The sequence below is a fragment of the Sinohyriopsis cumingii genome, chromosome 15 (genome assembly GCF_028554795.1).
Source record: "Sinohyriopsis cumingii isolate HCF-2022 chromosome 15, ASM2855479v2, whole genome shotgun sequence".
NCBI classification, from domain to species: Eukaryota; Metazoa; Mollusca; class Bivalvia; order Unionida; family Unionidae; genus Sinohyriopsis; species Sinohyriopsis cumingii.
Window position 1 is genome coordinate 11,551,775 of NC_142975.1, and position 144,179 is coordinate 11,695,953.

Sequence of the window (144,179 nt, forward strand, 5' to 3'; positions counted from 1 at the left end):
AGGAACCAATATTTACACTAAAACAGCGGTTTCTGAATAATAACAGTTTCTGTATTTATAACAACAGTTTCTGAATATAAAACAGCGGTTTCTGAATAATAACAGTTTCTGTATTTATAACAACAGTTTCTGAATATAAAACAGCGTTTTTCCTAAGCAGACTGCGAATCAATAATAACAGTGGCATGAACACACCTGCAGATGGATTACCATGACAACGGTTTCTGTTCTGTACCTGTATTACAGCTTCCTTGCGGATCAATAACATTATCATGATTTCTCGTAATGTTGTATGATGGGAAATATTTAAAAACCATAAATAATACTTCTACGAGTAATTAATTACGATGTAATTAGTTAAACTGACTAATTACGATCATAAAAAATCAAAAATCTGCGAAGAAAACTATATATTAAAAAGTAATCTCCCTTTTATATAATCAAAAATTCAGTAGTATACGATCAGACAGTACTGGGTCCCCTCAAATAATAAATGGTTTTGATAGTTTATCTCGTTAACAATATTGAAAGGTGATTTTCTGCTTATATTTTTTCGAGAAAGCGGTTTTATATATATTTTCTGCCACTCTTTGTACTGATTGCGCGGTAATATCAAAATATTTCGCAGCTGAATGCATCGAACGAAATATAATTACTTCACCAGTTTCTGTGTTTGTGGAAATTACCGCCCTCTTTCCGATTGTTTTACATCTTCCTGTATTACCACATGCAGAGTTCTCGCTTTGTGTGACAACTCGAAGGTTGTGTAGGGAGTTATTTTGAGTGTCCCCGTCAATATGATCAATAACAAGACCGTCTTTGATCATCCCATTATGACATTCATACGTGAATCTATGACACAGATAATGTTTTCTCCCCCCAACAGTAAACATTAGATAACCAGCATTAGTAATATAACCAACTGATCTCTTCAACTTGCAGTGTCTGATGATACCATTAATATTTGATTCATAGTTTGTTATGACAGGATGTGGGACAAATTTATTTTGCTCCATATATGCAATAATATTATTTGTTTAAATCATTGTTTGTCTGAAATCTTGATATATAATCCTCCACGGATTTTATAGCGTTTTCACCGCTATTATTTTTTTTGTCATAATATCTTTTAAGTTCTCTGAACCGTTTTCCGCCGCACTTTCCACATAATTCTGTTTTTCCTCGCACTCCAATACCACACCGCAGACACGGTATTGGTCCTAGACTTCCTCGTTGTATGTTTTGTGAGTGCATCCAACAAAATTCCTTTCTGCAGGATTTGTTGCATCGATTTACTGAGCCGATCATCAACCATCTGCATTGAGACATTGTATATATAATATTTTTTATTTTAAATATTTGTTTTAATTATATAAACGAGTTTGAGAGATTATCCCAAACTAGGCCTGTTAAATACAAATTCAACCTTGACAGATTATTTTCTGACTTGCCAGTGCGAGATTTGGTTGATCCGAAAAATAAAAGTTTGATCTCGAAAATTCACGACGCCAAGAAAGAATTTTACACGGATGGTGCATCTCATACATGGTCAACGTTCAAGATCATACGCCTTGACGGAGTCAAGAAAGCTGACAAAGTCACGGACGCCACAATGAACGACAAGCGAGCGGCAACTATCATTAACTACATCGCTGAATACGAGGGCAATCAAAAATATTTCTTCAGAGTAAAATTTATTGTATTAACAGAAACAGGTAGTTGGATTATCCGTGACAAATATGATCCTGTCCTTGGCAATAATAAAACTGTCATATTAAGTAAAAATTCCAGACCGGGTCTACTGACGGGTATTGACAAACCGTATTATGAGCGAGCGTATCCTGTAACAGCGGTTATTTATGGAATCTATGAGATAAATAAAAAACCCAACGTTGATAAACTAGCGCCGATGAAATTTTCAAGGTTAAATTGTGTAGCCGAACGAGTAATAGAACACTTTACAAACGCGATGCGTGGAAATGGATTAACTGATTTAAGGCGTGAAAAAATAAACTCGTGGGCTGATTCAGTTAAGGATACCGGTGCTACAATAAAAGATGTTGCTGAGTTAGGAAAAATATTAAAATTTCCAATAACCGTAGCGACAATAACGGGAGAAATTCTGTACGAATCTAAATATAAATAGAAGGGAGCTCCAATAAATATTATCGATCATAACGCGCACGCATGGACTAACGCAGTAACAATATTTCCACGTGATCGAACTGTTAGATTTTACCCCTCAGATATGGGGGGAGGTATGTTTGATTTTATTAAAGAAATAAGTAAAAACGATCCTGTATCGGTATGGTTATTTAAAAGTAATGAAGAAGGTGAATTTGATCAGTTTGTCAAACCAAACGGTGAAATATATCGCACAGAATCCCTCCATGACGAGATGAAAAATCTCGCGACGTTTTTACAGTGCAAGCACGCGGAAAATACTGAAAAATTACTAACTAATTGTTTTACCGTTCCATCTGTTGCGGCTCATTTCGCCAGAGAACGAAATTCATGGAAACCAACACGATTTGATTTACTCGAGGACGTACGCGCAAGTTGCGTCGAATATGGACATGGCGGATTATGGAATACCAAATATAATTACAATGATGTTATTTCGGTTGATATGGTTGCATGTTATCCAGGAAGTTTTCTGGGATACGGAGATTGTTCTGTGTACTTTGAAAGATTTGGTCACCCAACAAACGAGATGACGCGAGTGGCAATTAATGGACCATTACCTGATTTTGATCTGACTGGATTCGCCTGTATTGAATCATTCGAGTTTAACGAAAATCTTCACAAGATTTGTTATGTTTGGTTTGGTAGACATTTTTGTGAAAAACGTTGGGCACCTATAGTTTTGTTGCGATATATGCTAGATTGTATGATACGACATCGTTGGTGGTCAGTGAGGCAATTATATCATATCATGCACAGACCAAAGTTTGGTTGCCCATGTCAGATTCTGAAGTTATCAGCGAGTTTAAGGAAAAATGTCCTGATGTTTCCGAAGATGATATTCCTAATAAACTCAAAACCGCAAAAGATCTCGGTAGAAAAATTATAGGTAAATTTACTCAAGGTGGTGCATATGATTATAAAAGACATCACGCACGATTAATTTTAGATGATGCCGAGTACGATTTTATAATCGCTGACACAACAGCGAAAAATATATTTGTAAATCGAGAAAGTGTTTATTTATCCGACGGAACAAAATTGGGTACGATCGTTAGTTACATAAATGACGTATCCCGACAATATACTCATCTAAGATCTTCCATGTTGGCTTATGTTTCTATAAATTTATTATCGATGATTAATAGATTTCCTGAGACCGCAGTCAGAGTCGCAACAGATTCGTTTTATATTTCAAGTAAATATTTAGAACCTGTTATGAAATTTACAAGTAATGATGAACGATGGGGTTCGTGGAGAATAAAAAAGGAACTATTACACAATTATGCAGAATCAGCAGATGTTCCAATGAGAGATTTTTATCGTAAGGGTAATAAAATATCAGAAATGTCGAAAGCACCATCGTTGAGTGATCCAATAACTAGATATAAGACAGTATATCTCAATGGACCTGGTGGATGCGGCAAAACAACTCGAACGATTAATGTTTTTAGAAATTCAGATATAATCGTGCTGACACCCACACATAGACTTGCACGTGAAATGAAACAGCGGCAAGTACAATCGTGTACGTATCATAGTTTCTTTCGGTGGCGCGGAGATACATGGACTCCTGAACGGATTTGAGAAAAATATATACCTAAAATAATTATTTGGGATGAGATATGCACGGTCTCATTGGATACATTAAAAACGTTTCTTGATTGGTTGTTGACGAAAAATACCGCTATAATAATGTGTGGCGATCATGGTCAACCGCCGCCTTTTGTTGGACCATCTCCACATGATTGGTTAAAAAATTTCGTTGATTATTACGAAGAAATAGATGATGATCATAGAGCTCTTGATGCAAATTTGAGGGAGTTTAAAAAATTAATCAGATTACAATCAAACAAAATTCAGTGTGAAATAATACGTGGAGTGATCTCAGAGACCTCAATGAGTGATTTTTTGAAATTATGGAGACCCACCGATTTGATCGTAGCAAGTAGAAAAATAATCAGAGACGCTTTACAACAACAGTTATTTCAACTACATAAAGAAAAATATTCAGAATTACCCGTACCGTTGTGTTATAGACCATCAGATACACGAAAACAGAATATTAATGTTGATATTCCAGGACCCTTGACAGAGTCAAGGAAACAGAATCTCGTATTAAATGATATTGTCGCTGTTGATATCGGTGTGGTCGAAGATGCAATACACGCTGACAAATCTCCATGGGTGTTGGGATACGCTATGACAATCCACTCGTCTCAGGGATTAACTATTTCTGATACACGAGTCTGGATTGTAGACGATCGCATCGAGTGGTCAAATTTAGTTTATTTAGCGGTATCGAGGGTCAGAAATATATCTCAATTACGTAGAATTATAATTCCTGAAATCGTTGATAAATTTAACATCATCGATGATGATATAATAAGAAAAAAATTAATCGGATACAAACAATCTGATAAAAAAAATAAACACGACTTTGATCTTGATGTTGAATTTATTATTGAGTTAAAACAGCAGCAGAATAATCATTGCGCCAGTTGTAATTGTATAATGTTATGGCGATATTCGAGTAATGATTCAAGACAATTTACCGTAGATAGAAAAGATAATAGTCGCGGTCATACACGAGAAAATACCATGTTAACCTGTCTTGAGTGTAATCGACGTAGAGGCGCTAGTGCTAGTTAAGTGATCGAAATCACTGAAGTGATTTTGGCGGTAGTTGTGTATCCGCGGGAATTATTTGTAGTTGTTCACGTGTAAATCCACGTTGAGGAGCGGCCGAATCTAATCTGTAGATTGCAGGTCTGGAAACGCCTGCGTTTCTCCCAGTGGATCTTGTCACGGTAGATATTTTGTGTGTGGTAACACTCCAAATAGGATCAGTTGCTCTCGCTTTACCACCTTCAAGTTCACCAGGCTCATATAAATATCTGACTGTGACATCACCTAATATTTTTTGTTTTTTAACATCTTTTCGTTGTGTTGGTATATTTTTTTTGTAATTGCATTAATGGGTTTCATGTTGGTTGTTCGTGTGATCTCATTATTTAATGCAGCTATCACGCTTGGTAATCTTGCAACCCATTCGCGAGATCTCTTATCCTGAATAAATTCCCTCGCGTATTGATATCCAAATAACCGCTCAGCAAGTGTTCGATTAAATCGCTCAACAATTGCTTGATCACGGTGAATTGCAGTATGACCTCGTCGTATTTTGGTATTATGTCGTTTCATCAGCGATGATACTGGACCAAGAAATTCCTTACCAGGATCAACCTGTAGTAGCTGTGGCCATCGCAGACCACCTTGTGGTCCGAGTCCTCGTTGATAAATTCGTTCAAACACATCGGCTACTTCAGATGATGTTTTTGGTGATAGCGGCTCTGCTTCTTTATATCTACTTGCAACATCAACTACGGTTAACGCGTATTTGTATGTTTTTCCACGCACAGTATCATGCGGTAAAAACAGAATATCAGCTTGATAAACTTCATTAGGAACACTGACATCGAAATACGCGTACTGAATTTGTTTAGGACGTGGTAGATAAATTTGAAACATTGCTTGTTTGGATAACCACGCTTTAGCAGTAGAATGTTTAACCGCTGCTGCATCAGCGAGTTTACCAATTGCTGCTTTGCCTCTCCAGTATCCTCTTGGTGAATAGTAAATTAATTCCATTATTAATTACCAGCCCCAAGCGCTAATTTACCTTTCATTGAGGATCTTACTAACGACTTAGCTAATGATTCTCTAATATTTTTATTTTTTATAGAATTTAATGCATGAATTAATTTCACATCTGCAATATGCCTATCTTGTAGATTTTTACTCTTATAAGCTACATCATGAGCATGACAAGCTCGATCAATAGCGTTTATTGGTTCCTCGCCTGGTTTTGATTGATCTTGATTATCGAGCCTGATATCAAGTCTAGTACCAGGACCGCAATAATTATATCCCGGTAGATGTTTTTCTCCACTGTATTTAGCCCATGGAGCACCTGGAAAACTTGACATCAAATTAGCAATATCACCACCCCGCTTATTAGGTAAAAACGAAAATTTCTTTCTACCGCATATAGAACATTTTCCACCGTACGCTATTTTTTTTATTTTTTGTTGTAACCGTAGCTAAATCAGTGGTTGGAGTTTTAACTTTACAGCGTAAACAATATAGATTCATGTTATAACATATATGGATATAATTGATTTCTCAGCAACTCGGCAACGAGAGCCAGTTAAGCATCATCCTGCGCTACCGAACTCCATCAGAATGATTATCATAGGACCATCTGGATCGGGTAAGACGCAATTATTACTTAATCTGATAATGAGATGGCTGAAATGGGATAAGTTGTATTTGGTAGCACCATCCGTTGATGATCAGCGATGTTATGATGTACTTAAAGATTTCAATGAAAACGCGCGATTGCTGGATGAGGATAATGATGTTATAGAGTTTATAACCGATATTAATGAAGCACCATCCGTAGATTCCATAGACGGATTTATTAATAATTTAGTTGTATACGACGATGTGATGCTAGATAAACAATCAAATCCAGCCAGAATATTTTCCCGAGGTAGACATAAAAATACAGACGTGATCTATGTTACTCAACGATATACACAAATTCCGAAGGTGATCAGAGACAACTGCAACATTTTAGTTGTGTTTAATGGCGTCGACACACACACACTTAGAAATATTCATCAAACTTGGTGTGGTGGTGACATGGATATAATTAAATTCAAAAATTTCTTCTCACGAGCGCAAGCTACTCCGCATGGATTTATAACAATAAATTTACATGATCCAAGAACAAGATATCGTGTGGGTCTTGATAAAATATTTGGGTAACAGGGGAGCAGCAGAGAGGGTACCTACCAACGTTGGTCGTCAAAAAAATAAACAAGAATAAATAAACACGTAGAGTACTTTATTTTTTCAGCTACTATTTCGAACTGAGGTTTTATTAGTACAATCGGTCATTACAGAAATAAAACATCTCAAGGAAAAGTTCATTTGTAAAAATCTTGACCTTTCTACGAGATGATTTATTTTGTTTGTTTTATTTGTTTTGTCGGAATTTTATGGTCTGTTCACCCTCTCTGCTGCTAGGGTAATAAAGAGAGAATGAGCTAAAATCGGAAAATATTGTAAGACAATTACATAAGACTTCTTGCAACCTTCCGCCTTATAGATCAAACACACAGGCGCGCGTATTTTTCATGTGACATTTTCTAAACAAAAGAAAAAACAACTTGGTATACATAAAAATGCTATAGTACATTGGTGGATTACACAATTTATTGTTATTTCATGTCTAAAATAAAGGAAGTCTTTCATATGCTTACGAATTTGCATTGATATTATAGAAAATACAATCTGCGTTTCCTAGAACATTCCTAATGTATACAAGCCATTGGCAATGGTATGTATTATTGCGTGAACAAATATAGTTCTTCACATGGCGCTGTTAAATAATATTTTTTTTGGTACAAACTCTTGGACACCGAGATCACGTTCGTTTTGAATCGTTTTCTGTCAATTTTGCATTTAAATTGACATTAATATCCTTTGACTCGATATTAAAAGTAATATTTTTCTGTAATATTTTTCATTCTCATGGTTGATTGTTGTTGTTTTAGGATTTTCAACACATGCTTGGCTATTCATGGCGGCCAGTATAAATGGTGGATGAAGAACTCTAGAAAACACCAGAAAGAACCACCGAGCTATTGCGAGTTTGCTCACATACCCACACTGGCCGAGCCAGAGACTCGAACCTACGAGGACAGATGTGAGATTCAGTGATCTGTAAAAGCGGGCGCCTTACATCTCTCGGCCAAAATGGGGGCCCAAAGCAGTGGCGTTTCGAACGCGGCAAGAGCGCCTCGCGGGGTACAAATGGGTAAAGAAAAAAACATCTAAATACGTAAGATAAATGTTGATACTTAAGGTATGACTGGTCATTTGGGTGGTGTTTATTTTATACCTATATCAAACAAGGTGTGTGCAACACCGATTGTAGGCTCCTTAATCAATTAGCAATTTCTTAACACATATAGGAAAATAATCGAATGTCAAGCTTCATCTGTCAATTGCTGTTCCGAATAGCTAGCAAGGTCATCTAGCCAACCAAACCCATATAAGAGTCAAATTGCATCAATGTCAGATAAGACATGAATGGGCCAAAGTAAATTCTGTTTCCCTTTAAACTCGAATCGCAGCCATTCAGGTATCATTCACCTAACTGACACCTGTGTCATCCAGTGTTATTACTAAATGCTTGTCAATCCCTAAAACGCACATAATACAAATGAAATAAATATGAACCTCCTTCCCTTAAATTCTTTCAATTTTGTACAAATTATGAGGATGCAAAATGAAATATAGCAATTTATGCTAAAACCAAGAACAACGTTTTGTTCCGAAAAGTTTTGATTGTTGTAGCTGAATGATTAATATATTTCCGCAGAAACAACCATTTATATTCCACGTTTTTGTCCGAAAGCAATCACACGTTTTAAATGAGTAACTAATCTCTTTCCTCAGAAGCGGTCACTAACGTGACACTTGGGACAGTAATGACGTTCGGTATTCTGTAAATTAGAACTTCGCTTATAATTCGGTCTATAGTATGTTGCATCATTCAAAATCTGTGGAGACATGTCAAAATGATGGATTATACAGTACATTGATCGTGCAAAATAGATATTTTTAAAAAATCATCAAGCAGGCATGATGACTTATTTCTGACCGTAACATTAGCTTGCTTTTGCCACCGTTGTGAATTTGAAAGCTGTTTTGATTATTTATTAAGCTCGCTGCACGAATCAGATAATTCTGCTATTAGTAACATATTCAACGCTTAAACAGTATAATTAATACTTTTTTCCACTCCTATGTTTCATTGTAGAAATTAATTCAGATACGAATATAAACCGAAAGAATCATATTACCAAAATGAGCTCTGACAATCTTTTCAAGTGAATGTGGTACAAATATAGAGTGATACTAGAATAAGACTTCTTTTGATATTTTCTGAGCACGCATGAAAGCTAACTATTACTATTTAAAGATATTAATTTCAAATTTCGTTTGATTTCAACCCCATATCGATTAAATCGCATCATTGTAAACAGCGCGTGGTGGCGAATAAGATTAACAAGAAAGCTGTAATTTGCGATTCAATGCGGTCTTATATTTCAATACTTACCTGAATGTATTCTATTTTAGTGCTTAAAGATAGTAATAGTTATTTAGATTGTTTTACAAACATGATAATGCTTATAAAAGTTCTTACCTACTCGAAAGCATTAATATCGAAGTTGTAATAATGTGTTGGTGCCCAGTTTGAGATGACTATGCGAGTGGGTTTCTTTTTCTTCTTCCCGAATTTCAAAGGATAGCACAGAGCAAGCTTCAATATCAACGTAATATAAATGTACTGAAGCTTTGAAAAGGAATGAGAAAGTCAAAGTTCCTTTTTAAATTATATTTTCAATATCTTATATAAACCTTATTCTAAGCTTATTGTCATCTTACTCGCTGTTATTGTCATCGTGATTACCATTCCACTTAATCGTACTTCTGTTTCTCCCCCTGCTCCCTTTCTTCAGATGCTACTTATGTGTGACCGGAGATTTATTTTTTATCAATAAACGTTTTGTTCTGTTTTATCTACTACTCCTTTTCCTTCCTCATACTATCCCCCTTCTGCTTCTTCTTCTTCTTTGAACCAATGGAAAACAAACGTTCACTTGAGTAGTAGCTGGGAGCCAGTCTATGATAGCCAGTCATTAACTGGCTTGGATTACACCAACAAAACTTAAGACTGGACTCAGACTGCATATATTATTAAGCAACATGATTGGCTGAAACTTCGAACTGATTTATAATTGACCGATTAAACATCTTGAGTCTAGACTTGACTTTAAGATATAATGATGGTGAAATTCAGTAGCGTACTAACGGGGGGATGGTGAGAATCGTAGGGTGCGATTGCCCAGGGCGCGAGAGGTCTTGGGACGCCAAAATAGCCGTGAATGATAGAATTTAGATCCTGGGGAAAGCCACCAAATGTCATAAAATTGCTGGACAATCGTTGGCGGTCAAGACCCTTGGTCCCTCTTTGGGCGCTCACGTGGAGATTGGATTCTGAAATCTACTTCATTTTGAACGAATAGTACCTAAGTTTTCGTCTCGCTGATCGGGGCTGCTGGGGGGTGGGGAGAGAGAGAGAGATAGCAAGAGAGGGAGAGAGAGAGAGAGAGAAAGAGAGATTATTGTTTTTTTTTAAACGAAACTCAATGAGAAATGTAGGCCAGGATTTTTTAGGATCAAAATAAAGTGGAGCAGTGTCCTGGCCTTTGTTGTTGTATGTTCGAGTATGGCACTTAACGTTCCTCGCTCTAGTTGACTCATTTGTAAATACGCATAGCAATCGACGGGGTTAGCCAGCTATGGGCTGGCGTTCTATCAGAGGAAAGTCAAGCATTCGCAGTAGCTTTCGCCTATGAAAATCACGACAAGCTCCAACGTTTTCGGCCTTTTTCTTGCTTGCTGATGTCTAATATTTGAGAACCGCGTGGTTATAATCATATCCTAACACCGGGATGGCAACATGTACAGATTTGTCTACACAGTAATGATTTTCGTCGTAGATTTGGGTGTAGAGAGTGATAATGCAAAACAGCAAGAAGGTCGGGGTAGGTGTGTGTGCTCACGAATTTACTTTGTTAAACTGATCAGTTATTTCGAAGTCCGTTTTTTCTGCTTGATTATCTTTTAAACGTGTATCTAGCATTTAAAAATATTGCCAGCTCTAGGCGTACCTACTTCGACTTTTATGCCACTTTTTTCTACTTCCTTAGTGATCTTCTTATATATGGATTTCATTTCCTAACTGCAGATAACGGTTAGAATTGTTTCATTTTTATTTAGTTTTCATTGTTTTTCCTTCAAAATCTGCATGGTCACCCTGTAACACTATGTCGAGTCATTCAGACAGTCACTTTGGAGGCTCACTATGTCGAGCCATTCGGAGAGTCACATTTGTAACTCACTATCTCGAGCCATACAGACAGTTACATTGGTAACTCACTATCTCGAGCCATACAGACAGTCACATTGGTAACTCACTATCTCGAGCCATACAGACAGTCACATTGGTAACTCACTATCTCGAGCCATACAGACAGTCACATTGGTAACTCACTATCTCGAGCCATACAGACAGTTACATTGGAACCTCACTATGTCGAGCCATACAGACAGTCACATTGGTAACTCACTATCTCGAGCCATACAGATAGTTACATTGGAGGCTATGTCCGAGTACTAGAACTAGTCTCTGTGCAAATATTGTTCAATCAATCAACATTTCTGTCCCATGCCTCCTCTTGGCGTTTGTTCGATACGCTTCGAATTTTTTGTAGTACTAAACAATTTTACATAACTTGCCATGGACTAATTGTGTCATTTCATCAATACTGGATATGCTTTTTTTTTTTTTGTTTGTTTGTGTATTTGTTTGTGTTTTTTTTTTTTTACAGTGATGTCAATAACGCAAGCTTGCTTGTTATATTTGTAAGAGGACGATTCCGGTGCAGAAGCACAGCTGTTTTAGCCGTGATTACATTAAGTTATGGTTTATAATGTTCATGAGCTACTGCCCATTTCCTCCTGGCTCTACTTTTATGTCTTTACCCGAACCCAAAAATCATCTTGATTCATTGTTGTGGGAAATCAGTCCGTTCTCTGCCCACTTTACTCTGCATGTAAAAATATTGTCTGGGATACTGTTATTAGAGCCTTATATATTAAATATCTGACATTTTTTGTTTAGTATAGCTTTTCATGAGATCGAAAATAGAGAATCGGATTTTCAAGCGTCACGCGTATGTGGTTGCTGTGACCGTAAAGGGAATAATGATAGGAGTTAAGCGTTGTCTCTCTAGTCTTTTTACTGATTGTGCTTTTCTAATCTTTGTCGAGTTCGAGATTGTATACATGTTATTTTTTTAAAGAGATTTATTTTGATAACGAGTGGCGTCAAAGGTCAACGGGTACATCATGGTGATATGTGGCTGAGGTGATTTATACATATCTAATACAAATGGAACGAAATGCACTCCTAAATGGCGTAGTCTATTACTTGTGGGCAGCAAGGAATTATGGGTACTGTATTATCGACAATCAAAGATATCACAAAGCGGAGATACAGAGGATTTCACTATCATTACAAGTTTTCTTAAAGCAGCACTGAACGGAGCAGTATAATTGGTCATTGGGTACAAATATGATTGAGGAGACATCCATATTTTATCTCCAGGTTTCTCTTTCATCATTTATAGTGGTGTCAGCAATGAATGATTTCATGGTGTGTGCAGAAGGAGAAGATTCTGGCGATAAAACACATTTCAGCTTGTGTATGAAATATTCGGGACGCCTTATGTATGAAATATCTGAGATGCCTTGTGTATACGAAATATCTGAGACTCTTTATGTATTTAAGATCTGAGGGCCTTGTGTATGAAATATTTAGGACTTCTCTTGTGTGACATATTTGGACGCCGTGTGTGTGAAATATCTCCGATTTTTGTGTTGTGTAGTTTCTGTATGGCTTAAAAATCACGACTTTTAGCCATTTTCAAAAATTTCGCTGAGGGAAGATAATGATTCTATAGCGATCTGCTTTGTCGTGCCAATCTTTTTGCTGAGTATATTTCTCCGTTCGCTGACGAGTTTGAAAATATGTAGATGTCAGTGATTATGGTTCATTATTAAATAGCAGATGACCTCAAAGACAAGACCGTACATCGTGAACCATGGCAGTTGCCGAAACCCTTTACAGCATCATATATAGCGAGGTCAAGTGAAAGTGACTCGTTGTAGGAAATCTGACAGATACGTTTTAACTGGGCATCTAATAACCTGACCCTCGATGTTTTTTCAGATGCCAACAACATAGGGTTGCGTTCAGTTAGGATCTGATTGTCATCTTGATCAGCATGAAGAAAATTAGTTCACCTTCTGATTCTGAAGTTTATATTTGCCATTTTTCAATAACCTTTAAAAAAAAACGAAATAACATGCACGGCACGCAACTCTCCCTTAAACTTTGTTCGAACATAATTCTCAAACTAAAGGTTTGTGAGCCAAATGTTTTTATTGTAATCAAAAGCATTGAAGGTATTGAAAATATTATTTTTTGGAAATAAACGTGACCATAAGAATGAACAGAATTTGCACACTGTCATAAGGAATATATCACATGTATAACACATTTATTAATTTTGTTCCAGAAAAATTACCATTTTTAAAATTAATCATAAATGTCCGATCATAATATTTTTCTGATAATAATGATTTTGATTTACCAACTACAATTGTGAAGAGCCTTAAGAGTAATTTTGAAAGTATTACTTTTCTTTGAAAGTGTTAGTTTCCTTTGAAAGTGTTACTTCCCTTTAAAACCGTTACTTCCCTTTAAAAGTGTTACTTCCCTTTTAACACAAAACAATCTTTCTATGATATTAAGTAAACCTTCATTTCTAGAGTGTAAATTAAAATACCTGAAAATAGTCTGGTAGCACTTGTTGCAGATGAAAATTGCGCTAAGAAAATCTCGGCAAAGAATTGTTTTATGAAGAATATGTTTACTGTCTTCGTCCGCTAATCATTTGCCACGATAAGTCGAAGTAGGGAACACGTACATTTGAGAAAAAAAAGTAAAAATTGTACACTTTAAAAAAAGTCTTCCTTGTAGGGAAAATTGTACATTCAGCTGGAAAATGGCGATGGTCAATTGCAAATCCGTAGAGTTGACACTGATTAATACATACTACAATCGCACTCTAGATTTGATGTTATCTTGATCATTCAATAAGGTCGGTAAGAAAAGTACTTTCCTCGTTCGGACACTGAGAGCTTTTCGAATTTAAATAAAGGTAAATAAAAGATCTTTCACTGGAGTTAATTTAATTAATTTAATATGAATTTTATGAGTAGTTGAATAATGGTATATACCACGAGCTGCAACAAACTTCATCAGCTCCTGAGACATGAATACGATTTTGTTATTCTTTGTTATATAGCGTTAAGGACTGCATTTCTTCATGCCCAAGTTTACACGCAAAAACGTGAATCAAAAACCCAAACCTACCATTCTATAGTGTTAAGCTATTTTTAATTTAATAATAATGTTCTGTTGTTTTTTCACTTTATATTCAGACATCTATATGTTATTTCTTTAATGCATGGAAGATGCCTTTGTTCTGATTAGTACACTGTGCTGTAGAAAGAAATACGACACATTGTAAGGGAGATTCCACTAGCGTCACAACAGAAAGCCAAAACATAAACGTCTAACCTTTCATGACTTTCAAATTGAGATGTATAACAAATCAATCGTATACATTCTGCTCATGAGTATAGACACTATATATATATATATATATATATATATATATATATATATATATATATAATCTGATTTCATGATATTATATGTCTGATGCAGATCTGTTTCCTAATGTTACTGGGCGGTTACCATCAATAACCCTTTTTTGTCTTTTGAAGAAACAATCGGAATATGATGTTTCCAACTATAATGTCATAAAATTACTTCAAAAGACGAACTAAATTCTAATCTATGTGTACATTGCGTAGGCAGAAATAAAGATGGAGCCGAATCTGCACAATTTTGTTACAAGATCTAATCTTTCAAATGCAGTCAATAAAATAGACTGGTTTTTTTTCTTTCATTAAATAAAAGTTGTTGGACCAAATCTTATTCCGAAGTTTTGTCTGATTTGCTACGCTTGAATCGATGGATTTCGTATCCACCAAGAGAATCTAATTCAGCTTTCTTCTCTTGTTCCGATTTTTTGTATACACTGACTCCGCCTAATGTATCTAGTCCGCGTTTATATCCATATACATCCTCTCCACCAAGAGTTGAAATCGCCCTCTTGCGGCCATAAGGAATGTATGAACCTCCCAGAGAATCCAAGGCTCTCTTTTCAGTACCCTCTTCTAGACCTTCATACAGTTCTTTCGGATATCTTTTGTAAACATCGATTCCACCGAGAGTGTCGAAACCTCTCTTTTCCCCATGAACAGCCATTCCACCCAGGGTATCCAAATACCGTTTCCGATAGCCGTGTATTGCCATGTCTCCAAGATCATCAAAATATCGCTTTTTGTAACCATGGACAAAAGCTCCACCTAGGGAATCGAAATATCGTTTCGTTTTTAATAAAGGGTAGTCGCGCTTGTACCCATGGATAGCGGATCCTCCAAGTGAGTCAAACATACGTTTGTCCTCCATCATCGTCTCAGATTTACCATCTGCATCTGCAAGGATAAATACAAAGATTACAGCATCGTAATTCAAGTGAAAATTTAAAATGTAACTTTTAAAAATGAGTTGAATAACTGATGCATGTTCAAATAATATGAATCGGAAGGGACGACTAAAAGCGGCAGAAGACGCGATAACTTGGTGGGCGTCGGACTATCGACAGAAAAGGTGCGATTTCGAATCCTAACATGGACCAGCCCTTGTCGGCTACCTTGGTGTGTCCTTGGGCAGGGCACTGTACTCCAATTGCCTTGGCACTAAATAACCTACTTGTGTTTCTGTGACATAAAATACCAAAATCTAATCAAAGCAAATAATTTTAACTCCAAATCAAGGGTCGGGCTAATATTATTCCTGCGCCATGAATTTGTTATCCAAAATGCATCTAGGTGATCATAACTGGTTTCATCACTCGAAACGTCATCGTCCTTTCCGTCGCATGCTTGAAAAACAAATGTGACAACACCAACCAACCCCACCTACCCACATGTCTGTAAATAACATCCATTTTTAACTGTTCGTATACGTGGTGTAGTCATGATATCACAATACGTTCATTTGTTTCACAATGGTTCGATGCGATATCATTACTAATAGCAACGTTTGAGGATATGGAAACTGAATGATTCTCAATATCTTTTTTCTGTCTTCAAAAGTTTCAAAATTACATGAAAAATTAAACATGAAGATATATAATTTATGATGTAATGGTCGTAAAATGTAATGATCAACGTCCATCTTTCGCTATGTTGATTCATCATTCGTGTTTAGCAGGGTATCCACCTGCTGATAATGTATCAACTTGGGTTGTATCGTAGCGATTGCTTCTGAGTTTCCCGTTTGACAGCACCGGAAAGAGACGAGGATGTTCGGAATGCAGCTTCATCCAAATGCACGCTGTGATGTCTTATGATTCTATATTTGAGAAGGGGCAAATATAATGGAAACGACGTACTTTGCCCATCTGTTGCTAAGGGATGTATCAGAAATAGGCCGAACACGGTGAAATAACTCATTCCTTCAATCTCAAACTGATTCATACGAGAAAAAAGAACAAAAGAAGCCGGTCAGTGATCACTGTAATCAGCCAACATCCAAGTCACCCAGACAAAAACGTCGTGGGATTAACATTAGACGTTCAGATAAGAAAGTTGTTTAAAAACGCAAAATAGTTGATGACTAAAGAAACATCGAAACGTAACATCGTTAAAAAAAGATTTAACGAGTGCTGGTTTTACTCGTAAGAATTTTCTTTCTTCATTTTGTTCATTTCTACATTCAAACGTAAATGCTGTGTGGCTTTGACAAGCGTTGAGTCTAACTCGGTAGCCTGCGCTGTATCCAATTTTCGATTGTCACCTAATTTAGGTTTGCAATTAACGCTAATCAATGCCTGATTTATCCATTGTTTTCTAACAGATTGATGCGATGTAAAATTGTTGCAACTTGAAAATCATTACATTTAATCACGAGGGTTTTCTTAAGCATAAAAATGTGATTTTTTTTACAATGAATATTACAGGTGTACACTACTGTATGGGTGACACACAACAACGGGTCATTTAAGTACAGTAACTGATATTTTTCATGATCAATGTAGAACAAAATAATTATAACAAGTTAATATTCAAAGTCTATTTTTTATGTTTGGAGTTAATTTTTAGTCATTTCTTGGTGACATTTGATTGATTGCATAATGTACACAAGAGTGTCTACAGTTTACACATTTAAGATATGTGCATCATAGTTTAGAGAGAGAGAGAGAGAGAGAGAGAGAAGAAGAAGAAGAAGAAGAAGAAAAAGAAGAAGACTGAATTAGGCCAAAACAGATATACTGGTCCGAATAACGTATTTAAGAGCAGATATTGTTCCTAATTAGAAAACGAATGTTTTTTTGTTTGCTTTTTTTTATACAAAATTGATATCCCACTGATATATTTCAATATCTCACTGTAAATATATAACACACATAGTTTTCATAAGAACTGAGGGGAAAATATTGAAATCGTTCAATAATCTGTCATGAAATTAACATAAGCTTCTACTTCTCCTACAAGTGAGTGCACGTAATTGTATTTTGATAAATGACGTTCAATTGTCAGATTCATGACTTTCAGGATTGTACGATGTGGTGTTAATTACGTGGAATATCAATATGAAACGATTTATGAAACGTTATATCAGTTACTTCATGTTACTGATTTAACAAAGCCTTAGCTTATGCAAATAAATAAATTGACTGTGTATTTGTATCAAAAAGATGATTGCACTGGTACTAAAATAATGTTACAGATTTATAAAAGAAAATAAAAGAATAGAAAACAGGACAATTCTGCAGCACAATACGATATGATTACGACAGAAAGAGTTTGTATTGCTGGCCATAGGATGACACTAGCTGAATTTAGAGTTTCATTATTTCTCTTCATTATGCCCTCTCAGGGAAAAACAACTGAACAAGTATAAAAGGAGGCCTCATTAGCTCCGTTGGCAGAGTGTAGGACTCTTCATATAGCGATCGCTGGTTCGATACTTACTGACGCCAGCCCTGGTTGGCTGACTGAGTGTGCTAATTGGGTAAGGCACTTAGCTACCATTCACTCGGTATGACATAGCCAAACAAAAGTGCTGACAGTGCCTGAAAAATCAACAAGCCAATTTATTTCTGTCCTGAAAATTATTTATCAAGCATATATCTTATTTTTCCTCCTCCACCTTCTCTTGTATTCAATTGTAGTACCGTATTTCTTACCAGTATCAGCATCCCTGTACAGACGAGTATTCATCCCTCCTAATGCGTCAAGAAACTCCCTTTCTTCCAAATCCTGCAATGGAAGGAATAAAGATAACATGAAGTCTTTCTTTCCCCGTTATGCTTTACAAATTCCCGGAGATATATAACCACCAAGGAACTGACCCTGCAGTAAAAAAAACACCTTCAGCTTATATTTTGAATTAATTCTACAAATTCAAGAGTTATAATTTTCATTGACTTTGTGCACAGTATAAGTTAAATTGTTAATCAGAGTAACGCTATATGCTTTACGTATTTGCTATTGGTGTCGAAGGACTTTACAATGTTTTCTAAGTGCAGTCTCCAGTCCGAGAATAGTTGTGCCCGACAATTTATTTGACTAACTGTCAAGTTTATTAGCCACTAGTGTCTTGACCACAACATTTTAACTAAATAAAAAAGAATATAAATTGTTAGTAACTTTTCTAGGAATCATGGCATAAATATGAAAAATGAAGAGAGTTTATACAATTGCTTCATACACATTTCTGAACACAGTATAAATATGAAAAATGAAGAGCGTTTATACTATTGCTTCATACACATTTCTGAACACAGTAGGATCGATATAATCACTTCCTAATGTGACTGCACCACCAGTAAATTCGGGCCAATCAGTTTATAACTTGTTTTAATTGGCTTTAGTCTTTGTTTCAGGTATGTTTTCATTGCCAAGAAAGTTAATTTGCCACGGTACCAACTTCTGGTAATATAGCAGATCTGCCTAATCACTGTAGACCAGAATACTTTATAATAAAAAGCCAGTCGTACACTTTTTCCCGCTTAAATTTCAAACCAAAAAGGTCCTTAACAACACCTTATAGGTACTTTAGCGGCAATATCTCCACACCATGTATTTACACTACTAAGTTTAATAAATAGACATGTAATGTTTTTTCTCCTTAAGTTATCATTATAATATTTATAATATATAATATTTACTTTTACAATAGTAAAGTGACTTCCTAAACACATAAACTCAGTGTCAGGATCATTATAACGACGACGATAATGAAGGCGACAGAGACATTGATGTTGATGACGATGGCTGCAAGTACGACGATGATGATTGTTGCTGTTGTTGCCGTTAAAATGTACATATATCCTGAATTCTCGTTACTAAATATTTCGTCAAATTACAGTGGAATTATCAAATCAAAACAGTGTTTGCTCAAGATAAATTGGGCGATTTTACACCAAGGTCAGAGGTTATGTTTTAAAACTCATTTGTCAGCATAAGACGAAATGAGGACCTTTTCAAAGATCGTGTCCACAATGTAGTCAATGATATGAAAGAGTGCACTGAGTGCATTTAATAGACTTGTTATTCTAAATAACCTAACTGAGGACCTGCTCAATTATCGTTGCCACAACGTAGTCAATGTTGTGAATACAAACAACGTGACGATGGTTATTAAAGAGGCAACACGTGATAACACCGAATACTTCAATGTTTCTTGGTCATATTATTATTATCAACACGTTAAATATAGTTACGGTGGATGCCAACCAAGTTATCAGAGGGCAGCATGTAATCTGTACAACTGAACTTTAAGAGGCGACTTATACAAGCAACAATTTTGACGTATGATGCGACCAGTGATCATGTCCCAGCCGAGTGTGACCCTTGATCACGTCCTAGCTGAGTGTGACCCTTGATCACGTCCCAGCCTAGTGTGACTCTTGATCATGTCCCAGCCTAATGTGACCCTTGATCACGTCCTAGCTGAGTGTGACCCTCGATCACGTCCCAGCCTAGTGTGACCCTTGATCACGTACCAGCCGAGTGTGACCTTTGATCACGTCCCAGCCGAGTGTGACCTATGATCACGTCCCAGTCGAGTGTGACCCTTGATCATGTCCCAGCCGAATGTGACCCTTGATCATGTCCCAGCTGAGTGTGACCCATGATCACGTCCCAGCCTAGTGTGACCCTTGATCATGTCCCAGCCGAGTGTGACCCTTAATCACGTCCCAGCCGAGTGTGACCTATGATCACGTATCAGCTGAGGTCATTTGGCTTCCTATAAGAGGACTTTTGTTTTTAAGGATTTTAACTTGGCTTTATGTTCGTTTTGTGTGCCTTTTGGGGGATTTCTAAACCTACATGGTGCTGTGTATCCAGGATTGTCAGACCTGCCATCAAACCCTACACCTACCTACCTACCTATCTACATACATACATACATACATACATACATACATACATACATACATACATACATACATACATACATACATGTTGACTGGTCTTCATATGAGATAAAATTAATAATAATAATAATAACAATAATGGAAACTAAAAACGATTGAAGGGATATTCTAGGCATTTTTATTAGAAGAGATATAAAACCAAACAATACACTATCGCTAAAAGAACTAATAAACTTATAATTATAACGTCTAATGAATACCATAGTTATATTTGCAATTATGGAAACATTTATTAAAAAATCCACTTGCACTTAACGTCTTCTAAATGCATTAATTAACGTGATATTATTAGTTATATCTCGTTATCGATATTGTTTTTACCACATATATGTAACTTAAAATTATATGCCGAAACAAACTGAATAAGCGCATGACGTGCAAAGGATATATGGATATATTATAATGCAATTCAGTATATATCTAACACAACTTGCTGATAGTGTTAAGGGTTGCTAATGTATTTATACATGCTGTATACGCTATATACATATATATAATTTAGAAAGAAAGATTGAATATACTAAACGTTAAAGAGGATTGAATATCGAGAAAGAAACACTGAACTACACTGAGTCCGACAAATGCTTCTATTTCCGGACGAATGAAAAACAACGATGATATTGAAATATAAAGTGGGACCGGTTCGCAGGCAAACTTCACATGCTGCAAAAATAGACCCATGTTGAATCTGAAATAATTGAAAACATGATACATGCCACGAAGTCGTCAGTTTTTCCAAGAATAAAAAGCATTTGTATGAAGATTATACCAGATTTTGCGGGCAAATTAACATGCAGCTGAAAATAGGACAAAGATCGGAATACGGAGAATCTCATGCAATGTCAAGATAGGAACGCAGTGGATGATACCCGCTGCTTGATTGCACTGTAGGAAGTCCCATGGCAGTCGTAATTTGACGTCTTTCCGAAGAACCGATGTAAATAAGCCGGAGATAGAGGTAGTTGTCAGAGTAATGTAAATTGGGAGCACTTGTCCCGGATATGCAATAATGAAACTATTTTGAACTGTTACATTTGGTGTCATTCAAGCAGTATGCGTCAGTAAATAGCTAATGAAAAAAAACCAAGAGGTTTGGTTTTCACACAACATGCTATAATATGAACAGCAGCTGGGTTAGAAATACAATTTGTTTGCTTGCTTGTTCGTTTCTTCATCAAAACTGGAACGGTTATCTTCAAAGGTCAACATGAGACGTTTTACTGATAATACGTGCAACTATGCCCCCAACCCACAAAATGAAATATAAGAAATATTCTAAATAATATTATTAAGAACGGTACTTTTAAGGTCTGTATAGGATTGCAATCTCCATAAAAGTTATTCGTTCGCTGGCCGAATAAATTCTCAAACATCCCCCTCCCCATCATTTCTAACATTTTGGGCTGCTCATCTCCGGCCAAATTTAGACACAAAGACTTGTGTGATACAGATGTAGATCAGTCATGCGCATGCGCACATCAGAACAGGAGAGATATACAGATAGGAAAGTCACGAAGTCGCTTTTTATATAGTACTCTTGATCGCTTCGGAAACCCAGCTGACATGCGCCCTGTTAGATCCGAGTAGCCCTCATAGCCAACCGGAGAGCCCGGTGATGGAAGGGCGTATGAAATTTCACCCAATCGCATTTCTTCAGGGGCGTTGTCCTCGTGAGGTGGGCGGCCCATATTTAATAGCTTGTCAAGTTCAGATAAACTGAAACGCTCTTGTCGGCTCTGAAATTTACATGATATAAAAATATAAAATAATATGGAACAAGTCTAATCAAATTAAGAAAACTGCAAATGAAATTGCTGATGAATCATGGACGATCGCATATATACTTTCGTCACTCTTGTTAAGTTTCCTAATTTTTACGTCACCATGGTAATGACCTCTCAAGTACAAACTATTCAGATATGTTGCCATTGACTTCATTCAGTATCTGGTTTAGGCCATAAACAAGTCCCTTTAAAAACTTGTATGAAACAGATAAACTTAAAGGAAGAGAAACTAGGACCGATTCAGGTATTTAAAAAAATCACTATTTGTTTGTAGTTCGCTGTAATTTTGAATTCATTGAATTCTGCCACCACTGTTGCAGTTACCTAAATTATTTCTCACGTAACTTCGTCTTTCTTTGGTTCACTTTCCATTAGAAGTCAAAAGACACGTTAATGTAACCTCCGCACACATGAAAACCCCCTCATATGAGTGAATATACAAGACAAAAACAAAAAAAATCTGTGAAAATTTTCCAGGTTAAATTTTTTAAACATAAACCTTTTATATACTTACCATAAATAAAAAGTACTCACCAATCTACCTGATCATAATTAATATTTAATTGTTTTTACACACTGTCAGACACAAATATGTTAAATATTAACGCTTATATGTGTTTCTCCGGTTCTCACGTGTCAGTGGAAACATTTTTGTATGATAAACTCGCTTATTAAGCACAGTTGTATTGAAACTTTCTTCTTTATCTTCATTTTATGAGAAAATCCATTTTTCTGCGACGGATATAAACCATCAACCTTTTGCAACCCGGTGCATTGTTTCAACCAGAATTTGATGTGGTTATATGAGACGTATCGCAAAAATCTCATGAAGCCACCCTAGATTCGGGATTAACTAGACAAGCTTGGTTCTGTCATATGGACAGGTACTCTCTCTCTCTCTCTCTCTCACACACACACACACACACACACACACACACACACGCACACTCCAAGTAACGAGGACACTTGTTCCTCTTCCTAATACGGTGCTGCAAGCATATTTTATTACGTTCGGAACATCACTCAGCCATTTCCGTCGGGTGTTGAAGTAATTTCGGAAGTAGTTATAGGAATCCACATCAAGTTGATGTGTGCTCGGTGATTCGCCCTGACTGAGTGAATGCCCAACATATCCTACAACAGCAAGACCGAGATCGTTTCAATTGTGACGTTGTCTCCTTCCGCCGCCATATTGTTACACGTGAACGAAAGTAGTTCTAAATAGTGTTCTCAAGGGCGGCTAATTATATTCGAGGTTTATTTTACGACCTGACGGAAATAACCGAGCGATGCTCGGATCGGTTTTATTACTGTAGCGGCTATTATTGCTATTGGACTCTGGCTGTCTGAAATTGATTCACTGGTTGGTCTTTAATCTGTGTGAGCTATAAGTATATTCACTTGACTGTGATCATAACTTTCGCGCATTTTATACAAAGCTGTATGTGAATCTTTAAAGGTGAAAATCCCGAAGACACCGCAGGCCACGGAATTGGCTAACACTAATTATTTTAGGTTTCGGATCCAAGTTTCAAACGGTAGGACTGGTTAAAATCAATATTATTTACCTTAAATGTTAACAAATGTTGTCGTTTTGTAAGTCCTCAAAACTGAATCCACCCAACACTAATTTGATATACTGCTAACGAATTGCGGCATAATGGAAAGATAATCAAATGCAATATTAATAAGTAAATAAAACCAAGCTAAGTAAAAGACAATAACATAATACCGCAGAAACTAAAGTGGATGACTGAACCATAAGGCTACCACATAGTTGCTTTTGTGGCATATTACTGTCGATTCCTTGATCAGCTGACGTGATCATGGTTGCGACGCTTTCATCTCAAAATGAATATCATATTTAACCATATAATCTAATACACGAGTCAGATCACAATCGGGTTGCACATATTACACATGTTTAATAATACCGCACGAGGTTGCAAAACGCCATAATGCAAGATTAAATATCCAAGGCATGAAAATGTACTTTAAATTCAGTACGCAAATTTGTAGTTTGTTGGATAAAGTCAACAGTTTTTGGTCATGTGGTAAAAAGTGTTATATTATGTTCGATTCCAATTACACACATAACGTATGATAATGAGTAACTTTGGCCTTAGCGTCGCATTTGAGGGTCTTTCCCAGCGATTAAATGTTGAAATATCATTAACGTTTAGTATCTCTTGCCTAATTTGTCGGTGTCGATTAAAGTATTTCGTTGAAAGAGAAACCATTGAAAAAGACCTTGACATATGTGCCATATTTCAAGAAAGAATTCAGTAGAGTGACTTTAATTTAATTTATAAATACTATAAAGACCCTTATATTTCAGCAGAGGCACACACATTTTAAAAAAAAATATGTGTGTCCATTAGACAGAAGACAGTACTATTAATAATTCCCGGCAACAAGACACGGAACTGAAGTGTAAAATGACAACGAAAGAAATGCAATAAGAAGGTTCTATTATTTGTTTGTTTATATATACATTTTAGTATCGCATCGTCGGGGTAATAATGTTACAAAAGGCAAAGATAAATAAAAATGTGCATTGTTTTGAGATGAAATAAAATGGAATACACTAGTATGAGTGTCATATTAAAACACAGCACAAAATTTTTATTTATCTCTGCCTTTGGTAACGTTATTACCCCAACGATGCGAAATTATAAATCCAATATGAAGAACATTATCAATTGGTGATATACCCACTGTAAAGAATTAATTAAATATACATCGATTATACCACTGTATCCAAAATAATTCGAAATATTGATATATGTTTTTATTCATTTATATTCTTGTAGGTGGATTCTCAAAGACTGTAAATTCTTGAGATAGTTATTCAAGAGTTTTATCGATGCCCAGGCATGGCATCGCTGGGTCTTCACGATTGTAATAAAATGGCAGCACAGTGCGCTTTTGGAAGATTATAACGGGTCTCGAATGGAAATAATGGGTCTTGAATGGAAATTCAATCATCATTATCTGGAACAGTATAGTATCTGGTTTGTGCTTAAACAACAAAGGTTTGACTGCAAACAAGGTTCTTGTGCAAAAATGAAATAGGCATCATGCATTGAATTAAATCACCGTATGCCCTTCTTTCTGTCACATTATCAAGAAAATGATGGACTCTCGTGATGTTTGGAATTCTTCTTTGGAGCTTCGACCCTGTTCAAGCTTGTGCTACTTTTGTTAGATTCTTTGTTTTTTTAAATGAAGATCAGCTACCAATTGGATTGAAAAACAAACTTGTTTTTGGGCATGATTTTAAACTCGATTGCATATCCAATAATTGCAATTCAGTGTCATATTCCCTCAATATAATTGAAATTCAATATTAAATATGAAATCGCGTACTTGGGTCTGTTTTGCGGATGCGATTATATTCGCATGCGAGGTAAGAGTTTGTTTGTGATATTGTTAGTACAGATTCATGGTAAAAACAAAACCCCAGCCAAAAGATTAATACCTACTATGTCAGGCCTGGTAATCATAAGACTGATGAAACTGGGTTTGGCCTTGAAAATAATAAGGAACTTCACGTTTGTAACGCCCCGTTTGATTGGCTGAAAATGAAATCTTAGTCTTAAGCAAACACTCGGAATTTTATTGTCTCAAGGCCTGGAATAAGGAGAATGGCAGCACAGTGCCACAGTACTCTTGTTGAAAAATGCTTCAGTCTCTGGATACCGATTATGACTATCGTAAGCTCATTAACAGAAGGCATGGACATTGTAAGCTCATTAACAGAATCATGGACATTGTACAACGTTTGAGACTTGTAGAAGCTTAAGGTTTTGTGTTAATTGATCACGACGCACTTTACGTTTGATTGGCTGTGGGCAGAAACTCAATTCAAAACTCAGACCTGTATGCTTTCAAAGCCAGAGCTTCCAACTCTCCTCAGTTTCTCGCACCACAGCGAGGTTGACAAAATAACACTGCGGACTATGTTCTAGTGATCTATCCGCTGAGCTCTGAAGTGTGTGTGTGTGTGTGTGTGTGTGTGTGTGTGTGTGATCTGGAATTGTAACGTAGCTTTAACATATATCGCTACGATGTCTGCAGTGAGGCATCTTATAGTTATGTCTAGCATTTGGGGCATCATGCCGCAGACAGGTAGAATCCAGTCTCAAGCAAGACAGCTGTTAGTACCGTTTTATTATTCTTTTGTAGCTATATCACTGTAAAGGGTTTAAAGACATGTTAAAAATCCAACACACACACACACACACATGAGCTATTGGAGCTACAGGGGGGAATTAAGGTGTTTTCATTATTTAAATCATTGGATTTACAACCGACAGATAATACAGTAGAACTTCCCCATGTGACTAGGAGACAGCTTGATCTGTTAGCTCGTGAATGATAAAATATTGTTTTTTTGAAAATGTAAATACGTAGCATTAAGGCCATTTGTCATAGTCATAGTTATATTCAATGTAAATTAATAATAATAATAATAATAATAATAGCAATAGCTCATGAAATGTGTATTCCCATTTTAATGGAAGTATGGTCCAAATATAATACATAAATAATGAGTGATATCGCAAAGTGAAATACAAGCTGTCTCTAATCATTATTCACGAACGTTTACATGAAATTGAAAAAGGACAATAACATATGGAGAAAATGTATGTGTGCTTATAAATATATACGTTTACTATAAACTCAATATGGAGTTTTAATCACAGTCTCCATTTAGATATATAAAAAATTTATTATTTTTTTAAGTGAGTTTTTCCATCAAAGTAAAGAGATAATGCACATCCGCAAAATAAACATATAAATGCACCTCAGCGAAGTAAATATATCAGCTCAATTCGCAAATATCTTTCAGTTGATGCCACTAAAACACTTGTGTGTTCATTAGTACTTTCAAGACTGGACTATTGTAACTCAGTTATGTCTGGTCATCTCAATATCTGCTCCAGAAACTTCAAAAAGTTCAAAACACAGCTGCTCGGATCATACTTAAAGTACCACGATCAGAGCACACCTCCCCGCTGCTCTGTACCCTACACTGTACCCTTTTGGAATCCACAACTTAGAACGAAAGATTTAGACTGTTATACACTTTGTTTATCAGCACTGATAAGACAGTTTGAAAACAAATTCGTCTTCGGTGCTTGAATGTGTCTTATCAGATAAAACTAATTTGAATTTTTAATTAGGGTCATTCGTATTGTGATTTTGTGAGGGATGAAGACCGAGTTTTCACGTGTGTCGATTCTCTGCCGCAAACATGTGTATATAAAAAGTGTATTTGATGCCACTTTCACTGACATATACTTGTTTATAAAAAGTGTTCTTGATGCCACTATGGCCTGCCAATATGTTTGATCATTTGTTTCCATGTATCATCGAGAATTATAGCTGCCGCTGCATACAAAATAAATTAATTAGAACCGAATGAAAAATGGTTTAAATAATTTCATATCTTTCCCTCCACTGCTTACACGAACAGTATGCATTCAATTTACCTTCGAAAGGTCAATACATTCTTAATGTATTTTGTGATATCTGGCAATAGTGATTAGATAATGGTGTAACCCCACAGGGGTAACCACCTTAATTGCTCACGTGCTGCTGTCGATTGCAGTAAGATTTACAAGCATTGTCATTCCTATAAGTTCTACCCCCATCCAATCTAATAAATAACGTTTGTCAATGAATCCAATGAAATTGTTGACTGCGAATTACTGAAATGTTACATAAGAAGAATTTAGTCCAGGTATGAGTACATCAAAATGTGTGGGTTTGGTGATTCGCGTTGGGCGAAGTGCACCACTGATGTTTCAGCCACAATATAAAAAAATATAAATATTCAGGCTGCAGCTTTGTCCCCTTCCGCCGCAATAACGAACAGTGTGAGCAAACGTAGTACCACACAGAGAATATAGCCAATGTTTCTTTCTTGACTTGAGGAAAAATGTCGAGGATGTACCAACAGATGCTGGAATTAGCGTTTAGGTAAAACATTTCTAAAAACTAAAAACAAAACAAGGAGGCAGTTTTGACAGTGCGCACGCCTCGACCTTTTTAAATGTGAGTTGAAAGCCTACTTTCGCTTTAACATAGGTAAAAACAATTTAAAAAATTGCTATTGTAATAAATGTATAGTTTTATTTGTGCAGTACAAGCACCATTTTCGATGCCGTCTGAAAACAACTATATAAATCACTGTGGCAAATGGCAAAGACTCTAGATTTATTACACAGGATATCAAGCAGTAATGCCTCAAATTACCCTCCGGAGACAACTTTGGTCATAAAAGTATAATTGATACGTATACGTTCTGAATTGTTATGTACTTGATTAAAAGTATCATTTATCTCCCCTTTGGGATATGTTTAATATTTGTATTACTTCCGACCCGGTCGCTAACTGAGGGATAGCTATAAATGCTCCCCGACGACAAAAATGTCGATTGAGCAAACAGGTATCAGGTAACATTAATCAAATATCTATGTGTGACAGGTTGAAAGAAACATCATTAAAACATTATTTTCATTAGATTCAATAATGTGACAATTAATGTGGGTCTTGAATTTCATAGTTTCGCCACTATTGTTTTCAGAGTCAGGTGTATATCATTCATTGTAGGAAGTATTTATTTATAGCTATAAACTACGATCATATTTTTTAATCCCATCAGTTTATAATTTTGTAAAATCACGTCTTTTGCGATATTTTCAAAGGCAGTTTTATCTTGCGCATACATAGTCATTGTAAATTAAAACACAAATAAATTGAGACCCTTATACCAGACTTTATTCTACCAGAGAGCCCATGACTGAGATCCGTGATGCCAGATTATATTCTCCCAGAGACACTACGAATGAAATCTTTATGCTAGACTCTATTGAGTTATGGAGTCCATGAATGAGCTCTACCAATATATATATATATATATATATATATATATATATATATATATATATATATATATATATATATATATATATATATGTATATATATATATATATAAATAAATTGTCATCAAACGCTTGGCAAATATTACGGTATATTTCAATCACTGGTGACCGGAGATGGACAAACAGCAAACTGAGTATAGATGATAATGTAAATGCTTATATAACGATAATGTAAATGCTTATATAATGATAATGTAAATGCTTCTATTCTTCCAAAATGATACATCGATGCCAGTCAGTAATTAGAAAGATCTGATTCGTCAACTGTTTCTAAGAATTACATTCTAGTTGCCGTTACCACCTTGGTCAGCATTTTGTTGCAAATTTGGTCAAGCCATATTGTTTATCATCGAGAGAAAGAATTACTTCAATTATTTGCATTAATGGGAAGCTGTTAATACGCAAATTCTTACATCACCGCCTTCAAAACAAAGGACCTCAGAGACTTTAGTAATTATAACTGTATGGTCACTCTTGCAATCCAAGAATCAGCTCGTTTTCGTGAAACGGAGTGATATTTACGATTTTCATACTTTATGCGTCGGAAGACAGCTTTTGTTTGGTTCACAGCCTTAATAATGTTGAGTTTTTCTGTCAATACGCTTTCCTAGGCTGCCACATTATGTCCTTTTTTATAATCGTCCTCTCGCTCATACCTGCGAGATTTATATTTGTTATATGAAATGCCCAAGAAGTTGCGAATGGGAACTAGGAAGTAGAGTTATGTCGACCGGTGCTGAAGAATCTTTTCTTTAAAAACTAATTCTTGAAGGCATTACTGGTGGCGTCATGGTAATTTGCTCCATGTATATTATATCACTGTAATTTGAATACATAATGTTTTCGGAAGAATCTCAAAACTCGTGTATCTTATTTATTTATTTTTTTTTTTTTGGGGGGGGGGGAATTACTTCAAAGACAGCTTCGACTGAGATAATTATGAGACTTTAAGACGTACAGTGGAAATCTTTTCTTTCAAAAAATGAATTCCTGCTTTACAGAAACAGTTTCCATGGAAAGCATGAACTTTTTAAGAGCAGATTTAAATGTTTGGTGAACTTGTATGCAATTTAAAATTACAGAAAAACCAGGAAAACGAATCTGAAGAGTCTGTATTTAGAGATAGCAACGAACTCTTTCTTTTGTTCCAATTAATTTCAACAAGTGTTGCCTGTTCAGTCATAATATGCATGGTTATTATTTATATATGTTAAATATACCACATCATTCTCTCTCTCTCTCTCTCTGTGTATATATATATATATATATATATATATATATATATATATATATATATATTGGAATGTGAGGGAAACACAAATGCCGATAATTATTTATGATCTGGAACCATTCCAACTGAAGAACTGAAAAAATGTATTGATCGCCTAAATCATTTTCACCCGACGATTAAGTTTAAATAATAACGCATCAAGTACGCATTTTTCATTTTTAGATGTAAATGTAATAAACAATTATTGATAACACTATCTCTGCAAATATTCATATTAAGGAAACTAATATCCACCAATATGTGGAATATTCTTCATGTCATCCCATGCCATGTAAAAACGCTATACCGTATAGCCAGGACAAAAGATACCGACGCATTATTTCAGATGATTGTCAATTACAAAATTCGTCGAATAAATTACAAACGTATTTCCAAAATAGAAATTATCCTACACATATAATTGATTCTGCGCAGAAAAAGCCCGTATTCTTACTCAACATTAGACTTTAAACACAGCATAATGTCAAATAGAGATGTAATTCCTTTCACAATACAATATAATCCTTCATTACCTAATATAGGTCGTATAATTAATAAATATTATAGTCTCCTAAATTTCTCAAATAAAACCAGCGTAAAATCAATTTACAAAAATAAACCGATTCTCGCTTATAGAAGACCCGAGAATTTGCAAGATTTCCTAATTATAACTAAATTTTCATCATTTAAATGTAACAGACACCTGTGCTCTCAATGTGCAAACATAAGAGAAAGTACTTCTTTCAGTAGCACTAATACAAAAGAGGTATTTTCTCTAAGTGACACCACTAACTCCATATCAAATGACGTGATTTATTTGATAGACTGTACAAAATGTAGCATCCAATATGTTGGACAAACACTACAACAAGTTTTTAAGAGAATGAATAATCATCGCTTTCATATAAAAATTATAGAGATCCTCAGTTTTCCTCTAATATATCAACACACTTTAACACCAATAATCACTCTCTACTAGATTTTTCTTTCATGCCAATAGATCGTGTGCATGTTGACATGAATATACTCATAAAAGAAACTTATTTGATTCATAAGTTAGAACATTTGTATCCTAACTGCCTTGATGCGAATGCACTATATAAAATTGTATAAATTTTGTTTGTTTGATTTAGTTTTCTTTTTAATGAATATATTATATATCTATTGTAACAATATAATTATATGTATGACTGTTTTTCTCTATTTTATTCTATATATATATATATATATATATATATATATATATATATATATATATATATATATATATATATATATATATATATATATATATATATATAATATAATATAATATAATATAATATACTTTCACTAGTTAAGTTATTCTGTAAATCAGAATAATATAAAAATATTCTTAACTAATTGTAAACTGGGGACATAATTTTAAAAAAAAATGATTAATGATTGCCGTATAATGGAATTTAGGCCTTTTACCGTATTAAGACTGAATCTCAGAATCAGCTTTAACAATAAGTTGAAAGGAGAAATCTTACAAAGTATTTGGACTCTTGTTAAAATGTACGGCAACATGAGATGAAAATGATTGATCGATATAATTTTTTATGTCTGATCTATGTTGGTTCATACGTTTAGATATTTGTTGACTGGTCTGTCCAATATATTGGATGCCACATTTTTTGCGTGTTATCAAATACATAACATTTGATGTTGCACAATTAGTATCACAACTCATATAAAAATTTATTTCGTATTATTAATAAAGCGAAACCGGTCACACACACACAGACACACACACACACACACACACACACACACACACACACACACACACACATATATATATATATGAGGGGAGAGAGAGAGTGAGAGAGAGAGAGAGAGAGAGAGAGAGAAGTTCAGCAAATATTATTAAGATCGTTGCTCGGATCATTGCTATTATAATTCCTCCATCATCATTATTTTGATGCTAAACTATATTTACCCCTCCCCACATAACATTACTTAACGGGAAAGCTGCTCTTGCTTTTGAGTTTAAAGCCATTTTTAAGAGCACGATACACGGAATCCAGTATAACAAAGTGGAGGACGAACCAGGGAAAATCCCGGTAAGAACTACTGACCCACGAAAAGCTACTGGCAAGCTTTCTCACATACCCACATTGAACTTGAACTCACCCAGAGAGAGGTGAGATGTCAGTGATTTGTAAAGGCGAGCACTCGACCTCCCGGACCCTTAATCGGAAAGGATTTACAGTTGCGGAGCAACGCTTCAGAGTTTTATTACCCCAACTATCATTAACTGCTTCTAATTAACTACACACTGAAGTATTTCATTTTCGGCATGATCCTTGTTAATTCTGGATAAATTGCAAAGTTTTTACTGAGGATAAGGGCATCTCTCAAAAAACGCAGTATACACACGAACTGATTCAATTAATTATGTCGATATCCAGTAAAATTACACAGATGTTTCTGTTGTTAGATCGATATTTCTGAAAACTAATGAGAAAAATGGTTTCATCATATCGTCAGTCTAGTGAAAACGCCAGCGAGTAATTACAGTTTCCAGGCTTTGTCGCTAATATCATTACAAATCCATTATGTTTTAAAGACAAATCATTGCAATTAGACTTGAATTATAAGATGATAGTTTATTATTTCACTCAGCAATAAGTGTTCAAATAGAAATTTATTGGAAAGCAAAACATTTACTGTTCTGATTTTCAAGATATACTAGTAAAAGTAGAATCAAGAAATTGGAGATATCCTCAGATGAATGAGTTTGAAAGCGAAAAACAACATAAATCTTTAAAATCGAGTTGAAATCAAACAAGAATGGCAATATATGGCAATATATGCTGACTATATGAAAGATGACTAGCTTCCAGTATACTGGTATTGCTTTCAGTCTAAAGTAAAACGGGAAGAAAAAGAAAAGAAAAGAAATGCACAATTCGTCATCTCTCAAAATAACCACAATCATTCAATTTAGTTCCAATGCCTACGAATCTAGATTTTACAAAGTAGAAGCAGCACCAATTAACTGAAATGTTTGTATATAAAGGTATTGCAAAGTCTGAATTAGAAGACATTTCAAATAAGATTCAGAATTCCTTGTAGAAATGACACAGCGTACCTAAGTCACAAAAAAGTTTTTTAATGTTTGAGTAGATAAAAATGGAAGGGTATAGAAACTTTATATGGCTTCCAAAAACCTTAAATATTTAGAGCGAACTGGGCCTGAAAGCTCGAAGAAAAAAATTACTTTGGGGTACGGACTGAACAACAAAGATTTTCAGGAAATCACATACCCTTTTTCGTAATTTTAGCCCATTCTTGTTAAGGCTATGCTAGTTTGCTCAGAACACAACTGCAATACAATATATAAAGTAACTAATTTATCTGAGATACTGACATACAATAAATGGAACAACTAATTTTATGCAGGTACTGTACAATCCAGATTTCTGGTACATTTGCCGATACCTGTCATAAAATAATCGATGGAAACATGCAATTTATGGAAAACAACAGTGTGATTAAAATCATATATCCGCTGCCTTACGTGAAGATCTGACGACGACCGCTTAAGAGTCGTGTTCTAGTGACGATTAAATTAGCCAGTGGAAATGCAGGTTAAAAAAATCTGAAAGTGAATCAGGTTGTTTGGTACACATTCATGCTCTTCGCCCACAGTACTCTGTCTTCAAACGCGAAGATATAAGACTTAACCTGACTGGGTTGATAAAATTAGTGATTATGGTAAAAACATAGGTTACCAAAACATGACCACTAAGCGGTTTCTGTCAGATCTTCATGTGTAACAGCAGAGATCGGATATTAATCAAATTGGGAAAAAAGTTCTAGAGATATGTTCACTTGGTTTGTTTATAACGCCTAAAGATAGTACGTATACAATAAAGTAAAATAAAATAAAATAAAATAAATGTTGGACTTGTATTAATATATAAATACATCTCTAATATGGTCCTAAAAGGTTACTTGTTTAAATACACATCTATCAACTGTGTCGAACAAGAAAATAAAATACGCTGAACTGAAAAGAAAATGACTACTGTAACACTCCACCTGCACATTACACAAGGAGGGAAAATGATCCATGTCATTCATGTGGATGATTAGCAGCAAACATTGTTAACATGCATACATACATGAACTACAACTATGGCTACACGAACTATATTCAAAATGATATATATCTTCTCAATACATTCCTGCTCTAAGGAAGTGGAAACGAAAAAGGGAGATGATACAGACATGTTTAAACTTCAAAGGCGAGGTATGAACAAATACTCTCTGATGAGGGAAAAGAGTTCAGCAGCACGAAAGTCAATTATTTGGTAGAAAAGGAAACCACTGAGTATTTTTCAAACATACTCAAACAAAAATCATTTGAAGTTCGAAAGGTTTAATAGAACTATGAAGATTATAACGTGTGTGTGTGTGTGTGTCTGTGTGTTCAAAGAAAATGAAGCCAGACAATGTGCTGATGTTTAATCAAAGCTAATGTATGGATGCAATAGGAAACATCACACGTTGATAGACATGGCTACAGTTACAGCGATCAAGGCGGAAAACAGACGAAGAGTATAGATTAATCTCCTACGGTTTCTTGGCACTGTCTAATACATGGATTTGTTTCTTTCTGGAAGATAATACTGGTAAGATCGACTAAGGCATTGCAAATTAAATCAAATCATCAGATGTTTATGTAATTGGTTCACAGGTACAGACCAGTACAACTATTTATGGTCTTGGTCGACAATATCAGACACTATTAAAAGGTTAACGGTGACACCGATGAAGGGATCACGAAACACATCGAGCAATACTTAATAGATTCCAAACTGATATTGAACTATGGTTTTGGTGGTGGCTGACTCTATATTTTTATTTTTTTTTTAATTATTTATTTATTTTTTGCCGAATGGGATGGTGAACATTGAAAGCATCGTCGGATACACCGACATTTACGAGAAATCCATTGACTCGTTCAAAGTGGCGGTAAACCCAACTTTACTTCATTCATGCAAAGGCCTCCCTTTTATGTCCTATTCGTACAGATCGAGATCATGGAGTGAATTGCTAGTACCTTGGCTGAAAGCAACACCTATACACCGTGCTAGACCTCGCCCTTTAAAACTATACCCAGCTTTACAGTGTATTCTTGACTTTGTATCTACCAAAACAGTCTTCATAAAAAGTCACAGCTAGAAAAAGGACTCGAATTTACAGAAACTGCAATAGTAACGACACGATTTCTCCATAAACGGAAGATCACAAATAGGAATTGAACATAACTATTTTAAATGAACATACTATGAGATAACTTGAGGCAACATTTATTGAAAAATACACATAGTTGGAAAGAATGGACGAGAAAAAAAAATAGGAGGAAACATGAAATCTTTGGAACATTCTATAACATTCAAATGATTGCTGATTCAGTTTATGCTGAACGTTTTGAATTTGTTAGAGACAGATACAGAAACAGTTTCAATTAGTTTAAGCGTTTTTGCAGCAGATTCTGTCTATCGGACATGGCCACTGATATAATTGTTCCACCAACGATCTACAAATAAGCCTATCATTGATAGGAACTGTTTTAAAAGCTTTATGCCGATTTACAAAAAGTAGAACAACTCGATAAAATATTAGTATCTGGAATTAAAACGTTAACCATCGATGACGTGATAAACCAACAAGTACAAGTAATACAAAGAGATACGTAAATATCAGTCAGAAAATACGAATACAGCAGCAAGAGAGATACAGAAAGTGAAAAATAGATCTCGGAGAAATATGACGTACCGCAGCGGACAAAAGCTGGTCCAATGAGAAAGTTGCAGTTGAATATTCGATATCGTATGCCGAGGAATCCAATATCACGATTTGGATCAAACTGCATGTTCTTAAAGTTCCATTTTCAAGATCGAGATTTTAGATTTTATATGTTGAACTATGCAATGGTGGTTTAAAGTTCTAATTCCTATGTCGACTTTTTACACTGTATATTTTGAATTACACAGCGGTGATTGAAATTTCAATATCATATGTCGAGAAAACCTATTTCACACGTTGTATGTAACCGTTTGTGATGAAAGTTCCATTTCATATGGCGAATATTTAGATTTCATCTGTTGAATTTCACAGCAGCAATAAGCAGCCTCCTTGTTTAAAAATAACGCGGTCCACGACGTCAAGCGAAGAAATTATATGAAAACTCAACATACGAAATGGAATTTTCAGCACAATCAATATGATTCAACATGTTAAATTGAAACTCGCGACTTATGACATAAACGTTTCAACAACCGCCGTGTAATTCAGAAGGTACAATATAAAAACTCGACATTGGACATCGAATTTTCAACCAGAGTTGTGTAATTCAACAGATGAAATGGAACTTTCAACAGAAACTCGTTGAACCAATACGTAAATTCTCGACGTATGACATCGAAATTTCAACCACCGCCGTGTAATTCAAACAACACAGTCTAAAACCTCGACATAGAAAATATAACATTCAACCACTACTGTTAAATTCAACAGATACATTCTAAAATCTCGAAGTAGAAAATGGAACTTTAAGGACAAACATTTCTGATACAACACGTGAAATTGTGATTCTGTCCATATGGCAGTAAAATTTCAACGGAACCATTCTGATTGGACCAGGTTTTGTCAGCTACGGCAACTCATAGAAGAAACATTAGGGAAAAGAAGGTACATGTTGAAAAGAGACAACTTTAATCCACATAGGATAGATTTTGTTATTGGTTATTAAACTATTGCTCACGAACTAAAAAAAATATTTTTTTTTTACTTCGTCACTGACAAGAGTAAAACAAGGTCCATTTTAAATTCTGTTGGCTAGCTTTAACAATTTTTCAGTCATATCGCTACGAGTTCTGCAGTGTGACAGTTTATAGTGATGTCTAGCACTGGGGCATCATACCGCAAGCATGTAGCATGATGTTCCACCCAGTCACATTATCCTGACACCAGGCCGACCAGTCCTAACACTAACCTCTTAATATATATTTTTTTATGTATCCAAAGCACCCAAAAATGGTATGCCAAAGGCATTATTTGTGTTTACTAAAGTCTTTGCCAGTTATAATGTTGGGAAAATAATTCGGCTGTTATTGAACAAATGTATTATCCCAGCGCTACAAAAATAGATTATTGAGTACAGAAGACCTAAATTGTTATAAACTCACAGATATAGTTCATACACAGACTCAATTCATTTATGTACAACCATGTCAGATATACAACGTGTAAACGAAAGAGCGTATGAAATACCAGTGTATAATATATGACAATGTATTTACGATTTAGCAGAAGATACACGCTGATGTCGATGCCTTGAAGCTATAGTTGTAAGCTATAATACCTTATAGTCTCAACTAGAGCAGTTACTCAAAATTTTGAATAATGAAATCCAACAAAAAATCAAGAGATAAAAAGATAAGTTATTTTAGTACACAAATATCAGCACAAGATAACAGCTAACATAAATACATTGCCAGAATCATGGGTAAAGAATGGTTTCACAGAGGTAATCAAAGAAGATGACGTCAAAAACAAAACAAGAATATGAATCATGGTATGGTTATATCGATGAAAAGAACATGATATCTCTTGTCTAATTGAATCGTAGATCAAATTGATAAAGATCATATATTGATGATATCTATTGTCTAATTGAATCATAGATCAAAGATCCTATATCGATGAAAAGAACATGATATCGATTGTTTAATTGAATCATAGATCAAATCAATAAAGATCCTATATCGATGAAAATAACATGATATCTATTGTTTAATTGAATCATAGATCAAATCGATAAAGATCATTTATCGATGAAAAGAACATGATATCAATTGTTTAATTGAATCGTAGATCAGATCGATCAAGATCCTATATCGATGAAAAGAACATATCTATTGTCTAATTGAATCATAGATCAAATCGATAAAGATCATATATCGATGAAAAGAACATGATATCTATTGTTTAATTGAATCGTAGATCAAAACGATAAATATCCTACATCCAGCAGATTGAACAAGCAATTAGAGGCTGAAAGTGAAGAATCTGAAACAAATGCAATCAAATGTTTGAAGAGAAGTGGTAAACACTATAGGCGTGGTGCATCGTAATATTGCCAAAATATACGAAAGGATAAAATGTTTAAAAACAGATTTAATATTTAATTGGTTTGGAGCAAATGTTAAGAGGAGATAAATGTGAATTAAAACTGAAGTAAATAAAATAACTCTCGTTAAATGGTAGCATTAAAAATAAGTGAAAATACAGAGGCGTTCAAACTAATTTTGCATAAAGAGCATGGCACTGTTTTTTTTAGAATGGATGCATTAAAATGAAATTAGATACTAACGTAAATATGTTTGATTAAAAAGAAACAACTTGGGATGTGTAGTGTTTACTATATTTGCAATGGGATCCAAGAGGTGGAATAAAACTCGACAAAACAATTGAAAAAAAAGGGTTGCCTGATTGTTTTGAGTCTCAAACTTCGCCATAATCAATAATTAACGGTCGTGCATATAACGTGCTTAATCACATTTTGTCGACTACTCATGATAGAGGCCTCATAATAATATGTCATTCAATTAGGAAATCAGGATTAAATACAAAATGCATCATATATTATTCAGGATTTTATCCTGAAGAAAGTATTGATTTTTAATTAGAGTGGACGTTAATGGCTATGATGCTGCTTACTCATTACACATTAATAAAGAATCTAAAATAGAATTTACAGCGTTAAGAATCACGTAAAATAGAACAAAAGAAACGCAAAGGGCATATTTTGATGTAATAAAACAGGCAAACAGTATCAAAATCTGTTAACCATAAATCCAGCACAGTAATTGGCCACAAAAGCAATTGTGATTCGAGGAACAATAGCTAGTGGTCTATGATTTACAGGAATGACTATCTGTCAGAGTTACTTAGCATATAAGAACTGGTATACTAAACATAAACAAAGCAAAATAGTTACATGAAAGCAGTTCAAAGACTCTGGACTACTTACAAGAAATAATGAGAGAATAGAGTTCTATACTTAAACCTAAAAATGTCTTTTCTCTGACTGTAAATTATCTGCAATTCAAATTTTTTGCTAGTTTTGCAATGGTGTGGGGAATGAAATTTTCGCTATCAATAAACCTAATCGTTCTTTGGTCAATAATGTTACCTCCATCTTTTCTATCTAGTCAACCACCCAAGTCGTTACAAAACGAAATATATCTCTCGTCGTCAATCTGTATCAGATTTACTTAATATCGTGGTTTAACAGTTTCGTGACCAAAAGGTGTAATAATATCTTGACAATTTTGGAATAAAGAATTGAATAATGTTGAAATTTTAAAGTTATATTGACGTTTGATAATTTGAAATGGATTCCATGAGAGTTTGAATAACCCAATTTGTTAACACATACTTGCTTACCGTACTCAAATTTTGCAATCGTGCCCAACCAGTTGTGAAATAACGGAATGAAATCATTATGAAACGTATGCAATACGAGCCCCTTAGACAATACTTTTTTATATATAATAAAGACAAATTAATATGGCAATTTAAATTCAAATTCAATCTAACTTATGTCAACATAATTTAATAGCAGTGTCTAATTTGGATTTATATCATCATCACAACGAGTGTTAAAAAGAGTGCAATGTCCACGACTGGTTGCACCACCTTCTCCTGTGATCGAGTATCACCATCGTCCTGTTTCCTCGAGCCTTCATATTCTCTACGCTTCACCCCTTCCTGGACTTCCTATAACTTTATTCTGAACTCGTCACTCCTTTTTTTTTCGGACTTCCGTCTTCGGACTATCCCGACTTTGCTGTTCTCTTTCGTAAATTGTGCGTTCTACTACTAAACACTGTGTTTTCTTACAAGAGAGCCACCTGGTCCCCTTTTCCTGTTTAACAAGGAAAGCACTGATCTTTTAAGGCTTCCTGGGAGCCACTCACTGGTCTTTAGACTAAACAATTTCAACTAAGGTCGACATTTTAAATTCACATTATATTCAAAGCGTACGTCTTAATTTACTCTGGCCAATCGTAAGCAGCGGTTCCTACATTTTCCCCAAGATAATAATTTATTTCGTCAGATCTCAGACAGCATAGAACCTTTGAAGTACGGGCATATCAATTTCTTTTTGAAAATGATAGTTTTACATGGGTTCCTATCAAGTTTTAACACTGACACGGGGGGGGGGGGGCAAAAAGAGGAAAGGTCGAATTAACCCTTATCAAAGATTTTTCTGGCTTAAATGTGATAAAATTTTAATGCTCAATGCATTCAACTTTAAGGTGCAACACAATTAAAAATTCGACACTTTACACAGTAAATCTGTAAACGATTTTAGGTGTTGTTCTCTTGTGTTGAGCGCCGTTTTTCAGGGCATGGCTATACATGGCGACCAATAAAAATGGTAGCGGAAGAACTAGAAAACCACAAACACACACACACCCCACTCCCCAGCCCGTTAGAACCACATACCCTCGGGAAGTCATTGGCATGCTTTTTCATATTTACACTGACCAAACCTGAGACTCGAATACACACGGACATAGGCGAGATGACAGTGATCAGTAAAGGCGAGCATTTTAGATCACTCAGCCACCCGGCGTCCAGTAACAATTGTGAACTGAACTGAGGTACAGACAAAACTCTGATATAATGTGTTTTATCAGTGTGCATTTTCTGGTATGCAATATATTCGGTACAATTGAATCATAACACATTTACATTTGTGTTGTACGATTATACTTTCGCACAAAAAAACTGTAAACAGAATTTTCGATTGCTGCCAATACTTTCTTTTTTAATTCTGCTGAACTTGTTTTTCAGGCAGTATATTTCGAATAGTATAGACCGTAATATAACTCTTGATTTCGGAATTGTTCTGACCAATAGAAACAAATGCAGGCATTTACTTTACGGATGTATGTCTGTCCGTCACATTTATTTCACTTTTGATACATACATATTGATAAATCTTTTGTCCACAACGTATTGGTTCTTTCCATAATTATAGTCGTCTCTGGAGGAGAATTGCGCCTTTCATGCAACAACAACTACATTAAATTTGTGCAGCATCACTTGAAGCAAATATAATCAAAAGGTCAACATGTTTGACCTTTTCTGTGTCCGTTACCCTAACCGAATACTGCTATAATGTTGATAACGTACATTGGCTGTCTCATGGAAACATGTCTAATGAACACGAGACTCTAGATGCATCACGAGTCTTATTTTGTTTCAAAGTTTCCTTATTCTGCTAACCCCACTCACCCGAAACGCCATACTTAGGGATTGGGCTATTATCGGTTAACCCGACAGTTATTGAACCAGGGACTTTATCATCTATCCAAACTTTTTCTTTGATCGGCTGTCTATATGATCATCTGATGTATTTAACACAGATTCCAAACCATACCTTCAGACATTCAGGGAAATCCATGGAAGAGTTCCTGCAAAGGAGGCTGGTATTTATCTATATACAATGTCAATTACTTAATCCTCTAAAGCATTCATATTTGTTTTCTGTCAATATTTGTTATGGAACATTTCAATTGAACTTTCAGTGACAACAATCATTACACTTCCTTGCATGATGTTAATGGCTCTTGTTACATTATTATATACTTTTATTATATACAGCATTTCTCTCTCTCTCTCTCTTTATATATACAATGTCCATTTTTTTCAATGTCCATTTTTTTTAAAAATCTACAAATAATGACAACGTCCAACAAAACCTTGTTCTCGTTTGAATTTCTCTTTAATAAATCTCCACGTTTCTTGGTGATGATTTTGTATAAATCATGTTTATTCAATTCCCGTGGGCATGAAGGCGTGTTAAAGTAGTTGTGATTTTTAAAAGAAAAAATATTTGCTTTGGAATCGGTGAATCTTTTATAGAAGTTTTTAATTTCTTAATAAATAACATATTTCAGTTTATTGCTTGGATATCTTTTTTTGCTTTTGTCACATTGTTTAACTTGTGTCATAAATATAACTAGTTGCAATATGCCCGCCTCAGTATCTAAAGCCTCTGACACTAGTATTTTATTGCTTATTGGCACGGGATGGAGGTTCTATTTCCTTTGGCAAATCTCATCCATCTCTAGGATCCGACCTTTATAGCTGTGTTTATTGAATTCACTGGAGTCTGAATAACGCTTCAAGTGGCTTTATTGTTACATGATTTATGTGCACTTGAGACATTGACACGTTTCTTGTATGTTAGCCGTGTTCTGTCCAAAAGAAGTTACGTTTTGAATTCTGCTCAATCTTCAAGAACTCGGTGCACTTTTCTTCACTGGACTGATGTTAAGCATCGGTTGCCACTCAGGTGAAAACGTCATCTTCTTGTAATACATCGGTATGTATGCTTATATACCCGGTCGCTAAACGCTAACATGAAATAATCGACCAATTCATCACAAATTTGCACAAAATCATTTGGATTAATGCGGAGGTAGGGTATTTGAAAATAATTGTTATCATATTTCGTTATAATACTCTTCTGAATGGTATAAAAATAGAAATAATAAAGTAATGGGTTCTACAAGTGGATATTATATTACGGAAATTAGAAGAAACGTCTAACCCATTAATGGCTAATTTATTTCAGAACGACTATCTTGAAGTTTGAATGGAGTCATTTAAAGAGAATTATAAATCGTAAATTAACCTGAAAACATCGTATTTTGAAATATTTATAACTATAACAGCTGCGTAAGAAAATATAGTGCTAAACAACTCGTTGATCCTCAACATGTTAATGATGGCGAATTGTTATACTCTTATTTGTACTACACTCTGTCCACCAAAATGCAAAACAATAAAATAATTGATTTCTTGTAATACGGAGATCTTTGATCAATAATGCAAAACGTAATCAGGCCTTTGGATGTGATTGGGTTTTGTTAGGTTGTAAATTGTACAGATTGTGGATTAGTCGTCATATATTGACATTTAAATAAATTCAGGAACAATTATCAATATAGGTTTGCTTTTATACTCGAGTCTTATATTCTAATGACAGTTTTACATTGCAGATGGGAGAATTCAATTTTTAGTGCCCATAAAAAGTTAATTAATGCTTGAATTTAGTCGGAGTGCAAACACATCTAAGACATAACAGAGCTCGCTAATTTTTAGCCTATCAGCACTCTTCATTCTCGTCGAATTGAGTTAATTGCCATTTGCTAAAAAGTTGCAAGCACACACCTGTCTCATATACATGCCATTAATCACACCTCCCCCCCCCTCTGGCCGAGGGGACTAAAACTAAAACTCTAGACTGTACAGATCACTGACAATTCATCTATCCGCGTGGTTCGAGACTCAGGCTCGGCTAGAGTAGGTATGTGAGAGAGCTTGCCAGTAGCATCCTCTTGGTCGACGGTTCTTCCCTGGGTGTTCTTCCTTCACCAGATATTCTGCCTGCGATGTACAGCCTGTAATATGATGAAAATGGCGTTAGACCCATAACAACCAAACTCACACTTTCTGCCCTTCCCTTCATTGTTTGCACAAATGGATGAAAATCAAATGGTCGTAAGCCTGTGTTAAATAGAGACCTGATGATATCACAAGTTTCATTAAAGCGTTGATGTTCTCAGCCAGTCAGTCTTTCAGAACATCTATGAACGAATTATTTTACTCTAACAATTGCGAATCACTCAGAAGAGAACAGAGGCAGAAACCTTATACAAGTTTAGCATTTGCATTGACTGAATATAGGCGAACCATGGCTCTTCATGCATGTGGGTTTATTTAATGACAAGCTACGCAGACTCTGCTTCCTACGTGACCGCATATGCCCTAATAGATTTAGCCCAAGATATCCGTGTGGATTCAGGAATGTGTCGAACAAATCGGATCTGAGAACAGCGTTTGTTGGTTTATGTCCAAACAGTTTTTTTAGTCCACTTTTTAAACATCGAGTGACCAAAATGATCCTAGGTTTTCTTGGACTTAATAATCGCGGGTAAAATAATTAAAATTCAAAAAGGTGATTCGTCGTTAGCTATAAACTTGATACAAATGTTGTATTGTCATGACTAAGTTCAAAGTACAACTTCAACTTCTTGTTCATTGACTAATATTGTATTGTTGTTGTATAGTTTAATGCCATTTTTCAGCACACGATAGGCTATACATGGAGGCCAGTATTAATGGTGGAGGAAGAACCCGGGAAAACCCCAGAAAGGACCACCGACCCAAGAGAAGCTACTGGCAAGCTTTCTCACATACCCACATTAGCCGAATCCGAGACTCGAACCCACGCAGGCAGAGGTGAGATGGCAGTGATCCATAAAGAGAGATAGAGAGCAAATTTTTAAAAAATATAATAATCAAACACAATTTTTCTTCAAAGATACACATGATAGATGAATAGTAGATAGAAACATAGATGTTCTCAAAGACAAGATAGCAATATAATGCCACTATTTAGAACCTTTTACGCTGTTTAATTGAGACTGGGATACAAAATAGATCAGAAATCAGATAATGGCGTTCGCGGTTTCGTGTCTTGGAATCATATTAGACTATGACCGGAAGTAGCCTGGTCTGAATTACGAAGTTGCGTGACCTAGTCAATGATAGTGTTCGGTTATTACCAGTGACCCTTCAAATACTGGAGCTTGTTTAGCCATCTTCAAACCATTTACAAATGAATGACAAGTCCATGTCTCGATGTCAACGTCAAAATAAATAATCTACAAGTTACCAATGAAACGCCAACGAGCATTGATTCATCGCGTGGCCAAATGCCATTCAACACTTCATTTCAACATACACTGGTTCCTCAGCCAGTGTCTCTCTCCTAGCTCCATTCCCAATTCCGCTGAAGTAACATTTATGTGATACAACAATGAATTACTCAACAAAGCCGTACAAACTGAAATACGTTTCGGTACTAATGAACACCCTAAATGCTTTTCTAAGTTAAAAGAAATTGCCTTTTGATTGAAATGGAAGGGATATGATCAAAGAGATAAATTCGGAGGGACGAGAAAATCGTAGTTAAATTTATATGGTTAAATCGTTGCAAGAAAAGCTTTCTACGTTAAAAAAAAGTCATGCATATCGTTGTACTGCAACAGTTTTCTAAATAAGTATACCTATGTCAACTAAATTGTGTTTGCGGATCGACATTTCTTTCATGAAGAGGGAGCTTTGTTTACGCATCTTAGAATTCAATATTATAGACATTTTCTTTTGTTTTAATTTCTGAATGATAAAACGAAACAAAAAAGATACAAAACGAAAGAATTTTTTCTTTCCAAGAAACAATAGGATCGTTTCGTTTTTCAGCTTAAATGTTAATGTTGATAATTTGGCTTTCAGCATATGTAAGCGTAATAGTGTCAGCACACTAGTGGATAGCTGTCACGAAAACAACCTCTATGTAAGTGTAATAGTGTCAGCACACTAGTGAATAGCTGTCACGAAAACAACCTCTATGTAAGTGTTCGTATGAGAGTAAGAATAAACAATTCTTTCATATAATAACTTTGTGCCTACTCTAACTGATCACTGGTCAGCAAAAAAATTGTGTTGGGCATTAAAGTAATAGAAATCCTTTTTTGCTGTCTTGCCTAACTTTAAAATTCGTATTCGATATTTCTTACTCATAGCCAATACTTATCTCTCCTATGTGATATTTTGCCTTCATGTCTTCTATGTGATATTTTGCTTTCATGTCTCCTATGGGATATTTTGCTTTCATATCTCTCCTATGGGATATTTTGCTTTCATCTCTCCTATGGGATATTTTGCTTTCATGTCTAATAGTTCACAATTCATATCATATACATCCATTCATATTTGATATTGTAAGTTCATATTCAATATGTGCCGATTATATGCTATATTTCTCTTTCGTATTCGATAATTATCTTTTGTATGCGATAATGTTCATTCATAACTTGTGCATTCAATTCATATTCAACAATTCCCATTCGTTTTCACTATGTGGCAGTCGAATCCGATGCTTAAAATTCATGTACAATATTACATTTATTTATATTAAATACTTTGCATTATGGGTGAGCTGATGTCACATGACTGACAAAAGATGCTTTGTGGGTAATTTAAGAGCAAATGGAAGTCATGTATATTGTTTTATGAGAATCTTCTTTCATCTGCAGTGCTATGTAGTATATAGACCCACTGAAAATGGAAATATGTAGTATATAGACCCACTGAAAATGGAAATATGTAGTATAAACACCCACTAAAAATGGAAATATGTAGTATATAGACCCACTGAAAATGGAAATATGTACACGCTGATCTCTTGGGCGATATAGTTAAAATAAGGGAAAAAGCTGGGTGTACGGATGGATGTTCGACCCCCATCGAATAGACATGTTTGATTAAGATCCTTTACTCATAGCTGAAAATAACGTTTTTATTGTAATGACTGTCTTGACTGACAGTCATTACAATAAAATATATAATACAAATATGCCGTAAAACCATACTTAATTTAAAACAGAGCAAAACATACATATTTAAAGACATTTATTTATCAATTGTGTTTTGTCTTTATAATTAGGATCTATTTTAATTAAATCGGCGGCCACTACAAATTACATTACTGGCACGATTTATAAAGCGAATGGACTTGTAGAGTAGTCAAAAACACTGACCAGGCGGTATTACAAATATAATATTTACTTCCATCGAGTAACGGAATAATGAGTATAAGTGAGGCAGCCTGTACATATCATTCTGTCCTCAAAGAACCGTGGGTCAAATATTTGACTTCTTCGATAGAACGGCCTCGTGATATTATAACCAAAAAATGACCCGATGATAAAGTCTGCCCGTGTCTTTCCCAGTCAACAAACTCTTGCAATGGCATACTAAAGGTATTAGACCCCCAGTAGAGTGTAGTAAATTTAACATATGCGGGAATCCAACCGACACAAAAAGGATAAAACACGTCGTTTCCATAGTAACCTTGGCCTTCAGGATGCATTTAGTCTCACAACATGGGTTCTTGAAAGGGTCATTTTCGTTTTTATTACAAACGAACAAATATCTTTACCACGAAAGATGACATCAGATTAGTTATATTACTGATTATTAAAAAATGTAATATTGAAATGGAATGTTAGATATAAATACAAACTAATGAATATGAATATAAATTATTGTAAACAAATAAAAAACATTTAATGTGGATAAAAGCTATTGCAGAGAAAAGAAAATTATAAAATACGAAACGATACATATTGCGTATAAATAGTAAATACTGAATATAACAATAAAATATCGACTATGAATGTAATTTATGGAATATGCATGAGAAACATTGGATACGAATGCAAAATGTGGCAGATAAAAGATAATGATCGCAACGAATGTTAAATATCGAATATGGATTTAAAAGTTATGCAGTATGCATGAATAATGTAGCACATTCCTTGATTTAAATGAATTTTACAACGTTTGACATGTAATTTTTTTTTCATACCTTGTTGGATGTTTGTTTCTGCTTGAGGGTCTGTAACGGCTAGAATGTAGTGTACAACAATATGGAACAAGCCATTCTTGTCGGTATGCATAAATATGCCGCTAGATGCATGAGGATGTTTTGACGTGTGTGTGTGTGTGTGTGTGTCAGATTTTGAACGTAGCTTCAAATTTTTACGATGTCTGCAGTGTGGCAGTTTATAGTGATGTCTAGCACTGGGGCATCATACCGCAGACATGTAGCATGATGTACCACCAAGTCACATTATCCTGACACGAGGCTAACCGGTTCTAATACTAATCTCTTGATGCTGAGCGCCAAGCGAGTCGGTTGCTAGTTCCATTATTTTTTTCCAGGTCTTTGGTAGGATGTTTTGACATGTCTCTTAGGACCCGTTCCTTTATGATCTTTCATTGATTTAAACTTTGTTGGCTTTAGATTGCTGCTTCTGCCCAGTCCCTCGAGTGATTTAGGGACATCCCAAATGATATCATAATTCTTAAGACACCGTCGAAAAGACCATAGAGAGAGAGAGAGAGAGAGGGGGGGGGGATTCACATTTTCAGGACCAACGTGAATGGAGAAATTCAATATTTTCCATTAACTGAAACCACAGATATGCAATGCAATCAAAAATAAAACGTATCGATAATTGGTAGGTCTGTGTCGGCTAATCGAGTGTTGATAGTTTCGTTACAACTCACAATATTATTAAGTGAAATCACAGTAACTGAAGTGTCATCTACTCATGGAACAAAGAGTGGCATTTGCTGAATAACGTAAAGCAGTAATAGCTGTTATTACGTCGTGTATATGATACCGCAACAGTTATTAAGCAACGTTTCTATTACCACAACTGTTATTAAGCAGTGCATGTGTTACCACGAATGTTTTAAGGTGTGTATATTTACCACAAGAAAATGTTGTTTTTAATGTAGACTAATACTGAGTTACTGCATTCATCAATATTTTAAACTTCAGCGGAAACATATTCATCATTGTAAGGTTCTGCAACGGGTTTTTAAAACAAACACTAAATAATCAAAAGCATTCGCAGTGGATTTAGTTTCGTTTTATTTCATTGAATGTAGAGTTCCATGAATTACACACGAAAATTATTGCTACTGATTTGAGTCTTGTATTTAAGCTAACATTCACGGACTTCTACCAGCTCCATAATAGCTTGATATTATTTTCAACGAACTTACTTTGCCCTGCAAAATGTCGGATTCGACAGTAGAAAGCGCTCCGAAAAAGTTTATTTATTGTCGCTAAGAGATTTGTATCGCATTTACCTAGTATGAAAATGCAAAACGACGTCATGTTGCATGGGTGATGAATAACATAGTTACAAGCCAGGAGTCTTTACTTGACCGAGCGGTGTCAAAACCCTGGCGCGATTCCCGCTAGAAGTCATAAGTTTCCCCCAAGTTTCCAAAGACTTCCATACAACTTCAGTTGTAACTTAGAAAGCCCTACGTGTCCATTATATAAACAAATTTTACTCTAATCAATGCAAGACCACATATCACACGACCGGCCAAATATCTATCAACCGCATATCTATGTGGTTTCTCTTCAGCAGGTTTCCGTACCGCCATCACTGTAAACTGCCACAATGCAGACATTGTAGAGATATCACTGACAAATTGTTAAAGCTACGTTAAAAATCCAAATCACACACACACAGACACACACACACACACACACACACACCAAAGAAGTCTCATATACTCGGTATTAGATGTAAGACGAAGTGTATGTAGTACGGCGGATTGAGGTGCCCTTATATCAATGAATTGTCCTCATAACGCCAATTCACTCCAATCAAGCTCCACTTCAGTCCCATCCCTATCCATATTACGAGCATTTCTCTGGTGGCGTATAAAGACACGCTCTGCGTGTGAGCATCTGTCCCACTGAGTGAGATGGCATGCAGTATGGGCCTTTAATGTTCCTTGCCAATGTATCTTAAATTAACACATATCTACTGGTCTTGAACTTTAGGCTCGTAATGGTCTCATACCTTCTGTTTCACTTTTGCATTTAAATTGTCTGCGTGCAAAACACAAATAAGTTAGGTGGCAGTGTGTCCAGATTGCAAAACGCATGACAAAATACAAATAATTAAAGTAAAATATAGGTTACACTTGCCTCATTTTTGTAATCTGTGGGGAAAATTATTTGCAAAAGTGAGCTCGATAATACCCTACCCTGTGTGTTGTGATGCCGGACGAACGTACGAACAGATAACAGACACATATCATCAATCCATAGACCTGAATTGCTATTTAATACTGCAAATGAAATAATCTGGAATCATTGGAGTAGGGGTAGGAAATTATTTTCAGACTTGCTTGTCTGGTTATAATATCAAACATGTTTCCTTGCTATACATTAACGGTGCAGAGGTAATAACGGATTGGACATTTCATATTTCCTTAATTTAATCAATTCTTTTTTTTCCGAAACTATTTCTGTGGAAAATCTATCGCATATGGGGAAATCTGCCGATAGTTGGAAACCCTTTGAAGTCTCCATTAATCACTCATAATGTGACTTTTGTATGGAACCTAGCCTTCGTTTTCTTGGAACATTAATGACCACCAAATTCCGCTTTGATCAACTATTAATCTGTACCACTTAATATGTGGGAAATTACTCCGGAGTATACGAAATCTAATTATTTTTTTCAGGTGACAGAATATCCTTTTTAGGGTCATCGATTGTTGTTGTTTTTTAACAATAATAAAGAATTATAAAATAGGTAATAAAATTTCAATCATGGAACGTAATGTCATTGATGCAGAAAAATGGAAATGGGTAATGCAGTTTGAATTAGAAAATTATTAGTTTCCTTGTATAACATGCGGATTTGGTCAAACCGCATTGTAAACGGGGACGTTTGCCTCAGCGACCCGGCACGATTCCACTTTCGGTTTGTAATAAGGTACCCGAGAAAACGCAAATAAACTCAGTCGTTTTTCTTTCTGACTGATATCTGCAATTACTATATTGCAGGTACGGTCGGGACATGCGTACAGCCAGGACATGCAAACATGCATATAGCCTATTCGGAAGTTAAATCAGTAGCTAAAACTACTACTAGCACACAATAGTAAACACCGAATATAAACCATATGACACTACCAAATATTCTCTCTCTCTCTCTCTCTCTCTCTCTCTCTCTCTCTCTCTCTCTCTCTCTATATATATATATATATATATATATATATATATATATATATATATATATATATATATATACATACATACATACATACATACATGTTGTTGTTGTTGTTGTTGTTGGGTTTAACGCCATATTTCAGCACACAATAGGCTATGCATGGCGGCCAGTATTAATGGTGGAGGAAGAACCCTGGAAAACCCCGGGAAGAACCACCGACCCACGAGAAGCTATTGGCAAGCTTTCTCACACACCCACATTGGTCGAATCCTAGACTCTAACCCACGCAGACAGAGGTGAGATGGCAGTGATCCTTAACGGAGAGCGCTTTAGACCACTCGGCCACTGGGGGCACACACACACACACACATACATATATACATACATACATACATACATACATACATACATACATACATTGTTTCACACTAATTATATTATTTTGTAACTGGCAAAATTTGACAATCTTTCGCCTCGATAAATGAGTCAACATCGATATTATAACAAAGCTATGATATTTGTATTTGAAGTCTCCGTTGACAACTTTGTTAGAATCTTACGATCATTTATTTAATAATGGGGAATCGCTGTTGGAAAGATATTTCCTAAACCGAGCAACTAGCCAATTACTAGAGCAGAGTATTCAGGAGAATGTATGGTAGCGTTGCTTAGTTTAGTAAAATAGACCCTCTCAGATTTCTTAGCATTACAGAATTCTTGGGATATTCTCAAATATAAATGTTTAGTAATTTCAGATAAGAGTGATTATATGTGTTTGGTGTTTTTGATCTTTGTGTTTCGCTATACATGTTATAAAATACCAATCAGCTTAGAAATGCAGCAGCAGGGAGGGCGAATAGGACAAGATTTTTCCGCTGAAAAAATACTCTATCAATAATTTTACAAAAATAACTCTTATTTTGGAAAACAAACCCTTATTTTAGCAAACACGACAATAAAGATGTCTATTTACTAAAATAAGGGTTTAATCGTATAATCTAATCGTGGAAACGTTATTGCTGCACCGGTTACATATGAAAACAATCATAAGATTAGCGCCCTCCCTGCTGCTCCCGCCGGGGGGGAGATATTTTTTAACTAAAAAGTTTATCAGTAGAATTAAAAATTTAAGTTAACAATAATGGCCAACATTGGAGAAGCACATTCTGCTAGACTAGCTCGAGAGCGATTAGAAGCAATAAAAAAATTTCTTCCTGTTCGTGATAGTGTTAGAGAAAAATTACAAGCACGGCAGCTAGCACAAGTTGAATTTGCAACAGGTGTAGAAGAATTATTTAAACCCGTCACAACAGCTACTGAAAAAGCTGCGGCGGTCACAGAGCGAGCTTTACTGGGAGAACCTAAGGATGATATCGAAGAGGAAAAGGAGCGAAGAAAGGGTATTCTTCCAGTGCTAAAACAAACTGCTGAGCGGACTGAAAAGATTGCAAAAAGAACCAAACAAACAAAAAAACTTTTACGAACGCTTCCAAAAGATATAGTTGCAGCTCAACCTCCACCCGTCGGCGAAGAAATACTTGAAGGTATTGGGCAAATTCGTACTGAACTCGCGTCCAAACCAATAAAGGAAAATACTTGACTGATTGCAAAATTTAGGGGTGGGGGGTTTGCTGAAGATATTAGAAATACTACAAGAGAAGAATTGCCCAGAAAAATATTAATTGGTATGTTTAATAAATCTAGTATCTTAAAACCCGGTTTTGAAAACGTGAATGATGATAATTTTATTAAATGGATATATCGTATATATAAAAACAAAAAACAAGCCAGAGACGATGATTTAGAATACAGAGGTCTCCTTGAAGAAGTAAAAAGAGTTTATAACGAACAGGTAAAACAAATAGAATCCTCCCAGCAGAAACCTTCTTCATCTTTACAACAACAACGGCAGAGGATAGCAGATACTGACCTAGTCCCGTTAAGTGAATATGAGGTTGCATCTGAACAAAGTCCACGTCGTCAAAAATCCGAGCCAACTAGGTCGCCGATAATTGGTTTAACAACATCTCCTGAAAGTTTACCGCAAGATGTTTTAGCCCCAAGAATTGTAGGACAACAACCAAAAACTGGAAAGGGTCTAGCTGTTTGTCCTGATAATGTTCTCAATGATGTATCACGGCTAGAAGTTCTCATCGGAGGAAAACGAGCTGGAAATAACTCTCCGGAAATAATTAATGAAGCGGCTGATATCTATCAGCGACTATTTCGCGGCGGCATCATGGATACTCACATCTATCGAGAACTTATTGATGAACTCGTGGACAGGGATTGAAAGTCGATTAGAGAAATAACTAATTAAATAAAATGATCATACATGACTCTCATCATATGACCCGACGAGAGAGAGTGGTAAATTCGCGATATCCTGTTTACAGTGCATATTATGGAGATGGACTTGGAGATGTTATTCAAGGATTGTTTACAAGAATAGCGCCAAAGGCGGGGCCAATTGCAAAACAATTATCGTCAAAAGCTATTGATGTTATTAGAGATAAAGCTTCTGGTGTAATCGGTGATGCTGCCGGCAAAGTGTTCACGGCGATCAAGGACAGACTAGCACGATTAATACGCAGAAAGCCTCCGCCGGTAAAATTACCAAGCACTGCGGATATGCCTGCAAATGTTAGTAAAATAATAAATGAAACTGCGAATCAAAAACTAGCGTCGCTGATACCTTCCAAAGAAATAGAAAAAAATATAGCTTCAAGTTTAGTAGCGGGAAGTGGTCTTCGTTTTAGATAATAATGTATTACAATAAGATGTTTCAGCGCATATCCAACGTAGCATTTGATATGGATAAACCAGTCAGAAAGGATGAATCCTTGCGCGATTATCAATTTTATTCTTATGATGCAAAAACACCTAACGCGCCGGGGAGAATTGAGTTTCAAATTCATGATACAAGTAGATATTTTCTGCCTTGTGAGGCTTTTATTGAAGTCACAGGTAGAATCTTAAAAGCGGATGGTACTGGATACGGAATAGGCGATCGTGTTGGTTTTGTTAATAATGGTGTGATGGCGTTATTTAGCAAAGCCACATACTCGATTGATGGAAAAGATATTGAGTCGTGTTTGGATAATGTTGATGTTGCCACGACAATACTTGGTCTTGCAAGATATTCTGATTATTACACAAGATCAGCTGGTCCAACAATGATGTTTGTAAAGGACACATCTGATCATCCCGAAAATAGAAATGTAACGATGAACGCGGCCGGGAATGCAGTTGAAACCATGAACGAAAATTTCAACTTGGGTTTTGCCGCGCGTCGAGCAATGCTGAGCGAAGATGAAGAGTTTTCCTGTGCAATTCCGTTATCTCATATTTTTGGATTTTGTAGAAGTGTCCGAAAGGTTATATTTGGTGCCAAACACACAGTAACGCTTGTCAGAAAAAACTCTGATAATGATGCAATATGGCGAGCTGCTGGAGTTGATCCTGGTCAAGTAGAGCTAAGAAAACTATCTCTGTGGATGCCAACAATGACTCCATCAATCGCTGAAGAACCAAAATTACTTTCTTTTATGGATCAAGGTGGAAAATCGTTTTTATCATGGTTAGCAATGACAACAGATAGTACTTCTATCAACGCTCCTGGACTGTTCACGTGGCAATTGGGATCACAGCAGGGAGTATCAGCAGCGCGACATATATTTATCGCGTTTCAAGAAAATTCTAGAATAAATAACCAGGAAAGAAGTCCAATGATATTTGACACACTTGGAGTTTCTGAAGTTTCATTAAGAATAAACGGACATCAAGAACCCGCTGAGGATATCAATCTAAATTTTGAACAAAATGATGTTGCACGGGCATATTATCAATTGATGTCTTATGATGGGCGTGATCAAAACGTTGACACTGGGTTGCAGATATCCCAGCGTGATTTTACAACGTTGTATCCGATCTATTACTTTTCGTTGGAACATTTGGATTTATTCAGAAAATCTGTTGTTGATATAACTATTCGGTCTCGCCTGGCTCGAGTACCAGCTGGGGCAGTTGGTCCACCAGTAGTTCCTGGAGGTGCTAGAGCAATCGCGGTCATACTTTCCGATAAAGCAATGTTACTTGAAGGTGTTGGCGGCCGAATGAGAGTCATCGATGCCCCCGTGGAAAATATGTAGTTTTTTGAAAACACAATTAGATCAGCATCGTATTAAATAAAATGTCATACAGTCATGTTAATGTCACACTGACTCCTGGTCAGGTGAAGAAATTACAATCGAAGAACGCAAGCACATGTGGGACATCAATAACACTAAAACACGATCAGCTAGCGGGCGGTCCAAACAAACTGTCATTGACTAAAACCCAACAAAAACATTTCAATAAAGCGAAACAAGCAGCGACTGGAGTTCGTCTTGATCTCTCTCCGGCCGCGGTCAAGGATATGGTTAAAACCGGTGGTATATTTCCTCTTCTCGCCGCGATACCAGCACTGATAGCTGCTGGTGCTCCCGCAGTCGCAAAGGCAGCCGCGTTAGGAGCTGTTGGAACCGCAGCTGGAATGGCACTAAAGAAAGCCACCTGGAAAGGATACAAAAAAAAGGGATCCGGTCTCAGACTACCGGGAACTCCGGCGTCATGGTACCCAAAAAGGTTTTAAAAAATCCAAAGGATTTTACACCGATGTTGAAGCTTCCAGCGAGTAATTTTGATTTGCTTGATGCTGTTAAACAATTACGTATAAAGAATTTCAGAGGTGTATTTATGCGAGATGAATTACCAGCACGACCGGCGAGCACAGAAACTGGTATTATTAATCTCGATAATAAAAACGGCCCTGGAACTCATTGGGTTGCTTACGCGATCGATCCGCGTGGAATTATCTATTTCGATTCGTACGGTCTAGCACCGCCAGTTGAGTTTTTCAGGTACGTCCAAAGATTTTCCAACATTCCAGTTTGGCAGTCAACGCTGCCAACACAAACACTGATTGATCCTCCAATATGCGGTCAACAAGTACTGAATGTTCTTGATGCGATCTCGAAATCATCGAGCCCTCCTCACAAAGTCGTGCATGAATACACCACAGATGTCATTTCCAAATTTAAACAATCACGTAACAGATAATGGTTGATATTTACGGAAGAGATCAAGCAGAACCAAGGAAGAAAAAAAAGATACTGATTTACCAGCGTATGCGACCAAAGATGAAATTGACAACCTGCTAACGTTAACCGGGATAGACCCAGATGAGGTTGTTATTTTTCAGGACAGGCACGGCAAACTAAAAACCAGTAATATTAAGTGGAATGACATAATTCGCAGGGTTATTGGAGCTGTCGCGGACAACATTGTTGTATTCACTGACAGCGGCAGAATCAGAGATTCGTTGATATCAACTGCGGCGCTGCGAGATGATGCACAGAAAGCTGCCCGGGGGCGTGTAGCGAAGACCGGTGATACAATGACAGGTGAACTCAGCATGAACGGTAACAAAATAACCATTCTAAAAAATCCGGAAGGTCCCGAAGATGCCGCAAACAAACAATACGTAGACGTCATTGACGGTAAACTAGCCACGTTGGGGGCAGAGTATGATGTTCACGTGGGCGCGTTTACAAGATTTCGAAGAAGCTATCAAAAAATTGGTGAGACCGTGGATAAGTTCTTTGGGACTCCTCCAGTCGTCGACGTAAAACTTTCTGAAATCAAGACCAACATTGACACGATCAAACAAACACAGCAAAATATCATATCGGGTATTCCTGAGATCGTTAACAAAACCAGTCTGATTAAAGTCCCCGTTACAGTTACCCCGGGGCATATCACCAACATCGTATTCACGGTATCATCGGGATTCGCAACATGGTCCCGACAAAATAATTCACTCAAATATACATTTTTCATCCATGGAAGCTATTACGCTGTTTAATCTAGTTGATTCTTCGCGGGCGTGTAACACGTCAATGACGAGTTGGTCATTAGCTGCCGTTAACTGCGCTGCTTTTTCTTCGAGTTGCTGGCAGCGCTCTACGGCAGAATCTCGCTGACGTGTCAACGATGTTATCTCGGCGTGATTAGGTTTCGTTGAAATTTTTGGTCTGATCGAGTCGGGATCACACTGACGCCATATTTCGTAAATTCTGTTATAACCGACATGAAACCGTTGGCGATATCAGCGATCGGAACGACTCCGCGTTGAAGTTGAATTTGTTTGACTTGTTCGACATCGAGAATTACCTTCATATGATAATGCGAAAAAAATAATTTTCGGATAATTATTACCGCGGGTTTTCGCGGCGTAAAAAAAATATCACGAAAAAATTTTTTTGTCAAAATGCTGCAATTGTTCGCTAAAATAATTGTTACGGTAATTATTATCGGGAAATTTTTATCAGGAAATTATTCGTCGATGAGTAATTTATCGAGCTTATCAGAAAGAACTTTTGAGAGTTTTTCTTGCTCGAATATTTTTCCGATGTCGTCAAGGATCCTTTTTATGGTACGAGCTACAGGCACGAAAACCTTAATTTGGTCTCGGTGCTGATAAATAATTTTAGATCGAAGTTCATCATTGAGCATCTTCGCTATTCTGTATTCGCGCTTATGAGTTTTATAACCTTGTGCGCGAGCTTCTACGACGCTATCGTATTGATCTGTCAACCACGTAGAATTAAAAATTTCACTGGCTGTGGCGAATTTCTTTACGGCGTTGATTTCATCGGTAAGTGTTGCAATTGTTTCTTCGTCCATATACAATAGCGTTTTTTTGTCTTTAATTTACTGTCAACGTTAGGCAGGTTCATAAAATGTTACCCAGACGCGGAATCGCTTCGACCATGTGCTGCTGATTACCTTGTTGAGAACTCGATGGACTGATTTTGAATGTACGTCGAAATATTTCGCGGAGGAATTCATCGAAGGAAATTCAATTTCTGTAGCATTGAAAACTCCCACGACAGGTTTCGGTGGAAGTCTTTGAGGATCTCTTGTTGTGTTACGGGAGTTTTCGCCTGGAGTAACGACTCTTAAGTTGATTATGCGATTATCTAACTTATTTCTATTTATGTGATCGATAACTAACCCTGCAGGGATCGGTTCATGGTGGCACTCGTAAATAAATCTTTGAGCGTAAACCGTTTTCTGTCTGCCGTTAATTTTAAAACTAATTACCATATAACCGGCGTTGCCCATAACACCAACAGGTTTTTTTAATCTGCAGTTTCTAACTGTTCCATCGGATGAAGATTCGTAGTTGGTGTAGATTGGATGTCTTCTGAATTCCATTTGTCTATACTAGATGCCTCTTGTTTGTTTAAATAATAGTTCGGGTGATTGTCGATGTATTCCTGTTCTGTGAAGATACGATTATGCTTACGCAGGTAATACCTGGCGAGCTCGCGAAATCTCTTACCGCCACATCCTGAACATAATTTTGTTTTTCCACGGATTACAATACCGCATACGGCACAAGTAACTCCGCCGTTGGATCCTCGCTTGAAATTTTGATTATGAGATGCACAATATTCGCCGACACATTTTCGCTGGCATCGCTGTTTAGTCCCTGCAATTTTCCATCCACAATAGTTTTCAGACATATATATATATGTGTGTTGCTGTTTTTTAATTAGACACATATTTGTCCTAGTGTTATATATGGATGAATTTAACAGATTGTCATCGATAAGACCAGCCCGGGGGAGATTTGACCTTGATAGGTTAACCGGTGATGCGCAACGAAAGGATTTAACAACGCTGAATAGCATCATCGGACGCGCGAAACAGGAATTTCGTCGTGATGGTGCAAGTCACGTATTCTCGACGTATAAAATTATCCGTGAGAGTTCCGAAGATATTCTTGAAGATCTGTTTGGGGAAAATCTTTTTCCCAATGATGTCATCGACGGCACGATGACAGATACGCGCGCGGGCAACATTGTTAAATATCTTGATGATAGCAAATATTATATGTTGATAAAATTTATCGTCGGTGTCGATGACGAACTCGGTGATCAACAATGGATTATCCGTGATAAACGCGATCCTGTCCTTGCCAACGGAAAAACAGTTTTGTTAAGTCGTAATAGCAGACCAGGAATGCTCGTTGGAATTGATATTCCATATTATGTCAGAGCATATCCTGTAACTGCAGTCATTTACGGGTTATATGCAGTAAAAAAAACAAAAATTGATAAACTCGCTCCGATGCGAATGACTGCGTCATTTACTTCGACGGTGTTGAATTGTGTAGCCGAGCGAGTAATGGAAAATTTCAGCAACGCAGCGCGGGGCAGCGGTTTAACGCCGTCAAGAAAATCCAAGATAACAACATGGGCTAATCGAGTCAGAGATAGCGGAGCATCAATAGCGGATGTTGCTGAACTGGAACGGCTATTGAGATTTCCTATAACTGTGAAATCGCTGACCGGAGAAGAATTATACAAATCAAAATACAACTGTCGCGGATCACCAATAACAATTATTGATCATAACAGTCATGCTTGGACTGAATCAGTTAGGATATTTCCGCGAGACCGTGTTGTGAGATATTATCACGGAAACATATTTGATTGTATTTATGAAGCGAGCAAAACAGATCCTGTGTCGGTATGGCTATTTAAAAGTGATGAAGATTCCGAGTATGATCAGTTTGTGAGACCCAACGGAGAAGTATACCGAACTGAGTCGTTACAACACGAAATGAAAACACTCGCAGAAAAATACTCAGTTTCCGTTGATGAGTCTTTGTTAGATCAGTTGCTGACGCGCTGTTTTACTGTTCCAAGTGTTGCCGCTCACATAGCCAGGGAACGAAATTCATGGAAACCAACTCGCGGTAATTTCCTCAAGGATATCGAGCTGAGCTGTGTTGAATATGGTCATGGCGGGTTGTGGAATACCTGGTATGATCATCGCGATATGATATCCGTGGATATGATTGCGTGTTACCCGGGAAGCTTTCTCGGGTACGGCGAATGCAGTGAATATTTTACCAGATTTGGACATCCGACTAACTTGATGACAAGAGTATCCGTTACGGACCGCTACCTGATTTTGACTTGACCGGATTCGCCTGGGTGACATCATTTCGATTTGCTACGAAGTTGCACCCGATCAATTATTGTTGGTTCGGCAGACATTTCGCAGAGAAAGGTTGGGTTCCTATTGTGTTGCTGCGATACATGCTTGACAGTGGCGTGCTAACGTCGCTGACTGTCGGTGAAGCAATTATATGCTATCCCGACAAACTGAAGTTTGGTTACCAACACCAATTGTTGAAAAAGAAGTTATCGAAAAATGGACCCCCGAAATGATTAAGATTTACCTCAGCAACAGGGAAAGTGTAGCGAAGGATCTCGGACGAAGATTAATAGGGAAATTTACTCAAGGAGGAGCGTATGATCACAAAATACATCACAATAGATTAATTTTCGATGATGCCGAATTGAATTTTATAATAGCTGACGCCGCCGCAAGAGATGTATTTTGACACCGCGAAGATGCGTTGTTGTCGAACGGAAAAAAATTAGGCACGATTGTTAGTTACCTTGATGGAGAATCATGTCAGTACACACATTTGAGATCCTCAATGCTGTCTTATGTTTCTATAAATTTGCTATCGATGGTAAATAGATTCCCCGATACCGCAGTGAGAGTTGCAACCGATTCATTTTATATAGCAAAAAAATACCTACCGCTGGTAAATAGTATCGTAACGGAATCTTCATCATGGGGATACTGGAGAGTGAAAAATGAAAGATTACACGAATATTGTGAATCAGCTGATGTTGAAATTAAAGACGTTTATCGTGAATCAGCGATGACTGAAATATCTTCGACGCTGACAAAGTCAGCGCTACCATCTGTGTATGATCCTGTTGCCAGACACAGAACTGTTTATCTAAACGGACCAGGTGGTTGTGGTAAGACAACTCGAGTAATTGAGTTATTTCGAAATTCTGACATGATAGTGTTAACGCCCACACATAGACTTGCCAGGGAGATGAAACAACGCGGAGTTAATTCTTGTACATATCACAGTTTTTTTAAATACAGCGGAGGTACATGGACTCCTGAACGAATGGGCACAAAGTATATTCCTGAGAACGTTATGTGGGATGAAATAGACACTGTACCGCTGGATACGCTAAAGCGGTTTCTTGAATGGTTGATGACGAAGAATACTGCAGTTATTATGTGTGGCGATCATGGTCAACCACCGCCGTTTACAGGTGAATCTCCGCATGATTGGTTGACGAATTTTGTTGATTATTACGAAGAAATAAATGACGACATTAGAGCACTTGATGAAAAACTAAAGATGTTTAAAAAGCTGATTAGGCTGCAGAATGATAAAATTCAATGCGTAGCTATGCGCAAGGTAATTCCAAGGACATCCATGAGAGACTTCTGTGAAGTATGGAACCCAAGTGATCTCATAGTGGCAAGTAGAAAAGTAGTAAGAGACACACTTCAGCGGCGATTATTACAACTACATCGAGAAAAATTCCCAACGCTGCCGGTACCGTTATGTTACAGACCAGATGATACACGATTGCAAAATATCGATGTTGATATTCCAGGAAAATCGGAAAAGCAGCAGTTAGTGTTGAATGATATTGTGTTAGTTGATATGAGTGCTGTTGATGCTGCACCTGCTATGAATAAATCTCCATGGGTGTTAGGATATGCTATGACAATTCACTCCGCGCAGGGATTAACCATCGAGGACACAAAAGTCTGGATTGTTGATGATCGCATCGAGTGGTCAAATTTAGTTTACTTAGCTGTGTCAAGAGTGCGAAGAATGTCTCAGCTGGGAAGAATTGTGCTGGATACGTCAACGACATCAGCCGTTGATGAGTCAACGATGACTGACACGATAAGAAAAAAATTAACCGATTGCAAACACAGCGACAAAAAAAATAATCGGGAGTTTGATCAACGTTTGGATGTTGAATTCGTAATTACGATGCGACAACAACAACGTAATCGCTGCGTAAATTGCAATTGTGTAATGTTATGGCGATATCCGAAAAATGACCCAAGACAGTTTACGTTAGACAGAAAAAATAGCAACCTTGGCCACACACGTGAAAATATCATGTTGACCTGTCTTGAGTGTAATAGACGCAGAGGCGCCGCTGCAGCTAGTGGATCACTTTAGTGATTTGGGTGGTAATTGTGTATCTTCGGGAATCACCTGAAGTTGCTCACGGGTGAATCCGCGTTGAGGAGCAGTTGAATCTAATCTATAGATTGCTGGTCTGGAAACGCTTGCGTTTCTCCCAGTGGATCTTGTCACGGTAGATATCTTGTGTGTGGTAACACTCCAAATGGGATCAGTCGCTCTTCGTTTACCACCTTCAAGTTCGCCTGGTTCGTATAAATATCTAACTGTAACATTACCCAACACTGGCGCCGGCGCTGCCAATGTTGAAGAATCATGTCGTATATATTTTTTTTTGATCGCGATGGCAGGTTTCATGTTGGTGGCTCGGGTGATCTCGTTATTTAGCGCAGTTATCACACTTGGTAATCTTGCAACCCATTCGCGCGATCTCGCATCTTGAATAAATTCTTTCGCGTATTGATATCCAAATAATCTTTCGGCGAGTGTTCGATAAAATCTCTCAACGATTGCCTGATCACGATGAATTTCAGTATGTCCTCGTCGTATGGTAACGTTATGTTGCTTTATCAGCGATGATACCGCACCTTGAAATTCTTTGCCAGGATCAACTTGTAGCAGATGTGGCCATCGTAGAACACCTTGTGGTGTAAGTCCTCGCTGATAAATTCGTTTAAACGCATCGGCTACTTCAGATGCTGTCTTTGTTGTCAGCGGTTCCGCATCTTTGTATCTACTAGCAACATCAACTACTGTTAACGCGTATTTATATGTTTTCCGACGAACTGTATCATGTGGCAGAAATAGTATGTCAGCCTGATGAACTTCGTTGGGTACACTAACATTGAAATGTGCAAAGTTGATTTGTTTAGGGCGTGGTAGATAAATTTGCCATATTGCCTGTCGGGATAACCAATTTTTGGCAGTAATCGCCGTAACCTTTGCTGCTTTAGCGAGTTTACTGATTGCCGCGTTACCTCTCCAATATCCGCTTGGGGAATAATAAATCGACTCCATTATATACCAGTATCTAACGCTAATTTACCTTTCATTGCAGTTTTTATCAACCAGGATGCTAACCTTTCTTTGAAAGATTTATCAGGGATGGCATTTAACGCGTGAATTAATTTCACGTCCGCGAGATGGCGCTGTTGCAAATCCTTGCTTCGGTAAGCTACATCATGAGCATGACACGCCTTATCAATAGCGTTTATCGGATACTCGCCTGGTTTGGGTTGATCTTGGTCATCAAGTCTGATATCAAGTCGGGTTCCTGGACCACAGTAATTATATCCTGGAAGATGTTTTTCTCCTGGATATTTAGCCCACGGAGCTCCTGGTAATTTTCCTAACTTGGCTGCGATATCACCTCCGCTTTTTTTTTAATAAATCTAAATTTTTTTTGTGCCACATCGTTCACACTTGCCTGTGAGCGCTTGTCGATTATTTTTTGTTGTAATTGTTGTCGTATCCGTAGTTGGGGTACGTGCTCGGCATTTCACACAATATAATTCCATATTATTTTATGATATATCTAATGGAAATCATTGACATTTCCGCGACAAAGCGACGAGAGCCAATCAAGCATAACTCAGTGCTACCAAAATTCAATCCGAATGATTATCATAGGTCCATCTGGGTCGGGTAAAACACAACTGTTGTTGAATTTGATAATGAAGTGGATGAAGTGGGATAAATTATATTTGATTGCCCCGTCTGTGGACGATCAGCGATGTTATCAAGTGATAAAAGATTTTAACGAGAGTGCAAAAACAATCAGTGAGACCGACGAAAACGTAGTTGAATAGTGTAACTGACATCAATGATGCACCTGGCATTGATGACATCGATGGATCAATCGACAACCTAGTTGTGTACGATGATGTCATGCTGGATAAGCAGACAAACCCTGCGAGAATATTTTCCCGTGGGCGTCATAAAAACACAGATGTCATTTATGTAACTCAACGTTATACACAAATTCCAAAAGTGATCAGGGACAATTGTAACATTCTCGCGGTGTTCAACGGAGTTGACGTACACACGCTACGAAATATTCATCAGACTTGGTGCAGCGGAGACATGGACATCAATAAATTTAGAAATTTCTTCAGTCGTGCTCAGGCAAAAAACCACACGGATTTGTAACGATAAATTTACATGATCCTCGGACACGGTATCGAGTTGGACTTGATACGTTATTCAGTTAAAAAATATCCCCCCGGCGGGAGCAGCAGGGAGGGCGCTAATCTTATGATTGTTTTCATATGTAACCGGTGCAGCAATAACGTTTCCACGATTAGATTATACGATTAAACCCTTATTTTAGTAAATAGACATCTTTATTGTCGTGTTTGCTAAAATAAGGGTTTGTTTTCCAAAATAAGAGTTATTTTTGTAAAATTATTGATAGAGTATTTTTTCAGCGGAAAAATCTTGTCCGATTCGCCCTCCCTGCTGCTAATGCGTTCCTGATAAATCATACGAATGTGACCCCCCGCCCCCCCCCCCCAAAAAAAACCCAACATACAAGAGTGAAATTAGGGTCTCGTGAATGAGGAATCATTAGTTGATGAACGGAAAACTATTCGTGATATTAGCGCTATCAAGAATCCTTCAGTTGATGACAACAGCCATCCTAGTGTAGTTGGAAACAGCGGGAACTTCGCGTTGTCGGCGGTCAGCTTCCGCTTGTTTGACAGACTTTGCAATAAGCGTGCGCCAGGTAGACCGGTTCACGGACGATAGACAATAGAACCAACAATACTAAGATTATAAATTGAACTCAGTTCGATATCTTTCCACCCGATTCAACTATGATTACTTTTTGTCTTGGAACATGTCCCTCCATTTTCGAATACATGTATTTGTTTTGATACCAGTTGTCAATTTAGTTGTTGGAAAATCTTACCCAGATTAAAATTTTGATAGATTATTTTCAGATACAATGGTAATTGTTTTATAGCTTTATCCGTATTTTTTATTTCAAGGAAGATCAGTACTAATTACTAATTTACCAAATGTTTTTGCGTGTTCGTTGCTCGTATGCACATACTGTTGTTAATTTTGACAACTCAAATGAATTTTTTTTTTCAGAAAATACATCTGCATCATCCTAATAAAACACAATGAAATACATTTAAATTTGCTATATATTCTTTCCCATGACTAATAATAACAATTCTTACTCTACCTGAAGCCATTTCGTTTTTAATTATCCGTTAATGAAATAAGAAATTTTTTAAAAAATGGTTTAAATAATATAATTTTGTACAAAGATAAACACTTGTAAGCAGATGTAGCTATTGGTTTGCAGAAAGGTTTTAATTTTTAATATTCTATCAATTCTCTTGTTTTTATATATGGCTAATATGGGCTCTGAAATACGTGATAGCTCCTATATTAACTGTAGGCATTTGTATATCAATCGAAATTAGCAAACGCTATCTAGACCTCAGTATTACGATATGCATCCTTTTATTGCATCACAGCTGTAATACCATGTAGAGTTATTTTTATGTCGTCCAAAGGTAACAAAAGGTGTGTATTTTGATACGTGTCGTACCTAGATCTGTGTCGCGATACGCATCTTTTTGATACATCGCAGCTGTAATACCATGTAGAGTTATTTTTGTGTCGTCCAAAAGTAACAAAAGGTGTGTATTTTGATACGTGTCGTACCTAGATCTGTGTCGCGATACGCATCTTTTTGATACATCACAGCTGTAATACCATGTAGGGTTATTTTTGTGTCGTCCAAAAGTAACAAAAGGTGTGTATTTTGATACGTGTCGTACCTAGATCTGTGTCGCGATACGCATCTTTTTGATACATCACAGCTGTAATACCATGTAGGGTTATTTTTGTGTCGTCCAGAAGTAACAAAAGGTGTGTATTTTGATACGTGTCATGCCTAGATCTGTGTCGCGATACGCTTCTTTTTGATACAGCACAGCTCTAAAATGAGGATGCTTTGTTGTATCATCGGAAATCATTATCTACGACCGGCCATGATTTGTGCTCCGGACGTGAATTGAAACATTTGCATTATAATATTGCATGAAAATTTTAAAAATCACCTATGAAAGTGTTCATCTATATCGGCTTAGTTTATTCATCTTTGAAAAATGTACATTATCCTATAAATTATTTGCGATTTAAGTATGTATATTTCCATAAGTTCGTCCATGTTTCATGTTACTGACGCAAAGACCACGTGACGTAAGATTGGAAAGTGCCATTTATGCCTAGGTGTTGAAATCTATCGTTTATGGCGTCTCGATATTATTATTATTATTATTATTATTATCATTACTTAGTAGTAGTATCTGTAATGTATTGTATTGTTTCGTAAAGAATATTCGACTGATATAAAACAATTTATAAATAATAATGCTAAAAATAAATAAAACTGTAAAGTGCATGATGTATAGATTTAATTATTTTTTCCTTAATATATTTTGAAAAACTATCAGCATATGTTAGATCTTTTTAAATCCTGGCATTTAAACAGATTTGTATATTACTGTTTTAAAACGATTCAAAAATTCAAACTTTCCATACTTTGTGATTTTCCATTGGATTTATATTTTTTTCTAACATGATGCAAAAAGTACATGCTATAATAACCAATGTTTACATTACATTTATCGTCAACACGGATTTCCTATTAATAAATGTTAAGAAAGCCAAAACGTGAACATGCTGGACAGCAAACACTCCAATGCCACAGACTTGGAAGCAAGTATGCCACTATATGCCATTACTTAAAGGTTACATATTCATTTTGTTTCCTTTGATTGGATTTTGTAGTAGGTTTAACATTTCGTTTCGTGGAATGTTTAAGCAACGCTTGCTGTCTCTGTCAACGAATGCTAGTAACCCAGCAGATGACGCAAGGATTTCAAAACAAGTACGTGATACTACGAAAAAATATGCGCACGTAGTTAGGACGGTGGAAAATATCACAATTTATGTATTCGAGACCTCTGATGCGTATAATTGTGCAACTTTGTGGCTTTACACAGGTTTGCCAATATGGAGGGAGTTTCTCTATCAACATATCTGCGCTGAAAACAAAAATAATGGGCCTCTTTCCGTTGTTTGTGTTGAATCTTTCTTCCATCGAGGCTTGAGACTTCCGACGACCGACTTTGTTCTTTATTATTGCTATTCGCGAGCACAAATTAATACTCCTGGTTTTACATCTCAGGAAAATAAACTATTGAGTGCCTTTACCGTGTTGATGCTAGAATAACCTTTTATAGAAGAAAGACCGATTCATATAATATATTACTGTTAAGTGGCTGTGTATTGATTAGCTATGACAGCTTAGTGTGTATACCGGTTTGGCATATGCTCATCAAATCATCCATTTAGTACCACACAGTCAATATGATGAAACAAGACAGGCTTTCCACACTTAAGGAATTTTTCTTTTTATCTAGAAAAATCTAATTACAGAATTTGAACGTTGCCTTAAAGCCATGCAGATGTGGTGGCACAATAGCGCGAAATTCATAGAAATTATGGACATGTATGACACTGTTTGTAGCACTCTTTTTAGTAAAGTAAATTATTATTTTCGCCACCATTGTTAATATTATGGATTTTGTTACACTAACAAGAAATTCATTGAATAACACTATGCTTAAGAGATTAAGTGATAATAAACCCGAAAAGGCACAAAATATCTCTCTCTTTATGTGTGTGTGTGTGTGTGTGTGTGTGTGCTCGGAAGGACTGCAACTTAGTCTGAAGTCGACACTTTGTGGTGGTATATCTGAGCATTTAAGGTTTTCCGTACAAACTTTTAATGACACTTACCATGATATATTATATATGGCAGCTCCCTGTATGTAGTCTCGAAGGATCCCATCTCACGAGAGTTCAGGAACTCATCTTTGTTCTGTAACCATATTTCGAATCTCTGTATTATATCAATATGTCTTTAGTCATCCCTAGCGGTTGTAATATGCCATTATATTTACATGATGTGTAACGAATTCATCTTTCTGGTTACATGGGCCATGTACTATGTCACTCTGTGTACATGATGTGACATGAATTAATCTTTCTGTCTACATGGGCCATTCTCCTGATAACCAGAAAAGTCTTCTCAGATTTCCTATCCAGTCTGAGATATGTCCCTCGGCATTATTACGATATTTCGTTTGTTTTGTGTGATGTTGGTGGCTATAGCTTGTGTTGACACTTTTGTATAATAACATATGTGTTGGCAGTAACAAATCTGATTAGCACAAATTCGGAGTACAGACTTATGAATCTCACGACTTTTCATCCATTTTCTCATCCTGCATGAGTTGTCCGTTAATAATATTGTATGAAAGACAGAAATTTGTGTCAATGCTAAACATGTTCACGAAATTAGTTTTGAAGTTTTGTGAGCTATTTATGAATACCTTTTCTAAAACAATTCCGAACGTATTAAATAAGATATTCATCTTCATTAGAGATTAACACAAAATTATAACAGTTCGGGAAGTGTTAACTATTGGAAATGTATTTCAGCCATACGTTCCGGTGTCAGATCAGACGTAAACTGTTTCCCAAAATAAAATAGTACCTGCCGGTATATTGATTGATGTGAGTTGAGTATTACGATATTAAGTGCTTTGGCTAGGCTTTATGAACTTGAGCTTAGGTTTGTATACAAGACTGCAATTGTCTTACAAACATATTTATAATACGTGAATGTTATTTACAGTCCTGACCAGTCCAAGAAATGGGTGTATAATGCAGTTAGCTGTTTTTGAACGTGGTAGTTCTACGCGCCCATCTATAATTATGGCGTATATCAAACTACTGTATGCTTAAGATCTTTCAAAGTGTTCTATGCGAGAATTCAAGTAAAGAAAAGCCAAACATCGCAACCCTCCTTACTTTCTCGAAGTCGGGCCATAAGAACAGACAAATGAACCAATAATCACGCAAATGTAGCTTCAAATAAAGGATGAAGGGGTACTTTGTCCGTTCCCCTCCAGACTGAAGTGATGGTTGCACGCAGTTAATTTTAAAACCATAAATTAAATGAATTGCTGTATTCTTTAATGAATATATATATATATATATATATATATATATATATATATATATATATATATATATATATATATATATATATATATGAGAAAAAAACACTCCAATACAGGTATTAGCTGATTACATTTATAAATCCTTGCATACTACACGTGCTTGATTTTATCCTCTTATTTCAAAGCATGCAAAAGACAGTCATAAAACAAAAAGAGTTTCTCGTTGAATTTGTATTGTGTACCTGTTCAGTTCTTTGCAACCGAAATGTCTCTAATGAAGATAATTCTGTTCGAACACGTTTTTCGCTAAAATAAATTTTATCATTGTTTCTTTCTTTAAAGTTATTATATTAATCATATGTGTGAATAAATTACTATCCCCCCCCCCCCCACAGTATTATGAAATGTTGTCTTTTGAGCTCAGGATAGGATATAGGACTGATAACCTAAAATTATAGTTTACAAATGATTTTGGGTCTTATTCATTGATTGTTCGTGGATCTTTAAATATGAAATTAATATGATAAAATTATTCACATAAATAAAGATGATATTTTTCACTATACATGAACAATTTCGTCGTGACAGATGGAGTCTATGATATATACTTCATTTAGCTCAGACACCTATTCTTCATTTATAGAAAATAGTTTTTCAGTTTTAATCTATTCTGGCACCGGAACAATTACAAAAACAAAAACAAAAAAATAGGCTTACTGTGACGTAGTCCATTAAAAGACAAAATAAGCTTTGTTGGTATATTTGAACAATTTAAACACTAGTTAAAATACGCAATTGTCTGACACGAAAACTTCGGAAGTATTTAGGAAATAAAATTACATTCTTTAAATGGTCTTTTGGGGGATTAACCATAAACACCTACCACGCAAGATTACTCTGTGGCATTAAGTTGGTAATTTATTAGTTGTACCCGATTAAACTAAAAAGGTAACCAGTTGCAAATGTCCGATTAAAAGGATCGCGAAATTGAATTTCACCTCTTTACTGGTCAATCGAACCTTTGATCTGGTCGTTCATATGTGGAAATAGTATGTATATATGTATATTTTTTATAAGCTTGGTGAAGTGTCGAATTTTTGAATTACAGGAAATTTTAAAGTTGAATGCATTGAGCAATTAAAGTCTTATTGCATTTAAGCCAGAAAAGTCTTTGTGAAGGGTCAGTTCGACCTTTCTTCGTTCATCCCCCCCCCCATGTCAGTATAAACTTCAAAGGAACATCATTCATACATTTAAAGGGAAATTGTCACTCACTGTCGCACACAGATCTGAGCTGTCTAAATCTGATGAAAGGAATTATTTCTTGGAAAAGATTAGGGACCACCGCCTACGATTGGGTAGAATAAATTAGGGAGTACACTTTAGAGCAATCTGACTTTAAAGTGACGACCTTAGTCGAAACAACTAGATAAGACCCCAAAACTAGAATATATAAGGTGGTCTAAAAAGCTCATGACCATCAGGCCCCGTTGCACAAGGCGGCAAAGTCTTTCAAGATAGGAAAACTTACTATAACCCCAAAATGAATACCTATAAGGTGGTCCAAACCCCCAAGGACCAGCATGACCAGCTGCACAATGCGGCAACCAAATACCTAGCGAAACTAGTCAAGACCCTAAACTTAAGAATATATGATATGGTCCAAGCCCCAAGGACCATCAGGCTCAGCTGCACAAAGCGGTGCACCATTATGCCTAGGAAAGTTTAAATAACCATACACAAATGGGTGAACCCAAACAAAGAACCACCCAACCCAAATCAGACTCAATAGATAAGTTTAAATAACCCTACAGACTATCACCAAGCGATCACTGGTGCGGTACTATCATTAAAAAAACGGCACAGAATATATCTGCAAAAATCCGTCAAGACGACAATTCATTAATCTTTTGGTAAGGGAGTCAAAACATTTATACCCTAGATAAACCAAGGTACCTTCCTAGTGAGCAGGCTCCTCCCTGACCGAATCTTCCTCCTCGCCACCCACGGACGTCAAATTAAGAAACGTGCATAGCACATATCAAATACATGAAGGGAGAGGCACTTTTGCCTCTCTTCATGAACAATTAATTAACCCTCCACATGGGAATAAAAGCCCAGGTGTCGCGATGTGACGTCATAGTGGTGACCATTCACTGCTGGCGTCACATACTGCTTGGTTGACATCTAGCTAAGTTAATGCAGACTGAATTGCTACATTGAACTCGAGTGTGTGCTGGGTCTATCCCCACTCGAGTATAGCCTTACATTCAGGTCGCTAGGGTCTATGAAGCCAGTCATATTTACCCATGACCTGACGGCTCAATTAAATAGTGCTTTTTATGCACAGTAATGCCTGGGGGATGAGGCTCTAATTCCTTCCCAAGGGATCAATTAAATAGTCCGCTTATGGACATTATGGGCAAAAACGTCTATAATTTAAACGATGATGATGATGAAATTCTTTAGTCTGAAAATTTCCTAGAAGAGGAAACCTATTCACGACGCCGGGGAAGCATAAAGAGGGCATAAAGAGGTTAGTACTTTCCTCGTGAAACAAGGAAGGGACCAGGTGATCGTCGTGTAAAAGAAAGGCATGTTTAGTGCTAGGACGCACAAGTCCTGAAAGAAACAGCGACAAAGTACGCACCTTTAGTTTCCCGTAATATTCTATTATTTGATTGTTTGTTTTATGCAAATGTGTTTGCTATGACTAGGTTTCCCTGTTATGTATCCTTTATTCAATTCATGGAAGTGTGTTGATGCTAGACATGTTATTCAATTTATTTTATTAAATTTCATGGAAAGTGTTGATGATATAATTGTTATGCAATTTACCTTTCTAATTATACATTGTTAGTTCATTGGTAGAATTGATTACATGCGATCCAAATGTTCACGTGTGTAGGATTTTATATGGTTATACGAATTAACTTCCTTTGTTGTTAGGACGCTACAGATCATAGTGAATTAACGATAATTACCTAATTATATATGATTTTGTAATGCTTGGATAATCTTGAAGTTAAGGAATGCCATGAGTTACACTTCTTTTGAATTTCATGCAATAGTAATCGAACATGTAGTAGCGTATGTAAAAAAATACGGTAATATTTGGTAGACGTTCACGTGGTAATTTAAGACCTGCCGCTGGAAAGCGAGGTCAAAGTCCTACCGTACTACGTCACACTTTACGCGGTGTGTGAATAACAACATGCTCTGAATAACTTTAAGTGAATTGTATGTACCTCTAAATAGAAGGTATACAGCATTATGGGCTAAACTTGTCCTTTTAGGAACAGAGAGGAAGACGAGACAGTCCGAAGACAGGAGTACGGGGAAAAGAAAAAAAGAAGGACAAGGTCAGAATAAAAGGATCAGGAAGTCCATGAAGGGGCAGAACATAGAGTTTAGGAAGTATGAACTAGGAGTGAATAAAGATGATGCAATCGTTTGTGGACATTACACCCTTTTCACCTCTCGTTACGATGATGTAATACATCCAAATTGGACACACCAGTCAAATACTACTTAGATAATCTAACTTGAAGTGGAATTTACGTTTTAATTTGTTATGATTAAATTTGTTATTTTCTTGTCAAAAGGGGGCTCGTATTGTTTATTTCTTCCCAGTATTCTCGCTCAATTCTCTGTTGAAATTCCATTCTTCTTTCACTCCCGCCGGGCTATAATATCGAGGGAGGTCATCCTCTGGTTAACGCCAGCCAAACCCAATTAACCACCCTCTTACTAAGAGGGTTACATTACAAGCTTTATGTAAATATATCCTAATAAGTCTACATTTCTTTTTTTTGGGTGGGTGGGTGGGTGGGAGGGCGTCCGACGAGTACCATCCAAACATTTTTAAAAACACTTTAGCTGATCTATGACAACAGAATATCGAGAAACAGGTTTATATATATATATATATATATATATATATATATATATATATATATATATATATTTATGTTACCGTGCGCACTATAAGGTACTATTTTGACACTGCCTGGATTTCATTATGACAAATCAAATATACCTAGAAATTTTGAAGGAAATGAACTCTATCCAGAATTATGACCGATACATTAGATGTGTTTTGACCTTAAATGAGTAAAACGCTTTTTCATTGTTAATAATAATCAACGAGAATAACAAAAAGCTGGAAACGCACAGTATCGACATAAATAGCAACAAAACAAATAACTCTTCCAGCAAAGACAAAGAGGCGCCATAAAAGTCGTTGATTTATTGTTCATTTTTCCAACGTTCTTCGAAATCCGTACAGATTTTCAAAGCTTTCTGTATCAAATAAAGATGTACAGGTCTATTTGATCCGAGTCTATTCTTCCAGTGCTTTAATATAAAATACAATAAGGTATGTTGTGTAGAGCTACACGCATTCAACAATTGTATTTCGAATTCAGTCGTAAATCGTTTAAGCTGAAATATATGTCATTGCCATTGGTACAGCAAAAGGGCCGGATTAGGTTCTCAGCTCGTAATACACGTTAACACATACACGATGCAAGGAACTATGTGACTAAAATATAGATCTTTTTGGCAACGATACAACGATCTACTGATGACTTTATGATGCACCAACCAAATTGCAGCTGTCAAATTTCTGAAGAGAATGACGTTATTTGGAACATATTTTTTCTAATGTTACTTGTATAACACGAAATCTAACATGTTTTCTGAGTGGTTACTAAGACAAAATAACTAAGATCAACAGAAGATGAACTTGTATCGGTGTTTGTCAAATGTCCGTTACATAGTAGATATGATTTTTTTCATGAGACATGGTCGTTGTCATTATAAAATAACCGTACTATTTTATGAATTCTAACTGCAAAATCTTGAAACCATTCAGCATAATCAAATATAACTAGAGAGAAAAATGGCAGAAGGATGGTGCTAGAGAAATATCGTAAATCTCTATAAGATGTCTGGACAACAGTACTTGAATAGTCTTTAAGAATTCATTTTCAGACGGAAAGGAAATGAAGGCTGCGTTATAATTAAATTTGCCATTTTTATTTATTGATAAATTATTCCAATCATTTCTTGAAATTATGTGACGTAATGTTTGAATGATAATTTGATTCTTGCAACTGTTCCTCAAATCAGCATACCACTATCAATTTAAAAGACATCATGTTTAATATGATAGCTCTCGCTTTTGTAACTGATGATTTCTGACCCATAGGTGTTGAAGTTTACATTTCTTTGAATAGTCGCTTATAACAGCGTGCTGCAGCTCACAATGCGAGACCTCACGGAGACTTTGAATAGTCTTTGCTGACAGTGCAACTCTGATCAGCGTTGTGCCGCTCACAATGCGAGACCTCACGGAGACTTTGAATAGTCTTTGCTGATAGTGCAACTCTGATCAGCGTTGTGTCGCTCACAATGCGAAACCCCACGGAGACTTTGAATAGTCTTTGCTGACAGTGTAAATCGGATCAGCGTTGTGCCGCTCACAGTGCGAGATCATATGGAGACGCAAAACGTCTGCCTACATGGCATATGTAAAAGAAAACTTGCGCGATATAAAACATCGAATGTGTCTGAAAATCATGTGATTACAGCTATATTGAATATTTTTCACATTACAAAAATTAAAGTTAAAGGTATACATCCTTAAAGGTTTCATTGAAAGTGATATATGTATTTCGCATGTCTTACGTAAAATGTCAAATTAATTGATACATTTCATTTGAATATTATGGCGATTGTTTTATATTCGCTTGTCAGATAATATTTTTTAGTTACATATAAAATTCTTGTTTCTTTAAGTACGTCCAACTTTACTCGCTGTTTTTTTATTCCAGAAGTCTGCATTATCCGGAAAATATATTATTCTTTGTTTCTGAAATTACATCATGTTGTTAATACAACCCCCGAATCATGAAATAGGATCCTAGTTGTAGAAGGAATAAAAGATTTTGAAGACTTATTATTGGTAAAATCTATTTCGGGGATATTAATTTTTAAAAGTTTTTTATTTGATGGAAAAAAAAGAAGCGAGCAAAGAAAATATAAAAGGTAGAAAGTCAAATCCATGACATTTGATTCGCGTAAGGAGTTTTGGGGGTTTTGCGCACACTTTTTCACACTTCATGGTTAACATTATTATTTCCAACTAACGTACATATTCACAACTCTCCTTTTATGAATTGCTAAAAAAAAGATACAAAATAAATTAAAGTCGAAAACATATTACTGGGCATTGTCTTAATTAGCATTCATACAAACTTATATTTGATATCCTTCGATTTAGATGTACTCCAAACTAGAAGACTTCAACATTTGTTCGAAATCGTAATAATACTGCAGAGCCTTTCATTAAGAAAAAATATCGAGTTCAAATGGCAGAATGGACACAAACTTCAAACAGCTAAAGCATGTAAGCTAACGTGAAAAGATTGTATATGTGCCCTTCCTCAGGTATGATTGAACATTTCGTAGAATCTCCTTTTCATTCAGAACGACATGAGATGCAATTTTATGTCTTGAAACATCGATTATATCGTCTTTTACAGAAAAAGACATGGATTGTAGATGGCGTCTCCCAGTACAGTAATATCAGATAAAATCTGATTTAACGTTTGATGGCACGATAACTTCGTATTTGGAACAAGCACAAGATAGGCTATACATGGCGGATAGTATAATTGGTGGAGCAAGAACCCTGGAAAACCCCGGGAAGAACCACCGACCCACGATAAGCTGTTGGCAGGCTTTCTCGCTCGAACTCAAGCAGACAGAGGTGAGATAGCAGTGATCCGTAACGGTGAGCGCTTTAGACCACTCGGCCACTCGGGGCCCCCGTATTTGGTACAAATTTTATTATAAAAATAGAAGAAGAAGGAGAAGATGTAGAGATAAAGAGGCAATGCGTCCCCACCACTACTACTATCACTTCATTATACAAAAAGAGAAACAATATGAATAACATTTTATATGATTCCTCCAACGACCATTACCACAATTCTTATACTTCTGGAGCTATTGTTGCTAACGCTGTTGCTAATGCTAATGCAATAACACTACAAAATACTACTATTACATCTTCTACCATGACGAAGGCGAGTGTAACCACAATTATCGCTAATCCTGTTGTACTGGTGTTGTTTTCTCGTTACTTCGAGTTCATTTTTTCCTTCCTCGGTTTTCATTTTAATGAGAAAGATACAGCGAGATTTAAGAGAAATTCCGCGTAGTGATGGGATAAGTGTACTCAAACATCGAAAAATGTCAACGTATCTGTATTTTAAAATATTTAATTTTTGTGTTCTTACTGATAAGCTACGTGCTCAAGTAGAATGAATCATACTCGTGTGTGGGTATGTGGAATGTTCTTTTGGTCTTTCTTAAGAAATCAACGAAATACAACTTCTGGATTTGTGAAGGAAATTTCTTGGTTTCAAAAAGCGATGAACGATGTACATGTTTCACAAATGATTTTAGATAGTTAATTTTGACGATGGTGCATAAAAGACAATAAATGCTGGTACAATGGACATAAATCTCACTTATATGTTGTGTACCAAAGCTTCAAGAAACATCGATCAATGTCAATTAGAAAATGGCTCCATGTACCCTATTTGTATCATTTCACTGCGCATGGACAAACTGACATGCAAGCCATGACGAAAACAACGTTTGTCTGAATTTTTATGAGGCAAATATGATTTGATAATTTTTACGAACGTCGAAATACTTCAAGCTGTCCTCTTGTTTGTATAATTTTCTTTGACAACAATATTCCATGCTTCTATACTCCAAATATCGGTGTACAGTTTTCATAACTCTAACGAATGTTTCTGACAAGGACGCGTATTCATATTACTACATATACCAGAATCCTCATTTTGCATTAAACGTTATGCAAGCGAATTGTAGTTTTGTATAGAAAAGTTAGAGATTAAGATGGTTTGACGTGAAAAGGCAAAATATCATACGTTTTAAAATACTGTAACATTTAAAGAACTGTCGATCTAACTTTAATATTTTATATTTAACTACCATATCTTGTTGTGACGATAATATTACACGAAATAAGTACTTGGGAATATAAATTATCAAACCCACGATGGTTAGTTATTTGTCGCCAACTGCGCTTTGAACGAAATTTTTTGATCGCTCCGAAGTTCATCTGTTTGAGCAGGCACATCACCTAAGCTGGTCTGTGCAGTTTGATTGATTCCCACATAACGTAATTAAATGGACAGAAGAAAAGATAGCGTAGAGTATGAGAAGCTGACACAGATCGAGCTATTTCAATTGATGAACATTGTTTACAGCATGTGAAAACCACCATGTAAAAGAAACCAGACAAATTTAAACTATTCTTCAAGATAACAGTGAGTAATTATATGAAAGGAATTGCAAGGCCTGTATACAGAAATGATGTACTTATAAAAATGGGTAAAATAAAAAGATTGATCTTGAAGAAGCGCACTATTAAGGTAGCTAATGATATGGGGAAAACTGTTGGACTACCTGTTTAATACAGCACCTTCTAAAATTATTAATATGATAACAACAATGATAGTTCCCGCGATTAAACAAGTTTACTATGTAGAAAATGTGAGTAACATGTAGAGTGTCAACGAAGGTGACCCAATGGCCTAGAGCGACATCTTAAGTCCATCGTTAATTGGAATCTTAGTTCATACAACGTTGCTCTGAAATTCTTGATAAAACTGATTTAAAGATTATGATGATGATCTTGTCCATTATAAACGTGCATGGATAGAGGAAAAATACGTCATAACTCTGTATTAATGCATACAAACCAAATTGTGCCCTACATCATCAGTTGCCAAGATAAAGTCATATCAGACAAAATCTGGCCAAAAATTTAATTTGTTTTTACGCGGTCTCTGAATTTGCTAAATAAAATCCATATTGAAAGTGCACTAAGTTATTTATGATCGCTGCATGATTTATTCCCCAGTTAGGCCTACTTGTCTCCCATAACATACGCCCATCAATTTCAAATGCTTGCGAATTTCCAAAACCTTCGCTTTATCATCACCATGATTTATAAAATCTAGTTGTAGAACAACTATAGTCTTTGTAAAGTCCAGACTAGATCTTTCAGTTTTCTGAAATATTTTAAGGTATGGTTACAGCCATGACCACTTTTATAATTTTCCTGACGAAAGCATACACCATGTGTAAACCTAAATGCAGTTTATCGACGACGGTAAAATAGCTTATAATTGTTTTAAAACTGGTCACCGTCTTTGCTCCAGTGTCACTGAGGTTTATTGATACACAAATGTTTAGTATTTGTGTCAGTTGTTAATTCTCTTGTGTTACTCTATCGAACCCAGATTTGTCTGAGGCTGAATTTATACGCGACAGGTTTTGTGGCGCTGTGTTATCAGTTTCGAGAGTAAATTGCCATTACATAAACTCTCTCATGAGACAGACGGAGGAAACTAAGTATACACAGTAGATTAACTTTCTTGTACTCGATATGCTGCAGCCATCTATGAACACTTCATGTGAATGACATTGAGAACTTCTGTTTACGGGAGTCACAGCAGAATCAGAAGAGCGTCAGACTCGTACTCTTTTGTTCGTGGGTTCAAGGGGCCGCGACTTGTCATATGTGAGAAAGCTTGCCAGTAGCTTCCTGCGGGTCGATAATAGTTTTTACCGGGAGTTCTTCCTCCAGCAGTTATGCTGGCCCCCAAGTAAAGCCTATCACTATCCAAAAGATGGAGTCAAACTCCAAACAAAAAACAAATAAACAAAACACGAAACAAAACAACCCCCAACCCCGCTCCTAAAAAACAACGACAACAATACCCGCACCAATCAAACCGAGTCGGCTACCTTTTGTGTCTTTTGAGAAGTGTACTTGACTCCTATTTATATGTAATAAAGTGCCGTGAAAAACTGAGCAGTCAACTTTCGGTTTGTAAGACTATAGCTGACATGAAACTGCTTTGAACCTCGACTGGAAAATAGACACAGCCTCAAATGTCCAGTAACTTGGTAGGAAAGGGAATAGTTTTCCAGTATTGTATAAGTGTTAACATAAAACAAATTGCAGTCGTTTGCCAACTAGATAATTTTCTCAATCAGATACATAATTAAATCTATCTAAATTACCAAATCACCATTTTTACTTAATCTTCGTGAAATGTTTCCCCTTACACACATTAGTTATGGCGACCGCTATTTGTTCTTTAATGTAAAATTGATCCTTAATAATAAAAAAATATATAATTGTTTTTGTAGTTTATTCTCAAATAAACACATAGCCATTTTGCATATTGTAAAATTGAATAGTCACATGTCCTGCTAATTATTGGAGTACTAGAGCATATCAAGCTGTACATATCTTGACAGTAAACATAACACAATGCGGCGGAGAAGATATTATGTGTAACCTGATATTGATCTATTACGACAGTATAGGATTAAACTTCGCACAATCTTTGCAATCTCCGTAAAAGACAAGAATAACTTTATATATTTTTCCTTAATTAGTCATAATAAAGAGACGCAAGATTGATATGATACTCGTCAGTGGCGCCGTCATTCATTAATTGGTCTATGTACTCTACCCTAAATAGAAGTCACATTAATGAGTAGACAGAAGGGTCTTCTTTTACTCAACTAGAGGCCAATCTAATGTACAGGCTCGCGACACAAGCAGGTAATGATATTTTCTATGCGACCGGTATAAAACGAAAATGTACCGAGCAGGACAAGTAATGGAATAAAAATGCGGTACACTTATGCACTGAACCGTTGGTGAGTTATTATCTCGTAATCACGATATATTATTTCGTGCTCAAGATTCGTTATCAAATGTTTGAGACACAATGTTGCTATTCGGTCTAATTTATTTGTAAAGCCTTTTGAATAAATGATTCACTGTGTATTTTCTTCTTAGACACAGTGATTATAATTTAGATTGATAAAAGTAATGAAAAAGAAATTATGAATGAAAGGCGACAGAAGGAAGAAATTCATATTTGTTTAAACATACAAATATTGAAATCGGCGTACCCAGAGATGAATGGTCATTATAAGTTGGGTGAGAAAATAGCTAGTGTACGTCATTATATGTGTTATAAGTTTACGTTTTATTTTTCTTTGTAATCGAAAAGAAAAAGGTTGTTTATTTTATTTTAATTTAATTTTGGTTTGTAAAACTACTTTCACAATGAAAAATTATCCGTATTTCAAACAGATCTAAAATAAAAATCAGGAACAATTCTTTCGAAAAAAAAATAACCCAACATATTTTAATACTGACAAATCCATAGTAAAACGAATTGTAAAGTTGGAGAAATGAAAACGAAAAGAGAAAAATCAGAGAATAGGGAAACGTTTTACAAATACTACTACTACTACTACTACTACTAATAATAATAATAATAATAATACGCACGTACAACAACTGAAAATATCCTTTATGTTTATATACGATTAAAAGACAGTTTTAAAACTGAGCTACAAATGTTTCCTAACAATAAGACATTATTGTTATATTAGCTTAGTTCACAAGATTGCAAATAAAATGAAAAGAAAAACTGATTGAATATCCGACTTGATCAACGGAAATACTTATAAAGCCTTTCTATAAATGCACTTACCTTGTTACGTTCTTCGTTTCTCGGAAATTCATCCTTCGGAGCGCATTGAATGAAGTTTAGTAGCACTACTAGTAAAATAACAGACACAGTCGATTCAAAGAATTTCTGCATTGTGAACAAGTTCTAAGATCACAGAAGTTCTCAATAAGCGTTCCTCGATGATCTTCCAATAAGTTTGACCTGTCCTTTACTTTTATACCCCGTTTGTGTATTTATTTTTTCTTTTCCGAGCAACTGCGTGATTTAACCTTGTAGATATTTAATTAAAAGTTTAATTATTTAGATGATTAGTAGGAATGCCACCCCCGTCATTTAGTTTTCTGCAGATGAGAGGTTTGCTGTCTAATATAACACTTTCAAACGTTTGGCTCTCTTGTAAATCACTGCGTCATTGATTGGGCGGAACCAAAGCTGACGGCATGCAATAGAATGACGTAGACTAGATTTTCATGCTGGATAATGCATTTGGCAAGCAATAGACGGAAGACAGAGGCGGGCTAAAAGAACACCTTGTTGATTTACATACTTTATTGAACAGATTCGACAAACGCAAATGGATGCCAATTAATCGATCCGGCCAGCGCATGCGTGTATTTTTTCTGTCAATATTTTGCTGAAAGGGTGGAATCAAGAGAAGAACTGCTAGTCTTTTATCATGGAATGAGTGCTTACAGATAGCTTCATTCATAATTTAGAGAGAAAAATTGTGTAAGGGAAACGTAATTGGCATAAAAATTGATCATATACAAATATGTTAAACGTGCATCGCAAACTAGATTACACATTTGCTAAAATTACATACCCCTGGGGACAGTAAATGTGTCGTAGGTTCTATAGACGATAATACTGAGTCGAAATACAAATTGGACGCTAATAATTCACTTTATTATATCAGAGGTAACGTAAATAGGCAATTTCCGACTGTGATTGGATGGCAAAATGGTAGGGATAAATTGTATAGTGGAGGGCCAGCTGTGTACGAGTTCATTGGATAGTCTGGGTTATTTAATAAAGCATATTTTTAGATAAATAAATTACACTATTAAATGACGGGAAAATACCAATCGGAATGTGGCAAAGATTTATTGTGGTCCTGTAGGAAACTGTTCTGGTTCTCTAATTTTTGTCTCGTTTTGTTATAACAACAGTTTGTACCATTAGCCGCAATGTCATGTTTTTTTATTAATGAAAACTATATAAAGTTTAAATTCAGTCTGATGAAGCAATAAAGCGAAACCGGTCACACATATATAGTAAGAAGGCAACGTTTACAAAAATTGAGGTATTATATAGTTAGATCAGATACTATATCTGACTGACATGTATATATTTCTTGGTCAAAACATTTTTCCATTGTCTTCCCATGAAAGACACCAGATGAAAAGCATAAAACTACATTTGTATTGAAGTAATTTCTAGTCTCTGCAGATATAGTCCGTTCGGAAAAAGTAAAAAGTGTTATTTCTCCATTTTCCCAGCTTTGGTATGAAGCTTTATTGATCCGTTCATTATTAACTGAAACTTAATTTTTCAGACAGGGAAGTCCTGGTAGATTAGAGATATAAAAAAAACCAGACCAAATTCACACTCCTATTGGTAGGTATTGACCAATCAGCTCATTGATTTTCTTTCAACGCATACACACACCTCTTTCGAGACACCGTCATTACCCATATAAAGTTGACTCCCTTCTCTAAACCGCACGGTGTTGTAAGTTAATATTTTGACACAAGTGTTTTTATTCAAATGTGCTGTTTATTAATTTACTTTTTCGTGTTTATTTATTATAGCTTCTGTTATTGTGTGGTCAATTTTTAAGCTGTTTTTAGAGACGGAATTTTACGGTGGGTTTATTACGGACATAACTTTCTACAGTATTATTGCAAGAGAGAGAGAGAGAGAGAGTGAAGCGCTTTCTAATTGAAATACGGTGTTTAAACTCTTCATTGTTAATAAGTTTCGCCTGCCTGTAGTCAGTGACTGTCAAACTGTTCATTGTTTTAATTTTCAATACGTATGGACATTTGTAGACTTACTCTCCGGTATGAGATCATACTAAAAATATTTTCAAACTTGAAAAGAAGCTACTTAAGCCCAGAAAACCCAAGGACAGGTAGATTTTTTCATCTACCTAAAATCCACAAACAAGGAAACCCAGGCAGCCCTATAATCTACGGAAGGATATCAGAATATTTGGATCATTTTATGAGACCACATGTCAACATCATCAAAAGCAAAGCAAGTGAATAATTAGTGCCAGATACATTGCTTGTTTCCTTAGACGTCACATCTTTGTATACTAACACACCGCACAACGAAGTCATACATCCGTATAGAGAAGCATGGAAAACAAGAACTGTAGACAATCAACCCACACACTACCTAGTCCAACTTCTGGAGCTTGTCCAAAAACTCAATAACTTTGAATTTAATGAAGAAAACTACCTCCAAATCGATGGAACAATGGGTAGAAAAATTACCCCTTCGTATGGTAATATTTTATGGGAAAAATGGAGGTTCAACTTTAGCATCGGGTGAACTTACACCATACCAGTGGGTACGCTTTATCGATGATATAGAAATATAGAAATTAAGTGGCAACAAGGAAGATAAAGTCTGGATGATTTCATATCAAAGGCAAAGGCAAACAACTTCCATCCTTCAATAAAATTCACGTCAGAAGTCTTAAACAAACTCCATACAGACATCTACTCGAAACCACCCGACAAACACCAGTATCTACTCCCGACCAGCTGTCATCCAAATCATGCATTAAGAACATTCCATAAAGCCAGGTACTGAGGATCGTATAATTCGCTCCGACGATGAAACATTCATAAGAGTAGAAAGCGCTCGTGCTAGTTAGATACTAGTTTTGTACTGTTCGTTGTCAGTTTATTGCGCTTAGAGCAGGTACGATTTCCACAAACACAATATCCAGTATTTCATCCATATTGCATGAAAGTAACTCAGAGGTACGCAAAGACTCTCTCCATTGTGTATGTTGCCAAAGCCCTCCCCCCCCCCCCCACCATTTCAATTTCACCTGTCATTCTCTCAGAAGTTCATAGCATTTAATGTTACAGTGTGGAGGGTAAAGACCGAGTATACCGAATCAGAAGTAGAACAGTTGTTTTTATATTTCAAGCAATTTGGTGCACAAAAGTAGATTAAAAGATAAGTAGATTCGATGAAAGTGATATACTAGAATCTACACAAGGTCCCGCTTTCTAAAAAGAAAGATAAATGCATTTTTCAGCTATAAGTGCCGTCCCCATAACACGCTTCGTGGACTGACGTCTTTGAGACTGATATGAAAGGTCCTACTACTTTCTCCACGCCTAATATAAAATATATTATAATGGACGATTGTAACATAGATCTTGTGAGATAATTCACAAAGTGGGTTGACATAATTGCCTTTCGTACATCTTAACCAACCAAGTCAATATTAACTTTGATAGATTACATTTACACATCTCACTTACATACCATATCCGAAAATATTATACGCTACGTAGCTATAAATGACCATAATCCGACCTGAAATCAATTAATCAAACCATACAAAAATACTCATACAATGTTATTCAATATTATACACAGATCATTCGATACTTTTTTATTATAACAATTTGTTCCTTTACGAACTGTCATTAGCTTTCGAGAATGCGCCATTTTTATCACTCGATCTAGACAATGCGCTATAAGTTAGTCTGACAGGTTGCTTTTCATTATTTAAAAAAATGCAATACAAAAATAAATAAAAAATAGAAAATAAAAACGTTTGGCAACACATACAACCAATATATCATATTCTTACTGCAAAGAGGTTATATTGATTGAAATTTATATATAAAGAAAACAATAAAAATAAAATGCATAATATACGGCGCGAAATACAATAATTATTTCTATGTCAATCTTAGTACTTTATATGTTGTTTTAATATGACTTTTTCAGAGCAGTATTTTGGTCGTCGTTTAAAGGACCAGCTGTCAGCTTGAACTTCACACAGGTAAATTTATAACCACTGAGGCTTGTGTTTGTTTGCTAGTGACAAGAATTTTTTTGAATCTTGAAAACAGCACACGTATGGATTTTTAATTAAGGCCATGCTTTGATCCGATGGTCATGACCGTCAGAAGTGAAACGGTGATGTCAATATATATTTATATGATTGTAAATGAAGCAAAGGGTATTTAATGTAAGACACATAATTACCTGATTTATATTGGGCCCTGTTTACTTATTTCAGCTTTGTTAATGCTGATTTAAAGATTCTAGATATAGTGGTATTAATTAAAAGTTGCCATTGATCGTAATACAGAAACAGTTCATTGAAGATCGTTGCTGTGGCATTCGAGACGTTTTATTTATAAGATAATGAAGACTAGTTAATCTCAGGTGCGCAGATTACCTGACTACAAGCTAGTTTGACAGATGTACTAATTACCTGACAACAGGAAGTTTGACATTTGTGCTGATCACATGTCTACAGATATTTTGACAACAAACAGGTTTGACAGGTATGCTGATTACTTGACAACAAGGAGCTTGACAGTTGTGATGATCATGTCAACATACAGTTTGACACGTGTGCTGATTGCCTGACAAGCCGTTTGACGTGTGCTGAATACCTGACAACAGTCAGTTTCATAGTTGTACTGATTACATGACAACAATGACAACAGGCAGTTTGATACAGTGTGTTGATTACGTGACAACAGACAGTTTGGTAGGTGTTCTGATTACCTGACAACTGGCAGCTTGACGCATGATATGTCAGCATACCTATGCAATTTGTAGTAATTCCATTTTAAGAGATGGTCTGGCTAATCACACTTTCCTATGTATGTATGTATGTATGTATGTATGTATGTATGTATGTATGTATGTATGTATGTATGTATGTACGTATGTATGTTATGTATGTATGTATGTTATGTATGTATATATGTATAAGTATATGTATGTGTGTATGTATGCCTCTGTGTGTGCGTGCGTGTGTGTGTGTGTGTGTGTGTGTGTGTGTGTGTCGATTGGTTGGTAAATACCTTGTTGAAAATTTCCTGTTAGCGGGCATGTGGGTGGGGATAGACCGTTAAATAGATGACTGTACCGCGCTTGTTTCCACATTAATTAGTCGAATAATGATCACGTGGTTTGCAATAGTTTGCAATAATAAAGACGCGCTTTAGTAAGGTGTACTTTAGTAAATTCAATCTGATGTCTAACATGGCTTCTCGTTGTCTCACCTTTTAAATATTGATCTAGTTAACAACTGCTTTTTGTATATAGATTTTTAGTCGTTGATTCAGAACAGGGTTAATAAAGCAATCGATGATCATTTATTAGCAAGCACTCACCAATAAATAAACTGGCGGCAAATAAATAAATCTCATAAACTTTACGTCAGATAAACTCAGATAACGTAATAAATAGCTAAAGAGTATCCGATGGAAACAATATATTCCCAATTTATAATGCACAAATATTTATTTTTCGACCAATCAATTAGTAACCAATTAATATCCACACTAAAGTCCAAATCCACATGCCGGAAATTAAAATTGATCGAGGTATCTGAACGCATGATAAATTACTTAATTTTACATCGAATCAAAATGTTTGATATTCTGATTTTTAAAATAATTACAAAGTATTATTGTTATTCCCGGCAAATGTTTCGCAGGGTTGCTTGTGCGAAGGACGATATAGATCTCCAGTCAAAGTTAATGAAATAAATATTTATTTTGTAATATTGGGTATCACCCTATAAAGCGCCGAAGTGTATAGAACAATTGTTCATAATGCATAGACGTAGTCATAGATACCTCGATATGGGTGATTACGATTATGAAACTGCTACTTTGTTTAGTTTAATTTTAGTTCATGACTGAATATAAAGAATAAAAATGTGATTTCTTACTTTTCCACAAAAATGAGTAAGCTAAAGACAACAAACAAAAACACAACAACAAACAATAACAAAGATGCTGCCAGACTTCGTGGAAAATGTATGTATGTATGTATGTATGTATGTATGTATGTATGTATGTATGTATGTATGTATGTGTGTGTGTGTGTGTGTATGTATGTATGTATGTATGTATGTATGTATGTGTGTGTGTGTATGTATGTATGTATGTATGTATGTATGTATGTATGTATGTATGTATGTATGTATGTATGTATTCTTATTGTCGCAGAATAGAAACCGTGTGGGTTTTTGGACTAAATGAATAAGACAAACACAATGTGTGAAAGATGGAAATTTATGAAATGAATTGATAAAGAAAAATAGTTGGTGTAAAAATGCAATGATTCTCTCACGCTCTCAACATACGATTGACCCGATCGCTCTACACAAACATTCACACACTGAAAATAAACCATAAATATGAATTCAATATGAAATACAGATCCAAGAAACCTCATGGACTGCAGATACGTTTCAAACAGTATTATACACTACAAGAGAGATTCACATAATCTCAAGTATGGACTCCGATTAAGATTCAAAACAATCTATGATATTCAAATGTGTTTCAAAATAATGTCATAAACTATAACAGAGATTCACATTATCTCTTGGAACACAACTAAGATTCAAAATTATCTTATGAACACAACTAAGATTCAAAATAATCTTATGAAAATAAATATGCACCCAATTGGAACAACAAATGAACCAAACGTATACTTCTAGACCCCTTGTACAGTCTCACGATTCCTTGGGTTGGCCCACACTCTTATCGGCCGCTCGCACCCTTTATGGATCCACCACATGTACAGTCATACGTATACACACGTACAGGCAGCATACAGCCCTCTTTTGAATTAGCTACGTCTATATCCGTGGCTCAGACATACGTACATACATACATACATACATACGTATTGACAGCACGCAGCCTTAAATACTCTGGAAACTCCAGACAGCTCTAAACAACTTTAGACAGTTTCAGACAACTCTAGTCAGCTCTAGTTATATTCACAGTCACAATCAGCCCTCTGACTAGAGAGCAATGGAGAGTGTACACTCCTTGACGTGATCCAAAACGACCAGTCTCGGTTTAGAATTTGATCTTACTTAAATCCATAGGAGAGTGAGCAATAGTCAGGGTAAAATACCCATGCATATCATGTAATTAATGTCCCTCGTCGCAAGTAATTTCTGGCGAGGTACATGTTAATACAGTCGCTTACCTGGAAAACACTTATTCACCCTAGATAACGTTGTACGCCTGTACAACGAAAAATAGTCAGATAGTTCTAAGGCAAAACCAACTTATTTTTTGCCTGATTCTGTGACAATACCTCCCCCCTAAGAAACACCCTTACAGAATAAAAGAAAAAAACTACTAATGATATGTTACAATATTTACACTGGTTATACTGCAATCTGGATTTTCTATACTGGATAAAAATGTATCCGAATTTCCAATCATGCCCTACCCAAGTAGTCTGCCCCTATATTTTCAACTCCCCTTATTGCCTCTACACAGAAGCCATACGGTTGTAGTGTCAGCGCCCAACGCATCAATCGAGCGTTAGCGACCTTGGCCTTGTTCAAATACAATACGCATTGGTGATCAGTCTCGAGAACGAAATATCTCCCAAAAAGATACGCATGATACTTCCCAATTCCTCAAACTACGTCCAAACACTCTTTCTCAATAAGGGAATAGTTTTTCTCCCGGGGTAGCAGTTTCCTACTCGAGTAAGCTACGGGTAACTTATTGTTACCTTGCTCTTGCAGTAAAACTCCTTCCAACCCAGTTTTAGAGGCATCTGTTCTTAAAATAAAGGGTTTGCTGCTGTTATTGTTGTTGTTGTGGGGTTTAACGCCATTTTCAGCACACGATAGGCTATACATGGCGGCCAGTATTAATGGTGGAGGAAGAAACCGGGAAAACTCTGGAATGAACCACCGACTCACGAGAAGCTACTGGCAAGCTTTATCACATACCCACATTGGCTGAATCCGAGACTCGAACCCAAATAAAGGGTTTGCTAACATCTGGCAATTTTAATATATGTGCACTGATTAGTTTCTTTTTCAGCGCGCAAAAAGCTCTATCTTGTGGCGTGATCCACAAGAGTAAGAATATACCGGTTCTTCCTTTCGGTAACTGGTTGTATTGGTCCTACAATATCCACCGCCACTCTTTTAAACGGTGTATCTATTAATGGCATCTGTCTTAAGGGCACCCTTGTGACCCTCTTACATTCGGTTTTCTGGCATACGTCAGAAGACCTACAGAACCGTGTGACATCGCTATTAACATCAGGCCAGTAGAATTCAGCGACTACTCTACTGGTGGTCTTCGCCTTACGTAGGTGTTCTGCCATGCTAGACTCATGGGCCACCCTAAGTACTTGAGATCTGTATCTCTCGGTACGACCACTTGCCAATACCTCTTACCCTCCGGAGTGATAAACTCCCTATGAATAAGCTCGTTCCTACGAACGAATCTCGAGCTGCCCCTACCCTTGCAGTGTCTAATTGCGCCGGACGCGATTTTCTCAATAACAGTTTTGATGGGTTCGTCACCTTCTTGTTGTCGTTGAATTCCTCACGCGAAATTCCGGAGATCGATTCAGGGACTATTAATTTCTAAAACGCGTTTTTCTCTCGTCGGGTTTGCGCTCGAGTTTCGACTGCCTGGGCCAAAGGTATCCTGCAATCTGCCATGGTTGGAAGACGGGAACCTTCAACATTACCGATCGTCAGATCGTTAATAGGGTTTTCCATACAAAGGGCATCGACAGTTCCGGTTAGGAAAGGTGTTTCTACCGTGATCCTTGCTACGGAAATGCGACCGATCGTCTGATCGATTAGCATACATGGGGATGCTACAACTTCTCGACCGTTCACGAAACCTCTCGCGGTTGGTACTTGCGCTTCGGGGAAAAGACTCGTGCCAAGTGTATGAATACCCGGTTCTACCTGCACAAAATTATCACATATATCTTTACTCTGTTTAGCCACGGTACCTTATGTATAAGTCCCTTTCCTTTAGGACATTTTGCTTGAACATGACCCCATTCCTTACAGAAGTAACATTGTATACCCTGACGACCTGTATCCCTAACTGACCTACTTGCCTCAGCTGGTTTCACAAGCTTCCATAGGCATCGGTCTCGTAGACTGGTTTCCAGACTTCAAAACTTTTGAAACCACGTTCTGAGTTCCCCCATGAGCCTCGGCAAAGAAATCGGCCTGCTCAGCCATATCCTGTACGTTTGAGAAGACTTTCTCTTTCAGAAACTGACTTAGTTCCCGCCCAACTGTGCTCAACAATTGATCTCTGAGCAAGAAATCAGTTAACCCTTCAAACGTTTTCACCGCTTTGCCGCATTCAATCCACCGCTGAAAATAGTTCGCTATTCTAACGATGAACTGATCAAAGGTTTCTCCCTTCTCGGGCTTGCTATACCTGAACTTTTTACGGAAACCCTGTTCATTGAGCTCGTATTTTTTTAGAAGTGCTTCCTTCAGGACGTCGTATTTGAACACATCGTCCCTAGGAAGTCGTGAGTACACATTTAGCGCTTTACATTTTAATAATGTACTAAGATGCAGTGCCCAGTCATTTCAACTCCACTTCTGGTTCTCGGCATACCGCTCAAACCGATGAAGATAACTATCCATGTTATCTTTTTCATCGTCAAAGGGGGGTAATTTGGGACCCTTTAATTTACTAGAGGCAGAATCGTGTTCTATTTTTCTAGCTGTTGCTAACTTTACATTACGTTCTTGATCTCGTTGCCTTAATCTTTCTTCTACCTACAAAGCTTCTAACCTTGCTTGTTTTTCTAACTCTGTCTTCTCCCTCTCAGCTCCCCATTCCCATTCTATCCTTTCCTTCTCGGCCTGTTATTCTAGTTCTATCTTTTCCTTCTCTAATTCTACCCGCCTTTCCTCCGTTTCCCCTTTTCCCTTTCAAGTTGTTTGGTCATTTCCATCTCCTTTACTCATTCATCCCTCTCTTTGCTTGTTCTTCCCTTTCTAATTCCCTCGCCTTTACCCTTTCATCCCTCTCCCAGGATTGTTCTTCCTGAATAAATTTCCTTAAACTTTCTCCCTCATACCCAAGTTCTTTGCCTACGGCGACCAAGTCCTTAAGTGATGACATGACTGATAATAATATAACAAATTTAATTCTACAGAACAGACTAACCTTATATTCCTGATGAAGGCAACCAAAACAATGCTTTGAATGTGTTTATACTGGACCCACAGACCTAGAACAACTAAAGAAAATAAACACCTACTTGAAGATTATTTTGTCAAGAAGGTAACACCCGAATATAAACAATAAGTGTAGACTTTAACAAAAAAGATGATGACGATTCACTTAATCCAAAGATCCCACTTCTGACACTATTGTCGCAGAATAGAAACCGAGTGGGTGTTTGGACTAAATGAATAAGACAAACAGAATGTGTGAAAGATGGAAATTTATGAAATGAATTGATAAAGAAAAATAGTTGGTGTAAAAATGCAATGATTCTCTCACGCTCTCAACATACGATTGACCCAATCGCTCTACACAAACATTCACACACTGAACAAATACCATAAATATGAATTCAGTATGAAATACAGATCCAAGAAACCTCATGGACTGCAGATACGTTTCAAACAGTATTATATACTACAAGAGAGATTCGCAAAATCTCAAGTATGGACTTCGATTAAGATTCAAAACAATCTTATGATATTCAAATGTGTTTCAAAATAACGTCATAAACTATAAGAGAGAGTCACATAATCTCTTGGAACACAACTAAGATTCAAAATTATCTTATGAACACAACTAAGATTCAAAATTATCTTATGAACACAACTAAGATTCAAAATAATCTTTTGAACATAAAAATGCAAACAGTTGGAACAACAATTGAACCAATCTAGGAAGGAGCTGAACTAAGGTAAACCTCAAAATGTTGTAATGCCAATATCAAAGCCTAACATTCCTTCTCGATTGTTGAATAATTCCTTTGGTGCGTATTTAATTTCTTGGAAAAATAGCACACTGGATGATCAATAACACGTTCATCTTTTTTAATCAAATCCAACCCCAACATTACTTGCATCAACAGACAGCTTAAAAGATTGGCTGAAAATTGGAGCTGTAAGAACTGACGCGCTTTTAAGTATGGCTTTCAACTTGTCAAAGGCCTTCGGATATTTTTCAGTCCAAAGGAATTTGTTTTTCTTACTCAATACATTTGTCAGGGGTTCAGCAATGTTAGAAGAAATTGGAACAAAATTTTCGATAGTATCCGGACATACCCAAAAATCGCATCAGTTGCTTTATATTAACAGGCATGGGAAATTCGGAGATAGCCTTGACCTTAGCATCTATAGGTTTAATTTGTCCATATCCCACGATGTGTCCCAGAAATGTAACACTAGCACGGCAGAACTCACTTTTAGATAAATTAATTGTCAAACAATGTGAGTCTGTCAAAGAATTTCCGAATCGTTGCTAAATGTTCTTTCCAAGTGTCGTCGTAGATGATGACATCATCGACGTAAGCATCACAATAGTCTAGACCAGAGGTAATCAGCGAAATGTGAAAGTTTCTGGTCCAGATCTTTCATAATTTCTGAATTCAGAAGATTTCTCACTCCAATGACAGTAGAATCCAATGATATTTCTTCACTTAAATCTTCAATGAGTGGGACAGATACAACTAAATTAATTGCATGTTTAACCTGGTTATCTCTATCAATATAATGGTACTCCTATAATTTATTTCGATCCCAGGAGCTCTAATATTATAATTTAACTCATTCATTTTCTTCTTAACTATGTAAGTGCCGTAATATCTAATCTGAAAAAAATATCTCACGAATGAGCACGAGAAACAGAACTCTTTTATTACAAAATTCAAATGTTCTTCTCATTTTAGTTCTGTCAAACCATAAATGCACTTCTGACTTGAATTGCTGAATGCCAAATTCATGTACAATAGGCTGGAAAGTTCCAGGCCTAAAATGTAAACCGTTGATCCAATCGGATAGAGTTAGAAAGGCCAATCTGAGTAAAAGACTTTATCAAAGCTTTTACGATTGTTTTAGATTTTTTATTCCTCAAGGGAATTGCTTCTGGAAACCTTGTTGATACATTCATAATGGTCAACAAGTATTGGTTACCTGACTTGGTCTTAGGTAAGGGACTAATACAATCTACCATAATTCTGATAAATGGTTCGTCAAGTGCAGGAATAGGTTGCAGATGATCCTTAGGTATCTTCTGATTGGGTTTTTCTACCATTTGACAAGTATGACAACATCTGCAGTATTTACAAACATCACTTTTGATTTTTTGGTCAATAGTTGTGAGCTAAGATCTTGTGATAAGTTTTATTGATCCCTAAATGACCAGCCATTGGAGTTTCATTGGCCAGACTAAGTATTTCCTGTCTGTAAGGTTTTGGAACTATAATTTAATAGTTCACTGACCATTCGTCATCAGCAGGTACCTCGGGAAGTCTCCATTTTCTCATATGAATGTCATTTTTAATGAAATAACAGACAGGAACTTCAGTGGCTTCAGTTTCACTAATGGCCTTCTGAAACAAACAGGAGATCTCATGATCTTTTTCCTGTACGACGACAAGTAATTGTCGGTTATCACCCTGATTAGAATAAAGAGAATGAGTCGTTAAAAGAGTATCACTGTGATCAATACTTTCTGATTGATCCAAACAATGAGTGAAAGTGACCTCATCAAAAGCCTGACCAATACATGCACCAACTAAATGAATACTGCCCTTATCAACATCATTCTCAAGAGCTTTCTTTGCCATAGCTCTGGTAACTGCACAAGCTGTAAATACATCAGGGAATTCTTTTTCAATTCGACTTTTTGATCCAAGGAAGGGTTGTCAGTTACAAGTGTTTTAACCACAACCTTGTCTCCAGCTAGGTAGATGCCTAGTAATAAATGAATGCTCTCAACTGGTAAAAAGAGACCATTCCGACTGTTACGGGTCCTGAAATTAAGTCTGATGACAAATTTGCACAATGTAGAGGGAACATCAACAAATCCGCATTCTACTCCCTGAATAAGATTATTCCCATTCGAACAAGACTTCTCCGAAAATGGAAAAGTACCCGGCAATAAAATACTCTGAGAAACTGATGTGTCCCTTAAAATTTTAAAAGGGATAGGAATTGGCCTAATCACCCAAGAGTGATATAGAACCCTTCGATATGAATGGTTCATAATTCTCCATAATCAAATCAGACTGGGGTTTATTAGACCCAACCAATGTATTGCTTTCATTACATGACCGTGACCTTGACCTCGTAGAAATAAGAGCATTTGAAATAGGTCTGTCTTGATTATGATGCCTATTTTTCAGTTTGGAGCAATCAGAAATAACGTGTCCTTTTGTGCAATAGGTTCACGTAGGAAGAGACAAGGATCTTAAGTCAAGAATCTCCGAAGTTTGATTTTTAGAAAATGTGCCAGTTTGAGTTTTAGAAGGGCTTGTATTAGGCTGAAATAAGTCTTATTTGCAAAAGGAACTTTATGAGTTAAAGAATACTCATCAGCAGCACGAGCAGCATTTTCCAAGGTTTCAATCTGATGCTCATCAAGATAAGACTTAATGTCACTATGGACACAGTTCTTGAAATCTTCAAGTAAGACAAGTTGTTTGAGACTTTCATAATCTTGCTCAACTAGTGAAAAAATGTACATGACAATAGAATAAAAAATTTAAAACTGACAAAGAATTAAATTTAAAATAAACATGATTAAATCAGATATATGTTGCAACGCACGCACGCACACACACACACACACACACACACACACACACACACACACACACACATTCACACTGGATCACATGAGTGGCTTTATGAAGACGGACTGTTAAATGTTTTCTAATTTTCTTGCTTTTATTTGTTTTTTAAGTGAAATTTAAAAGAGAAGAGAAATGTTGGATAAAGATTCAGGAATATTTAAGTTTTATCCTAGAACTATCCTTTTTTGCCATAAGTAAATGTTTTAAGAAAATTTAATTTTGTGGTAATCCTTTGACTTTTTTCTTCAATTTTATAGTGAAACTCATTGCATTTGAGAGTTTTTAAAGTTCGTATTCATGGACCTAGGGAACTGCTTATCACTCGGATCCCCTTGGATGCTTAGATCGTAGCACTGTGGTGTAATAGACTCAGATCACAGTTATTTCTCATGTTAAGTCTCTAATATCTTGTCAAAGGTTATCCACATTTTTGTTGAGAGACTGAACTTTAGGCAAAGCAACATGCAATGTAATTTTGGTAGTATCTAAATGGAAAGAAAAACCGCAAAGTCCTAACGAGTATCTATCCATGAGTATTTTAAATGTTGTCCCCCCTAAAATGATCTATCAATACAAATCCTGGACAGAAGCTGGTTTTGAAATTCTGAACGATCTAGTAGATGTTCACGGTAATTTAATACCTTTTGAGATAATAAAACAAAAAACTGGAAGCGATGATTTCTTGAAATACTTCTCCTTAATATCCAGAATTCCTAAAGCATGGAAAGATGCCATAAAAAACCACCTAGTACATAATAATTTTGATAAGCAGGAGGATAAAATAACAAACTTGCGAAAACAAGATTCACTCAAGTTTGTTTACAAAGATCTTTTACAGGAAGCTAAAAGGCAACACACTGCGAAGCAAGAAACTTGGATGCAAGTATTTAATAAAAATATAAGTAGTGAGGAGTGGTCTGATATATATAGCCGGGCAAAATGCTGTACCAAGGATACCAAGTTGATCTCTTTTAACTTTAAATTAATCCATAGAATAATCGCTACTAATGATTTTCTTAAAAGAATTAACATATTTGATGACAACAAATGTACTTTCTGTAAGAGTGAAACTGAAAGTATTGAGGATCTCTTTTATGACTGCAGTATTACTTCACAGTTTTGGTACCGTTTTATTGAAGTTTTTGCACCTTTTTGCCCAAATATTGTACATCTGTCCAAAAAAGAAACATTTTTAGGAAGTGAACAACTGGACAGTTTGGGTAATTTTCTGCTTATTTTGGCAAAATATTATATTTATACTTGCAGATTCAATATGAAAAATCCTTCTATATTTGCTTTTAAGCAAATAGTTGCAATGTATAAGAACATTGAAAAATACACTGCTAAGGTAAATAAAAAAGAGGACCAATTTCTTCAAAAACGGACCTCAACAATGAACATTTAACTTGTCTCTGACTTGAGGGTAAACAGGAACAAAATACTGTAATATCACAAAAGCCATGTCACCTAGATTGTGTGCCATATGCATGTGTATATGCGTGTGTGTGTGTGTTTCTTTTTTACTTTCTCTGTAGATTATATTTATTATCCCTAGATTATCTGATAACCAGAAATGTTTGATTGTAAGGTGACCCTAGGATGGTTCCCCGACCCACTGGTCAACCTATTACGGGGTTAATAAAAAAAAACAAAAAAAAAACATGCAATTGGTCAGAAATTTTCACTTCCGGATCGGCATGCCTCATTACTCACTGTGCATTGTCGTCGAAATACACAAACACAGCACATCATAATGCTCACGATTACCTTAAAATCTAAAGCTTGGATTACCACCAACATTAGATAGGAAAAATGCTATAAAATAGACTGGGACTATATTTGTGGGTACTGAACAGGAAGTAATAACTGTGACCTGAGTCCTAATGTGATCTGGTATCCTGTCCTGTATTCTACGAACACTCAATGGAACGAGATACAAATGGAACAAAGGTTAGGGTACCAGATTCGGCGTAATGGTTAACAAAATTCAAATTTATTTCCCTAACTGGTTTACGATGGACATATATAAACACCGTATGGTTATTTGATTCGTGACATGCTTCATTATCATTGGATGCAAATGTTATGTAGGTAAATTAGCCTGGATAAAAATATCGATGCCCGACAATGAAGCAAATAAAACTAATAATATGAACTAGACATTCCATCGAAACAAAATTAAAACTAGTTAGATATTACTGAAGTTAATGGTGGAACAACATGCAACTTATTTCTACGCATTTTCTGTGCATTTGTAATTGATTTTATTTGGCAAAAATGTACAAAAAGGAAACAGGTTCTGGCAGAAATTCAAACTAAAGTTATGTATGTATGTATGTATGTATGTATGTATGTATGTATGTATGTATGCATGTATGTATGTAAATTGTATGTGTTATGAAAAAGTGCTGCCAATACCTTGCACTCAGTCGATTACTCTTTCACTGTTTTATAGTGATATTGATAACCAGAAGGAGCGGTTAATTTAATATGCTAAAGAATTTTTTTTTCTCAAGAAAGCAATTAAATCGAACGACACAGGAATGTTAATTTTTTTCCTCAATCACCTTTCAGAACATTTCTCACTTTTTATAATAGACATCCGAGTCTTTTCATATAAAAATTGTAATAGAAATAAAGCCATCAGAATACACATACAGTATCACGATTCAAGTCTGCACAAGTCGATTTTATGAGAATGTTTAAATTGATTGGAAAGAAGTTTGCGAAGTGAAAATGAAGAAACAAAACCCGACAAAAACAAACACAAAGTACGAACATAAAAGTCGAGAGAAGAACGAAAATCAAAAACGAGAATAAACGAGAATTTTAGTCATTAGATTTATAATAAGTTTTTACTTCAGGCCTTAAGACAACTCCTTATTCGGAAAACTCGGTTATTATCCTTATGACGATTTTGTACCAAACCGATAGTCAGTCGGCTGCTTACCTGTATTGGGCAGAAATAATGTTCTAAAAGCATTTACTTTGAAATTGTAACATCAACAAAATTTAATTGAAGTGAAAGGACTTGGTTATTTCGTTCATATTCGTGGACATCCGAACATAACATTTTTATTATTTCATGGTACAGATATTGTGGTAACATAAACAGTAACTGCTGGAAAATAACGTTACAAAAATGGATCTACTCTTGGAATCTCGTTCAGACAACTCTTCTTTCCTTTATAATTTCAATAATTTCAACATCAACCATGTTTCATCAACAGCTAAGTATCATTCTGGAAGAATTAGATCTATTGATCTTCACTTTTGATTATCAATGGCCAAAACTGAGTGGCTGTCTTGGACGCAAAGCCATTTAACGGATTTAAATTATCGTAGAACTGTTCCTAATAGTTATGATGTTACCGATTAAATTGTACAACTGATTCCAACAAAAGGGCTTAGAACCAGACTTCATCAAACTTTATAACCCTTAGGGCTACATCATTCTCTGATAACATTATCCTGACATAATTGCTGTCACTTCTCGCTTTTGAAGTTTCCCTAGATTTAGCGCGCGCGCGCGCGTGTGTGTGTGTGTGTGTGTGTGTGTGTGTCTTTGTGTGTGCTTTGAGATTCACATGTCTATGGAAATGCCTGATTTCAGGTTGCAAAATCTGGGGTAAATTACTTGTCATTGTGTAGCAATACATTATGTCTAAACCAGTGGGTTGGGTTGTGATGGTGGAATGGAAATAATTAGAATTTTGTATAAACTGTACCTCACAATCTTCATGTACGTTAATAAAGCTATAATTTCCACTTCTCCTTTCTTTATGTCACTTGTTATAAACTGCTCAAATTTTGTGATGACGTATTTGTAAGGTCGAGTAAACTGCATTTTTATTAATAGACTGCGACTTGCTTTATTTACATAAGAACATTTTCGAAAGTTTCACGCAATGATGCATCGTTCATTAATTCCTTTTAACTGAATTTGAGTACGTATTACGAGACTGATGATTCCAAACACGTGGAATTTGGGGAGTTGATAGATGAAATAATAAAGATAATTAAAATGTATATTAAAAAATATATATTTTTTAAAATGAACTTTCATGAAAGCCAAGCACGTATGCATGATTTACACGCGAATTGAGAAAGGGGTATAGAAAAATCAGACATGTTTAGAGGGCAAAGACATAATTACGAAATCTTGGAATTGACGAAAATAGGTATCACCTATCCTTCACAGAACTCTGTCTGATTGTCTACCCTTACCTGTCTTGTCTTGGTCTAGCTGTTTCGGTCATGGTGTCCTCGCACTAGCCACAACGCCTGTATCAACTACGTTATTTTCAAAAGTTAAAATTATCTTCAAAAAGTACTTTTTAAAAAGACAACAGTTGGTCTTAGTAGTAAATGGGGATACCCTAGAGACAATGGGAATTAGCATTACAGAGACCCCTGGGACACTCTGGCGACAAGGGAAAATTAACATGGAGAAAAATCGTGGGACACTCTGGCGACAAGGGAAATTAACATGGGAAATAGATTTTGGGACTGTTGAGCGACAAGGGGAAATTAACATGGGAAATAGATTTTGGGACTGTTGAGCGACGAGGGGAATTTAACATGGGAATAAATCGTGGGACTGTCTAGCGTCAAGGGGAATTTAACATATGGAAATTGAACATGGTGGGTCTGTATAGCGTCAAGGGGAATTGAACATGGTGGGATTGTCTAGGGACAATGATGGTAGAGGGTCAAACACAACAGAGACCGAAACATACATACACTAGTACAAGCGTGAGATTTATATATAAAGCATTACCAAGACTTGAAATCTTGCTGGGGTGTTCAAAAATTTGCATAATTGTAATGATGCTATAAATAGCTATAATCAAGGAAATGCCCAACGACAAAATGGATGTGACTAAAAGTAACGCTAAAATGACGAAATTGTCCCAGAATTTAAAGGAAAATAAACATATCCCCGAAAATTAAGTTACAATGGTTTAGACTAAAATGGATAAAATTAGTAACTACTTACAATATCAACTTCTGTGACGATCGTGGATAAATACCTATGTATCTATAATCAGCTGAAATTCCTATGAAATCCCACTATCTATTTATAGCTCCAACTTGTGGGTTTTTCCTTTGGAAAATCCCACTATCTTTTTATAGCCTCAGCTTGAGTGACGTTCCTGTTTATGAATTCTAGTATATATGTATAGCTACAAAATGTGAAAATCCCCAAGTCGATATTTATAGTCTCAAAATTTCCAGCGTCAGTGACGTCACTGTACTGAACACTAGGGGATAAATGGCAACAGTGTTGCAAGTGGCTGACCTGAATACGCGCTACTGTAGGTAGGTAGGTAGAGTGTATCTGATAGGGATAAAGTGAGTTTTATAGGGACAAACAGAGACCAATACACACACACACACACACACACACAACATACGCGCGCAGACTCACACACACACACACACACACACACACACACTCACACACACACACACACACACAGGGAAGAGGAAAAAACAAACCCCAAAATATGCTATCCACACTCGGGAGGAAGAAAAAAAAAACAACCAAATATACGATCTACACAACGTACGCGAACAAACACACACACACACACACACACAGACACACACACAGACACAACATACGCGCGCAGACTCACACACACACACACACACACACACACACACACACAGAGGGAAGAGGAAAAAACAAACCCCAAATATACCATCCACACTCGGGAGGAAGAAAGAAAACAACCAAATATACGATCTACACAACGTACGCGAACAAACACACACACACACACACACACACACACACACACACACACACACACACACAACATACGCGCGCAGACTCACACACACACACACACACACACACACACACAGAGCTAAGAGGAAAAAACAAACCCCAAATATACTATCCACACTCGGGAGGAAGAAAAAAAAAACAACCAAATATACGATCTACACAACGTACGCGAACACACACACACACACACACACACACACACACCCACAGAGGGAAGAGGAAAAAACAAACCCCAAATATAATATCAACACAGAAGGGAGATAATACAAACCCCAAATAAATTATCCACACAAACGTACGCGAACGCATACAAACCCCAAATACACTATCAACACAGAAGGGAGATAATACAAACCCCAAATAAACTATCCACACAAACGTACGCGAACGCATACAAACCCCAAATACACTATCAACACAGAAGGGAGATAATACAAACCCCAAATAAACTATCCACACAAACGTACGCGAACGCATACAAACCCCAAATATACTATCCACACAACGTCGCTAACGCATACAAACCGCAAATATACTATCCACACTCGGGAGGAAGAAGAAGAAAAACAACCAAATATGCGATCTACACAACGTACGCGAACACACACACACACACACACACACACACACACACCACAGAGGAAAGAAGAAGAAAACCATTATACACTATCCACACGCAGTGAAGAAATAACCCTTTATATATATACTATCAACAGAGAGTGAAGAAAATAACCCATTATATTCCATCAACACAGAGTGAAGAAGAAAAAGGTTTTTGAAAGCACCTAAGCCCTCACCTGCAATGACCAACTCTGCCAAACACCTACACCCCACCCACCCCCACTCCCAACACTACAAAACCCATTTAACCCGTTATTTTATGGCATCAGTGTGTGATTTAGGAAACATCAAGACACAAAATGATGGACGAATAGACTGACTATTGTTTACGGACTTGCATGCCTAAAGAGCGTGCGTGAAGGAAAACATCCTTCCATTTCAATTCTAACTAAAACATGATCCAGAGGGATAGAGAGAGGTGAAAGAGCACATTTTCATAAAGTGTGAGTAAAAACAAAACACGCCATCCTTATTATACAATGTCAAGACCAAGAGACACTTACGTTTTCTTTCTGGTCTATTCTCTTTTAGAAGGTAGTATGAAATTTCACATCAGGGCCAACGCATCGGCTCACATTGTCAATTTTTCCATTTCCATGTTTTTACTGGCACAAGTTCTTCATCATCTTCAATTTCTTCTTCTTCTGAATCCCTCTTCTCTGTTTCGTCTTGTTTTTGTTTCTTCTCTTTTCTCGTAGGGCACTCTGAATTCCAGTGTCCTTTCTCCTGACAACGATATTAGGTATCTTGACTTTTGTCTCTCTTTCTTAGACGAAGCAGGTATTCTGGAGACAAATACCCATTTACCTTTGCAGATATAGCAAACTTCATTAGCACTTACACACTTTCGTATGACTCTCATCAAATCAACGACCAAAAGAGTAAGTTTTGTTGCCACTTTCGCATGTGAATTATGCTTTCGTATGACTTTTAGCAAATATTTGACCAGCAGGTCGATCTGTGCTGACTCTTCCATCTTCTTGATCGTTTGAGAGCGGAATGAATACTCTGACGCTAAGACACTCTCCTTATATACATGGACCTGCTGCGTATGAAACCTAGTCAAATGTAATTTTGCAATAAGATGAAACGATTTCATTGAGGAAGTAAAAAGCAATGATGTACCGTATCGCCTCACACAGAACCTGAAGTTTTAGTTCAAATCCGTGTCAGCGATTTCGAAGACGACATAACTGAGCTTTAATCAATGCTCTCCAATTATGCCACAAAACCACGAGTCCTGATTCACGCCAAAAGAAATTTCGTTCGGTCCATAAAAAATAGTATCACATCTGAGAAACGCAAAAACGAACTTCCAGAAAACTGAGAACGACGGCTTACACCTACAACGTAAATGTGTGAGTTCAAGTAGTGCGTAAAACTTAGTCAAATTAGATTTTTATAGTCAAGACGAAACGATCTCTTTTCGAACAAGAAAGCAGACACCAAGCGACAATGGCGATCCGTGTCACACAACACTTTTCAAAATGTATATTATCAGAGGTTTGTTCTAGCGATCTGCACGGTTAAATTAAATGTTGATGTATTTTGCAATAAGACGGACACAATTTCCATGGGATCGCCCATGGTACGATTGTTCGTGCATTAGTTTAATTTTTAAAAATATTTTTTTATATAAATCGCCTATAGGATAGACCCAGTAAAGCATGGCCATTCTCGTCACTGTCTGAATAGCTACTCAAGTCAATTCGAAACGAACGCGGTAAGAAAATAAGTATAGCCAATGAAATGGCTTACAACGGGTGATGCATTGTTTTGTTCTAGGGCTGTGTGGCATAATAATCCCTATGTTCTTGCGTTGTTACCATTACAGTGCAGACAGACCGAAATGTGAACTTACAAGCCCTCTTTGTGTGTTGTACCATTTCCTCTTACCACATCAAAATACTGAGCGTCACAGTATTGGTTCGCGTTTTCAAGCTGACCATTTTTTTATATCTCACTTAAACATTTCGACATAAACACTCACATCGGTAGAGTCAGAACAGACGTGTTACAGTATTGAGGGGCATGTTATTTTTTCTTTTTCAAACTAATAAATTTGGGGTTTGTATGAAGTAAAGAACCGAAAGTACAGTGAAACTCAAGGATGATGACCCAATCTGTCTGTCTATTGATGCGTGTATTTACTTAAGAAGAAATATGACCTCTAAAACACAAAGAGATACGGCAAGCATGATTAGATTAAACACAACAATGTTTTCCTTCACGCCCGTGTAATTTAGAGTTTCAATCGTCTTTGAAGACAAACTTGGTCTCCTTTTGTAGGGCTTGAAATAATAAAAAAACTGAAAAATCTTAAGCACTTTGCTATAGATAATTTCATCAACAGACCAAACAACATAAATACCGTTACAACAATAGAAAGCCTTAAATCTTCTATCAAAAAGAAATGCATGAAAAAAATTAAAGATTAACGATAACTAACCAATGAAACCGAATTTAACAAAGGCAATGACATGTGAAGAAATGCCTCTCACTTTGGAAAGGTAGATGAATGTATTCTGTCATGCACCGTCAACTTGAAAAAAATTATAAACAGAGAGAAACCTGAATTCAAAATTCATTTGTTTCTTTTTCTTCAAAATTATTTCGTTTCTTTTTATTTTTTTTTTATTTTTTGGAACAAATCTAAGCACTAATATAGAGTGGAAAAGGGAAAATGCACATACAAGCTTTGATATTTCTGAAAAAAGGAGGGGATATTCCTAACGTTCATAACCACCTATATATGCTTGGACTTGTCTGTGACTTATCCACAAAACAAGATATACATATTTCTGGTCAAGCTGCAAGTGTGTGCGTGTTTTTGAAAATGGTAAAAATTGGATATACAATTTTCTCGTGACACTTATAAAGTGAAGAGTCTGTGCAAGTGTCAAAAGCCAAAGTCATATAAGTTTTGTATTTTGTACGGCTTGTAAAGATTTCTACTTTAGAAAATGTGAAGTATCACAAGTTATTTTCACAAACAGAAGTGGAACATAGGGGCTTGCAAGAAAGAAAATAACCCAGACAGTTGGTGTCATCAAGAGTGCTAGAGACGGTACCCGAACTTGCTTGCCTGCTTACTTGAATTAAAGTGATTTTCGCTCTAATGGAGCATGTATCACTGGTTTAATAACGCACCGCGTGATTTTTAATTACTCCTGGGGAAGGAAAGAGAGCCTCATCCCCCAGGCTTTTATGTACTCACAGACTATTTTTAAATTTAGCCACTCAGGTGTAGGACTAACTAGTCCTTAACAACCTGACTGAAAGACTTTAAACATGAGTGGGAATTGTCTCACCACACACTCACGCAAGCAAGTTCGGGTACCGTCTCTAGCACTCTTGATGACACCAACTGTCTGGGTTATTTTCTTTCTTGCAAGCCCCTATGTTCCACTTCTGTTTGTGATAATAACTTGTGATACTTCACATTTTCTAAAGTAGAAATCTTTACAAGCCGTACAAAATACAAAACTTATATGACTTAGGCTTTTGACACTTGCACAGACTCTTCACTTTATAAGTGTCACGAGAAAATTGTATATCCAATTTTTACCATTTTCAAAAACACGCACACACTTGCAGCTTGACCAGAAATATGTATATCTTGTTTTGTGGATAAGTCACAGACAAGTCCAAGCATATATAGGTGGTTATGAACGTTAGGAATATCCCCTCCTTTTTTCAGAAATATCAAAGCTTGTATGTGCATTTTCCCTTTTCCACTCTATATTAGTGCTTAGATTTGTTCCAAAAAATAAAAAAAAAAAAAAGAAACGAAATAATTTTGAAGAAAAAGAAACAAATGAATTTTGAATTCAGGTTTCTCTCTGTTTATAATTTTTTTCAAGTTGACGGTGCATGACAGAATACATTCATCTACCTTTCCAAAGTGAGAGGCATTTCTTCACATGTCATTGCCTTTGTTAAATTCGGTTTCATTGGTTAGTTATCGTTAATCTTTAATTTTTTTCATGCATTTCTTTTTGATAGAAGATTTAAGGCTTTCTATTGTTGTAACGGTATTTATGTTGTTTGGTCTGTTGATGAAATTATCTATAGCAAAGTGCTTAAGATTTTTCAGTTTTTTTATTATTTCAAGCCCTACAAAAGGAGACCAAGTTTGTCTTCAAAGACGATTGAAACTCTAAATTACACGGGCGTGAAGGAAAACATCGTTGTGTTTAATCTAATCATGCTTGCCGTATCTCTTTGTGTTTTAGAGGTCATATTTCTTCTTAAGTAAATACACGCATCAATAGACAGACAGATTGGGTCATCATCCTTGAGTTTCACTGTACTTTCGGTTCTTTACTTCATACAAACCCCAAATTTATTAGTTTGAAAAAGAAAAAATAACATGCCCCTCAATTCTATAACACGTCTGTTCTGACTCTACCGATGTGAGTGTTTATGTCGAAATGTTTAAGTGAGATATAAAAAAATGGTCAGCTTGAAAACGCGAACCAATACTGTGACGCTCAGTATTTTGATGTGGTAAGAGGAAATGGTACAACACACAAAGAGGGCTTGTAAGTTCACATTTCAGTCTGTCTGCACTGTAATGGTAACAACGCAAGAACATAGGGATTATTATGCCACACAGCCCTAGAACAAAACAATGCATCACCCGTTGTAAGCCATTTCATTGGCTATACTTATTTTCTTACCGCGTTCGTTTCGAATTGACTTGAGTAGCTATTCAGACAGTGACGAGAATGGCCATGCTTTACTGGGTCTATCCTATAGGCGATTTATATAAAAAAATATTTTTAAAAATTAAACTAATGCACGAACAATCGTACCATGGGCGATCCCATGGAAATTGTGTCCGTCTTATTGCAAAATACATCAACATTTAATTTAACCGTGCAGATCGCTAGAACAAACCTCTGATAATATACATTTTGAAAAGTGTTGTGTGACACGGATCGCCATTGTCGCTTGGTGTCTGCTTTCTTGTTCGAAAAGAGATCGTTTCGTCTTGACTATAAAAATCTAATTTGACTAAGTTTTACGCACTACTTGAACTCACACATTTACGTTGTAGGTGTAAGCCGTCGTTCTCAGTTTTCTGGAAGTTCGTTTTTGCGTTTCTCAGATGTGATACTATTTTTTATGGACCGAACGAAATTTCTTTTGGCGTGAATCAGGACTCGTGGTTTTGTGGCATAATTGGAGAGCATTGATTAAAGCTCAGTTATGTCGTCTTCGAAATCGCTGACACGGATTTGAACTAAAACTTCAGGTTCTGTGTGAGGCGATACGGTACATCATTGCTTTTTACTTCCTCAATGAAATCGTTTCATCTTATTGCAAAATTACATTTGACTAGGTTTCATACGCAGCAGGTCCATGTATATAAGGAGAGTGTCTTAGCGTCAGAGTATTCATTCCGCTCTCAAACGATCAAGAAGATGGAAGAGTCAGCACAGATCGACCTGCTGGTCAAATATTTGCTAAAAGTCATACGAAAGCATAATTCACATGCGAAAGTGGCAACAAAACTTACTCTTTTGGTCGTTGATTTGATGAGAGTCATACGAAAGTGTGTAAGTGCTAATGAAGTTTGCTATATCTGCAAAGGTAAATGGGTATTTGTCTCCAGAATACCTGCTTCGTCTAAGAAAGAGAGACAAAAGTCAAGATACCTAATATCGTTGTCAGGAGAAAGGACACTGGAATTCAGAGTGCCCTACGAGAAAAGAGAAGAAACAAAAACAAGACGAAACAGAGAAGAGGGATTCAGAAGAAGAAGAAATTGAAGATGATGAAGAACTTGTGCCAGTAAAAACATGGAAATGGAAAAATTGACAATGTGAGCCGAATCGTTGGCCCTGATGTGAAATTTCATACTACCTTCTAAAAGAGAATAGACCAGAAAGAAAACGTAAGTGTCTCTTGGTCTTGACATTGTATAATAAGGATGGCGTGTTTTGTTTTTACTCACACTTTATGAAATTGTGCTCTTTCACCTCTCTCTATCCCTCTGGATCATGTTTTAGTTAGAATTGAAATGGAAGGATGTTTTCCTTCACGCACGCTCTTTAGGCATGCAAGTCCGTAAACAATAGTCAGTCTATTCGTCCATCATTTTGTGTCTTGATGTTTCCTAAATCACACACTGATGCCATAAAATAACGGGTTAAATGGGTTTTGTAGTGTTGGGAGTGGGGGTGGGTGGGGTGTAGGTGTTTGGCAGAGTTGGTCATTGCAGGTGAGGGCTTAGGTGCTTTCAAAAACCTTTTTCTTCTTCACTCTGTGTTGATGGAATATAATGGGTTATTTTCTTCACTCTCTGTTGATAGTATATATATAAAGGGTTATTTCTTCACTGCGTGTGGATAGTGTATAATGGTTTTCTTCTTCTTTCCTCTGTGGTGTGTGTGTGTGTGTGTGTGTGTGTTCGCGTACGTTGTGTAGATCGCATATTTGGTTGTTTTTCTTCTTCTTCCTCCCGAGTGTGGATAGTATATTTGCGGTTTGTATGCGTTAGCGACGTTGTGTGGATAGTATATTTGGGGTTTGTATGCGTTCGCGTACGTTTGTGTGGATAGTTTATTTGGGGTTTGTATTATCTCCCTTCTGTGTTGATAGTGTATTTGGGGTTTGTATGCGTTCGCGTACGTTTGTGTGGATAGTTTATTTGGGGTTTGTATTATCTCCCTTCTGTGTTGATAGTGTATTTGGGGTTTGTATGCGTTCGCGTACGTTTGTGTGGATAATTTATTTGGGGTTTGTATTATCTCCCTTCTGTGTTGATATTATATTTGGGGTTTGTTTTTTCCTCTTCCCTCTGTGGGTGTGTGTGTGTGTGTGTGTGTGTGTGTGTGTGTGTGTGTGTGTGTTCGCGTACGTTGTGTAGATCGTATATTTGGTTGTTTTTTTTTTCTTCCTCCCGAGTGTGGATAGTATATTTGGGGTTTGTTTTTTCCTCTTAGCTGTGTGTGTGTGTGTGTGTGTGTGTGTGTGTGTGTGTGTGTGTGTGTGAGTCTGCGCGCGTATGTTGTGTGTGTGTGTGTGTGTGTGTGTGTGTGTGTGTGTTTGTTCGCGTACGTTGTGTAGATCGTATATTTGGTTGTTTTCTTTCTTCCTCCCGAGTGTGGATGGTATATTTGGGGTTTGTTTTTTCCTCTTCCCTGTGTGTGTGTGTGTGTGTGTGTGTGAGTCTGCGCGCGTATGTTGTGTGTGTGTGTGTGTGTGCGTGTATTGGTCTCTGTTTGTCCCTATAAAACTCACTTTATCCCTATCAGATACACTCTACCTACCTACCTACAGTAGCGCGTATTCAGGTCAGCCACTTGCAACACTGTTGCCATTTATCCCCTAGTGTTCAGTACAGTGACGTCACTGACGCTGGAAATTTTGAGACTATAAATATCGACTTGGGGATTTTCACATTTTGTAGCTATACATATATACTAGAATTCATAAACAGGAACGTCACTCAAGCTGAGGCTATAAAAAGATAGTGGGATTTTCCAAAGGAAAAACCCACAAGTTGGAGCTATAAATAGATAGTGGGATTTCATAGGAATTTCAGCTGATTATAGATACATAGGTATTTATCCACGATCGTCACAGAAGTTGATATTGTAAGTAGTTACTAATTTTATCCATTTTAGTCTAAACCATTGTAACTTAATTTTCGGGGATATGTTTATTTTCCTTTAAATTCTGGGACAATTTCGTCATTTTAGCGTTACTTTTAGTCACATCCATTTTGTCGTTGGGCATTTCCTTGATTATAGCTATTTATAGCATCATTACAATTATGCAAATTTTTGAACACCCCAGCAAGATTTCAAGTCTTGGTAATGCTTTATATATAAATCTCACGCTTGTACTAGTGTATGTATGTTTCGGTCTCTGTTGTGTTTGACCCTCTACCATCATTGTCCCTAGACAATCCCACCACGTTCAATTCCCCTTGACGCTATACAGACCCACCATGTTCAATTTCCATATGTTAAATTCCCCTTGACGCTAGACAGTCCCACGATTTATTCCCATGTTAAATTCCCCTCGTCGCTCAACAGTCCCAAAATCTATTTCCCATGTTAATTTCCCCTTGTCGCTCAACAGTCCCAAAATCTATTTCCCATGTTAATTTCCCTTGTCGCCAGAGTGTCCCACGATTTTTCTCCATGTTAATTTTCCCTTGTCGCCAGAGTGTCCCAGGGGTCTCTGTAATGCTAATTCCCATTGTCGCTAGGGTATCCCCATTTACTACTGGTCTTGTTTAATAAACTCAATTATTTATTGCTATTTTTATGACCTCCACTGATTAAATGTGGTAATTTTACAATCCTCTCAAACGCATTTTTACTGTTATTTGCTCATAATTAGAACTTATGTAATATCTGTAGCAAGTGTGAAAATGTATGGGATCTTACATACAAAGAAAAGTCAAAAGTTTGATCACTCTTTGATACTTACAAACAAGCATATGTTATAGGTAGCCCTGCTTTCTTTGGTAAAGACTGCACACACACACACACACACACACACACACACACACCCTTCGATAATATATACCATTGCTGATAACAATCTAAAATTCATTTATCAGAAAATTAAATTTCCAATTTGGTTTGAGCAGGTGGAATCACAAGATAGCTGCAACAATAGAAGAATATTATGTTATAAGAAGACGTGGGATAGTCACGTTCAAACGCCATGCAAGTTTTGATGATAAACATTGGCTTGATGACGTTAATAAAATACCTGTTCAAGTCATTGACAAGTTTCATTTATATTACTAATAAATATTGAATATATGAAAAAGCTGTTATTGGAGGTCATTGAAAAATCATGTTTTAAGGAGGCAAAAGTACCCATCCCCTATGAAATCAACTCCATTTGCCTTTTGGTAATGTTTTTCATAACTTTCAATCTGCTTTTAGAAACGGGTATGGTTGATAAACAACTCTATGAGAAACTGATGGATGACTCTGGAGGGGTAACAATGAGAATACTAATGGACCTATCCAAGGCTTTCGATAGTCTCCAACCCTCCAACCACGTAGGCCACCAGAACGGTCCGCCTCGAAAGCGGGAGGTCGCGGATTCGATCACCGACCGAATCATACCAAAGACTTAGAACATTTTTACAAACAGCTGCCTCGCTTGGTGCTCAGCATTAAGAGGTTAGTGTTAGGACGGGTCGGCCTACTGTTAAGATAATGTGACAGAGTGGGACATCATACTACACGTCTGCGGCATGATGCCCCAGTGCTAGACAACACTATAAACCGCCGCACTGCAGACATCGTGGATCACTGACTGGACAATTGTTAAAGCGACGTTAAAAGTCCGAATCACACACACACACACACACACACACACACACACACACCCTCTATGAAGATTCTGTATGTCATAATCGCAGGTTACACCGTTATAATCCATGAGAGGGAAGTGGAACTCCTGCGGAAATTAGGGGCCATGAATATACAATAACATTAAAACATTTTACTTGTATAAAAACGTGAAGGATAATGAATTTACGAGGAATGGTTGCTTGACAAATTGATGCAGAAGAAGCGTAATTCACCTCTTTAGCTGACAGTTACGGAAGGGAATGCATAAATCTGTTATAGCCAGTCGGTTTTAAAATGCATCGTTTTGACATTTATAGTCCCATTTGATCGCCACTGAATGGCGATGAATAAACAAATTTTACTGCAGAATTAATCTTTGTATCGATTATAAGACTTAGTCATTATTAATTCCTGGTTTATGTTGAATTTTGTGTAATTATTTGTTCCTGTTTTGTTCGTGGTTTTGTGTCAATCATAAAACACTAGCACTATCGGTCGCTCCTATATTTCATTTGTAAATGTCTCTATTCTGTCTACGTGCTTTCTGCAAAGTAGGTACTTGGGACTTTGAAAACATGAGTTTCTCCTTGTATTTCTTCTCTTTTTTATACTACTGTTACTACTACCACAGCTAATACTACTACTACTGCTACTATTACTGCCGCTAATACTACTTCTACTATTACTGCTGCTACTACTAGTACTACTACTATTACTACTTATTTTATTATTATTATTATTATTATTATTATTATTATTGGCGAGAAGTGTAGGTAAAAAATGATGAGAGCATTTGTTTCGAAATTTCATTTTAATATTTTTGCGAAACATGACAAGCATACTCCCGGTTGAAATATTAGAATATAGAATTAACGGTGAAACTGTTGAAGTTGTTTATTGAGGCAATTTATATGATACAAAAATTGACGTTTCGACCTATCGCGGCGACTGTCAATCCACTATCGCACAACAGAAATTCCAACGACCGACTCACAATATTTTCATCTTGATCATGTGGATATTCACGGTCAAATCTTTATAACCTCTATATCTCTTGTCCACTTTTATGAAAGGTTTTGCTTTTTAAAATCCCTCTTTCAATCATCATGATTGTTTTCAAGGAAACAAAATATCTAAAGAAAAACGGTCATTGCTATTTAATAGATTATTTTTCTCAGGTCTGAGATACCCGTGTCCCCTTTTAAGCCACATCTAGCTAATTTCTTGCTTTTTCATTGGTCAAAATGCGTCACGTGAAGGCCTGATATAAGACAATAATGGTTCAGTGGGAAAAACCCCAGACCCATCCATTATACAACTTTATTCGACTCCATACCATATTTGAAAACATTCTGACCAATCAAAAGGCTGCATTTACTTATATCGAATACTATTTCCAAATCTGGAGTAACAGTTTGTTACTCGAAATGTTGAGTAAAGTTTAATGGTGGAGAGGCCGGGTCATTGTGATGTTAAGTCAAGAAGACCATATGTGCCCTACCATTCCTTGTCCATACATGCAATACCATTACGTAGCTATACGTGACCCAGTCCATACCATACATGGCATACATGGCATATCATTACATGACTATATATGCAACGATGTCCAGCAAACTGAGTTACAAGAGATAGAGAGTGTTTGGGGTACTTTGCCAAAGCAGACATGTCCGCTAGAAATATTAAACTATGATAGAAGGAGAAACTTGTAGATCAAACGTTCACTCTTAATCACACCGAGATGATCCCAGCGAGACCATTATACAAAATGGTATTTGCTCTATATCTTACTCTGAAATAGCGGGATAAAACTGCTTTACTCCTTTACGAATTCATTACTTTGTATTAAAACTATTTCATTCCATCGGCAACAGCAGTAAATCTTCTTACGTTACCACACAAGTTAACTTAAAGGCATACCAATGTACTGTCTCGATGTATACATGCTATAATTTTGATTCAGATTGCATCTAGAGGCGTAATTGGACCATACTGGTCGTTGTCAAGTTCTAGACAGGGAATTCTTAGTTACCTTCTAAGCTTGATTTTCTTTATACTCGAAGTTTTCTCTCTTTACATTTAACTCATCTTAATTTTCACAATCTATTTGACATTTTGAATCATGCAGAGTAAACAAAATATTATTTTTTATTAGCGTGTCCGTAATTCTCTTGGCATCCGTCCGTCTACGAGAGACGATGGCATAGCTCCAAAGTACGCTTTTGCTTATCCTTCTTTTTAGCTCTCTTTTCAGCTTGCTTTATTCTTCTCTTTTCCTCTGCGTTTTGATCTCCCTGCCTGACAGCTAGACGCCAGCTGGAACGGTTGTTTGCACAGCTCTCCCAGTCGTTGACATTGATGTTTGCTGTCTTCATATCCTTCTTGCAAACATCTTTGTAGCGCAGATGTGGTCGTCCAGTTGGTCGTGCACCTTCTGCTAACTCCCCATATAACAGGTCCTTGGGAATGCGACCTGGGTCCATTCTCTTGACATGGCCGAGCCAGCGAAGGCGCCTCTCGCTGAGTATGGAGAACATGCTGTTCATGTTGGCGCGTTCTAGAACTTCTGTGTTGGGTACTTTGTCCTGCCACTGGATGTGCAGAATGCGCCGCAGACATCTCAGGTGGAAGCTGTTGAGTTTCCTCTCGTGTCTTGCATAGGTGGTCCATGTTTCGCTGCTGTAGAGAAGTGAGCTGAGCACGCACGCTTGGTAGACACGCAGTTTGGTCTTCTCTGTGAGGTTGGGGTTGTTCCAGACCCTCTGGTTAAGTCTGGCCATCACTGCTGCTGCCTTGGCAATCCTGCCGCCCACCTCAAAATCAATGGAGAGTGAGCTGGAGATGTTAGACCCGAGGTATGTGAAGTTCTCGACAACTTCCAAATTGTACCCATCGATGGAGACAGAGGGAGGGGAGTCTGTGTCCTGTGCCATGACATTTGTTTTCTTCAAACTGATGGTCAGTCCAAATTCCTTACATGCATGGGAGAGGCAGCATACCAGCTGCTGAAGTCCATCTTCCGTGTGTGATGTCAAGGCTGCATCGTCGGCAAAGAGCAATTCACGGATGAGTACCTCTGTGACTTTAGTCTTAGCACGGAGACGGGCGATGTTGAACAGCTTGCCGTCAGCCCTGGTATGGATGTACACTCCCTCGTAGCAGTCCTTGAATGCGTACTGGAGAAGCATGGAGAAGAAGATGGCAAAGAGCGTCGGTGCAAGGACACAGCCTTGTTTGACTCCGCTAACGACTGGGAATGCTTCAGATGTTGCGCCATTGAAGCACACTGTGCTGTGCATGTTCTCGTGGAACGACATAATGACAGCAAGCAGACGTGGGGGGCAGCCGATCTTCTGCAGAAGTCTGAAGAGTCCACTCCGACTAACCATGTCAAACGCCTTCGTCAGGTCTATGAAGGCAACGTAGAGGGGCATCCGCTGCTCGCGACACTTCTCCTGCAGCTGACGTAGTGAGAAGATCATGTCTACAGTTGACCTGCCGGCTCGAAATCCACACTGGGATTCTGGGTAGACGCGGGAGGCTAGGATCTGCAAGCGTGCCAAGGCAACACGGGCGAAGGCCTTTCCGACGATGCTGAGGAGGGAGATGCCCCGATAGTTGTTGCAGTCACTACGGTCTCCTTTGTTTTTGTACAAAGTGACGATGTTGGCATCACGCATGTCCTGTGGGATGTATTCCTGTTCCCAGCAAAGGCAGAGGAGTGTGTGTAGGGGCTGGAGCAGTGCTGGTTTTCCGCTCTTGAGGACTTCAGGCGGAATGCCGTCGCTTCCGGGAGCCTTCCCACAGGCAAGGCAATCGATGGCTTTTCCGAGCTCTTCCAGGGTGGGCTGTGTGTCTAGCTCCTCCATGACAGGCAGGTCTGGAATGGCGTCCAGGGCAGTTCCAGTGACATTGTTTTGGGTTGCATATAGCTCGAGATAGTGCTCAACCCATCGCTGCAGTTGTTTCCCCTGGTCTGTGATGACTTCGCCCGTCTTGGACTTGAGGGGGGCGGTCTTGTAGCTGGGGGGGCCTGTCGCTTGTTTGATACCCTCATACATTCCTCTTGTATCCCCGGTGTCAGCAGCTGTCTGTATACTGTTGCAAAGGTTCAGCCAGTAGGTGTTGGCACAGCGGCGGGCGGTCTTCTGGGCATTATTCCTTGCAATCCTGAGGGCTTGTAGTGTTCTGGGACTAGGTGCAGCCTTGTATGCCAGGAGGGCTTTCCTCTTTGCCTCAGTCACGGGCTCCATCTCCTCCCAGTTTGCCTCATACCAGTCGACATTCTTTCGCTCCCTCTTCCCGTAAGCTGTGATGGCTGAATTGTACACAGAGTCACGGATATGGGACCACTTGGAATCAATGGTGTCATCAGGTGTCACTTTGGTGAGGGCTTCCTTCAGTTTGCTGATGAACTGCTGTGTTTTCTCTGGGTTGCTTGCACAGCAGGTGTTGATACGTGGGTGACCCTTCTTCTTGGCGTGGTGCAGCTTCTTGGGTAATATTCGCACCTTGCTGGCCACGAGGGAATGGTCCGTGTCACAATCGGCACTGTGGTAGCTGCGGGTAAGGAGGACACTGGCCAGTTCTGCACACCTGGTGATGACGAGGTCTAGCTGGTGCCAGTGGCGTGAACGTGGGTGTCTCCACGACACCTGGTGGATCTCCTTGCATTTGAAGAAAGTGTTTGTCACACATAGGCTGTGGGAGCAGCACATCTCCAGCAGTCGCTGACCATTCTCGTTGATCTTTCCCCTTCCGTAAAAGCCGAGACAGGTGGACCAGGCCTCATGGTCAGCTCCCACTCTAGCATTGAAGTCTCCTAGTAAGTAAAGGCTTTCATTGTTGGGGATACTAGATATTGCCTGATCCAGAGCCTCATAAAACTTGTCTTTCTCATCGTAGGTGGAGTAGAGGGTTGGAGCGTACACACTGAAGATGTTGACCGGGCCTAAGGATGTTGACAGCCGGAGGGCAAGGATTCTCTCAGTACCTGATGATGGAGGTTCAATGAAGGCGATTAGCGTGTTCTTGACGGCAAAGCCTACACCATGATGCCTAGGTTCATCCAAGGGCTTCCCCTGCCAAAAGAATGTGTAATTGGCTTCCCTGATGGTGCCGCTGTCAGCCAGTCGGGTCTCCTGGAGGCAGGCAATGTCGATGTTCAGTCGGGAGAGTTCTCTGTCAATGACGGCAGTCTTCCGTGCATCGTCGATCTGCTGTAGGTCAGTGGTCAATCCAGGACACATGGTCCTGATGTTCCAGGTTGCAAAACGAAGAGTTGGAGTCTTTTTATTTCTTCTTTTAGTCTTTCCTGGTGCAGAGTTTTGTGGCCCACTTGTCGAGATGGTTCTCTAAGCTCCACGCACCCAGTGAAGCAGGCAGGCCATGGCGGGCAGCACCTTACTGACTGGGGGCTGCCCAGCTTGAGGCGGGCGGTAGCTGTCCAGTGAGACCTGATGATCTCTCCCACCGTCAGAAGTAACCCCTGGCGCCAAGCTCTACGCCAATCGAGCTTTGACTTAGAACCGGTAAACTGCTACTTCTCGTGTTGTGCCGACGCCGTACGACGACGCTGGAGTGTCCTCTCCAGTGGAGCTATGAAGCCTGGGCAGGGTGGTATGGAGAATCAGCTGTTGCCCATGCAGCAGATCCCCCCTCTCCACGCAGCTGGTGTGCCCAAGGGAACGACGAATGCCGATACAGCTTGGCACCAACGGCGTCGCAGGAGTTGCCGGAATGTCGTTGAAGTCAATGTCATACCGCCTTAGGGACTCCATCTCCGGATTTTCTGTCGGGGTTTACTCCCTTAGCCTTTCCCATGAGTGGGTATAGCCACAAGGCAGCAGAGGTTTGGAATCGGAGTTTTCCTTCTCCTAGATGAGCTACCATCCAAGGTTTACGAGTCCCATCTACCCGAAGCAACTGGTTTTAAGGCGCCAGTGGGCCGCCTTCACCCCTTCTCCTGTTAGTAGAAAACATGGTCTGCCGGGCTTCAAATCTAAGCCACTCGCGAAGGCCAGGAGCTGGATTTTAGTTGACAGAGGCAGTAAGAGACGCAGGCCGTATGGGGCATTTTGGAGGATTGGGGCGCTTGTCTCCCACTCCCACCCCGGGCAATGTCAACCTTAGACCACTGTCCGTAATTAGATGCCCCATAATTTAGCTGCTAACATTAATTATGAAAATTTACACTACTACGGTATGAGCCGAGATTATAAAGCGCGCATGGACAACTTCATCCAGGGCGAGAGCAGGAAAAGTGATTTTTAAAGCCATAGGCTATGACATAAATTAAATGATAAAACCAGGCAACGGTCCGATTTTTCTCACTCCTGATATAAAAATCCAATAACACCCACGTCTGGAAAAAACGAAAGGGGACATAAGAAATAGGTTACTGTGCGTGATTTTTATCTTTACGTCTTAAACGTCGGGTAACCATTTTCCAAACACAGAAATTTTTTGCCTTTCATTAAAGAAAGACAGGTCAATAATATCCTGCAAACGATTATAATTTCATCTTTCTTTACAACGTTGCGAAATACAGTCTAACAAATAATATTGCTTTACGTCAAGAAAAAAAGCATCAAAATACTCGTATGTAAAAGACTAAAACAAAATAAATAAAAAAATCGACATTCTAATAAGGAAGATAATACTTTCGCACAGTCTCTACAAGGACAATGCGTAATATGGGTTGCTTTCACTAACATCACGGCAAGGTAAAAAAAAAAATATCCCACAATGCAACGCGATTAAAGAAGCGCAGTGATTTTGAGTCCCAAAACAAATCCATAGTTGACTTTGATAGTTACGATGGAGAAGACAACAAAAAAGGTCTGAATATCTCGATAAACAATCGAAGAGTATAATTATATGGCTTTCAGCAGTTTTTATTATGATCAGGTAATATAAAAACACGTTGAATTGATCTTTTGAGATCGGCATATATATGTTAGATTCCGTGATGTAGGTAAACAAATTAAGTAATCCTTTTAATAAACATCAACCAAACTATTATGGAAGGTGAGTAGTAGATGAAAGTATACTAAATTAGAGAAAGGACGAAAATTGAAAGGCCTTGCAGGGTATATTAGAATACACATCAACAAATAGTATGTGGTGTACCAAAGTTTATGCATTTATTTTGCAGCAGTTCTGGATATTAAGCACGTATAAGAGCGACTGTACATTTTGTCCTTTTGAAAGCACAATGTAGTTCGTTCACTGTAAAATCTAATAATACTTAAACTTTTCAGCAACAGGAAAAGATGGTGTATTTGCAGGTGATATTTTATTTTGTATAATGCCGATAAAAACTTCATTGACTATTTCAATCTTACAATTATTGCGATATTATTATTTTCCTTTTTGAACAAATTACAATTTTCAGTCTTGCTAATTATGACATTGTTTGAGTACGGTTAACATTGATTTCGAAATCCGTATTAGCGGCATTAGATTCCCATTATGATCTTGCCAATCCCATCTTTTTATTTCCGCACCGAGTGAAGTTGTCAACATGCCATAGTTGTAGAGGCATTATAATTATATATAAATAAGTGCCTGTATAAATTTCAGCTATAAATTTTATAAAGTATTTGTTTCGCGTGCACTAGTGTGCTGTGTGCACGCACATTTGTTTTAAAAACGAAAATATATTAACGATCATCACATGATTCTAATTAACGCTGCTGTGACCGTTCCTTGTTCTAAAACTATTCTACTTAACGGTGCTGTGACCGTTCCTTATTTTAAAACTATTCTAATTAACGGTGCTGTTACCGTTCCTTGTTCTAAAACTATTCTAATTAACGGTGCTGTCACTGTTCCTTGCTCTAAAACTATTCTAATTAACGGTGCTGTGACCGTTCCTTGTTCTAAAACTATTCTAATTAACCGTGCTGTGACCGTTCCTTATTCTAAAACTATTCTAATTAACGGTGCTGTCACTATTCCTTGTTCAAAAACTATTTGAATGCGCATGTGATTTGAAGAACAGGTTCCATATACTGCCAAGAATTACATATGAAAGCGTACAATTACTGCACTCTGCAAGTGTCTAGTTAAACTTTATAAAAATTATTATCTAATTTACTACGGGAAAGTCGTCTTTCACCGGTTATAAAAGTTATCATATTTTGGGGAACGTCGTTGATTCTAGATTTAGCTTTTTAATTTCATTCATCTTTCCTCATATTATCACGTCATTGTCGTGTAATTCTGTCTGCAAGACTGGGCAATTTGGCTATCATCTGAATGTAATTACATTACTCGTCTATCTCGTATAACCAAGTTCCATTATTTTCATGGATTCAACAGTAAACGTCCTAAATCATCTCTTTCGATTTCACGAAATGAAGTTACAACTGCTGATGGGACTTTGGACAACACACTGAAGTAGAAAATAAAAGCAACAGGCTTTTATTACTTCTCTGGATTTAAGAGTTCCGAGAATTAGTTTAGAAGATAAATCCAATTTAATAGGAAACCACGCGATTACAAAAAGCAATCAAATGAAAAAATAAATAAATAAATACATAATAAAATAAATAATTTTAATTAAAAACATAAATAAATACATATTTAGAGTTAGATTTTTAACGTAGCTTAACACTTTTTCAGTCAAATCCCTATAATGTCTGCAGTGTGGCAGTTTATAGTGATGTCTAGCACTGGGGCATCATGCCGCAGACATGTAACATGTAACATGATGTCACACCTAGTCACATTGTCCTGACCAGTCCTAACGCTAACCTCTTAATGCTGAGCGCCAAGCGATGCAGCTGCAAGTACCATTTTATGTCTTTGATATGAATCAGCCGGGGTTCAAACCTGCTGCCTCCCTCATCCAAGGCGGATGCTCTAACCACTTATTCCACCGGAACGATAGTATAAGTAAATAAATAAATAAATAAATATTTCTAATAAGAGTATGCAAGAAAAGTGACAATTTTAAAATCGCCAGAAAATATCCAATACAGCCATATAAAAGCAATAATAGTTCCCGAAATGCACATGAGTTAACCATCTTTTGACATGAGTTAACCATCTTTTGACATGAGTTAACCATCTTTTGACATTTTTTGCTTTGATGAACTTGACTTTAAGGACCTAATATGACAATGATACATGATACATCGTCTAGTCATGATTAATACATGGACAAACTTTGTTCAAAATGTCTACATTTCTTGAATAGTATCAAACCAGGCCTGAAAACATGTCACTCGCATATAGGTAACTGGGTACCATTTTCTCGTGCTCTGACCCTAGACCTTAAAACCTACGAACCTGACTAAGAAAAGTGGCATTCCTTCCATAGTACGCTAGAGATTAGCTAATACAGGAGATTTTTCCGCAAAATTTCGTTCATATGATACAGTTTGAATAATAAATAAAATATAATATACATAAATCAAATACGCTACTAATCGTTAAGTAACAAAATGTAGATTCTAAGTTTAGTACTGCTAACATAGCGTTTCATAATTTCTACAAGGCATACATCGAAAACCGTCCGCATTATTTGTTGTCACAGACTGGACTTTAAGTTCTCGTTCGGGGCCCCGAGTGGCCGAGTGGTCTACAGCGCTTTCCATTACGGATCATTGCCATCTCACCTCTGTCCGCGTGGGTTCGAATCTCCGATTCGGCCAATGTGGGTATGTGAGAAAGCTTGCCAGTAGCTTCTCGTGGGTCGGTGGTTCTTTCTGGGGTTTTCCCGAGTTCTTCCTCCACCATTAATACTGGCCGCCATTTACAGCCTATCGTGTGCTGAAAAATGGCGTTAAACCATACAACAACAACAACAACAAGTTCTCATTCACTTCATAATATAATTCAAGACTGGTTACCAGACCACAAACATATATGGAATCAATCCAAGCAGAATGACACTACCAAAAAAAAAAATAATTGGCAACCAACTATCATTGTAAAACTTGGAAAACTTCTTTCATACTATCAAACAATATTTAGGAAAGACTAAAAGTAACACTCACCTGTATGGTAACGTGATAATAATAATAATGTTTATATAGTCCTCTGTGGGAAACATGTATAGGCCAGAGTAGGAAACGGGCCACACTGAAATACTCTATGAAATTCTCGGTCAGTATGGAGTACAACACGATTCAAAATCATATACCAAGATGTTTTCTACATAATTTTTACTGCATCAGTTAGATGAATGAGTTAGGGTTAAAAGACTTTTCTCATATATCAGACGTCACTTCTGACAGGAAGTAAATAAAATTATGTTTCTATTATATTCCAACTGCTTTTGTCGGAGAGGGGTTGGCACTCTTGCTGATATTTAAGGTACGTGTGACAATCTCGCAATTCTGCGTTTCGATTCCATTGTGAATTGGATAAATTTCTTGTATATTCAGAACGATCTGAGCACTTTTGGCAAATACACAAATACGCAAATACACAAATTTCGGATCTTGGTCGTTAGATGCGAGTTGATGTGGACTGAGATGTTAACATTACCAGTATATACTGATACATTGTTTGAGATTATAGATAAACACACTGGTAAATAGAAAATTAACTTATTAAGCTCCAGACTATAATGCTCAAACACTGATTGTTAAACAAAACGAACACAGCACGTTAAATAGTAGCATTTGTACTCAACAGGAAATGCACTGTACTCATTTGGAGTGAGATATGTAACATTTGTCTCATGTAATCTACAAGATCTCGTCAAGCCAAACATTTGTCTCATGTAATCTACAAGACCTCGTCAAGCCAAACATTTGTCTCATGTAATCTACACGACCTCGTCAAGCCAAACATTTGTCTCATGTAATCTACAAGATCTCGTCAAGCCAAACATTTGTTTCATGTAATCTACAAGACCTCGTCAAGCCAAACATTTGTTTCATGTAATCTACAAGATCTCGTCAAGCCAAACATTTGTTTCATGTAATCTACAAGATCTCGTCAAGCCAAACATTATGCCTAATAACCATTATGAGCTGCTTTGCGTTGCATTCATTTATTGTCTTTAACAACTAAAATTCAAGTGATGATTTATGCCTTCTATGAAATTCGCTTGATAGTAAAGATTGATGATATACGTTTCGGATTTGTGTAAGTGGATTTCATTTGTAAACATTTAGGGAAAAATTCATACATGGCTACAAGATTGTGGTCGAGTCATCAGAGACAATGATATCCGCATGCACAACGCAGGGATAGTGATCTAGTCATCAGAAGCAAATCACACCTGCAAAAACTTAGGGATTGTAGTCGAGTTATCAGAAACAATGACATATGCATACACAGCGCAGGGATTGTCATCGAGTTGTCAGAAACAATGACATCTGCATATCACAGCGCAGGAATTGTGGTCGAGTCATCAAAAAAATGTCATAGCGGTGATGCAGTAATTCGCCATCAGATGGTCTGTATTTTATTACAACTTGATTCAGCATCATATGACATGGATTCCAATGTGCACTCAGCACTTCATCAGGACAATGCACAATGACAAGATTTTGTGTGAGATCACTGAAATCGACATCTGTGGGTTCGAATCTAGAGATGGCCATCGTGGGTATGCAAGCAATCTTACCAATAGCTTACCGTGAGTCGGTGTATCCTCCAACAAAAATACTGTCCGCCATGTAAAGCATGACAGCTGTATAATGGCTCTTAAATATCAAAACAACAACAACAACCACAGCAACAATACGAAGAAGATTTTGTGGAAGTTTAGTCTTAAAATCATAGCTTTCTTTGAACTCATTCCTTTATTCTATTTACGTGCTGCTGAAACCGTCCAAATGTTTCTTAAAATTTGATTTAATTGTTCTATGTTGGTTGTTTTAACTACTACTTTTATGCTCATCTTCCCGTAATTGCAATTACTACTTTCTACTGCTCGTAAATAATGTTATCGTCAGATGTTTTTTAATCTCAGTGTATATTTATTCACAGGCTTGCATAAATTCTCTTTGCTCTGTTGCACTGTCACGTTGTGTGAGAAAATTTGCTAGCAATTCCTGACTCATTTTTACACATGACGTCTGACAGAATTCGTAAATCAAAGTACCTTGGGTAATGTCAATAATAGTTATATAATATTACGACATTAGACCGATTCCGAAACAAAGAAACATCATGTCCGTGACTTAGCCATAGCATCACAGTAAAGTTCGCAGTTAATTCAAAGAGAACCTTGCCGCGGTGGTGAGAAACTCTGTTTGTTTTGCAATCAGCCAGTGATGTCACTGGTGGGCTACGGCTTAGAGACAGGAAAACCCGACATTTTAACACGTCAGTGCAACTACCCCATGCAGTTTCAAAGAGATCAACGGTGTCCAATCAGAACTAAGACAGTCGAATTATGGGCTGGTTTCTCACGCAACCAGACATTATCCTGTTACATTCTCTCTAATCTTCGGGTGGCGCCATATCTCGTTCGAATTTCCTAGAACTCATTTCCCTCTATTTTGTATGAGTGCACAATTTGCTCTCGGAGTACTATGATGTTTCTTTAGTCATGTCAAAGCTGGTACTGACTCTTCGCGAATAGTCGTAAAGTCCTCAAATCATGACTGTCGTAGTATACTCGACCTGCCATTATTCGTCTCTTAACGACGGTCTGGTGCAACATGCTTTAACAAAATCCCTTTCCTCTAACATGTTTCAGTCATATAACATCAACAGTCACATCGATACAACCCGATTTTTATGATATCTGGCGCCATGTATGTTCAATTTAGACTGTTCCGCTACGTATTTAGTATCACAATAGAATGAATCTATGACAAGTGGTTTAGCATTCAGGAACCCCATCTGTTTTCTTGGAACGGTTTCAGATAAAATTAATGAAAAATTACCTTACACACGTAGTCAATTTTTATTACATCTTTTCAGTGAATTTAAATAACACAGATTTCCGTGATATTTTTTGAAACAAGATGGCCGCTATCGCTTAACCGGCTTGAAGCAGCTGTTCCGTTTTTTTAGTGCCGTTTTCATGCTTGTTATCTGTTTTCATCTTCGTTATTGTGTTCATAATGTAAAATTCGTATGTGTTTCTTCATCTCCTTGTTTTGGAAACGAGAATAATTAGACTTTTTCTCAGCTGTCTTGCTCCACTGTTTTTGAACAAAACGCCATCACGTGATACTCGCCAGTCAACCTGTTTATGTAACGATGGACCCTCATTAATTGCTTTAAATGTTCACTCCTTGGCTTTCCACACTACATTGTGCTCTAGACTAAACGAACTGGGACTACATTCATCATTACCTAAGTGTAAACAGAAGCGAAAAAAGAAACGTTGTTTCAAAGCTGGCCGGCGTAGAACAGGAAGAAGAATTCCAGTTATCTCCCTTATTTCGACCCAACCATTTAAAAAAATTTCGACCGTTAATTTAGATAACCTAATTCAAATCCCAATTAATTCGTCAACCTTTGTGTCAACTATCCAAGAAATACCTCTGCGCATTGCATTATTCAATGCAAAGTCAGTAGGACCACCGGAAAAGCGCACAGAAATAGTTAATTTTATCAACGACGAAAATGTTGACATATTTTTCGTGACAGAAACATTTCTAAAAACATCAGGCGATGAGCCCAAGTGTGCGGATCTAACACCCACTGGTTACTCCATCAAGTCGTTCCCCCGTAATGCTCGCAAAGGTAGAATTGCTGTCATCACAAAGAACTCCATGATAAAACATCTTAACTATACCACAACATTCAATTTCGACCACACATCGTTTGAACTAGTCCAAACCACACTCACACTGGAGCAAAGGTCAGTCCATTTTTTCTGCCTATACCGCCCTCCTCCTAGTAGAAAAAACAAGCTGGCTCACTCTCTCTTTTTGGAACAGTTTCCGAATCTCCTGGACTATGGAAATTTGATAGGTGGCAACCTGATTATTCTTGGCGATTTCAATTTTCACTTTGACTGTCCCGGAAACTCAAATACATCAAAACTCATAGATTCTATTAATGTTTTCAACCTCAAACAGCCAGTTAAGCAACCCACACATAAACATGGTCACATTTTAGACTGGATTCTTCATAGACCTGACGATAACATTCTACGGTCCTCCCTGGTATCCCATGACCTTGCATCAGATCACCTCTGCATTATATGCCATCTTGACGTATCAGTTCCTAACCCTCCACCTTTATCTGCTACTATGAGAAACCTCCGTATGATAAATAGAACCAAACTAATGCACGACATCCAAGCTAACCTAACAACTTTCGTACCTCCTACCGCAGAACAAATCGATAACTGTCTGCGTTCATTCCTTGACAAACATGCCCCAGCTACCAAGCGCAGAGTATCAATTCAAAAGTGGTCTCCATAGTATAGCAGTGTTAGGGACCAGCTTCGCACTGCTAAAAGAGACCGCCGTAAAGCTGAGAGGCTCTGGCTTTCCACCAGACTCACTATTCATAAGCAAATCTATGAAGTCGCTAAGAAGAATGTCACAAATATAGTCCATGCAGCGAAATCAGCCCACTACACTACTAAGATCATGGAAAGTTCCAGCTGCAAAGAGCTCTTCGAGATCACTAACAAGCTAATGTCAAGGAACAAATCAACACCACTTCCAACTACCTTCTCTCCAGTCGACCTTCCGGACATGTTTGCAAATTTCTTCCGTGACAAAGTACAAACCATTAGAGATAAGCTTGACACCACAATTTCAATTGACTCGTCGTCACCATACAGTTGGGATACAGAATTTGAGCGGCAACCATTAGCAGCATTTGAACCGGTGTCTATGGATTTCGTGATGAAGAGTGCACCAAATTCATGTAAACTTGATCCAGTTCCAACATCACTGCTGCCTGAGTGCTTAGATCCAGTATTGCCTTCACTAACTGATGTTATTAATACCTCTCTCTGATCTGGGGAATTCCCATCATTTTTCAAAACTGCCATTGTAAAGCTTCTGCTGAAGAAACAAACACTAGACCATAACGATTTAAAGAACTACCGCCCAGTTTCTAATCTCCCATTCATTTCAAAAATCTTAGAAAAGGTTGTTCTATCCCAGCTTGTATCTCATTTAAATTCAAATAGTCTTTTTAGCAATGTACAATCTGCATATCGCCCTTGCCACATTACTGAAACTACTCTTCTAAAAGTAGTTAATGACATTCTCTCTGCGTTGGATAGCGGAAAGATTCCAGTCCTCACCCTCCTTGATTTGCCTGCAGCATTTGACACAATAGACCTTGATATATTACTTCACTGTCTCCAGCATGTATTTGGCATTCATGATACAGCCTTACTGTGGTTCAAGTCCTACTTGGTCAACAGGACACAAATTATATCTGCAAATGGAATACACTCCAGCCCAGTTGATCTATGTTGTGGTGTTCCACAGGGGTCTGTTCTTTGACCTGGTCTCTTCATTCTGCACACTCAGTCGCTCTCAAGTGTCATAGATCATCATCCAGTGTCTCACCAATTGTACGCTGATGACACCCACATATACAAATCTAGCCACCCAACTGAAGTTGATGCTACCATCCAAGGTGTAGAGAGGTGCATTTCTGATGTGAAATCATGGATGACTTGTAAGAAGCTGCAGATGAATGATGATAAAACGGAGGCCATTCTGATCACAACACAAAGACTTTCTCATTCACATCCTTTACCTCAAACAATAAAAATCAGCAATGCCCACATTAAATTCACATAATCAGTACGAAACCTAAGTGTTACTCTGGACAGTACTCTCACATTGCACCAACATGTCATGAACATATGCAAGGCTGCATATCTTGAGCTGAGACGCATCAGCTCAATTCGCAGATATCTTTCAGTTGATGCCATTAAAACACTTGTGTGTTCATTAGTACTTTCAAGACTGGACTATTGTAACTCATTTCTGTCTTGTTCTACTCAATATCTACTCCAGAAACTTCAAAAAGTTCAAAACACAGCTGCTCGGATCATACTTAGAGTACCACGATCAGAGCACACCTCCCCGCTGCTCTGTACCCTACACTGGCTATCCATTCGATCCAGAATCAAACACAAAATTTGTTCTCTGTGCTACATTTCACTGTCGGACTCTAGTCCAACATACCTATCTGACCTCACTCTTGTGTACACACCAGCAAGATACTTACGCTCCTCTTCTGACAATCGTATACTCATTATTCTCACTATGAAAACAAAGTCATATGGACAGCGTTATTTTGCATACCAAGGCCCAGCAACGTGGAATGAATTGCCCACTGAACTTAGACACAAAGACACAGTGATCACATTCAAGAAGGCTCTCAAAACTCACTTATTTCGACTGCAAGAACAAACTTAAAGACCTAATAATGTTTCCTACCTGAAAGATTCTCAGCATGTTTTTTTATTTTTTAATGTTTTTCTAATTTCATGTTGTTTGTTTTTGTAATAATATTATTATGTTTTGTATCTTATAGGTGTTGTCTAATGTTGTAAAGCTCTTAGAGCTTCTAAATATTAGGCGCTATACAAAGTCCTCATTATTATTATTATTATTATTATTATTAAATATTTAAGTTAAAAATTTCATTCTGTATAGTTGTCCATCTTTTCCTAACATGGTATAAGAAGTGCATGTTACAGTAACCAAATTTTGTTTTTCCCTTGCCGTTGCAAAAAATATCTGTCTTGGGTTTTCCACTAATAAAATATAGTCCAGTAAACAAACAGGTGAACAGCTGCCCTGACTTGAACAGCTAATACTAGCTCCAGGGATACAATCTTGAGGCAAAAATGGCATTGGTTAAATCTGACATTTATACTGTGCTATCTTTTATTTGAATTGTAGTACGTATTTAAATTTTATTTCGTCAAATATTTCTTAATCAGTACTTACTAACGCTGTCGACAAGAGATATTGACCTAGCTAATCAGGATCTAAAAGCAAGCGTGTTTAAGTCCCGAGAAACATGGCGCACGAACATTCGACAGGCATGAAGTTAGGACGGTCTAGCATTAAATATCAGCGTTTAATCTTAAATCTTTCGCGCGTGGAAGGAGAGAAGTGTCCTCCCTTTTATTATTATATAGTACAAGTAAACTGTGAGCAGCCATACTAACCCCTGTGACGATGAATGAATGCGCACACGACACGAGCCTCAAACTGTAATCATTATTCTGTCTCGATCTGAACTTGGAATAATTTTTTTTAACGGGTACCCGGTTGTTCATTTTATTACCCAGATTATTATTAACGGGAGAGTCTCCAGGTACCCGCTGAAATCTTTACAAAACAAATGCTTTCCGTTTCGAATAATATCTAAGTATCAAATAAAACACGTCTGCAGACTTACAACAGGAATGATTCTCAGTTCACTCTTTGTGTACTCTCTATTACGACTAATATTTCACAACATACCCCCACTTGACAAATCTCACTACTTAGATTATGTTGGAAAACTGCCTATTCATGTGACCTATCCCAACCAATGGGAAGTTACTGAACTATTTTAGAACGTTCCAAAGTCAATCAGACAATGAGAAATTATTCGGAAGGTTCCATTAATTTTTATTACTAAGATTAGTATTAGTACTTATCAACACATAGGTAAGCATATATTTATAGATTCTATGTAAGTTTAAAGTCTCTTATCCAAATATGAGAACATTTTGAGACCTCTTTAACATTTTGAATTATTTGTTTTAAAACTCTCCCATCCTTATGGGAAACCATTTATGGAATACTCATATGTTAATAAACAAAATATGTCATTGATTTCCTTGACCAGATGAATATTTCAGATGTGTAACACCCATGTTTAAAACAAAATTCCCTTCACTTCCAAGGTCATAGACTAGTGATATTTAAGAACTGGTCTACACATATTTCAAAACTCCACACAACATTTCGTGATTGAATATACCACAAAGATAACATGAATTTGGTAAAATCAAAAATAGTGGCATAAAGCTACAGTGTATTAACAATCATTAAACTAAATTAAACACATTAATGCAAGATATTGTCGATGTTTCCGTGTCCAATGTTTCGTGATTTCTCATTATGTGCATTATAAACTGTAGACTGGTTTACACTGGATAATTATGATGATACCCATTCTGCATTCTGGAATTTGGCAATATAAATGCGTCAGTATTGTATCCTGAGAATCGTTGGTACAATTTGACAACATAAGCCAAATAATTGGATTTGGATCTGTATTTTGCATTCAAACTTGACAATTAAAAACTTAACTATTCATAATTATTTTGATATTGAAATATGAAGTCTTTTCTTAGTAATTCAAACAAATCAAGATTTGTAATTTTAATTTATTTGAATTACATTCTGAAGGTCTGTATATACGGTATGAGTAGGCGGTTTGGGGTGCCTGTTTTGTATCCTGCTTAAAGACAGCGTATGAATAAATTGAAATTTGAGCAGCAGGGGGGGGCGAATCCGACATTTTGTCCAATCGTTATTTTGCTTAATTAATACTTCTGCACTCAGCGGATCCGGTGTAGTCAGCGCCCGGTAAAAAAAAAACGACGTCGGTCCATCCTACACGACGGTGACGTCATTTAGTTTAATGCGAGCCGATCCCAGTTTTGTCAGCGTCCGGTAAACACAGCGACGACCGCGTCGATGTCATTTCCCCCCCTGCTGCTAAGAAGTTATTTACAATGAAAATTATTTACAACTAACCGAATATTTGGTCAAGTCCGATACGATATCGTGTCCGAGGATCATGTAAATTTATCGTTACAAATCCATGTGGGGTCGACTGAGCATGACTAAAAAAGTTTCGAAAACCATTAAAGTCCATGTCACCGCCGCACCATGTCTGCCAAATATTTCGTAGCGTGTGTGTATCAACGCCGTTGAATACAGCAAGAATATTACAGTTGTCTCTGATTACTTTTGGAATCTGAGTGTATCGTTGAGTGACATATATCACGTCGGTGTTTTTATGCCTGCCTCTGGAAAATATCCTAGCTGGTTTTTTTTGATTGTCTAACATAACATCATCGTACACGACTAGATTGTTAACGTCGCCATCAATATCATCAATACCTGGTGCATCATTGATATCTGTAATAAACTCAATAACATTTTTTTCAGCGATCGCCGATGCATTCTCGTTAAAATCTTTCAACACCTCGTAGCATCGTTGATCATCCACGCTAGGGGCGATTAAATACAACTTATCCCACTTCATCCATCTCATTATTAAATTGAGTAACAATTGCGTCTTGCCGGATCCAGATGGTCCGATGATAATCATCCGGATCGAGTTTGGTAACGCTGCAACATGCTTAACTGGTTCTCTCGTTTTAGTCGCCGAAAAATCAATTATATTCATATCTCTATACATAAATTATGGATCTATATTGTGTGAAGTGTAGAGTGCGTACTGGCACAAATGATATGACAACCGTTACAACGAGAAATAACAGATCGGCGCTTACTGGTAAGTGTGTACAATGCGGTACAAAGAAATTTAGATTTATTTCTATTAGACCCGGGGATGCTTTAAAAAAAAGCGAGGAGGTGATATTGCAGCCAAGTTATCAAAACTCCCCGGAACACCGTGGGCAAAGTATCCAGGAGAAAAGCACCTCCCAGGATATAGCTACTGTGGCCCCGGAACACGATTAGATATCAGACTCGATGATCAAAATCAGCCCAAACCCGGTGAGTATCCAATAAACGCTATCGATAAGGCGTGTCATGCTCATGATGTTGCTTACTACAAAAGTAGCGATCTGCAACAGCGTCATATCGCGGATGTAAAATTAATTCACGCGTTAAATGCTATTCCTGATAAATCATTCAAAGAAAAATTGGCTTCATGGTTGGTAAAATCGGCTATGAAAGGTAAATTAATGATTGGAAGCGGAGCTTCTCGCGCTGGTAATTGAAAACGCTAGCGTTTATAATAACAACATGGAATCCATCTATTATTCTCCGAGAGGATACTGGAAGGGGAAGGCCGCAATTGGTAAACTCGCAAGCGCTGCAAAGGTAACAAAGGCCGTTGCGGCTAATTGGTTATCCAAACAGGCTATATGGCAAATTTATCTACCACCGCCTAAACAAATCAACTTTTCGCGCTTTGATGTCAGCGTACCTAATGAAGTTCATCAGGCTGATATACTATTTCTGCCGCATGACAACGGTTACAAATACGCGCTAACCGTAGTTGATGTTGCGAGTCGATACAAACAAGCGGAGCCGTTAAAAACAAAGTCAGCAACTGAAGTAGCCGATGCGTTTGAGCGGATTTACCGAAGGGGTCCTCTGCGCTGGCCAAATCTATTACAAGTTGATCCTGGCAATGAATTTCGCGGCGCTGTTTTATCAACGCTGAAACATCATAGCGTCGCGATACGACAAGGTCATACTGCGCTACATCGTGATCAGGCAATTGTTGAACGATTCAATCGGACTCTTGCTGAACGGTTATTTGGATATCAATACGCGAAAGAATTCATCCAGGAAAAACGATCTCGTGAATGGGTTAAAAGATTGCCAGGCGTAATTTCAGCGTTAAATAACGAGATTACCCGAGCAATCAACATGAAGCCCAGCGACGCGATTAAAAAAAAGTATATACCCGGAAGATCAAAAATAGATAGCGTTTCCAAGCCGATTCTCGGTGATGTCACTGTCAGATATCTGTATGAACCAGGAGAGCTTGAAGGCGGTAAAAAAAGAGCTACTGATCCTATTTGGAGTGTTACCACACATAACATATCAACGATAACACGATCAACTGGTAGACCACCGATCTATAGACTGGATTCAACTGCTCCTCAGCGCGGATTTACACGCGAGCAACTACAAGTGATACCTGACGATACTCAATTACCCCCACGTGGCCTTAACTAGCGCCGTTGCGTCTATTGCACTCAAGACAAGTTAACCTCACATTACCACGGATATGACCGAAACTGTTATCGATCCTGTCCACGGTAAATTGGCGAGCGTCTTTATCCGAATAACGCCAGCGCATTACACAATTGCAACTCGTGCAGTGATTATTCTTTTGTTGTCGTAACGCAATTATTAATTCGGCATCAATATCAAAACGCCGCTGTTTTTTTTATCCTGTTGGCGGTAACCCGAGAGTTTTCTATCAATGACGCTTGCATCAATAATGTCATCGTTGTCACTGGCTTCGTCAATAACAATTCTTCGAAGCTGATTCATTCTCCGTACTCTGGACACTGCAAGATAGACTAAATTTGACCATTCGATGCGATTATCAACCATCCAAACAATTGTATCCGTGATGGTTAATCCCTGCGAGGAATGTATTGTCGTTGCGTATCCTAGCGTCCACGGGGATTTATCAGCACGTAGCGCGTCCTCGACGACGCTGATATCAACGAGCACAATATCATTCAGCACGAGAATTTGTTTTTTTGTCCCTGACGCTGTCGGGCCCGGGATTTCAACTTCAATGTTCTGTCGCCGTGTGTCCGCGGGTCTATAACATAACGGCACTGGGCGCGTTGGAAACTTTTCCTTATGCAACGTAAACAACTTCCGCTGAAGTGTGTCTCTGACTATCTTTCTACTCGCTACAATCAAATCGTTTGGTCTCCATGTTTCCCAGAATTCATTTAACGGCGTTTCCGGAATCACCTCGCGGATTATTTCACATTGAACTCTATCCGGCTGTAATCTGATTAATTTTTTAACCTCGCGCAGTTGTTCATCAAGTGCTCGGTAATCAGTGTCGGTTTCTTCATAATAGTCTACAAAACTCTTTAACCAATCGTGTGGACCCTCGCCGACAAATGGTGGTGGTTGGCCATGGTCGCCACACATGATTACCGCTGTATTCGCGCGCAGCAACCACTCAAGAAACATTTGTAAAGTATCTAACGAAACAGTACATATCTCATCCCAGATGATAACCTCAGGAATAAATTTTTCCCCCATTCGATCAGGAGTCCACTCACCGCCGCTGTATCGAAAAAAGCTGTGATAAGTAACGGCGTCAACATTTCGTTGTTTTATCTCTCGCGCTAGTCTATGGGTCGGTGTAAGCACGATTATACTTGCCCGCGTTTGAAATAATTCAATTGCCCGAGTCGTCTTTCCTGACCCGCCACAGCCGCTTAAATAAACTGTTTTGTATCTACAAATTGGATCAGAACACGGTGGTGCATTAGACCATTCTGATAAATTATCACCGCGTAAGTAATTGTTTTCAACGGTGACATCTGCTGACGGGGAATAATCGCGTCGTATTTCATTTTTAATTCTCCATATACCCCAACTCTCGTCCGGACTAGTAAACTCGGCTATGTTTCCCTTGTACTTTACGTCTATATAAAATGAATCAACGGCTACTCTAACCGCGGTGTCGGGAAATCTATTTATCATCGAGAATAAATTGATAGCGGCGTAACCCAGCATAGACGCCCTCAAATGTGGATATGCCGGGCTGTCTCCATCGCTGTAGGTAACAACTGTACCCAACTTTGTTCCATTGGACAAGAAAGCTGTTTTGCAGTTCACGTATCTATTTTTTGCCACTGCGTCCTTGATTACGAAATCATATTCTGCGTCATCTATAATCAGCCGTGAGCAATATCGTTTGTAGTCGCAGTTTTTTCCACCTTGTGTGAACTTACCAATTATTCTTCTACCGAGATCTTTTGCCTCGCGGTTTCGTTGGTTGAATATCTTTTTGGACCATTCGATGATATATTCCTCGTCGGCATCAATGTGTTTTCTGGACTCGTCAATTATGCTATCTAGACGCTCTGGTTCTGGTAACCAGACTTCAGTCTGCGCCCGATATGATATAATCGCGTCACTGACAATCAACGAAACTAGCATGCTACAATCAATCATATACCGTAGCAGCGCTATTGGCAGCCACTTCTTTTCAGCCATGTGTCTACCGATCCAAATATAACAACAGCGATGAAGTCCTGCCGCGAATTCAAATGATACTATGCGAGCGAATCCGGTTAAATCAAAATCAGGCAGTGGTCCATTAATAGCAACACGAGTCATTTCATGTCTGGGGTGTCCAAATCGTTTGAAATACTCAACGGCGGATCCATACCCGAGAAAACTCGCTGGATAACAGGCAACCATATCAACGGAAATCATAGCGTCGCGGTTGTATTCAGTGTTCCATAGTCCACCGTGATAATATTCCAAACAACTGGATTGTACATCCGGTAGAAATTCCTTGCGCGTTGGTCTCCACGCATTTTTCCTTGCTGCAACATGAGCCGCAACCGATGGAATCGTAAAACAATTTGTTAGCAGTTGTTCATCATGCTCTTCAAATTCCATGGCGGTTTTTTTCATCTTGTTGTGAAATGCTTCAGTGCGATATAATTCGCCATTTGGTCTTACAAACTGATCAAAGGTATCCGCATCGTTTTCAGCGCTGCGAAGTAACCACACTGATACAGGGTCGTTTTTACACAAGTAGGCAATAGCATCAAATAGTTTCCTCTCCGCGAGAAAACCATCCTCTCCCAGGAATTCCCCGGGGATATACTTTACTGTTCTATCCCGTGGAAATATTGTGACCGCGGGCGTCCACGCGTGTTCGTTATGATCAATAATTTTGATTGGGGCTCCATTTGATTTATACTTTGATTCGTATAATACTTCACCGGTTATTGTTGTAACGGTTATTGGAAATCTCAGCGACGTTTCTAATTTCGCTATGTCGCTGATGGTTGCTCCTCGCTCGCGCACTGTCTCCTCCCATTGGTTTATTTTGCTACGTCGTAAATCGGTCAGTTTATTTCCTCGACACGCATTTGTAAAATGCTCTATTACTCGTTCTGCTACACAATTTATCCCCGTTGACTGTTTCATCGGCGCTAGTTTTCCGATATCAGGTTTCTTATTTAACGGGTATATTCCATAGACAACTGCTGTTTCAGGATACGCTCGTTCATAGTATGGTCTGTCAATTCCGGTTAACAGCCCTGGCTTGGAGTCGCGGCCAACAATAACTGTTTTCTTGTCGCTGAGAACCGGTTCAAATTTATCACGTATGATCCAATTACCTGATTCCACCCGGACAATGAATTTTACTCTGAAGAAATACCTTTAACCGTCAAGTTGTGATACTATCGTTGCTGCGCGGTTGTCGTTCATGGTAGCATCAACAACACCATCAATTCGAAATGTTGACCAACTATGAGATGCGCCATCACGCTTGAATTCATTGATACAGTCGCGTATTTTATTCAACAGGGTTCTATCGTTTATTGACGCTTTTGGTGCGTCCTTGAGGACTCTATCGAGATTGAACTTAATATTTTTCCAGGGCTTAATTGCTGCTAATCTCTCAAACTCTTCCATATAATTAAAACAAGTATTTAAATGAAAGAATATAGTATAATGAATCACTGCAAATGGTTGATGATTGGGTCGATAACCCCTTGCAATAAATCATGTAGAGGTGAATTCTGCGGGTATCATTTACAAAGCGTTCGTAATGGTTCTCTTGGCCCCCTACCGTGCTTGGTTTGCCACGTTGGTGTAAGAGGAAAATCACAATTATGTATCAATTGTGGCGGAAAGCGATACAGGGAGTTAAAACGTTATTACGACAAGCGAATTAAAAACGCCGTCATTGACCCCACCGCAGACTTCGTCATCAAAACTCCTCAGGACTACATTGTAAGGTTTATAATTAAACCAAATAATGAATTAGACAAGTAGTATTATTATACAAATGAACCAAGAATATCAGCCGCATCCTGTGCTCGTTAATTACGAGGCATCTCGCGACGGCGTTGTTAGAAATTGTAGACTGAAGAAGCCGATTGGTACCGTAAATAATCAGGGATACTTGCAATTTACTGCGGGAGGAAAAAGCTATTATGTTCACAGGATTGTATTTGAAGCATTCAACGGATTAATCGAAAATGGGTTTGTGATTGATCATATTAATAATAATAAGACTGATAATTCTCTTATAAACTTGCAAGCCATCTCGCAGAGTCAAAATACCAAAAAAGGCCAAACTGGTAAGTTTTCAAAGAAAGCAAAACCCGTAAAGTCATTTGATACAACAACTCACGAGGAAAAAATATTTCAGTCGATGAATGAGGCAGGAAAGTATTTTGACATTTATATCGCCTCAATACGATTTGTTGCAGAAGGAATACAGAATTCAGCGATCTCAAAAAAGACGGGTCACAGAATTCGATTTTCATATATAACAGAAATCAGCGAGTGACAAGGTCACCGTGACGAAGTCACCGGCGCCTATGGCGCTGACGAAGTCGCCATGACAGTGCGAACGCTACAATAAATTGTCTCTTCCGGAAGAAATACCGGAAGAAAACGAATTATCCTACGGTTTCATCGAATGTTAACACACCTCGGGATTGATACGCGGGGTTCATTTTGTAAAATAATTTTTTTTTTATTTAAAAATAAGATGTTTTATAAGAATATGAATATCGAAGACATCAATAATATATTAACCGAGATTTTAAAATTAAAAAATCAAGGAATTGAATTATCTGATAAGCTTGATAACCAAAAAATATTGTCCGATTATGAAATTATTAATGAGCAATCAAAGAAAGGTCGATATACCCTGCCACGCGAGTATTCTTTTATAAAGCGATTACAATATACGATCAATGAAAACTTGTATGACAATGATGTAAATGCATTTATTGGACTATTTACTGCCGTTGAGACAGAACGAAAAAAACTCGGACAGGCTTTTGAACGACGTCGAGAAATCTCTAATAAAATTAAAAACATTAGAAGGATTATAGACGAAAACTCCGTGGAGCCCCTGGGACATATCCCCCCCGCCACACTCGGCGGGAAATTAGAAATTACGGAGCAATTGCAATAATGGTAGGCGAATCACTTACTACTCGGCTAGCCAGAGAGCGGCTAGTAGCGCTTAAAAAGTTCATACCGTTACGAGACAGGGTCCGAAAACAACTTCAAACGCGGCAACAACTACAAACTGATTTTGCTGTTGGAAGCGAACAGCTCTTTGCTCCGGTAACTAAAGCGACCAAAGATGTTACGGCGGCAACTGTGCCCGTCCTCGGTGCGCTTGAAAAGATAGCGGCTCAGACCGAGCAAACAAAAAAGTCTCTGGAAACACTCCCTGCGAAAATAGCGGTTGCTACAACACGGAGGCCGCCACCACTCGCTATAACGGACCCACAAGAACCTTATGTTACAATAGCCGATGAAGAAGAACTAGGCGCCACCGCAAGAGAACCAGAAGAAGAAATACCGGAAGAAATACCGGAAGAAATAGAGAAAGAGGGGAATATACCCCGTAATGTGCTTAAAAAGAGCACAATAGACACAATCAGAAATCTCGGCTACGAAGAATTAGTTGATTTTACTGTTACAAATTTTGCTAAGGACACACGAGATGAGCATATCAATAGCGGCTACGAGAAAAATATAAGGTCGTTAAAGGACTGGACAAGAATAGTGTATTTGGCAAATAAATATAAAAATGAATTACCACCGCGTGATAATAATTATATAATATTCCACAATAAAGTAAAAAGTGAAAGACCAAAGCACGGAAAAGGATACTCTTCTGGTAAAGACGTTACTTGTCCTGGTAGTGTTCTCAGTGATATATCACGGCTAGAAATACTAATCGGAGGAAAACGAGCCGGAAATAACTCTCCGGAAATAATCAATGAGGCCGCTGATATTTGCAGGCGGTTATTTGCCGGTGGTATCATGGACATTAATATATATCGAACGCTCATAGACGAACTCGTGGACCACGGTCATTACAGCGATTGATCAATCACTAATTGGAAAACACTGGTGTTTTTTATAATAAAGATGATTATACACTACAACCATGATAAACCAGTCAGCGTCTACGTGGTAAACTCACGATTACCCGTATACCGCGAGTGGTACGGAGACGGTCTCGGTAGCACCATTGCGGGGTTATTTACAAGAATGGCTCCAAAAGTGGCGCCGTTAGCCAAACAATTAGGAATGAAGGCTATTGATGTTATTCGTGATAAGGGAATCAGCGCTATTGGAGATGTTGCCGGAAAGGCGTTTTCTGCAGCAAAGGACAAACTAATGTCGTTGGTAAAATCCAAAGGATTTTCACGAAAAAGAAAACAGAAACCACCGGTGATGCCATCAACGACAGTGATGCCTGCAAATGTCAGTAAAGTAATAAATAACGCCGTGGAAGAAAAACTAGCGTCGTTGGTAAACAATAATCAAGATGACATCGCAAACATAATAGCGGGAAGTGGTTTAAAACCACGACAAAATTCGAAGAATTTAAAACGACGACGATGATTTAGATGCATCAGCGTATTATTAAATAAAATGTTTAAACGAACAGCTGACCCGGCGTTTGATATGGACGCACCAGTGCACAAGGATGATTCTGTCCGTAATTATCAATTTTATTCCTATCATGCAGTACAACCCAACATACGATCGCGAATTGAACTTCAAGTCCATGATACCAGTAAATATTTTTTACCGTGTGAAGCGTTTATTGAAATCGAAGGAGAACTTGTAACAGAGGCCGATACTCCTGCTGTACCAGCACCGTATCCAGATGGTACCAAAGTTGGCTTAGTCAATAACGGCGTAATGGCGCTATTTGAGAGCGCAAAATATCTCATTGACGGGCGAGAGATCGAGTCTATAGAACGCGATGTTGATGTTGCTACAATAATAATCGGGCTAGCAAGATATTCCGACGATTATACAAGATCAGCGGGTCCATCTATGATGTTTGCAAAGGATACTAGAAACACTGCTGGAAACTCGCAATTTGTGGTAAGACGACCAAGAAATAATGCTAATAACGCTGATGCAGATGTTGAGAATATGATTATAAACAGCGATCCTAATTTTAACCTCGGAGCTGCAACACGCATATCAATGTTAACAGGGCCGCGTAGATCTTTCTCATGCGCGATTCCACTGCATCATATATTTGGATTTTGTAGGAACGTGCGAAAAGTTATCTACGGAGCAAAGCATACCGTGGTGCTTGTGCGAAAAGGTGATGATAGAAATGCAATTTGGAGAATTCCAGCGGATCTTGCGAATCCAAATAATGACTCTGGTAAAGTCGTTTTAACTAAAATATTATTGTGGATGCCAGTAATGACTCCATCCATTACCACAGAGGCACGATTGCTATCCTTTATGGAGCAGGGAGGAAAATCATTACTAAGTTGGCTAACAACAACAACAGATACTAAGCAATCAAATATCAATGGTATATTTACATGGAACCTGGCATCACAACAAGGCATTTCGGCTCCGCGTCATATATTTGTTGCGTTGCAGGATATGACGAGAGTTGATAATCAACTATCCAGGGATATGATATTTGATCGATTAGGCGTTACTGACGTCTCGCTGAGAATAAACGGCCAGCAGGAACCATCTGAGGATATACAACTTAATTACGGTCAAAACCATATTGCACGCGTGTACCATCGGTTGCTGTCGTATATGAGTCGTGATCAAAACGTCGACACTGGTTTGCAAATATCACAACATGATTTCAAAGAACTATATCCGATCTATTACTTTTCGCTGGAACATCTTGATTTAACAAGACAATCCGTCGTTGATATACACTTCCGAGCTAATGTAACTCGCGGCGTTATTGCCGATTATAGAGCGGTTGCTGTCATTCTCAGCGATAAATCAATGCTGTTGGAAGGCGTTGGTGGACGAATGAGAATCGTTGATGCACCAGTGGAAAACATGTAATTGAAAACATAAACGCGTTTACAATAAAAATGTCGTATAGTGTTGTCGGTGTAGAGTTGACCGATGGTCAAGTCAAGAAATTACGATCAAAGTCGGCTAAACAATGTGGAACCACAATAACGCTGAAGCCGTCACAGATGGCAGGTGGTAATCATAAGATATCGTTGACGGCGCGTCAAATAAAACATTTCAATGATGCGATGAAGAATAAAAAGGGTGTTCAAATAGATTTTTCGGCCGCAGCGATTAAAAACATGGAAAAGACCGGTGGGATATTTCCGCTGTTAGCTGCGATTCCAGCGTTGATTGCCGCGGCGGCCCCAGCAGTGGCGAAGGCGGCGGCGTTAGGAGCCGTTGGTACCGCGGCGGGAATGGCATTGAAGAAGGCAACCGGGAAAGGCTATAAAAAAAAAACGACCCGTAGCCGGAAAGGGTCTAAGACTACCGGGAACCCCGTATTCATGGTACTCGGGGAAGGGTCTAAGACTACCGGGAACCGTTTAATGACTCCTATGTCTAATTTTGATTTAATAGATGCCGCAAAGGCGTTAGCGATAAAAAACTTCAGAGGTGTTTTTATGAGGGATCAATTACCGACAAAACCAAGGAATATTGAAACCGGTATAATTAACCTCGATAAATCCTCCGGAGCGGGGACTCATTGGGTTGCATACGCAATTGATCCGCGTGCGATCGTCTATTTTGATTCATACGGGTTAGAAAAATAAGTACACTTGGCGACAATTATATATCCGTGTCGGATTCGTTAAAAAATTTGTATGATAGACTTAATGCGCAAGCAAATCAGTTCGAGGGGATACAAAAGTCTGTCACCGATATACAACTCACTACTACTAGTTTTTTTGGAACCCCGACGGTAACCGAACCGAATCTTGTGGGGATAAAAAATACTATTTCGGAGTTTACAACGCTGTCGGGCCAATTTTACACGTTACGAAAAAATTTTAACAGGGCTGATAACACCATTGATAAATTCTTTGGTAAAAAAAATACCAGACCGGATGAAATTACAATAACTATAAATGATATCACTGCGTATGGACAGGAAATAGGAACAATCAAAACTGATGTTGCAACGATCATAAATAATGTAGACGCGCATAAACTGATAATAGAAAAAATCAGCTCTAATGTTGCAACGAACATAAATAATATAGACGCGCATAAACGGATAATAGAAACAATCAAAACTGATGTTGCAGCGAACATAAATAATATAGACGCGCATACACAGGAAATAGGAACAATCAAAATTAACGTTGAATCGATTAAAGACAGACTACCGGAGGTGACAAAAATAAAAATCCCTCATGAAAACACCATCAACACAGTATACACGATTCGGCATGGATCATTCGCTTGGACTCCTACACAGAATACAGTAAAAATCACCGCAACTGTTAAGGGTATTTATCGATTGACACTGGTTTCAATGATGCAGTTTAATATATTATCGTCGAGTTCATCCGGGTTTAACAATACAATATCAACAATTATAGACAAGGACGCAGCTGAACTGTTTACAATTTATGCCGTCGATAGACATTTAACCGGGGCAAACATTACATGGTATGTGGAATTTGTAGCGGATCTAAGTAATTAAAAACACTAGCTCTTTTAAAATAAAAATGACCACCAAGGTAATTGAATCAGAGGTATCACCGACGTCACATCAATATCGATTCAATACCGTAAAAGAATTCTCCGCGAATTTGAAAACGCTTTCCGAACAATACCGTATAAAAATAAAAAAATACCGCCGAAAAATAACCACCATCGACGCGGTCGTGTACTCGGTGTCGGGTATAGTAGCCGGTACCGGTGTTATTTTATCCACGGTGACCATGATGGCCCCGATCGCTGTTCCCATCGCTATCTCCGCGGCGACAACAATTGCTGGAGTCGCCAACGCAATCACTAGAAAGATATCATCGTGTTCTCAGAAAAAACTCAACGAGTATACAGTAAAACATCAAATAGTATCCGACGCGTACTCGAAATTATCCGGGTTGATCTCGTTGGCGATAGATAATTCGTTTATATCCGATGTTGAATTCTCCACGATGGTCCAGTTGTATAACTCCGCGATGTTGAAATTGGAAATTGAAAATAACTTTAGTAATAACAATAATGTCACTCGAACTGCTTCAACGGATCGCGGAGAACACAACTCCGATACAAACAAGCATGATATCGATAACGTCAACAAACCCTGAATTCAGTGTAAACTTTCCTTCGCCGATTCCTGTAAAGGAAATAGCGCTAGTGAAATTACGGGTGTATCATAGCTGGCCTAATATCAGATCAGTAGCGTTTAATGATCAGAAACCAAATAACTCGCTGATGTTCGCAAACAGTAATAAACCCGATGGAACACCAGACTGGAAAGAGGTTTCGATACCAACTGGGTCCTACCAAACTGAACAAATTGATGCTGAAATCCAGCGTAGAATAAAATCAATCACCGGTAAGGAATCAAAAATAGCTATAAAAGTTCATGAGCCGACGTTGTCATCGTCCATTGAGATATCCACGGAGGGGTACGTCGTAGACATTTATAACAGTTCAATAAGAACCGTACTAGGATGGCCTGAAAAAAAACCTCAACGACGCGTTGAACCTGACACAAGTGTGCCATCATACAATGAAATTTATTTATCATACCGAAATGATTTATCTGAAATAAGAAAAGAAAGATTGGCAGAAAGATTTATATTCACAGATAAAAAAAACTATACAATGGGATTTTATCGTTAAGAAAACAGATGAATCAACTGTTACCATAGCGTTCACGTTATCTGACATCATTGGTTACTTCGCTGAGATCAATCGTAATTTTCGGATACAGCTGGAACAACTACGGCGGACAAACTCACAAAAGCACGTTGAAGTGTTAAATCAACTTGTATCGGACATGGAATATATCCACGAACGAATCATTCAGACGATAATTAATAACAACGATGATAACAAACAAAAGTTTCTAACCGGTTACAATATCACAGAAGCCGATTTACCGAATTATAAGTTTTCCGAATACAACGCGCGCGAACTAGAAAAGTCTATCGGTGATTTTCTCGCCGGGCCTAAACAGGATTTAACGCTCCTTAAATACAACAATGACCCAGATGGAGGCGGCAGACATATTGCTCCGCATAACGTAAATATCACGTCTGTGATAGCGCTCAATTTAGTATGTGATGCAATTGAAGGAAGTTATCAAATAGATACCAAACAATCAAATCAAGCTCAACAGGGATACATCCTTTATTCATTTGCACCAACGGCCCCTCCAGGGTTTTTAATAGTTGAAAGTCCAATTAATCCAGTCTATATGAGATGCCATAATAAATTGTTAACAAGAATTAATTTCAGACTTACTGATCAGTCAAATAATCTAATTGATTTACAAGATGAAGATTTAGTGGTTACTCTATTTGTGAGATCATTGTAAATAACTTCTTAGCAGCGGGGGGGGGGGGGGAAATGACATCGACGCGGTCGTCGCTGTGTTTACCGGACGCTGACAAAACTGGGATCGGCTCGCATTAAACTAAATGACGTCACCGTCGTGTAGGATGGACCGTCGTCGTTTTTTTTTTACCAGGCGCTGACTACACCGGATCCGCTGAGTGCAGAAGTATTAATTAAGCAAAATAACGATTGGACAAAATGTCGGATTCGCCCCCCCCCCCCGCTGCTATTTGGAAGAAATTTAGGCTCTTGCATTTACATTGTTTTAATTTTTTATAGCTGGTAGAGATGACATTTATGTATGAAGTCTGTTAGTTCTGTAGAGACATTGACAACATAAACAATATGATGTCAGAAAAATAAAGGTTCAGTGGAACAAAAATGTAGATGTCCCTGTGTATTTACCTTTTATGGTGAAGATTTCTTGGACGTATGAGAAAAAAGTAAATAATCCCACATATTAACATTGCCTTTGAAATTTACGCAACGTTGTCATGTATTGGGGCTGATTTCATACTAAATATAACTTTAACCCCTGTAAAGGCGGAGCTTGGTATGTCGTAAAACGATCAATACTCCAACTTGATAACAATGTCGACAACGCAAATTACGCAACGCTATCCTATTCTGGGCAGATCTGATACAAAATTCAGCTAACTTTAGTCACACTAAAGGCGAGGCTAGTGTCGCGTCCAGGAAAAAAAAAAACAAAAAAAAAAACAAACAAAAAACCCACCCCTACTTTTTATGAATCAGAAATGTACAATTTGTAAACGTTTTTTAATGCACAATTAGAATGTAAGATTTCTTCTTGTAACACGATGCGATTCGGTTAATATGTGTTAGTCAGGCTTATTAAATTCTTTATAAAATATACTGTAATTTTATATTTAGTAAAGAAATGAATATGAATGGCTGATAAATGATGTAAATGAACATTGTACTGTATTCAGTTGGCTTATCGGTGCAGCGATAACAAATGTATTTTATTTCTTGACTAAAGGTGTACGGGTATAGCGAAAGAACCTGTTCACCCATCCGTCCGTTGGCAAGGTGAGTTTCACAATACGTCTTTAATATTCTGTGGTCTCTTTTTCTCAAATTCCAAACATGACGTATCCATGGTTAGACGCCCAAGCCTATTGATTCTGGGTTGGTTATTTCTACGGCCTTTCCTTTGGAAGGAAACGCAAACAATAATGGTGTATTCTTATTGTCCATTCAACATACACATGAACTTTATTATTATCGTTTCATATATAAATATATATATATATA

General features: G+C 37.3%; 1 protein-coding gene across 1 annotated transcript; it reads right to left on the reverse strand.

The window, feature by feature from the left end:
* Positions 1 to 13,311: 13,311 nt before the first annotated feature.
* On the reverse strand, positions 13,312 to 81,443 carry LOC149781263 (uncharacterized). Its single transcript, XM_089935349.1, has 4 exons — positions 81,082 to 81,443; positions 22,070 to 22,270; positions 18,279 to 18,351; positions 13,312 to 15,519 (listed from the first exon to the last, which is right to left on the reverse strand). Exons 1-4 carry the CDS (start codon positions 81,190 to 81,192, stop codon positions 14,954 to 14,956), a joined length of 951 nt encoding a protein of 316 aa, XP_089791475.1. The 5' UTR covers positions 81,193 to 81,443; the 3' UTR covers positions 13,312 to 14,953.
* Between the last annotated feature and the right edge of the window lie 62,736 nt (positions 81,444 to 144,179).

Excerpts from the sequence above, each read along its gene's own strand:
- LOC149781263 (XM_089935349.1), bottom strand. The coding sequence starts at position 81,192 with ATGCAGAAATTCTTTGAATCGACTGTGTCTGTTATTTTACTAGTAGTG. Across the intron at positions 22,271-81,081 it reads GAAACGAAGAACGTAACAAG|AGCCGACAAGAGCGTTTCAG; the intron begins GTAAGTGCATTT and ends TGTAAATTTCAG. Across the intron at positions 15,520-18,278 it reads GTACAGGGATGCTGATACTG|ATGCAGATGGTAAATCTGAG; the intron begins GTAAGAAATACG and ends TTATCCTTGCAG.